This window comes from Falco rusticolus, chromosome 2 (assembly GCF_015220075.1).
Source record: "Falco rusticolus isolate bFalRus1 chromosome 2, bFalRus1.pri, whole genome shotgun sequence".
Taxonomy (NCBI): domain Eukaryota; kingdom Metazoa; phylum Chordata; class Aves; order Falconiformes; family Falconidae; genus Falco; species Falco rusticolus.
The window spans coordinates 83,259,095-83,403,273 of NC_051188.1; the positions used below are offsets into that span (position 1 = coordinate 83,259,095).

Below are 144,179 nucleotides of genomic sequence, written 5' to 3' on the forward strand. Positions count from 1 at the left end.
CTGCCTAATTCTCTTCTTATTTTCTGCCCCTGTTTGTTCCTATCCTTACACCGACAGCCTTAGCTCCATGGCGTGACTGTATTTCCTTGACATATCCAGTGAGACGGTGCTCTGATACTGCACTATTGCCTCCAGGCAGTACCACAGTGCAAGCTAAGCAATCATTAACATTTACTGCTCGTCCGAATGTTTTATCTTGCTGCACACAGCATGGAGCAGCAGTGGAGCCACGACCACTGCAGAGGCGTTTGGTACAGCTGGCTATTAAAGTTTGTGTTGGCTCCAGAGCTGGCTGCCATGCTTGCCTCCAGCGCTCACATGATGCCCCTGTGGCTGCAGCATCATCTCCCAGCAGCCCTTGTCCCCACCATGGGGTGGAAGGTCCCTGCTCCCAGGAGAGCACAGAGGGGCCTGGAAAGGAGAAGAGGCTGGAGGTGTCTTTTTGACTTGGAGTGGGAATGGGCTCCCTAGCAAATAAGTGTACGATGGCAGTGGGAGAAGTGGGCAAGGAAGATCTTACCTGCAACACGTAAATTTGCTGCTGGCCCCCTCAATTAGACCTCCCATGACCTGCTGTCTTTCCACAGGGAGAATGCCCTGAGGGCCAAGCTCCCCAGCTTCATCCTGGACCCCTTCTTCCTAATTTGGTAGCCCAGCTTGGAGGGGAGGATTCAGCTCTTCGCTTGAATCATCAGGTTCATAAATGTAATGGGGAAGCTTTTGAAGCCTGAAGTGCAGGATGCAACGCCAGCAGCCCCCTGGTAGGCAGCGGCAGCCTGGGTCCCCACCAGATCCGGGCTAAGCAGGGGCCACACCTGGGTCCAGAGGGGAGCACTGTCCCAGGGAGCAGCACGGGTGCTCCCAGGGCAGGGGAAAGGGAATTGCTGTTTCTTCTGCTTAGTCTGTGAGGGCTCTCCCCTGACAGAGAGTACTAGCCTGCACCAGGCTTACCACCTTGAGGAGAACCAGGCAGCCGTGATGACCACGGATGGGCTGTCAGAGCAGGCCAGCCACTGAACTGAGAAGTCAACTTGATTTTTGCATTTGTACCAATGCTGAAAAATCTCGCTGAAAATGCCAACAATCAAATAGGAGCAATGGGGAAGGGCTGCTGTCACCTGGTACTGTTCCCTGTGGTGCCAGTGGGTTTAGCAGTGAAGGGAAGGCAGCAGGGACACACAGCCCTCCACCGCTCAGCTGCCAAACAGCTCTCAGACAGTAAAATCACCGTGTCCAGACAACCACGAGCCAAATTCCACCACCACATGTTCCACCCTGTCAAGCTGTATGGACACATTGAGCAAAAGGTAGCAGCCAGCACTAGCGCATCTCCACTGGCTTCCTAAGCTTTGCACCCAGGGACAAACGAGGCACTAGTCTTTTTGTATGCTTTGCTTCACCTCCTTAATGAGTAAGAAATCAAGTCTATTGCAATAATGCAAGCAAATTATTAATGGCCTTTCATTCTGAAGCAACCAGCTCCAGTGTTTACCAGAGTAGGATTGCCTCCTGTTTGTGACCATCCTGCTGCTCGCGTTGTCAAACAACATGGTTTTAAAACAACATTCATCTGAAGTGGATTATTACTGGGTTGACTACCCCTTGGGGTGTAATGAAAAGCATTCATTAATTCTCAGGGCAGGAGGGCTAATTACTTTTTTATAAAAAACCGTGCTAATTGCCAATAACTTCTTTATTAAATGGGTCTCATAGAGATGATTTTGATTGGCTTTTTGATTTCCCTTTCACATTGTAGCATCTAAAAAGCATAGGCCAAACAAGAAGGGAGCATCTAGGTTATCCTGGTAAGCATCGGGCAGACACCCCACCATTACAAGGACCAGTGGACTACGCCAGTCTACTACGCTCAGTTCAGCACTCGAGCTTGCTGTGGTGCCGGCCAGGGATTTCTGAGCCTCATACCTTCACGCTGCCTCATGCTTCCACACGGCAGGTGGGGACCTGTTTTCCACACTCCACAAGGCACGGCACTGATTTTGGCAGGCTCCTTGTGCCGGGGCGGCAGAGGGAGTGCACAGGGCTCGGACTGGTTCCCTGCAGGGCTGAGTTCCACCTTGCCCGCAGGGAGGAGACAGTCCCTGGCCCTGCAAGTACCAGGGCTGCAAGAAGGTAAACGGAGTAGCACACAGCCGTAACCCACGGCCTAAGTGTACCAGTTCCTATACTTGGTAGAAGGGCTCATTCATCTGACATTTGGGTCACACTGAACTCCAGGATGATGAAAATTCTGGGCAATTTTTTGTTCGCTTTTAATTACAAACAACTACAGGGCTGAAGATACCAAATAATCAACATAAGCACTAACTGGTTCTCATGAGCAAGCAGTAACTTACAAATGCGAAATTAAAGGTAAATCCCGCAGAAGCACGGTAAGCCCACGGGAGCCAGAGTAGGAACCTACCAGTGTCAAACTGCTCCTGCAAAGCCTCAAGTAGTGCCATGGATTGATGCTGGCCATGAATTTCCTTGCATGTGCACCACAGTAGTTTCTAGCAGTCTGACACCTGCAGACTCCCACAAAAGGCTGCTGTCACCATCAGGAGGACATAAGAGGTGTCCTGGCAGGCAACATTCCCTCTGGACCAGACCACAGACCTCCCTGCTGTGGGCCTGAGCTACTGAGCCTGCTCATCTTGGAGCTGGAGATTGCTGTGCCACCGTGTTGGACACATGATCAGGTTGAAATACTTCCCATTTCAAAGCATTTTGCCTGAAAAAAAAAGAAGTTTATATAGTTTTTGCTCTTTTTTCTCCCCCTATCCCAGCCTCACAGTTCTCCTACTGGGCATCAGCCTTCTCTCATATCAGGTTTTCTGATTCTCTACCCAAGAAGATAAACCACACAAGCCATGGCTTCCATGCAAGCCAGAAAACTGTCCTTGCTTCCCCCTCTGGAAATGATTGCAATTTAAAAAATATGTTTTTTACTTGGATGAATAATAGGGCCTTCAAAACCAACTTTTCATTTCTGAGTGTCCTGGGAGGTTTTGATAGGGCTGGATTCCCAAAAGGTACGTTGCTCAGCACTTTTTGAAAGCTAGAGCATTTTGGAAATGCCTCCAGGGGGTTGCCCAAAATCTCCTGCTTCTGAAAGCCTTGCCCAAGATACTGTTATATGAGCAAGGTGAATAAAAAATAGCATTGTGGTGATTTAGTAGTTGCATTGGGAATGTACCTCACATTAGGAGTTACACTGTCATACAGTGCACCAGGGATGTTATATATGTGTGTGTATATACACAGCCCAGTTATCAATTACAAAACCCGACTGCAATCTAAAATAAATACTCAGTGTCACCTATAGATAGCTTCAGCAGAGACCAAAAATAGCCACACCGCAGTTACCATGGAGCAGAACAGACTCCAGAGCTTCAGGAGATGCTGCTTCGGCATGGCTTGCTTTTAACGAGCTTGCATGTACCAAGTATCTCCAGTCATGCCAGACAAAAATGAAACGTCCTTTCAATAAAACGTTTCCTGGCTGCAACAGGAACAGGTGCAATGACAAGCAAAAGGCAAAAGCAACAGCTTTTTTTCTCCAAAATTAGGCCAAGCTGGTAAAAGCAGCTTGCAGAAAGTTGAGCAGATTTTACATGTTTGGGGGGCAAAATGCTTTTACTTACAAAAAAGCAGAAGTGTCATTTGTATGCCAAGTCATGAAGATTTCTATTTTTGTTACACAGGTTCATACTGAAGCAGCCCTAACTCAGCCCTCCTAGGAGTCCGACATCCTGATCAATCCTGCCCCTCCAGCTGGATGCCAAATATTTTATGCACGGGGCTTGGCTGGCAGCCAATTGATTTGCTAATCTTAAAATTATCTTAAACAGTAAAGAGCCATTAAAGTCGAGGGAAAGAGCCACAGAAGACAGAATCATTTTAGCCCCTGCACTGGGTCCTCCAAGAAGCAACAGGCTGAAGTCCCATAAGCAGTCCCGCAAAGCCAGTCTCTGCCGTAGCGATGCTACTGGGGACGTGTAGGGATGGCAGCAGCCAGCAAGGTCCTCCAGCACGGCCGCCTGCTCCTTGAGCCACAGTTTAACACTATGGTGAAAAATCACCTCCACAGCAACATACTATCCTCTTGGCAGTGCTCGAGGCTGTCCTCCTCAGCAGAAGCAAGCCCTGGGAGGCAGCTCAGGATGGGGTGCATGTGCCAGCTAAGGCCGGTGGTCCACCCTGCAGCCAAACCAAGCTAGCAGCTCACCGGGACCAAACGAGGTGGTCTCAATGCCCTTTCTTCCTCCTCCCAGAGTCCCGCTCTATCTCCCACTCTCCTCATCCACCAGTCATGCCCCATTTCTCCCACCCCTCTTGGGACTCATCCAGTTGCCCCATCACCCATTTTGACTCCCAAACCTGCCCAACCTTCTTTTGCCCAGCTTGGGTCTGCTGATTGCAGTGAATGCAGTTTGCCCGGGGAGGGATCACGCAGCCCAAGCCAGCCCAGTGCAGCAGGAGCTGGCTCCCTCCACCACTGATTCAGTTCATGCCAGAAGGTGGACCTCAGCCCCTGAGGCAAAGCCCCCCTGGTACCCTGTGACAGCTTCACCTCTGGAGGGAAAATCCTGCACATCTATGCTCAGCTGACGTTAATGCACACTCAGCAGCTCTGGCTTTGTTTCCTTTCCATTGCCACACTTCTCCCTCCAGGACAGAGGAATGTAAGTGCAGCAATGCTGTGCCTGGGGAAGGGGATGCCACAGTGCCAGCTCGTGCAGCCCTCCCTGCCAGAGCGGCTGCGTGGCCCCAGCCTGAGCCAGGGGGATTTCGCTGGGGATGCCCTGGGTGGATCCTTCACCAGCCTGATCCACTCCATGGAAGCTTTCGAGAGCCCAGTCAAAACACCTACCCCATACAAGCAAGACTACTGCTGGGCTGACGGAAGCAGTTGAGCACACACTGAAGGGCTTTGCTGAGTAGACTTAATTCAATGCTTACACCTTAAAGGTGAGCACATGCTTTACTGAATGGGGATGAGCAAGCTGAAGCAGTTTGGGGGCCCGCTGACCCATCATCCAACATCAGCATCTTCAAAAGAAACAGCTCTTGGCACAAACAACTCTTTCTTTCAGGAAAAAGAGAAAAAAAAAAAAAAAAGAAAAAAACCAGAGTAAAGGCTGGTGCTTTTCCACTCTGGAAGGTCATTGGTAGCTCCTGAGGGAGGAGGCAGCAGCCTTGTCCCCCTCCCTCCCCTCTGTGGGGCAGGGGAGACCTGCCCAGGGATGAATAGGGAAGGGAAACTGGGGCGGCTGCTGGGCCAGTTCTTTCTGGTGTGGAAAAATATCCCCCTGCGAACTTCCTGAGCCTGCGGGAGAAGGGCATCACTCCAGCATGGCGTAGCCCCAGCAACCGAGTGAGCAGCTGCAATTTTTTAAGCCCTCAGAAGGGACTGCAAATGTGAGAGCTGCAACCTGTGCCGAGTGGCTTTGTCCCCAGAAAAGTACACACAAACTACACAGCATTTATGCAGGACCTGTATTGCTGTTCTCTATGTTTAAAGATGGCCCGCTCCCTCACAGCAGATGCTTTATTGCAGGCAGATTTAAATTTGTGGACCAGCTTCCTCTTCCCTTATTTACAAATCTCTATTTGTAGATTAATAAAAAAGTTGATTCTCTTTCCTGCTTTGGAAGCAGGCTCTGAATAAAACCAAAGATGCCACCAGGGTTTTTAAGACCTGCCGCCTTGGCACATACCAACAGGTTTTTGCCCGTGTGGCTGCAAGCCCTTTTTATAGTTGTGTGTGACAGCACACTGACCGCACCAGCACCACTCAAATGTCCATCGAGGGCTGATGCTGGAGACACCACGTAACTGGGTGGATGGCACTGATGGATGGACCCTGGCGGCTGTACGGGCTGTGTGGACACAGGCGCTGTGCAGCTCCTCCACAGCCAGGAGGCTACAAGGCATCCCTCCTCGAGTCTTCTCTGTCCGTGTTGCTAGTGTAAAGGCTTGGTCCAAAACTTCCAGGTTTAAACTTTCATGGGCTTTCCATCAGATCTTCAACATTTCGGGTATTAAATGAGAAAGAGGTAAGTGTCTGCCTTTCCACGAATGCAGCAAAGACGCATTCCTCCCCAAATCTCCCTTCTCCCCACCCTCACCACAACCAGAGAAATGCTTAGTGCCAGAATCACACACAGTGCTAAGGATGGGATAATTAAATATTGCATACTGTTATCAGTCACAGGAAGAAAAATTGCAAAGCAGAGGGTATGTGTCTGTCACGTGGAGAAACCAGCTGTGGAAGGTTTTTCTAGGAGATTTGAGACGATTCCAGCTCTTTCTCTTTTTTTCCCAGGGTAGTAACATTTTTCTGTCACAAGCAAGTTAGTTGTTAAAATATGCATAAAGACATGTCACTCCAAGCTATGCACTTGTATTTCATGTTCACTTCCCCACTCGGAAGAGTTTTTCCATGACTAAGGAACAAAAAGGAAGCGGCTAGAAATCTGTAATGGTTCCATTTATTAATACGTATATCACAAATACTCACAATATCAATGCATTCTCGTTGGCATGCTAGACAGAGGCATTATTAAAAAAGTCCTATTTTTTTAAAAAGGTTTTAAACTTTTGCTTTCCCCCAAAAATATTTCATATGCCTGTTTTTTTTTTTGTGATTTTTTTTGTGTGTGTGTTTTTATTTTGATTTGATTCAACAATGTATTTGGTGGCTGCAACCTCAATGCAAAAGAAAAAAAAAAAGAAAAAGAACAGGAAAAAAGTAGGAAGGCCGCAGTACAGCACAGTTCAATTAGTTCATAACTACCTAATAAAAATAAAGGAAGCAAAATTCCTGCCTTCACAGTAAGCAACAACACAGCTTAATAACAGTATTACACAGGATCAGGTTCAGAGGCAAAATGCACTAGACAAAGCCTATCGGGATACGCACTAGGCATACAACACTGAGTAAGAATCAAAGATGTAGAAGAACATCAGGAATAATGGTTCCCTTCAAGCACAACATTTTAACATCATTTTCAAGTATCTTTATGTTATGTTACTGATTCCTTTGTTTTTGGGGAAGGGGGGCAGGCGTGGGGAAGGGGGAAAGGATGAAAATCTTAGTAAAGCAATAAACAAAACAAGAAATTAAGATAAACCCAAAAGAATATATATTTCATATACCGGTTTATATGGAAGTGTGCAACACTTATTAACCATGGTGAAAGGCTAATTATGCCCTCCAGTCACTACATGCACAGCCCAATCAATGCTGTTAATGAATTACCTTTGTTAACTTACGATGCAACTACTGTGTGACCAAGAACATACATACGGTGCCGTCCTACACCGAGCCGCGGGGATGGGGTCTGGGTCTGGAGGCCGAGGGGACTCGGCTGCTCTTGGTGGCACCGCGGTACTTCACAGAATGGTACACTACGCATGGGACAGAGTTCGGGAGGTGGGGTGCGAGTGTGCGCGCGCACGTGCTTGCTTGTGGGGGTGTGGGTGTGCGTGCGTGCGAGAGACAGTGTGTGCTATAACATTCATTTTAGTCTTTCTCCAATTCTGCAGCTCCTGATCTTCAGACAGGCTCTGGACTTCACACTCCTGAAAGACCTAGAGAACAGGGGGGATAAAAAAAAAAGACAAGTGGGTTGCTTTGGCTGATAACAGTGTTCATGGCAGTTATGTTGTCCTCTCTTTTCAAGAACAAAACTGAAATGACAAAACATTCAACAGGCCATTTCCCCCTTCTTTTCCCACCAGACAGCATATCAGGATGAAAAACCCAAAGCAAAGAATCCTGTGGGAAGACTAAATTCTCAATGAACACACTAAGCATCTAAAACTTGCCCGCCACGTTCAGCAGAAGCAGCACAGCCACAACCATGTACCTGGGTGTACACGGCACGTTGCACAGAAAGCGGGGAAAGCTCACCTTGTTACACCATCTCGTACTGGTTAGCAGTAATAAACCGGGACAGACAGCATGCCAGCAGCATCCCAATCAACTGTTCCAGAAAAGAATAGAAGAAGAATAGAATTTAAGTTAAATTAAATGAATGCAGAGCAAAGGAGAGGCCATGGTAAGCAAAGACTTCATGTTCTGGAGTTACTATGCACAACATAGTTATGCCCTGTTTTAGGGACTGCTCTAATCAGAAAACCAGCATTAAAGCCTCCTGTCTTTCTTCATTGGATCTTCTTGATTTTTATCAGAACGTCTTTATTTAATAGGCAGCATGCCTTTTTGCTACTTTTCAATCCCGTTGTCATTGCCTGGCCAAGTCAGACGTGGATGGGTAAACCGGTGGGGGGTATCAGTCAGCACACTACCAGCTGAGCTTCACTCATGAGGTCCACATGGGTCCCTCACCACCACCCACCACCACCACAAGCTGGCAGCCCCCTTAACTTTGTTACCAGCGTGCTGGGGAAAAGCTTCCTAATGCCCCAGAGCTGTTATGCTTTCTTTACATACGATGCAGCACTGGAGAAATGAGTGTTATAAATCTGGAAATAAATAAAAAAAAAGGTCTTTCACTATTCCCTTGGCTGTCACTCAGATTATTGAAAACAGATCCCTGGCTTCCACTCGTCAATAAGCACTCAGTCATTTCAGCGTTTTGCCTATTGCAGTTTGTTAACGTTTCCTGCATATGCCAACAGTGTTAATATACTATAAATAATTCAACCTCGCTTTTCTCATTTGGATCGGTCAATTAATTAACTTATGAGCATATCCAGATTGCTACAGCTCATCCCTGCCTACGGGGGTGAGGTGAGAGGGCTGTCCCTGCAGATGGACCAGCCTTCCCAGGACCGGGCTCCAAGCGAGCGCTGTCACAGCTGCTCCAGCTGGCTCGCCCCTGCCCGTGGGGTCACCTCTGCCCATCTCCTGCTGCGGGCAGCGTGCATCGCAAGGGAGTGGTGCTTAAGAAGGGGGATCACAACCTTTCAGCAGCAGCCAAGTTCCCTCAGATCCCACAGAGCACGTGTAGATAGCTCCTGGCTGGCTGCTCGCCCAAACCGGCTCCTTCTATTTCACGCTTGGGATTGCATGTCCTTTCCTCTCAACTGTCAGTGCTCCCCGTTAATGTGATCATCATCAAAATATACATCTTCTCTACCAGCCAATTGCTTGATTTGAGCTGGCATCAGCCCAGAGCAAGACCAAGCCAGGGTACCTCAAATCCAGATAAACTGTTTTCTGCCTCTGAGATGTCACATTCCTGGTCAGGCCATGCTCTATTTGACAGATATTTGATCCCTCTCCTGTTTCAGTGTCCACCAGAACTGTTCTGGGCATCTCAAAAGGGTACAGAGGCACCTTTAAAAGCAGGCTGAACCCCACTGTCCCCAACAGGAACTCCCCAGTTCTGGCACCAAATACAAAGGATGACACTGCCTTGGTTATAACCAGATATGGGGCAGAAAACACCTGACCAACCTCCAATAAAAACCTAAGCTACTAGGGTTCAGGGGCTGTATTTTCAGCTGCCAGAAGAGATGTGGGCACTGAATACCCTCTTCAGCTTTGAAAATCTCACTTGATACCAAGAAGACATTTTAGCCATCTTGTTGTCTCTTCTACTAAAGTTCTCTAGATGGGTGTTCAAACAGGAAACTTATTTGGTAGCTGGAATGCTCATGCCCTCACCCAGGAGTCCATGGGCCAGTGATGATGAGGATGCCAGCATTGCCTGTCTGGGCTTTGGATTTCCACGCTTAAATACTCCAGTCACTGGGAGGATGATTTTATCAATCTGGCAATTTAGAAAGTGTTGCTGAAACCCCACCACATTCTGCAGGTTTACTGGAGAGGCTTCAACACTCCCACTGCTGACTTGTGTGATGTTTCTTTAGCTCAGTTTTGTATTAGAGAATGAGATTTCCATGATCTCCATTTTGGAGAACAGTATGTATTTCTCTGTGCATCGACAGGCAGAACAGAGTAAGTGCCTCTGGGTGGCCCTGTCCTACCCGCTTCGCTATTGCTTTTCTGTGTTTGTGGTAACTTTCAGTCTTTTTTCACCTTCCCCTGCTGGTCTGAGAAGTTACTTCTCTGCCTTGCTGCATTTTTCGTTACAATGAACTTCACAATTATTTTCACTGAGCAAACTGCGGCCCAGACCCAAGTCAGTTCCTCCCTCATCCTACAATGGCCAACAATGTGCATACATTCAGCCTTTTCTTTCTTTTAAAGCCTGTGCCATGAGTTATCTAGTATTGCTCCCGACCACAATCTGCCTGTATCAGATTTACAAGGGGAAAGATGCTGCAGCCCGTACAAATAGGGAGCCATGGGCTTTTCTTTCCCCCTACAGCTGTAGCAGGCCTCCCCAGATACATTTAATTAGAGATTCTTCTGTTTTACATAGGCAGTAACTCTAATTAATCAGTGCATCTAAGCTTTGTAGCATTTGCAGGCATGTGGCAATGTTTTGATTTACTCACGTTACTTGTAAGATGAATGTCAGGCTACACATGAATGTAACTTTCTGGTCTTTGGCCCACATTAGTTCTTGGCTCTGAATGTATGCTGCTTTATGCATTTAAGTGGTTACAGTACCATAGCATTAAACTTCTCTGTTTCAAAATTTCAAGAATAATGCCACTGCATACACATTTCACACAGCACTTCCAGCTATTACCAGGATATAGCAGAGCTAAAGTACCTTAAAAGTACTTTGAACACATATAAAAACATGTATTTTCCAAGGCGTGCAGACTTCCACGTCTAACCACAAGAGCACTGTCCCTTGTGCAGCCAAGAAGAGGCAATACTGTATTAAGCTGCTGAATTTTCCTCATGGTGCTCATTACAGTCATAACTACAGTTCACTGCATTTAAATCTGGTTAGAGGCTCCCAGTCTGCGAACCACAAATGAGCGCTCTCCACCCCCCTCAGCTCTCTGCATTTGCTTGATCACTTGCAACCTCTGCTCTTCAGACAGTTGGAAGCCCCTGTGCAGCAGGTCCTTGCAGCTCCTCTGAAAACACAGAGGAACTGGCATGAAAGGATTCCTGCAAAGAAACTACTTGCTAGAAGTTGCATTCATTTCCTTTCACTTCCATTGTCCCTCAAATGCACATCTCAACTTTTATCCACTTCTTAAGTTTTTTTATTTTATTTTATAGTCCTAGTTTTTTGAGTGCCAAGATGCCAGACTTGGTTCTGGTTTTGTATTCTTCCTCACTTTCCCCCATTCTTCCCTTTTTTCTAAGATTATCATAGTCTTCTGAGCTATTACATGGAAAACTGAGATTTGCCTTGGAACCTCTGGTCTTGCTGCAGGAAACTTGAAAATACTGACAGTCTTTGGTTTAGAGCACAGGGAAACCCACATCCCTCGGGCGCATCTCCTATAATATCATCCTGTTGGCCAAATCTCATTCCAGACAACAGAATGCAGTGTGTGAATTCTTCATCTCTCCATGGTTTCAAGGAGTCATCACAGGCATATCTCTGTTCTGACCACTGAAATCCACCCAGAGCAACTTCTTATCAATCTTACTGGCCTACCATATACATGATAACTATTTTTTAAATATAGTTATTTTGCAGGAGTTAACATTGACTGAAAGCTGTCCTGCATGACATATTTATTACATCTTACTATACTGAAGAGAAACTGAACTGCAATTTGAATTTCTATTTTATTTCAGGTCTTGGTATCTTCACCATTTCTCATTCTTTGAGAGAATTTCTATAAATAGAAATGTGTTGAACTAACTTAGAATTCATCAGCAGATCAGGTAAGCTAAAACTGGTTTTTTTATTCATCAGGAATATTTTTTTAGCTCAATGATTTACCTTGCCATATTCTGAAAATGAAAATCTCCAAGCATCCAGGTTCCCTGGTTTTATTTTAGAAGACAGACAATTTTCTACGTCACATTTTGCTTACCTGAGTCAGCCTCCTGTGCCATGGTATGCCTCTGGCACAGGTCCTAACTCCATGCTGAATCCACAGTGATCAGTTTTTAGAAGGAACCCAGTCTTATATCAGATTTCAAGTTGCATACTGGGTCCTGATATGGAACCCACTCCCTAACCCTGGTGCAAGGGTGACAGAGGTGTGTAATCCTGTGCTAGGGCCAAGTCTCAGCCTCTCTATACTCAGACAGGAGTTGCAGCAGACAAGGATGATGTCTGTGCCAGAACTGCGCCCACAGTCAGGCAGAGCTACTCACATTAACACTGACAGCAAAGAGGGCAGGTGGATGTGCACTGTAGAGAGGGACTGTAGCTGCATGAGAACTTATCTTCAAATGACAGGAACCGTGCGTGCTCAACAACTGGTTCTGGGCACGTGGACAACTCCTGGCTTCCAGTCCTTCAGTACAAAGGGAGTAACTTGGCATTAACACTTCCCTGAGACTCCCCTCCTCAGGGAGTCTACTGCAACCATAATCTATAAACCACTCCAGACTCTGTCTTTTGCATCCCTTAAGCCAACGCCTACACTGTAGTTTTATCTGGGCAAAACTCTTCATCATCTATGCTGCTTGCATAATTTTATTCTCTGTTGGGCACAACACTGCGATCACTCTGCTGCTCTGAAGAGCACGTGCTAAACTGAAATTATTCCAGCTGGAAGTCAGCACTGGCATCTGAGTCCAAAAACAATCAAACTGCATTTTATTGTTATTATTTCAAACCCAAGGAGCAGTGCAGACAATGTCAGCAACACATCAGGTTTTTTTTTAAACTCTGACTCTGACTGGGAGGTCTGTGCCAGGCCTGTAAGATGTGCAATGCCATTACATCAACCTTCCCTATTTCTGGGAATCAGCACATTCCCCATGCTAGTCAACACCTAACAAATCATGTGAAGGAAAGGCCCTTGAGCATGCTTTACTGTAGAAGAGCAACATGATCTAATTTGTCTTCTATTTAGATTAAACCCATTCTCAGTAGGAACGGCGAAACCTCGCCTACAGCTGGAGCACTGCCTGCATTACTGCCAGCCACAGTTAACCTGAAATCAATTTGTAAACAACGTCCTTAATTGGGTCCAGCAAAACAGATTAGGCAGTAAATTATAACTGGCCGCCTTCTATTCTTCACACCCCAGGAGAGCTGCATTTTTGTCCTCTGCATCCCCTCTCTTCTCCTTTTTACACATTCCCAAACACCCCAAGCAGCTGGATATCTACTGTGAGTGCCAGAGCCTTGCACATTCGCAGGGGGAGGCGCATCCCCAGCTGGCAGCAGGACACACACTGCCATCAGGCAGCACGAGCTGCCAATGCCACATCAAAATATACTTTGGTTTTCACCTGGACTGGCAGTGGCAAAGTGCCCTCCCCGCTGTGCTGCCTGCAGCCTGTCATGCTAATCTCACCCTGTGCCAAAGGGCTCCTGCTGCAGGGGCCACACTGCCTGCACTGCCCGCACTGCCCGCCTGCCTTGTTGTACGGAGCTCACAAACAACCGGTGACCTAGAGTAAACATCCAGACACATCCCAAAATACTAACAATTCCAGCTGCACTCTTGCAATGGTCTCCCTTCCAGCTGCAAACAATTTTCAGGCAAGACAAGATGATGCTTTGCCTGTTGTATGTATGACATGCTGATTAAAGGTTTTCAAGTAGCACTGGTCCTGCTCAGCAGCATATGAATTGTACAATTCTGCTCATCTGTTTTTCTTTTGGATAGTTCTATGAGATGCTTTGTAACTGCCTGGCTGTCTAGAAACCAAACTGAAATAAGAGCTCAGAGTCCCATAGCAGTAATCAAGTCATAATCAAGGTTGGAGAAGAGAATCAAGGTAACGTGACCATTCACCAAGAACTAGAGTAGCCTATTAAAGAAAAAAACAAAAGTGAACTCCCCCTGCTCCATGCACCAACAGCTCCAGACTGGTGGTTTCACCGCTTCAGGATTCTGAAGACCTGACACTCACGCACATGCTCTGGGCGGCTGGCAGTATGATGAACCAACATTTACGCCCACATGAAAAGGCCTGACAGGCCAAATCATGGGTTTCTCATATCTAACACCTAAGCTACAAGGCATCAGATTTCCAGATATGCCCACAGCAGTGCAGTTAGCTGGTTTGAGGCCAAACAGGTTTAGGTCTTGCTCAAGTTGTGCATATGTTGACTGAGAGGACATGGTGGCCATTTTCCACAGGGCTTGGGGACAGTTTTACTGAAGAACCTGGAGGCCATTGTAACTGCTGAGCAAATTAAAACTCAGAGATGTAACTAAGCCACCTTGCAGCCAAGCATGGGCTGATCACATGGGGCAGCAGGGGCACGAGGGCAACCACAGCCCTCCCATTAATTCACCTGCCCATCACTGGCAACAGCACTGGCAAACCTCTTGTTTCCAGTGCAGCACAGTGTAAACCTATAACTTGCTAACTGAATTAATGAGTTTTAAGAAGTCAAATAATTTTTCCTAGCACCTCATTTTTCCCAACAAGTGGATAAACACAAGACATTCAACAGATACATTCGTATTTTCAGCGTTGCCTCAGGACCCAGATCTGTAATATTTGTGAATGAAGCAAATGAAAGTTGCATGACAGGTTTTGAATATGACATTTGCCATTGTACTATGTACTGTCCACAGAGAGAGTACTTCTCAGGTAGAAGTGGTTCAGGCATCACACATGTCGCTGTATGTTTTGCTGAACCATTCTGCAAACACTTTTGCATTGCCCATGTTTCCCTCCCTCTCATTTCTGCATGTTTCCAGGAGAGTCCTAGTCATCACACACGAAGTGACTAGTACAAAGGACCATCTCACTGAAAGATGCAGGTGTTTTCCTGCCCCTTCTTCATCAGAAGATTCTGACCAGACCTTTAGTTTTCCTAACTAATGTCTAGGTCAAGGCAGTCTGAGCATTAGGGAGCAGCAAACACCTTCTTAGCTCCCTTCTTGTCCCTCCCATGCCAAACTCCTTTTGGTGCAGGCAAGATGTTTAATAACCTGATCTTGCCAGATCTCTGCTCAATGTTCAGTGCTAAAAGAAAAAAAAATAAATAAAATTGGTCACCGAAACCAGGTGACCCCTCCAGACTCCAGGTCTAGGATAAGGAGGCCTGAAGGTATACTCTTACTTGAATTCTAGACTCCTTTAAGAAAAAATAAGAGTGCTTAGAAGATAGAAGCCTATCCAAACAGTGGATAAGCTATTTGTCTTCTTAGCTGTTTATGCTCCATTTAAGCCAATGTTTTATTGGGTTAACCTCTATTTGACCCAGTGGAGGGACAAGTTGTTTTCCTTGAGCTAGTCATTAGCTCAACCGTAACTGATATTCCCAAGGAGAAACTTCATTTAAGTTGAAAAAAAGAAAATCAATGAACAGATGACCTCAGGACTAATGAGCTTGCTGAGTTCAGTCCCTTTCCATAATCCTTCCTTCCTTGAAGTCTGGGTACAGAAAAAGAGAGGGGGGAAGAAAGGGGGAAAGGCAAGCATTTATGCACTTACCTGTGAGAATGCAATCCCAAAAGCCACTCCAGCTATGATTCCCATATTTGTCTCCATAAAACTGGTCACCAAGTCATAACAGCCCTGGAAAACAAACATAATCACTCCTTGTATTGACCTTCCCTCCCATGAATGCATACATACAAATTTCTCATTTAAAATGGGCTTAAGCTAGACAATATTTTTGTGGCAATTTCCGAAAACGTCACCGTTTTATTTAATAGCAAATCTGAGTGGATGATGGGAAATGGTGGCAAAACCAGTTCTTAGAAACAAATGTATTTCAGTACTTTTTAAAAGCTAAGTGTGATGCTACACTCATTTTTATAGGTCTTATTAAAGAAACCCAGTCTGCATTATTTAATAATACATTAATATAGCCTTGACCTGAAAACAAACCAGTAACAGTATAAGGTAATGTTACAGTACAATACAAGTGTCAAAGATGAATACATGATGCTGATTTCCTCATACTTCATATATTTAATACAAGCATGCTTCAGGTGTCCAGTGAGGCAATGTGCTTGCCTTCGCCTGTCAAAGGACACCAGGCAAGGTACGGAGTAGTATGTACTTTAAACCTTATAGCAAAGTTATCAAGGGTTTTGTACAAAGTTTGTTGGTTCATTTGCCCTTGGACATAAATTCCCTGTCCTGCTCCCCAAACCTAATTTTTTACCTCTAGCTCAGACCCTGACTCCATCAGCTGACGTGCTTCATTGTGCCTCAATTCACAGCCCACACTGAGGCCAGAAGATTCATATATATTTCTGCCTTTCTCTTGGATAGGCTTTTTTGAGATGTCCCCTTCAGTATGACAATTTTTGCCAAATTTCTCCCCTCACCTAGTCTACCACTCAAAAAAGTATTTGAAATCATCTTTCCTAGTTTGTGATGCCTAAATGAATCTAAACAAGTGAAAAGAAGAAAGATGACATCTTGAAGAAAAAGACGACAACGTCTACTTTTTCTTTCATTACTAACTCATCTGCACACCCAATCCAAAGCTACCTCTCAGCCCCTTTTGCCATTCTTCCTTAAATGACCAACACCACTCACCACTTAAGGCCAGTCCCAAGGCATTTTATTTGATGTTATAACTTCATCCACTTTATCAGAAGTTGGAAAAAGCAAAAGTAACAGTGATTTCCCTTTCGCAGTTTGGACTTCCATCCCATAAGAGAGCAGTGTCTCCACATTCCCCCTCCATCCACATACCCCTCATTTCTGCAAACACTGTAGGAACTCTTTACGTGACCTCAGAGCATTAGGTGCTTGTAAAAAATAAGAGCTAGAAGGAAAGGACAATGTCCTTTGTTAGATACAGGCCATTCATTAACTGAATTGTACCTCTTTTATAATATCAGAAGACATTTTATTTAATCCTGAGAGTAATGAAGTGGTAAACCTAATAGTAGCTGAGGACCAGCACATTCTGAAATACATATTAATCCTTATTTATGTCTTACAACAGTGTACCGTATGTCACATTCAAGCTTGCTTATTTAACACATCAAGCAACCACAGTTGTGTGTGTCTTACGTATTATGAAATGAGATTAGATTTCTCAAGCAGTATTTTCATTCTGTCTGACATTCCTTAATGTTCTCCCAGCTCTTCTGAAATTTGTTCTGTTCAACAGCCTTCAAGAGATGCAACATCTAACAGCAATGGTAATTTGAGGGAGACAGAAGATCATGTTAAAAAAACATGCAAGTGAGAGAGTTTTGATCACTCTCCTCATTTGAAGACTATGCTTCCCAAAATCACAATAATCTCTTTCCTGAAGTACATTGCAAAAATACAGCTTAACTGCTCAGTCCTTACTGTGTACCGAGGGAGAGTGCAAGAAGCACCCAAGAGTTGCATACACAGTACAGATGTATGTGAAGCACTGTGTGGGCACATCCTTGACTCCACGCATCTGGTCCTTTATTAAGATTTTAGAGAGAAGTCATTCTTGAGGTTTATTGGTAATGAACTCTGAGGATTAAAAGCACTATATGAACATTAATTAGCTAATCCTAATGGCAGCTCTTAAAGTTAGGTATTAGTCCCATCTGAGATAAAACTGACAGAGAGACTAAATGATTTACCCAAGGTCACTAAGCAAGTTTGTAGCAGAATTGGCAAAGAAAATCCAGGAATGCTGTCTTTTAGTCCTGCAATTAGATCATTACTTTAATCCTCTTTGGATAATTCAATCATTAGTTCTCATAAATTGCTAGCAATGATTAGCTCATAAAGAACTTGCCTTACTGATAGTTTTGCAAGACCCACCCAAAAAGATGTACCTCAAATATACTTATACACAGGAATGGTAACAAAGGTCTTCCACAACACAGAGAATATGTATCTTCCTTTTTCTCCAACACACAGAGAGCAGAATGCCAGTTTCCCAGACAAGCAAGGGGCTTGGGTCAGAGGCAGTGACATTTGCTTGCTACCTGAAGTGAAAGCACTGGTCTACACAGTATTTCCTCCTGCTTGCTTTTTATTCCCATGCCTCTTTCAGAAACATCCCACCTTTCTCAAAACATTTGGGACAACTGTGATCTCACGACTGCTAAACAAAAATATTTACAACGTTTGACTACAAATTGCTATCTCAGTACCACAGGACATCCAAACTTCCTCTAGGTAATTAAATCAAGTAATTAAATCAACTGCTTCCTCAGGAACTAGCAGTCCTTTTCTGTCAGGTGACGCATGCATTTGACAGGAAAGCAAGGAGCAAGCATGAGTGGAAGTGAGTTACTAGCCCTGGACTAGCACAAGCTCATTCATCCCTCATCCGCTTTCTACAATTTAGCAGGCATCCTTTGCCAAGAGGAACTCGCAGGGGGACAGGGATTTCTCTGTGCATGCAGAGCATACAGAGCAAGCCTGGCACTTCGGGAAACACTGGATCACTGCTGGGAATGCAAATGCCACCTGCCCAGTTATGCAGCCCCGAAAAGTCCGGAGCGAGTGGCCATCCCGAACTGAAGAGGTGGGACCTGCTGACAGAGTACCAGTCACACCAGAAAGCTTCCTGGCTGGAAAGGTGGGCAGAAGCAAGGGCTCAGAGTGGGCTGCCCAGGAGGCGCTCTGTCTGCAGTGGATGCTGGCTGTACTACATATCCCCTAGATCCACCCCACCGTGCCTCTCACCCTCTTTCCACTTCTGCAAAAACAGAAAGTTCCTGCAAAGTCACAAAGTGCGACTGGATGAAGTGGGTCCTCCTTTACACTCCCGTAATCCAGCAAGATTCTTTTGCTGGTGGTGAGTGAGTTTCTTAACAGGGAGACGTCACTAATGTTCCACATATGTCTGCAACAAGTGGCTCTCATTAAACTATTACAAAAAAGAAAGGCTTAATGGAAAATAATTCCCTAGTCTCTTTTTTTTTTTAATACATGTTGGAAAATGTCCATTTGACTAGTTTTCAAAGAAAGGTGTTTGAGGCTGTGCTCAGCCACCACTCCAACCTCCTGATTCAGAAGTGACTGAGGTGAAAAAGACAAGAAGAGAAGACAGAGAGGCATTTCCATATTTCCCGTTACCTACTCAGGACTTGCATTTATTTTCTTAAATTCAACTCTGAAAACAAAACCAGAAAAGAAAATAATCCTCAAGTCTCACTAAACTATGCTGCAACTTAGCATGGTAATTTGGCCACAATATCATTCCTTTTGCCAACAAACTTGTCTGTTGCCTCTCTTGCAAATCTCAAGTGAGAAAATAAAAACTGATGATGCACTAGCACTTAAAGCAGTAACTTGAGCTGTATTTCTGCAATGCTGTGACTGCTAAATACGCTGCATTATTTTCTCTTTATTCCTCTCTTTCTTTGTGTTTTCTGTACTTTTATTCTCCAATTATGCCTTTTCTTCCTGTTTTCCCAACCTGCTTTCCCAAGCCTATCCTGTTTTTGGCTGTGCTATACTTGCAGCAACAAAATTTCAAAGATTTTAAGAGTCACTGTAAACGTACCAGCCAACCACAACACTTGTTGTCAATTACCCAGTTTTTCCTCTGTTTGGGATGACAGTTGGGCTCCGGCACTGAAATTACTTTTTGAACATAAGCAAGAGTAAAACCTGTCCTTCCCTCCACCTAGCTATGTCTTTGGCCTCAAGAAAACCCCACAGCATTCAGCAGGAGCAAACAGGGAAGCAAAGAAGCACTGACAGATCTAACCCTCAAGGGCACACTCCACCCTGTGCCTAGCCAGTGTTGTCTCTGTGTGCAGTGCCATATCTCAACCTCTGCTGTGAGGAAGGGGAACAAATCCCCTCCTCATCAGAAATGCTGCTGCACCTGGTCATTTGAGAAATTCCGGCTTAAAGAATTTGCAAGCAAGGGTGAGGCAAAGCCCATACCATCACTCAAGCCCAATATACACATTATCAAACAACCATTTGAAATGAAATGCAGTTGTAAGCAGCCATATGCTCCACTGGTGTACTGGACGGTTTCATAATAATTGCCTCTGGCACAACATTACTGGTACCTTCTGGTTTACTTTAGTGGCAGCCACAGTCATATTGCGCAGATCCTGAGTATTACAGTCACTGGAGTTCATGCAACAGCTTGTAGGAATGCCGTGTTTGAAGAAGTAAGGGCTGGTGCTCCAGTTGGTGTAACTCTGAATGCCGCAGCAGCTCAGCTATGAGGAATAAGAGGCAGATTTAAAACAAACAAACACAGAATCATCACTGCTCACTTAATAAGCTCATAATTGAAATAAAGACAGGTTGTCTTCAGTTTTGAAAAGTAGATACCACCCCCTACGCCATTTATCACAAAAGCATCAGGAATGGCATTTACAGAAGATGGGAGCAGATGACCTACTAAAAAAAAGGTATTTTATAAGCAGAACTATTATTTGTAAGACTTGACAAAGGTCCAGCTATAAACCCATTTTTTTTCAGTTGAAGGTCTGTTAGTTTTCTTTCTCATTTGTTTATTTCCTTTGTTTATTTAGCTACTGATTAAAGATGACCCTGGGAATTCAAGACAGAGCCTCACAATGCAGTCAAAAAAAAGGCCTTAAAAACCCCAAAGCATTACATAGAATTACATGTAACACATACAGGGTCAAACTAGTACAAATTGCTAAGGTGAAGCAAGTCTTTCTAACTCACCAAAATAATTTCTAGGAGAATTTACTGAGCTGTGAATAGAAGGAGACCGTAGGTTCATAGAATGTGTCTATGAAATCAGCTGAAAAAACCCTAAGTTGGGAAGAATGTTCTGCTCTGGATGCTAAGCTAGAAGACAGTCACTCAAAGATATACAGTATGTGCTGAATTTTCTGTCATGAAAAGGGCTTATAAATGCAGTTCCTATACAAACAGAGCTACAAATGCAATGAACATTTTGCTACGACAGAAACACTGAACAATTACTCAAAACTATTTAGTTTAGCCAACTCCAAGGAATCAGAATTTCAAAATACAGGTTAATGTTAGGCAAACAGACAATTTGATGGCAGAATATACTCAGTTTAGAGCACCACAGTCATCTGCTAACCCAGAGAAGCCAGGTGAGAGGTACAGTTTCAAACATGCTAAGGGGTCCAACATAACATTTGTAATTTCTAAAGAAGATCCAGAAGTCATCAATACAATCACATTAAAATTTCAGCCATTCAGCAAGTTACAGTCATATGAAAAGCAAATTGGCTCATAGAATGTATGGCGAGCTGAAGGGATAGCTTCTCGCTATGGTTTCCAATAGGAATTTAAATGTGAATTTTATTGCTCTGTGCTGCAGCTGGTGGACTTGGTCCCTTGTGGTTGGCATCTCCAACTAGTTTGGCTGTGCTGTGGCATTTGCTCATGCCCTGTGCCCTGCTGGAAGGCAAGGCAACCTCCCCTTGCTCTGCTACCGCACGCTATGGGTCAGAAAGGCTCTTCCACTGAACACCTATTCCACCCCTCCAGCACGGCCAGAGAACAGCTTTCATTGCCAATCTCAGCAGCACATTTGTTCACCCCTTTTTCCTCTGGAGAAAATAAACTCTGTTCCTCCCCTTAACTTACTAATCCCCTTTGCCAGCATCTCACTGTACTAGTGAAGAGAACTGTGGCAGTTTATCCATGATACAGGATGCTAGATTATAAATCTTGTCTCATCCAGATCAAATTTACAACATTTCCTAATACTATTACAGATCCCCTAAAGAACAAGGTGTGTTCTTAAGAAATAAAACTGGACCCTAAACCTAATTCAAGATCTGGGACCAACAACAAGCAAGTGGGACAGTCCCTGTCTCTACTAGATAGCTTGTTCATCAAAACTTAGGCATCTTGGACAAGCATATCAGTTGAAATTTTTTTTCTTTAGATCTGCTTTTCCAGCTTCTAATTTTGCTTGCAATATACAGCTTGCAGATTGATCTAATCTAGACGTATGCTTTGTCTCTCTTTATTATTAATTTTAATATCCAATTTTAGACTTACACTTTCCTGTACGTTATCCACTGCATGGCTCCGCTCATCGTTCTTGTTGTAATTCTGGATTGCTTCAGTATATGTCCTAAGGAAAGTATCCTTGATCTATGAGGGCAAGGAAAAAAATACAGCCCACATGAGCAATGAAAAGCATAACATTTGAGGCATTTTTTGCAGGAAGCAAATACAATACCTAACAAGGCACTCAAACTACCCCTTCACACTCATTTTTAAGTGTGCTTTCAGAGCTGGCAGAACTCTCTCTTAACTGTCAGGAGTAATTCATGCCATTTTTCAACTGGGGTCTACTGGACATAGAAAGAAAACTACCCCAGCAAACTGCTACATTTTAAAAAAACAGAAAATGACTTAACCTTTAAGAAAGATATCCTTTGATGCTTTTTTCCCCAAACACTTTGTTCCAGCACTAAGCTGAAGGAGATTGTGTGCTTCTCTCAGCCCATGGATGCCCAGTGGGAGCCAAAGCTTGTGCAAGTGCCTTAGTGGCAGAAGTCAGTGGCATCAAATGAAGACATGAATTCCCTGACCAGGCAGCAGCCCTTGTCCCCAGCACCAAAGGTGTTTGGGTAAGGGACAAGAGGTCTTTCAGCTGAAGAAGTTCAGGCACATCACCAGGGAAGGCACAAGGGTGGTAAAGGGGCTGGGTAGCAGATAATTTGGGCAGCCCACATGGCTGTGACCTTCACAAGAGACTTCCTCTCCTACAGAGGGGTAGCAGCCTGGCACTGAGGCTGCCACAGGTTAGGCCAGATGAAATGGCAATCCTCAGCAGATAGACAGGAATTTCAGGATCAAATTAAAACTATTCACCACTTGCAAGGGAAGACACCTGAAAAGCCTATAGCAAGGGAAACCTCATGTCAAAAGAAGAGACTAGAAATCAAGGAAGGTCTCTGGGGTTGTCCTGGTTCAGCATTAATGGCATGCAGGTCCGTGGACTTAAAGCTGGAGACAGACCTGATTACAGTGGCTAAAGCAGAAGTGCTACTACAAATCTAGACCATCACATTTTCGAAAGCTTCTTCCTGTCCCAAGTTCCTACCTCACTATTTCTAATCTTTCCTTTTTCTCAGGATAGAAACAAAATCCCATCCCATGCACTCCCTCCCCCCGAAATAAAAAGATTTACAAAACATCGTCTGGCCTGATGCAGAAATGCTCTCTGCTTTACATAAACAAGCACTTGCCTGGCTGAAGAAGCTGTGTTTAAGAAAAGTGTTTAATCTATTTGGCAGCCCTCAGCATATGTAAAAGAGTAAAGAAGATCTTACATGATGGACACAAAAAACCTCATAGCTCCAGAGAAAATTATCAGGCAGCTGAGGCCAAGAGCTTTGGCTAAATCCCTTCATCTGGAATTGCATCAGTTTTTAAGAACTGCACATGTTATTGTTGCACATCAGCCACATCCCTGGAGATGCGTATGGAGCCACCGAGCTCAGTGACCTACACATTCTCCACGCTCCAGAGAACTTCCCAGCAGCGCCTGCCCAGGGAGGCACTGACATATGCAAACTCAGCACATTTCCACCTACCTCGTGACGAAACACAAACCCTGAAATGCCAGCCACTAGCTCAGCCAGGAACACCAGGGACAAAAACATGGCATACTGGAAAAGAAGGAGGCAAGCGAAGTCAGGACATGACAGCCTTTTGTCTCAGCACAGATACTGTTCAGTTATCACATAAAATACAACTTTCTGCTCTAGACACCCCTCAAAGATGTTAAGAAACCAAAGGTCTTTTGGAGGCCATACACAGGTTACTACCTGAATATATTATATGTGTTTATACAACTCAGAGACGATATGTATTGTCTAATTATCGGCTTTTCTGACTTTTCTGTTCCCACATTTCTTAGTGTTCTCTTAGGAATTAAAACACACTCACATGCCAGAGACGGACCAAAGTCATTCAGGTTTTGATCTTGCAACAAGGAATACAAACAGACCCTCCACGTTCCCATAGCACTCTGCTATAGTAAATAGGCTTCTCCAGGTGTTTTGGTTCACCTTTATCTATCTTACTGCTAGACTGGGATTTGCTGCCTGATTCCTGAAGTTTCTCCAATGAACGAACTGAACCACTGACTTCACTGGCAATATTCTCATGATAATACTAGACAGATGCTTCAAATACTTTGCTGACCCAAGGCCCATGTTTGGCTTTAGGAGCAGCATTTGGATCTGGAGCTAAATAAACCTTGAAAACAGTGCTTTCAGTGTAGAGACTCAGAAACTATTAAAAATACATCTAAGCAGAAATATGGAAGGTAAAGAAAAAAATGCAAAGTGGGATAGTAAAATTTGAAGTTGGGTATTAATCTTCTGGAGGGAAAATTACTTTTTTCTCCACATGCTAAATAACAATTAATTAAAAAAGGAAACATCTTAAATTAAATTCAGTCCTAGCAGGACTTTGCAGAAAGAGGGAAATTTATTTTTAATGGAAGGTTGTTGGGGAAGGGAAGACAACAGTGAAGGCAGAACCAGAAGAGTAATTCTCTCCAATTAATGCAGGTGTCAAATCACTGCCTGTATTCTGTTCAGAAGAGAAAGAAAATTTTGAAGTATTTTTTACATGTACAATGAAAATAAAACCATGTGCTTGAAACAGCACATGCCACTGTTAGTGGCATGCCTAAGTTACATGACTTATGGAGCAGCTAGCAGAGCCTGATTTCCTATGGATTTATATCATCATTCACCTTTATCCCTTTCCCATCTGGACTGCAGTAACTCCAACAAGCCTCTACACGTGCCCTGACAGCACATCACCAGCAAAAGACAGCAGTGGTGCACCTATGACAGCATTAGGTACGTGCTGACTGGCTACCAGCATATACCTGCTGACTGCTTTGCAGCTGCTACCTCTCCCCTACTGTGCCATCAACTGAAGAAATTTAACTCTCTTTAAGATGTCCTTTTTTAAAATCCAGTTCAAACTGGAGAAGAATCATCCCATCTCCTTAGAAAACCAGCCCCAAAATACTGTAGCAGCAGATGCATTGTACTGTCAAGCCCCTTTCCACCGTCTCAGTACTTCACAAGTGCTATTTCCACCCTTCAAATCATTACACATGGAGGATTTTGCTCCTGAATATTCCTAGAAACACAGTTTATCATATAGGTTCGTTTAACCTATAGTTATTTTGCATTTTAAGGTAGACTGGAAAACAGAACAGAGAAACTTATAGAGAAGTTAAACTGGACTGAGAGACAGCTGCTGTACCTCTGCTTAGTGTACCTTGAGTCCATGCTGCTTTTGAGATGAGGACAAACATACCATACAAAGCTTTGTTTTCTGGGGTTGACTTGTTTCATTCCAGTGAATGTTAGGAGAAAAAGAAAGGCTGGTGTGCTTTTAGAAGGTGCCAACTATTTTCTCCATATATTTCACATCAGAGTATTACAATGACCCCTTTAAAATATACTTCAAATGAATTTCACATTTACGATGCTTTGGACATTTTTAAGATTGTAAATATACCTATCTGTCTGGCTCACAGAAAAACCAGAATGATTGTAGAATTACTCACAGAGTAATTCATCAGCAGCATTTCACCCTGCTCCCAACAACATATGGGCCTGTACGCTGTGCGGTAGCAAAATTCATTCATACTCAATCAACAGCTGGTTTTGGCAAAGATTTTTTCCCCCTTCTTTGTCCAAAAGACGCATGTGTTGAACATTAAGATCAATAAAATCTGGCTTATGTGCCTAAACCCCCACATTAACATCTGGTGAAGCTTGGCAGGGGGTGAGGGGAATCCCAATACATCAGCAAAACCTCTTCCCCTCTTGCTTAAGGCACTTTGGCATGCTTACCAGTTTCAGCATCCATGGGCTCCCACGACAAGTGGCAAAGCAGCCGAAAAGCCCAAAGACAATGATTGTGGTACCCGTTCCGATGAGCACATAGGGAGCATTGGTCGAATTCTCAGCAATGAGAGAGATGTATGTGCCAAGGGTAAGTTTGCCCCAGACGCCGACTGCGAGAAGGATAACGCCTGTGATCTGCAAAGCAAGAGGAGAAAGCTGTCAGGATCTACCAGGGAAGGCATCCAAATTCAGTACACAGTGACCCTGAAGAGATTCATTGGTGCTGTTGTGTGGGCAGAAGGAAGCCTCAAGACTTTTACTAACTCCAGAGGGATGGATAGAGAAAATTAATTTCCAGCATCTGGAGATGTTATGTTAAGACTGCCGCTGGAGGACAAACATCTAGAACTAATCACTGTACAGCTGACAAGTGGCAAGGGAGTACGCAGTGTACCACCTGCAGGAACAGGCTCTCTGCTCCTACAGCACACTGAGAGAGGTGGCCAACTCCATCACTCTCAACAAAAGCCAACAATAACTGCTGCCACCTCACACCTCCTGAGTTTTGCCACAAAAACTGCCTGAACCTCAAAACTCTGCTGCTTGACATCCCGTCCTTCTCAGTGCCAAAGTTTCAGGAACACAAGCATTCCTTGCAGTGCATTATTCTGGCAAGTGAGCCTTCCCCCGGCTATACAGCAAGTGACCCCCCTGGCTGTGCAGAAGACTTCCCCCCTGACATGGAGTGGGAGGACACCAGTAGGTCCTGGGAGCACCCAGCCTCTTGCTGGAGGTGCACAAACAGAGGCTGCCATGCTGCAGGGCAGCTGGGGCAGCAAACTCCCAGCACCGGCAGGGATGGCGGGGCAGCCCATGGTATGCTACACACCAACACTGAGCAGTGGCCACAACAGGGATGATGATGCCTGCACCATCTGCTGATCATCACTTGATGCTGACATGCCTGCTTCAAGACTGCACACACATAACTCATTCCCACAGTACAAGCAAAGACGGGACACAAAGGGCCAATCCTAAGTGCCAGCTCTGCAAACACTTCCCGAATTCCCCAAAACCTTCTTACTGGCTCCTCCAGACTACTGCAAAAGGGCAAGAGCAAGAAGAAATGTCCTGACAGTATTATTTTGCTCGCTTTCCAAGTTTTCTCCTGCAAATATCTTTATACTGCTGTGAAATGTTGAAATTCAACACCACTATACCTGGGTTGCTCTGCAGTTGTTTGTGGAGGGGATTCTTACTCAGTTATATTGCACCTAAAAACTCCCAACTGAGCTACACTGTAAGATCTTTCAGCTACTTTTCATATAGGTTGTTGTGAATTAATTCAGGGAAAGCCTTCTCAAAGTAAAAAAGGAAAGCAGCTTTTTGGCTTTTTTACCTAGGCTGGTTCTAAAAGGACTATGCAGGGTGCATCCCCGTCACTGCCTTCCCACCGCACCTTTCCGCTATCCTGCAGCTCAGCAGCAGCAGGTAAAAGAGCCTGTCCTCTGCTCGACCTGTGTCTGCGGCAGTAGCAGCAAGTGCTGCTCTGCTACAGCACTTCTCCCTCTCTGGAGAGGGAACTGCATTCAGCAGAGCTGCTGAATAATCAGAGTCACCTAAGGAAAATACCAGGAGAAGGGAGGATACCAAACAGATGCTCTGAAGAAAGATGCAGGGGTAGGAATGCAGGAAAAAAGAAGAAACCAAAGGAACAGAGAATAAAGAACGAAACAGAGGTGAGGGGACCAGGCAGGCAAAAGCAAATTAACATGTCCTCAGAGAGAGAAGAACCTTTCTATACCAGAGAGAAAATAATCCCACCTGGCAATTTTGGCACTTCCCACCTCATCCCCTACCCTTACCCATACCCGCCAGAGCTGTAGGGAAGGCATGCAATCATGGAATCATAGAATTGTTTCGGTTGGAAAAGACCTTTAAGAGCATTGAGTCCAACTGTTAACCCAAGACTGCCAAGTCCACCACCAAACTATGTCCCTAAATACCACATCTACATGTCTTTTAAATACCTCTAAGGCTGGTGACTCAACCACTTCCCTGGGCAGCCTGTTCCATTGCTTGACAACCCTTTCAGCAAAGAAATTTTTCCTAATATCCAATCTAAATGTCCCTGGGTGCAACTTGAGGCTGTTTCCTCTTGTCCTATCCCTTGTTATGTGGGACAAGAGACTGACCCCCATCTCGCTACAACCTCCTTTCAGGCAGTTGTAGATAGCAAGAAGGTCTCCCCTGAGCCTCCTTTTCTCCAGGCTAAACAACCCCAGTTCCCTCAGCTGCTCCTCATAAGACTTGTGCTCTAAACCTTCACCAGGTTCGTTGCCCTTCTCTGGACACGCTCCAACACCTCCATGTCCCTCTTGCAGTGAGGGAGCCAAAACTGAAGAGCATTCAAGGTGCGGCCTCACCAGTGCTCAGCACAGGGGGATGATCCCTTCCCTTGTCCTGCTGGACACACTATTTCTGGTACAAACCAGGATGCTGTTGGCTTTCTTGGCCACCTGGGCACACTGCTGGCTCATGTTCAGCTGGCTGTTGACCAACACCCCCAGGTCTTTTTGCACTGGGCAGCTTTCCAGCCACTCTTCCCCAAACTGTAGCGCTGTGTGGGGTTGGTGTGACCCAAGTGCAGGGCCCAGCACTAAGCCTTGTTGAACCTCATACAACTGGCCTCGGCCCATCCACACAGCCTGTCCAGATCCCTCTGCAGAGCCTTCCTGCCTTCAGGCAGATCAACGCTCCCCCCGCAATTTGGTGTCACCTGTAAACTCACTGAGGGTGCACTTGATCCCCTCATCCAGATATTAAACAGAACTGGTCCCAATACTGAGCTCTGAGAACACCACTGATCATCTGTCACCAACTGGATGTAACTCCATTTACCACCACTCTTTGGGACTGACCATCCAGCCAGTTGCTAACTCAGCAAACAGTACACTCATTCAAGCCACAGGCAGCCAGTTTCTCCAGGAGAATGCTATAAGAAAGGGTTTCAAAGGTTTTACTGAAGTCCAGGTAGGCAACATCCACAGCCTTTCCCTTGTTCACTAAGCAGGTCACCTTGTCATAGGTCAGGTTAGTCAAGCAGGACTTTCATAAACCCCTGCTGGCTGGGCCTGATCACCTGGTTGTCCTGCATGTGCTGCATGATGGCACTCAGGATGACCTGCTCCATAACCTTCCCCAGCACCGAGGTCAGGCTGACAGGGCTGTAGTTCCCTGGATCCTCCTTCCGTCCCTCTTTGTAGACTGGTGTCACACTGGCTAGCTTCCAGTAACTGGGTCACCCCTGGTTAGCCAGGACTGCTGATAAATGATTGAAAGTGGCTTGGCAAGCACTCCTGCCAGCTTCCTCAGTACCCTTGGGTGGGTCCCATCCGTCCCCATAGACCCGTGTGTGTCTTAGGTGGTGCAGCAGATCGCTGACCATTTCCCCTTGGATTGTGGGGGATTTGTTCTGCTCCCTGTCCCCGTCTTCCAGCTCAGGGGGGCTGGGTACCCTGAGAACAGCTGGTCTTACTATTAAGGACTGAGGCAAAGGAGGCATTAAGTACCTCAGCCTTTCCCTCAGCCTTTGTCACTATGTTTTTCCCTGCATCTGATAAAAGATGGAGATTCTCCCTAGCCCTCCTTCTGTCACTGATGTATTTGTAGAAACATTTTTTATTGCCTTTTATGGCAGTAGACAGGTTAAGTTCTAGTTGGGCTTTGGCCCTTCTGATTTTCTCTCTGCATAACCTCATGACAACTTTGTAGTCCTCCTGAGTTTCCTGCCCCTTCTTCAGAAGGTCATAAACTCTCCTTTTTTCCCTGAATTCCAGCCAAAGTGCTCTGTTCAGCCAGGACAGTCTTCTATCCCACCAGCTCATCTTTTGCACATGGGGATTGCCTGCTTCTCCGCCTTGAGCATTTCCTTCTTGCAGAATGTCCAGCCTTCCTGGACTCCTTTGCCCTTCAGGACTGCCTCCCAAAGGACTCTGCCAACCAGGCTCCTCAACAGGCCAAAGTCTGCTCTCTGGAAGTCCAAGGTAGTGGTTCTGCTGACACCCCTCCCTACTTCTCCAAGAATCAAAAACTCTTGTAATTTTGTGATTGCTGTGCCCAAAACAGCCTCCAGCTGTCACATCACCCACAAGTCCTTCCCTGTCCATAGACGACTGGTCCAGCAGGCACCTTCCCTAGCTGGCTCACTCCCCAGCTGTGTCATGAAGTTATCTTCCACACACTCCAGGAACCTCCTGGGCTCTTTCCTCTCTGCTGTATTGTATTTCCAGCAGACATCTAGATGGTAAGTTGAAGTCCCCTGCAAGAACAAGGGCTAGCGATTGTGAGGCTTCTCCCAGCTGCTCATAGAATATTTCATCTGCCTGTTCATCCTGGTTGGGTGGTCTGTAACAGACTCCCACCATGACATCTGCCTTGTTGGCTTTCCCCCTGATTCTTATGCATAAACACTCAAGCCTATGGTCACTATCATTAAGGTCTAGATAACTAAAACACTCCGTTAACATACAGGGGTACTCCACCACCTCTCCTTCCTTGCCTATCCCTTCTGAAGAGTTTATAGACATCCACTGAACACTCCAGTTAAGTAAGTCATCCCACCATGTTTCCATGATGGCAATTATGTCATAGTTTTTCTGTTGCACAGTGGCTTCTGGCTCCTCCTGTTTGTTGCCCATGCTGCGTGCACTGGTATAGATACACTTCAGCTGGGCTATTGATCCTGACACCTTTTTTGTGGGAGAAGCCCTAACTCCTGTGTGACTGTTCTCAATCACTTCTGTGGTTTCTGACACACACATCAATAACTCTTGTGTCTTTGCTGCTGCATGGATCTCTGTCCCCTACCTCCACTGAGATGGCAGACTGAAGGACCTCACTAGCACACTGTCCCTCAAACACTGGTGTGCTGCCTGCAGGCTTATCTCTAGTGACTCTAGTTTTATCCCCTCACCCCTTCAAATCTAGTATAAAGCTCTTTCAATGAGCCTCGCTAACTCCTGTGCAAAGAGCCTTTTACTTCTTTGGGACAGGTGTACCCCATCTGTTGCCAGCAGGCCTGGTGTTGCATAAACCGAACCATGACCAAACCCCCCCAAATTCTGCGCGGTGACACCAGCCTCAGAGACAGATATTGATGTGCTGGCTCTTCCTGTTTCTCCACTCATCATTCTGTGCAACTGGAGGGATTCAGGAGAACACTACTTGTGCTCCTGATACCTTAACTAGTTGTCCCAAGGCCCTGAAGTCTCTCCTGATTGCTCTTGGACTGCTTGTTGCAACTTCAGTGCTGCCTGCCTGAAAAATGGATAATGGATAGTAATTTGAGGGCTGCATAAAAGTAGGAATCTTTGTCTTCACATCTTTAACCCAGGCCCCAGGGAGGCAACAGAATTCCCTGAGAAGTGGGTCCAGTCTGTGTATTGGGCCTTCTGTTCCCTTCAGATGGGAGTCTCCTATGACAGTGACCCATCTTTTTTTCTTTATGGAAGCAGTTTTGATGCAGGGGCATAGGCTAACTTAACCTCAGTGACAGCTCCATGCCAGATGAACCATCGTCCTCTCTATTGTTCTGTTCTACTTGCAGACCCTCATACCTATTATGCACGGGCATCTGGGAAGATGGGAGAGTCACAGAGGAGACAGCCTGCTGTGCCCGGCTGGACCTTGTCACCATTGCCCCTCATCCCTTCAGTCACGGTGTTCAGCCAGGCAGAGAGAGCACGGGGAATCCTCTCTCTCACGTGTCCTGCCTGCCTGTCGGGCCTGTCCCGGGGAAGGTGGGGTGCGATTCCACTGGTCCCTCTCTCTCTTGCACTCCCTGATGCTCCTCAGCCTGCTCGCCTCCTCCCAGTGCTCTGTCACCAAGCAGGGGAGTCCCTCTCCCTGGGTGCACCTCCCACAGGACCGCTCACTGCTGCTGGCCGGTACTGGTGTCAGAGCAGGGCACAGCCAGCAGCCCGGCACCTGGGGGGCTGCCTGTTCCCACTGGAGCTCTGTCTGGGCAGCTGTGCCAGTCGTGATGTGTGCAGAGCTCAGAGCGGCCATGGCTTTCTACTGGGGGGAAACTATTGCTCCCTGGTCAAGTTGGCAGGGCTTCAGTGCCTGCCCTGGATGCTCTTCTGCCCAAACTGCCATGCCATGCCATGTTTGTGTGCCTTGGTTGCTGGCACTCCCCAGGGGCTTCTTCTATATATAGGTGTGTGGGGCTTGGTCGACATTGCTCCTGTCTCTCCCCAGGTCCCGCCAGGTGCTGTGGCATGAGCTGCGAGCTCCCAGGAGCTCTCTCTGCTCCCCCTGAGGTTCCTCCAGTTTGGGAAAACCCACTGTACACCACGCTGGAGTGCTCCACTGCAGATTGTGCTGGCACCAGAGCCACCTCAGTGACTCCACCGACAACATGGCCCCACCTGGCTCCTACTCAGAGCACACCAGCAAGCAACACTGCCAGGGAAACCCATCACATCCCACTGTCTCCCTAAACCTCTCCTGCTCCCCCCCTACCAGCCACAGCAGGCATCAGCATTTCTGTCACACCTTTGGGACAGGGTTAGCAGAAGAGACTCCTGCTCTCCTGCCCATGGTGGTGGTAGGAATAAATCCAGCTCCTCACTATCTTTCAGTGCAACTGCACAAAAAGTGCTGATTCCTTGCTCTTGTGCCCCACCAACTAACAGCTGAACATAAAAAAAAATCATCAAGTAGCTTACCTACCCTACAGGCACCAAACACCTCCACTGAGTCTGGTCCCATCCACATACAACACTATCTTCACGTCTCTCCCTCTTCTCCCTAAGAAAAGCTTTTTCAGAGGTGCAGATTAATCAGCAAATTCCAAAAGTGAGCTCTGGGGGACTCGGAAATCCGCAAAACAACTTTTGGTTTCTCGCCTCCAGTTTGACAAAGGGCTGGTTTCTGTGCCTGAGCTGCTGAAAGTTTTACCGCTGTCCCCGGGGAGACATAAAAGCAGCCTTCGCTGCCAAAAAGAACAAGCAGTTTCACATTTGAAAGAGAACTCAAGCCTTGTAATAAAAAGCATTTTTAGTTGGCTGTTTGAAACAATTACTAAACCTTTACCATCCATTTTAGGAGTTTGCTTTCCCCCTGTCTCAGGGGGGGCTATCCAATTTATGGTACATGCAGACTTTGGAAAAAAAAGAGCAAAGTCTCTCAGTGGTTTATACCCCTTCTGCTTCTTAATAGAGCTCTGATTTACATGGATTTAAGGAAATCCCTCAGTTTGTGGGGAGGTCTAAACCCTCAGCAAGTTTGGTACTGTGCAGAAGGGATGGGATGTTTCCACAAAGACACGCTGCAGATGCACCTTGGGTTGCAGCAGCACCTGCTAGAATTTCACTCATGAAGAGGAAAAACCAGAAGGCTTCCCTGCAAACCTTTTCATGACCTTTATTCAAAAGAGCACAGGCAGTAGTATGACTAACATCCTCCTCCACCCAAAGGCATACCTTGTTTCCTTATTTTCAAGATAGACTTTTAATCCCTATCTCTCTGCTCCATCACACAATCAAAAGGACAATCAATGTACTGGCCTCTGGTTTGGTTTGGTTTTTAGGTTTGTTCTCTTTAAAAGCAGGAGGGACAATGGCAGATGGAAAACCAGGATAGCACTGGCCTGAAAACAAGACAGCAGGAATACACACCGCTCCTGCCACTCACCATCACTACACGCATCTTCTCCTATTCTACCTCTTGCCTCAACAGGCTGTGGAAAACAGCCCTGTATGGTTGTACCTGATTAATTAAACAATTCCTTCATTTGACCCAAAACCACCAGGCCAGCCTAATTCTGTGTCCAGTGTGACCTGTGGGTCAGGCCCAATAGGTGCAAGAGCTTGGTGATGTGGGACCATTTGCATCTGAAAAGTCTAAAAGGAAGCTCAGAGCACCTCCTGCAATGCACAGACCCTCCCCAGTCTTCCCCGCTCCCTTCCCACTGCAATGTTTCCATTCAGACCACGATCATATAATTCACTGGCAAAATGGAAAATGATTAGGAAACCATCAAGATAAACAGTGGCAGATAGATATATGGATATGATCAATACACCTTCTCCTGGAGACGTACAAATTATTTCAGACACCCTGGTAGTCAGAGGAAGAACAATCACAAGCCTTTCAAGTTTTACAGCCCCCCCCCGCCCCCCCCGAGCCAAGATTCATCATCCAGAGCAGTTTTATTTATAAACACTTGGAACAGCCAGCAAGGAGCAAGACAGCAGCAGTCCTACTCCACCAGTGGACTTCTACAGCAAAACCTGGCCTTCGTGTGGCCCCTCCAAGAAATAAGATTTGTCCTGGAAATGGTATGATGACTACAGCCTGTGCTTAAGGGTGGCACAACACCACTCCAGATCCTAAGAAGACAAAAGACATGAACTAGCAGCTGCAGAGCCTACAGTTCTCCAAATGAGACGTCCGGAGTGGTAAAGAAAAACAAGCATTAGCACAGGGCAGGGAGGGGAGGGGAGAAGTTTGCTTCTAAAAAGCGACCACGGGAGAGATCCTGCCCAAATGTAAGGAGCTGTGGGAGAACCATCAGTAGCTGCTCTCTGGAGGGCTGGGACCCCGTTCCCCAGGGGGCAGAAGGATCAGAGTGGTCTCCCTGAGCCTTGACCCTGTCTTATGCAACACCAGCTGTGATGAATGCGATGTGATGAAGGCAACCCTGGCTTTTACCGCCTCGCTCAAGCACCTCTGGCTTTGCGGGTTGTTGGTTTTTCTTATGGTTTCAAACTCAGAGTCCGAATATGCACAGAAGCAGCAGATCGGAGGAAGGATGCACAGGGAAGGGCGGCCTAGATAGCTCAGCCATTTGCAGTATTTACCAGCCATCATGTACCAAACCATCCCCTTGCCCAGTGGCTAACGACAGGACTGCCTCCATGGCACAGTGCAAGGCAGGAGCCCTGGCACAGGCAGGAGGCCTGGAAGCACCCTGTGGGCACACTGCTGACCTTGGGACAGGGTTAATGAAGTCCACCGAGGAATATCCAGGGCTGGGCTGGCAGCGCCTGGGGTTGCAGCTGTGTTGGGGAGCTCTGCTCACTTGCCGCCATTCCTGGGACCACTGACACGGGGACACTGCCCTCCCAAAGCAGATCTCTGACCACCCCTTCATCACAGCGCTGGGTTCCACATATGGTGAGGGGCCTGAGGCTGAGCAACCGACGCTGCACACGGACAGAGCCAGGCAGGTGAAACACACCCTCCATGCTTACGGATGTGAAACTCACAGTGTGGATGGAAAAACAGAAGCTGTGATTATTACACGATAAAGTTATCCAGCTTTTTGTGCCATCCTGTTGTCTGGTGTGGTTAAGGGAAAGCGAGAGAGAAAAGAACCCCAAAATACCAGGTTTCAAGACCTGTCACAAACACACCCAATGCTTTGATTTGGAAAAGAGCTCTGAAGTTTTCCCTGGACTTTATACAAACCTTGGTTTAAGCACTAATAGCCCACACCTGGATAAAACAGTCAAAGCATGCATCCATTCCCAGACAGCACCATCAGAGATTGGTGCCAGCAGCCAGGGCAGGCCTGGTGTGTCCATGCTTAGGGCCAGTTCCTACTGTCCCCAGGAACTTGGACATGTTTTGTGTCCCCGAATGGGTTTGCAAGCAGTTTGTGCTGGGTTTTGTCGGTTCTTTTGAATGCTTGCAAACTATCCCACCTCTCACACTATTTTGATGGATGCTCTCTTTCTGCACACATTTCCAGGTCAAAGTGCTTCGTTTCTCCTCCTGCCCTATGGCACTCTCCTTCCAGCCTTGTGTGCAGCTGCTGTCAGGAGAGACCTGGGACTCGGAGGCCACCCCGCAAGGAAACATCCCAGCCACGAAATTTTCGTGCTCTGCCTGAGGCACTCCCCATCCCTGACACCCCCCCACAGAACCTCCTGCTAGCAGCCACCACCAAATCTGTTCTTATTTTGCTTTGGTGGCTGCCCCACTACCAGCGCTGCTGTAATGCTGCTGCAGCACAAAGGCAACCCTTGTTGACATGGGGACCAGCAGGCTGAGACCCCTGGGGCAGCTTCTGTCCCCTGGCTGCACAGCACACCACCAGACTGGGCAGTGCAGCTGTCATCTCCTGCTTGCCCCCGGGTGGCAGAAGTTGCTGTCAGTCTCAGAAAAGCAAAGGTTTGCAAGTTACTGATACCTGCTCCAGGCTTACAGGCTGAGATGCGTCAAACTGAGGGAAGCTGAGAAAATTAAGACACCCTTTGATATACTGTTACTGCACCGACCTTTTAAGACCAACAGCCCTGAATCACTTTTTTTTGGGGACCAGAAAAGGGACACCCACCCACCCACCTTGCAACTTCGGTTTCTTTTCTGTGCTCTTTCTCCAGCCTCCAACTTTATTAGAAAGCTATTTCATCCAGGATTTCACCAAAGGTAGATCATGTCTTCCTTAAAAAAAGTCACTGTGGTGGAAGCCCCTGGGCTCACATTTCCTCAGCCAGAAAATCTGAGATGTAGCATTCAATAAAACATTATTAGGCCTGCCCTTCATTTAGGTCAAACATCTTAAAGGTTAAAGAAACCCCAACGTAGGAGATATCCAAGTAGGACAAGGATTGTAAAGACTACACACAACTAGAAATTGCATTGTTTCCTGCTAGCAGGTCTCACATTTCATTGCATCTGAACTTGGGCTTGGCAAACACACCCCAGAAACCCTCGGCCGTTGAGATGGCAGGAAATGAAGCACCTGGCATCCAGCCAGCATCAATTCACCACAGCCATGCATCTATTCTCACATCTGAATGAACTGGGGATTGTCAGTAGGACAGCAAGACTGTGTGTGGACCACCAAAGCATCTCTTCTTGCCTTGTCCTGCCTCTGCTCAAGCACGGTATCACAGACATACCTTACCAGTCACTAATTTCTGTCAAAGGGAGGCTTTCTGGCTCTTTTGCCCTCCTTCATTGTTGATACATACAGATGTTTCCAATGTTATCTGCAGTATTGCCCCCAGTTCTGGAGCTGATTCGATGTGATGAAAATTCAACATGCTACAGGCAGGCAGAAATACAACTGAACTTAATGTTAGGTCTAACTTCACTTGTCCAATAAACCATCTGCTTTTAAGAGACACACATACAAAGCTATGGCTAACAGCATTAATACAAAGGTATGTGCTGCAGCTTTATAGGAAGCAGGGAAAGTAATACTCTGATAACACTGGCCATTGCTGAAATCAGAACTAATGCTAAACACATGCAGTTTCTCAATAAAGGGCAACAAAAAAATCTCTAAGATTGACTTCTTTCAATAGTGCCAGGACAAAGATTAAACTACCAACCCCCTCCTTCTGGGTAACAGTGATGATATATGTAAATAAGAGAAGAGGATTCAGAGAATAACTTTTCAAAGTGAACTACCTTCAATTCTGTAAGAATTAGGCAGGAAAACACTATGTACTCCTCCAAACTGAATGCACGCTACATCCTAATGGAGTTTGTTGTCTTCATACCCCCAATCTCACAAAGCATTGGTAGCATGGTATAAAGGGAGCTGCTGCCTTAAATTGAGATAGGAGATATGAAAGCTGCTACATCGCACATCCACAGAGACTCAAGAGGCCCAAATGCAGAGGAATTAATTTATACGCAGGGCTTCCATATGGAACATTTACAGTTTATCAATTACAGAGGTGAAGATAAATGTGCAGCAGTAATTGCTAGTTTATTTGTCTACATAATTCATGTCCTCCTGTTCATTACAGATGTCAGCTATTTTGATTCCTAAGCTCTGGCAAAATAAAACTTGGAACCCAATCCTGAGGGATACGGAGCACACAGCAATCCCTACTGCTTTCAAAAGCAGTGGGAAGAGCTCTCAGCACTTCCCTGGACCAGTTCTTTATCCACAGAACTGAGATGCAGGAGGGCAGCTTCATTAATCAAGATCTCATTGTAGGTGTCATTTTTCTATTTAATTTCATTTTTGCAACCTTGCTAATTGAATGTAAAATTTGTGACACTTAAAAAGAGATCCAAAGTGTCAGCAGAGTTAGATGCAAGGAAAATACCCATGTTGGTGATATTTTCAGCTTCTCGATTCCAATACTTCCTTTTCCAGACACCATCCTCCCTGCATTTTGGTAAGAGGTACGCCATCTCTGCAGAGCTATACTGCAACCTTCTCCTCAAACAGGCTAGCGGAAGTCTGTATGTAAAATGGATGAAGCCAGGGGAAGGCAGACAAGAACTAATGCAATCCATCTTGGCTGAAGCTGAAAGGTCTAGCAATAGGTTTAGCAGGCTATGAGGAAACGAGAGAGGACTAAGGCACACAGCTAATTAGATCTGCCAGACATTTCCCCAAAGGAGAGAAACTTTTTCACAAAGAAAATGGTCGACCTTGACAGCATCCAGAACGAATCCTGCATTAAAAGCATGTCCAGAGAGGCTTAAAAATAACTGGCCTACCTCTGAAAATTTTATAACTTTCCCAAAATAGGCAAGGGATCATATTCAAAATGTTCTTGCTTTACAGCCTGCCAAGCAACAGCAGTGGCTGGCTTTGAATCTTCTTCTGCCTCAGCCTCTGGGCTCTCATCAGGCAGGCAGGTGACTAAAACAAACATAAATCTTCCTTTGAGCTTCAATGTCTGCTCTTCAGAGGCAGGAGCAAAGCAATAAAAAAAGATACAATGCAACATGGAGATGCAGGTAAGCCAGCAACACGGATGAATTCTCTATTCTCACATCTGGTGATCTTGACACCTACAAAACCAGCTCGGGTTACCTTTTGCACAGGACAGACCTCTGCTGGAGCTAGTAAGAAATGAAGATGTCACAAGCTGTATCTTTGGAAGAAGGCAACTCTTTCATGTCCTTACACACCCAATTGGAAAAAAAAAATAAATTACGCCCATTCACAGAAAAAATTCAAACACAAAACCACCACCAAAGGTGTAGTTGCCAATGGTGCTGCCTGGGATTTCCACTAAAAATAAAGATGCTTTACAAACAACAACAATAACAAAGAAATTCTGATGATAGACAGAAACATGTTTCTGGTAAAACTTCCTTGACTGTTTTAAAAATCTGCTGTTATTATACTCTACTCAGTTAAAAGTCTGCTCAAGAAAAACTGCAAGCCAACTAATAACCACTTCCAGACCACTTGCAAACTGAGAGACAGCCTGTAAAGGTTACTATGTTAGGAGAAAACACCTTCAATGGCCATTCCAGTCCATAACTGCCCTAGCACCTTCCAGTCCCTGACTTCACCCTTTCTTAGTACACCCCCCAGTACCCAACATGACAAATTTTTGTCTCCCTGCTCTTCTAACCCAGGCCCAGCCCTCCTCTTCCTTTCCTTTCCTGCTAGAGTTTCCCATCTAAATAATCCCTTCCTAAGAAAATCCAGCCAAAAGGATTTAAAGAAAAAATGCCGTAAGATTGTTAGATTACATTCCTCTCTATGACCCACTGCCTGTCTCACCTGGGTAGGCTGCAACTCTTTGGGCTCAGGGTTGTCTCTTCCTGTTGCACATGCAGGATGTCCAGCACAATGGGTCTTGTTTTATCCCTTCACCCCAGAAATCCGAGTTACAATACCTGCTGCTCAGCATCCATCCAGTACTAGCTGCTGTCACAAAATTGATTATCCACCACAGCTTTTGCTGTTACCATCCAAAACTGTGTTTCCTATGTATTAAAACTACTGGCCCACGCCCTCCTTGCCAAAATGGTTATCAGGGATACCAGCACGTGCAAACTACAGCCACCCGGATGCTGCCTCTGTTCTCATGTCACCACTAGGTCAAAGCCGAGTATCTCGTGCCCCCGCCTCAGGGCACAGCCACCAGATTTGCCGTGAAATACAGTGGAGGAGATTTTGGTTAGTCATGCTGATGTTAAGCTTAACAACCTGTCCTTGCACAGCTACTTTCTGTAAGTGGACTACCATCCTACTTCCTTTGCAAAAATATTTTTAAGTGCTTTTCCTTGCTGGGACACTGTACATGAATAGTTGTCCTGGGTGAGCTGCCACCAGATCAATGTCCTCAGAAGTCAAACTGTAGTGCTGATAAAAACCCCAAATATATATGAAAGGAAAGCAAAATACTGACTCTCAGATAGATGTTGAATTCAATACTATGTTATCATGGAGGTGACCTGGCTACTCACCACTGACCCTGCAGACAACAGTGTTTGTACTCATCCCTAACTTTAACAGTGCCTCTATCAACTACAAGGAAGCAGACCTAATGACCTCTTAAAGGAAGGAAACTTTTTATATACAACCCAGGTGTTTCCCAGCACCCCCACCAACCCATACACTAACCATACACCATTTTTTTCCATGCAGGCTAGGGCAGAAATGACAGCCAGGGCTGTGTCACTTATTCTGTAGGGAAAACAGGTTAAAAATCACAGAGAGGCAATTGCAACCTTTTCCTTGCAACCAGTAGAAGAGGTCAGTGATCATTTAATGAACAGCAGGGAAGAAAATACCAAGAGTCATTTTGTTTGCTGCAGGTTGAAGACTTCAGTATGGCCCAAGAAGTCCTAAAAGCACTAATTCAGCGTAGTGATGGGGGGGAACACAATGCAAGAACTTGAAAACACTCTTGCAGTGTGGCTCACAACTGATCATGTCTTGCTAATACAGAGGGAAATACCTATTCTTATAGAATTTTCCTATAAGGAAATAATCACATGCCACTTGTAGGAAGATTCAGGAAGAATAATGACAGCTGGGACCTGATATCCTTATAAGACCATGCACATAATGAATGGTTCCAATAAACAGTCATATTCTTATGGTGAAAACCCAGCTTTATCACACCTTGTACTTACAGAAAAATACTTGAAAATCTTAGTAAAATTAAGGTCTTCATCACGAGGCTTATGCTTATTTTTATGTAAGACACTTCATTAAATGAGAAAAAATATTCTGTTTTACAGTTTAGTCACCAGTGGCTCTATTAATTGATGTATCTTTTAAGTCGGCTGCAGACAAAAATGTGGTCATCTCTGGATAAAAATAAAATTTGAAAATACATTTCTGCTGGGAATTTTCAGACCTAATTTCTTGAAACATATCTTTAAATATGCATGACTGAACGTCTCAGAAAAAGAACTTACAGTTTGGAGACATCAAAAGCGGCATCCCACTCTGCAAGCTAAAATGCGTAATTAGAAAAAGGAGGTGCCTTCAGCACCCATGGTTAGCTTGTGGAGCACGGCGTAGAGCCCTGCAGCCATTCGCGCTTCCCAAATACTGATTCATCATGTGCCCTGGCTCCTACGCATGTCAACTGTCATCACTTGTGAAGAAGATGCATGGTGGTGGTCTGTGGCCACCAGAACAAAATACAGGTGGGGGCGGGGGGGGGGGGGGCGGGAGGCAAGACTGCTTTGGACTGAGCTTGTGGGGGCACAGGCTGTTCCCAGAAAGCGGCTGGGCAGCTTCAACTTCGACCTGCTCAGCAGGCAGAGCCTCTGCAGAGCTGTAGCCTGCAGCAGGCAGATGGCTGGCTGCAGGTCACCTTTTGTCCAAGCTGTGATGGAAGTGGGACCAGGCCTCACCTTCCCTCACCTTCCCTTCCTCTGTTGAGCTGTGGTTAGACAGCAGGCAGCCATAGCCTCCCTTCTTACAACTCAGGCTTACAGAGCTCAGTTTTCAGGGCCACCAGCTGGACAAAGGCTAAGGCACAAAGCCAGGACTGAGACCACTGCTCAAGCCTGACATTGTACCAATGGGTGTTTCACATTCCCTGTCTCCATCCCCTTCCCAGAGGTACATGATGACAGTGGAGGCCAACCATGTAGACCTGACACAGCAATGAGGCAGCATCTTTGCAGCATGCCTCTGGTCCACATGTCTCCAGGATGCTCCGCAAATGCTGCATCTGCACTGCTGAAACCTCATCTGCAGCTAAGCTGCTCTTTCCTTGATTTTTCTTCTGAATATGCTTCTTCCTTTATCATGTATTTGCTCTGAAGAGGGCCCAGTCTTGTCTGGTATTTAGCTAGAGTTCTACTCTTGCTACCAAAGTCTGGATATGGCTTGTCCATGGATGTCATTCAAATTCACAGCATTCAAGGAGTGCTCATCACACTGCAACTGAATTCCAGCACAGCAAAAGGCTAATGGACAGGAAAGCAGAGGTGGTGTTCCTGTACATGACAAAAGAAAATGCAAACTTCCTGGCTTAATCAGTCTCAATGGTTCAGGCAGCCTTTGGGATGGGAGGAGTCAAGAAGAGGTAATGAAATCACCATCTAGATTTGACAGCAGGCAGAGCATGCACGGAGGAATCCAGCCCTGGCATCCTATGTGTGGATGAACACAAGCAAAGAGAGCAACCCACATCACCAGTCACCCCATCTTAGTGTCTGTTTCACAAAAGAAGACTTTTGTTTACATCTGCTGCTCTCAAAGATGACAGTGCCCACCTCTCTTTCTACTCTTGGGCAATGCAGTTACTGGCGAACAAGAACATTGCCACAGAGCTTGAGAGTCACTATCAGGACTGATGTCCAGTGAACTACCATTCTAGACTACAGGAAGATTCTCCTTCCCAGAATTCATATCACAGGAGAGTTGTGCCGCTCTTCAAGCTCTGTCTTTCCGCTATTCATTGTCAGACTTCAAGAGATGGAGCAATTGCACTTGGTGGACTCTCAGTCTCAGCACTGGATTTCCAGGCTCTCCCTTCTGGTCTCAGGTGAGGAACGGGAACCTGCTTTGAAGATTTCGATAGTCAGACAAAAGAGCCCTGTAACAGCTCGTCCTTATAATGAATAAATCATTTTGGCCACCGATGACCTCAGAGCTGCTAGCATAGCTCTCCCCCAGCAGCAGCTTGGAGAGCGGACTGCAGCATCGCCTGCAGCCTGGCATTGCCCTGCCACACCACAGCTCTCAGTGCTGGGGCTGCGCTCTGCCTGGGAGCTGATGGGGCTACAGGGGCAGCACTGCCCTGCCCTGCCTGGTCCATCCCTGCCCTGCCCTGCCTGGTCCATCCCTGCCCTGCCCTGCCCTGCACACAGGGTGGCACTGGTGGTACAGCACCTCAAGTCACCAGCTTGCCAAGCTGGATACAGACCAACTCAGACCCTTTCAAATTATTTAAACCTCCACATTCGCTTGGCTAAAGAAATCAGCAGGTCCTCCTCAAAATTAGGAGTCTCCCTCTATGTCTGAAATTTGTGGCCACCATGTGGCCTGTTCTTCTGTTTACTTGCTTGTTTAACAAACATTTAAGGCAAGCTAGGCTTACTTTCTTCCAATGCCCATCTCTTTTAGAGATGTCCTTCCCTCCTTGCCAAACATCTGTGCTTTTAAAATTGTCAAAATCTATTTTTGAGTGATTAACACTGTATTGAAAATTGCCAATTGAAAATACGCCAGCAAGGTAACTTCAGACACCTGTATACTCAGTTCAATATCAGTGAGTAAGCACACTCCTAACCACAGAAACAGCGGCTATTTTGAAGGTCTAATACTATATATAGCAAAATAGAAGGAACAAACTGATCATCAGCAAACTGCGACAGCCACAGAATATTTGGGACCTGAAAGCTTTTGGAAGCTTACATGCAGCCGCTGTCCCTCATATGCACGCTTTCACATCCCTGCAGTAGCGATATATAAAGATGACAGAAATGTGGTTTACACAGCGTAACACAGTTTGACCTCAAACTTTAAAACAGTTCTCCAATATTACAAAAGATAATAAATGCATGCTAATCAAGACTAGAGGTTTTGAAAGAGGAATTTAAAGGTCTTTTCCAACCTAAACAATTTATGATTCTGTGATTCTATCCCCTATATAAATCCTTTATTGTTTCTTAAATGCTCTTGTTGATTGCTTGCCTCCCAATAAATCTAGGCAAAATCTAAACTTCTATAATCTATAATGTGAAGAAAGAAAAGGAAGAAAATGAAACACCCTGAAAAATGGCCTCTAGTGCTATCCATGCCCACCTGACTAGCACTATGTTCAAAGCCCATGCTGACACAAGAATGTTCTAGACTTCAGTGGAAAAGAATCTCTTGTACCTCAGGACTGACCAGGGCAGGGAAGACTCTGAGTCTTGGACGAAGTCCAAATTATTTCAATAGACTGACTTTGGTGGATCAGTCAGCACAGGAATTCCTCCCTGCGCATGTAACAGTCTTCAGACATGCAGCAACAAACTACGGCATCATACTGCATCTTAAACCCAAGCGAATCATCAAAACTTCTTCACCTCTCAACAGGAATAAAACAAAAAACAGAACATGCAGTGAGCATACAGTGACCACATGGTGCAGTTCATCCAGCTCTAGAGAGGAAGAAAATACAATGTATGCATCCTGAGTCAAACGTACAGAAAAACCCAGACTCTTTTTGCACTAGCACACGTGTTAGATAACAGCAGGCACCATGAAAGCCGTCAGAACAGATACAGTCAGTAAAGACTCTGCAAAACTCTGAAGGGGAAAAAGGAAGATCTTCCAGGGAATTGTTTCACCCACCTAACACACATACATGGTCAGCACATGGAAAAAGGATTCTCCATTGCACCATTACCAGCAATGTGATGGTGCAAAGGTAGCAACCAGGCCTACTGGGCACACAAAAACTCTTGAGCAGATGCAGAGCCGTATCAGTCCAATTCCATCCTTAAGCAGGCACTAGTCTGCCACTGTCCACACCACTATTATATTTCTGTAATCATGACTTCACTGATCTTACACAGCTTCCTTCTGAATATAATGAGAGGCAGTAACGACATCCACAGCAGCCCAAGACCCAAAGTGATTTCTCACTTTGCTGACTGTGGGGACTGGAGGAAAAGCAGGGTTATCAGTTTATCTGCTCGTCTTACAAAGTTAAGATACAGCAGCAAGAAAACATTAAAAGAATTAAAAAGTGATTTACAAGCTTATTAATCACTGCACACAACAGCAGTAGTGTGAAACTCTTGGAATCACTTCAAGCCTCTGTGCTCATAACAACCTCCAAAAATAGCAGAATACGGCATTGAAGTGTGTGATAATAGATACACAATGAAATTCAGTAGTACCAAATACAAGGTCATGCTGATGGGACCAATGCCAGAACTTTCAGGCTCCTAAATTTGCACATAATAGTGGAGGAAAAAGATTTCTGAATGCCAGCTGACCACAGTGTTCATGAGGAACCACTTATGGCATACGCATAGAGAAAAAGTCATGTGCAACACCATGGTGCATCTCCAAAGGCAAGGTACTTCCAGAAGCGGCTGCACACGGGCTGTCACTGCACAAGGCACCAGTGAGCCCCATCTGCAATGGTGTAATGCAATCTGCAATGGATGTAAGACTGGTTATCTCCATTTGAGAAAGGTGAGGTGGTACTGCAGCAGGTACAAAGAAAGACTGCCAGGATGATGAGGCAATGGAGAGTCTCTCTAGCAGGAGGCAAGACCATGGCTTTCAAGGCCTCGTATGAAGTGGGATAAAGAGAGGAGATGCCTGTAAAGGGATTACACACCAAGGCCAAGAGAGAGCTATTTACATCACAGGACAACTGTGCTGGGAACAAAGCAGGCACACGTTGGCCACGAATGTATTCAAGGTGGAAATCAGAGTAAAAGAGATAGTGAGCAGCCACCTCCTCTGGGAAGAGCGAGGTGGGAGGGAAGGAGGTGAAGCCGGAAACACGACCGAAAGATGACAGCTGGGCAGCTTTCATCCCTCTGCCCATGGGAGAGGGCTGCTGGGCAGCTGCACAAGTGGAGAGTAGAGGGGCTCTGCTGAAATCCATAATTGACTGGAGCCTGTGAAGAGGAAGCAGGGGGCCAGGGGGGGGCTCATAACCTCCACCCGTGCAGTGCCAGGCTGCCTCTGCCAAGAAGGTCGTCAGCTGCAGCATTCATTTCAGTTCAATCCGTACAAAAATAAGCTCAGGAGCACATGTAATGATCTGATAAGGGCTTTGTTTAAAGTTTAAAAAGGATTTTATCATTGCAACCAAACCCCTAATGTACTGATTCCATTTTATGGAAAATCACTGGTTATTTACAGTCTCCTAATCATACTCAGAATTAGCTGAAATCTTCCATTCCTACTGCAGGACTGCTGTTATTTAGACAGGATACGTTTCTTTCATAATTGAGACTTCTGGTTCTTTCCTTCTCTCCTTTTGCATGAGCCATGTTTTCCTCTACAGCTCTTCCAGGCGTCGTGCTGCAGTGAACTTCACTGGTGGATACAGGTTTGCTTTCAGTAAGCAGTGCACGTGTGGTGGATCCCCACTAAGCGCACATGGGCCATCATGAGAAACCAAGTGTTCTTGTTTCAGCATCCCCAAGTCAGCCCTTCAAAACCAGTTATGTTCTCCATAACTATCTGCATTTGCTCTCACCCACACCTTGGCTACTGCCGCTCCTCCCAAAAAACAGGAAAGCAACACAGCCAAGTAAGAGAAAGAGGTAACAAAACAAGGCTAAGGAGGGCAAAAGTATGGTTTGCTCCACCCTACACTAACCTGTTTTCTCCCAGTCAATGTCCAGCACTCTGGCTCTGCACCTACACAGCAGTTTTCCATACTGCTCTGTTTTCTGTTTGTGTATGGCTCTGTTTTTCATGTGCTGCTCCTACTAAAGAAGCCAAAGTCAAAGCCAGAAGTCATGTTTAATGCTCCTGCTTTGTTAGGAAGGAAGTGTCTGCCCAAATCCCAACAGAAAGGTATTCCCATGGACCATGGTGCACAGATGCTCTGTGCACTCTCCTGTGCTGCTGGGAGAAGGATTTAATAACCAAGATTGCTCTCTCAAGGCCTACCTTCCAAACAGCTAAAAAGGAGGAGGAAGGTGGCAGATGAAATTCAAATTTGTCAGTTCCTCCAAGCCTACACAGTAGACACACAACATGCGCATCCAGTTCCTAACTTCTAAAGTTTTTTTACGTGTCCAAGTGTGCATTTTTAGAATACACAATCCTTAAAATCAGCAACTGCCTACAGATAAATCAGATACATGGGACCCCAAAACAACTCTTTGTGAATGTCAGGGGCCTTCTGTGTGAGACCAGCTGCCAGCTACAGTGACCATCAGCTCCTTTCTTTGCAGGTCTGGCAGGGATACAATGTCTGTATCTGCAAGCAAGTTGAATATTCCAGGAGGTGATGCTCGACTGTGCATGTGAAGCTATGCAATCAGAATGTCCTTATCCTCAGTGGAAAAAAAGATGACTGCTCCACAAGACGGACTGGTCGAAAGGGGCAAGTGACAAAATGGCAGCTTTGAAGAACTGCAGAAGAGAAGCTACAAATCCCTAGCATGCTCCTAGCATTTAGCACAAGGCTGCAGTGAACTGGCCTTGCATGACACCATTTTATTAAATAAAAAATATTCCCAAAATTCGACATTATCACCCGCCACATTTGACATACCATAGCTTATAAATACTATTTCAAAATAGTTTATGATCTGTAAGCATTCACCAGAAGTCCATGGATTACATTAAAAGAAACAACTGAATTGTGTTTTATATTTCTATACATGCTCACATACTGTTGCTTAAGTGTTGAGATACTGGAGTGCTTGTTTGTTGGTATCGCATTTGTGTATGTGTCTGAAAATAAGGGCATATCCCTCACATATAAGTTGTTTTTTGCTACACATTATAATTGCTTAATGAAAATACTGACATTTTCGAGTGTGTGTATGACTGTATGTGTTTGCAAGTAAAAAAAACCCCAACGGGTGTTTTTGTCTAGCCTTGCACTCAAACTGCTGAAATTTTGTAAATTTCAGAAATTCCAGCTAAAAAAAAACCAAAAGAAGCCAGCCAGAGCAGGAACAAAATTTTTAAAATTTCAACCCAGATGTTTGAAGTTTTGAATTTCTGTGTTGTTATTAAAAAAGACAAAAAAGACAGAAAACACCAGATAATCATACGAAGTGACACTACCAGATTGCTGATAACACACATGTAACTATATTTTAATGCTCTTTTGAGACACAAACTAACCTGCAGCTCTATTCTCCATCAAGATGGGCAGGACATCAGGAAAGCTTTTTAGCCATAGGTCTCCCACCGCTTAAACTCATCTTATGTTCTGGTGTGGTCCAGAAGCTGTAGGACACAGGCAGGATTCCCTCATCCCAGCCAGAAGCTTTGCTGCAGCTCCTGTGGGAGCACAGGGTCTCATGCCCTCGTGATTAGTGGCTGAGCTGCTGTGAGTCCCTTCAGAAGAGCCTCAGGAGGCCAATGGCTGCTGCCCCCAGCTGCAGACGGCTCATCCCCGCTGACGTTACCTCCATCTGTCCTGTAAAATGGCCTTTGTCAAAACCAGTGGAATACCTGAATACTTCAGAGCAGGAACGCTCCTGCTATGTGAGATGCAATGTAAGATTCGCAGAAGGTATGGATTATTATTCATTTTTTAATCAGACTCTTAGATTTCTATGTAAAATACTTGTGGCTCGCTTGCTCCCTTCTCCTTCAAGTTTTCTTTTCTTGAAGCAACCACAATGATGTCCTGAATGACAGGTGGACCAATTGTATGGGACTTTGCATACCTTACTGGTATGAAAGTTGATTCACTTTTAAATACTTTAAGACTTCTTTGTTCGTATTAATCTCATCAGCTCTAATCAGGTTTTGATATACCATTACATATTACTAACCAAATCTGTAATCAAAGCAAATAAATGAAGTAGGTGGATTGTTCGAAGAAAGGAGAGATGAGGACTTTATCATGATCCATAGCTTTGGCACACAGTTTCGGAATCTAACTTGCAGAGCCTGGCTGGGCCACTCAGAGCAGCCACTGGAAAGGCAGAGGTGAGTAGCCATCCCACTGGCTCTTGGTGCTGCTCTTTGGTCCCCCAAATGTGAGATAAATGCCCCACAGTAAGAGAAAGAGATGAGGTTTGTACTGTGTGGCAGCTCTTCTGAGCATCCCTTAAAGCACCTGTAACTAAGAACTGGAGCAAACCCCTCCATGCATTTCAGCTTCACTGGAAATAGGGCTAATAAAAAAAGCCTATGTTTACATACAGCAGGGAAGAAATATGTTGAGGAAGCAATTTCATTTTCAAGCTTGAATGGAAGTACCGCAATTAATGGAAAGTAAAATGATAAATATAAAAATTAGGCATTAAAAAAACTGTTATATGTTTTAGAACAGCAATTAAAGGAAATGATTCAGTGTAGAGTGCCCATTGAAAAGATTAAAGAAAACCATCGTCTCTTTCTCAAGAAGAATTACAGTTTGAAGGGAGGTTTCATGGTAATATAATGATAGTTTATTTACAGATATTAAATATTTATCTTACTAGCATTGATATTAGCAGTAAGGCAAGCTAATGTTACCATCATTATACACATCATTCTGTTTTATTTCATTTGACTGGTTGTTGTAAAATTCATGTTTGCACTGTTGCCAGTCACTGGTCATTTAAGTCTCATCTATGATTTTTAAAGGTTCCAATTTGGGGAGCTACCTACTAACAAGAGAAAATAGAAGGCATTACAAGGCTGAGCATGAGCCATACAAATTCCTGGTTGATGACTCTCTTACACGCGTTTACCAAGCCTTCCTATTTTACTTCACCAGCTCTTAAGACACACTGTCAGCAGCTGTCACTACGATCGTACTGTGACTGGCTCCAGGCAGGGATGTAGCTCCCAAATTTGCCATCCTATCTGGCTGTAGCTGAGGCTCACTCTTAATCAAGGATGACATACCAGCAACATGCTGGCTTACCAAATGGGCTGCACTGGGCTACACTAAGCTTAAGGTATTGGAGCCTGGCAGCCCAGCAATGAAGCAGCAGCTGTATAGCAAGGCAGGCAACAGCAAATGAAGTTGCTACACTCACCCACATATAATGAAAAAAAACCCCAAAAAACCCTTGACATAAAACACTATGGGAGAAAATCTGACATACCTTTTCCATTTCATGTTGCCAAGCACATTGTTAACACACATTACAGTGCTTTTACTTCCAAACTCCAGCCATATACATTAAAGGAGCACATCCTCCTCCTTAATTAACATATAAAGATATAAAGACCTGCATTTTAATATGGATTATATCAACAGGTGGACCTCACGGTGAAACAGAGAAAGGTCTTAAAGGATTAGTCAGGATGGGTTTGGTACCGTGCTCTGTGTATGTTGAGATACAACAGAGACGGCACGGCCTGTTTTGTTCTGCTGACGGTACTAAAGTAAGAGATGGGAGGAATGTACTCTGAACAATCTAGCAGTCATAAATAAAGACAACGTGGGCATTTGAACGAGATGAGGAGGCCATGAGTAAGGAGGTTTTGCAAGCTCTGGAAACAAGTTCAAGTGAGGAAGAAGATTGAGCGACCCCCAAAACTGAGGCGTAAGAACGGAATGACCACCCAAAAGTCTCCCCAAAAGATGATTCTAGAAGACTCCATCTCAAGCTCTGCCTAAACCCCGCCTATTATGAATATGATGATTAGATGACGAAAATACATGAATATGTATGTAAAGATGTTGTAACCTCTCACAAAAACTGTATAAATTATCTGACTTTCACTGGAAACTTTGGAGCTAGTTTGTCCGGTGCAGACTGGCTAGCCTCCCCAGCGTTGCATGAAATAAATACTTTTGCTGCTTAAAGACAAAACTCTGAGCATTTACTCTGTGCCATTTTGGCATCAATGGCTTCCAAGTATACCAGGCTGTTGGGGAGCTCTCCTGCCTTAACATTGTTGAGGGCAAAGCTAGGGAACTGTGGACTTTCCTAGGCTTCACAGGGAGAAAATGCTCAACAGACTGCTTCCAGCTGTGACAGCCCTGACAAACAGCTCCAGTACATTCTGCTTCTTCAAATACATGTTATTCCCATCTAAAGTGTTACCAACAGGAAGTGCTCCAAGATCAATCTCTGGAGAAGAAGACACAGCCCAACAAGTAACAGGAACTTCTCTGAGAGAGTCTACATCACTGTTGGCTTCCTCAGCCTGTAAGTCTTTCTTGGACTTCAAGACTATGCCTACAGGTGTAGATCAGTGTAACAGAAATCAGTGTAAGACTTTATAGAAGCAGAAGGTGATTTTATTTTATGAAACTCCAAAACAGATTTTACTTACTCTCACATTCAAATACTCATAAGCACCAAGACTTATGTGTTCAACCAACTGGTATGGCCAGGACCACCTGTGTATACACACCACAGAGGTCAACAGATGCTGGCTGCCTAGTCCTCAGAACATCTCCTGAGTTCTTCTCAATGGGAGATAAAAAAGTGATTTGGGGCTCATCGTCCATATCATTTAGGAGTGAATATTGTTCAGAAAACTTCTGCCTCATTATTTGTTTTACTCCTTTTGGAAGTCTTAGATAAAAGTTCCTGAATTTCACAGTTTTTTTGTTTTCTTTATCTGGGCATCTTATGGCTGCAGTCTTGTTCTTCACCTTATCCTATCTTTAGGTCAAGGTTTTTTTCCTCTTCTTGCCATTTGATTCCTTGACTGAACTCATACAAAGGGTAATCCATACCAAAACATGCTCTTCACTCTAACCCTTGTTGTGCTGTTCCTTACAGAAGTTTCACACACAGACATTTCCATTCATACTTTACTGACAGTGATCTTGGTACTTCAGTTACAAGTTTCTATACTGCAAAGACCTGATGCATTTTACAGTGCATTTTGCTGCATTGTAGCTGCAGAAATGTCTTCATTATGACTACAAAGCATTCCAAAACATAACATGTCGAGAAACATGAAAATCTAGAATTAATAAGAATGGAACTTTTTTATTTGTGCCCAAAGGGACAGATTTCCAAAAAGATATTTCAGTTACACACTGAATTAAGCACACAAGGGCTGAAACTCACTAACCTGTAGGTTACTCAAACACCATGCATGACATGAATGAAATACCAAATGAATGCCCTCTCAATTAAAAAAAAAAAAAAGCACCTTTCTGTAATATAGCAAGAAAGAAAAACAGTATCTGATTTACAGAGTTTTTTGCACAATGCAAATCACTCACAGCTAACCCCTTATACAATTACACCATCCCAACAGACCAGGCAACAAGGTTTGTCTTTCAGGCCACCAGGTTCCTAGGCTCCAGGCTCTAGGTTCCCAGTTTATATCTTACTAGAGAAATTACAGAAGAAACAAACAAACAAGCATTTCCATGCTGTTGGCGTTAGAAGGGGACTTGATGCATCTCTTCCAAGAGCAGTATGGCATTGTTTAGTAGCCAGCAACATAAGACAGATGATTGGGAGCTCTGGATGCTCTCTCTGGTCTGGGAAGAGGAGCACACTTTGGTTAGAAGTAAAGCAACCCAGACTTATTTGAACATTAAGATGTGTGCCATTCATAAAGGCAAAAAAACATGACTGGATGCTAAGGCAAAAATGGATAAATGAGTGTTCAGACAAGAACATATCACAAGAATATTTAACATCAGATAAACAATGCCACTGCAAGATGAAACTGCCTACAAAACAAAGCTTAGGCAACAGCATGCCCCAAAAGATGCTTCCTTTTTAGTCAGAGAATTAGTTTCTTTGACTGAGTGCAAGGGTCACAGCTCTGCAAAACTGGACTGACTCATGAGACCTGGAACAAGAAGGCACCGCACAACATTTGTCACATTACTGCACACAGGGTATCCCCTTGGCCCTCACCGGGAAAAAACTTATTAGCACATCCTAGACAAGGCTGAAAACAAACCTGAAGGAAGTCTGGTAAGTTTGGAATAGTTAGATGTGATCTGCTCTTGCTACTTACTCCCCAGGTACGCCATACACATAATAAAAGGATGTTAAGTTCTCAAAAGTTAGTTTTCCTTTCACTAGAATGTCCCATGTAGACTGGGAAGCCAGAAGGTGAGAATGTTCGTACAAGTACACTGCCCTCCTAGTACCTAAATATTATTGCCAGCACCAGTCAAGGCCTGGCTCTAAAGTAATTAATTCTCGGGAGAAGTTTCACCTTAGCTATTTTGTGCTACAGTTGCCAGCACAGCAGAACACCCTGTTACTGAGGGAGCAAGAACAGAAAGAATATAAATAAAGGCCTACAGGAAAACATAAACAGAGAAAAAAAGCGTATGTAAGTGCAAACAAAGCATATCTTCAAAAGCAAACGTTCTCCTGAAGAAAATCAGCTGAAGTTTGTTATCTGGCAGGAACAGTTTTGGTCTATATCATCACCCACCAATGAAAAATAAACAAAACTGTTTCAAGGAGGCTCTGCCATTTTTCTCTCAGCCTTTTCCATCTTTGGCTGCTATTTTGCTCCATCTCTGTGTTTTATACCCCTCACAGGTGCTCGGGCATCCCCTGCCAGGCATGCCTGCCAGGCACTTGGGATCTACAGCCCAGAGGTAAGTTTGCTCTCTTCTAAATGCCAGTCCAACACAAAGGGAAGCCAAAAAACACCCATCGGGAAGCCACCAAATGATTCAGTGCCTCTAGGTCGCCTCCCTCCATGGAGGGGCATTCAAAAGCCACTCGTGATCTGCTGGGTACAGAAAGATAGAACAGAAAGGCTCTTTTCCACTATGCTTTATTACTTGCTTTCTTACATCATATAAAGAATACTTAAGACTAGCTTTCAAGCAAAGCAATGCTTAAACTATAATGAAAAAATTCCTTCCTACATACTTTGTCGTCTCACCCAACAGGACTGCTCAAAACCAGCCAAATTCCCCTCTGTGCTAAAATGGGAAAGTAGGCTGAACTCACTTTGATTGAATTTGATGATAAATTCAGATCTTCTGAAACACATTTACACGTTGAAGATGTGTTGAAGAAAACATTTTCTTGTTCAAATGGCTATTTTAATGTCAACACAAATAAATACATCCCTGCTGCATCACTATAGGAATTGCACTGTTTAAGGAAGTGAATATAAGAAGAAAGTAAAACCGATTAGAACGTTTTAATATTTTTTTCACTGTGCAAGCTGATCAAGTGACAACAGAAATGGAAAACCAAGCCCTGACTATTGAAAAAAAGAATTACTGCAGCATCTATGATCAGGCATACCACTAGGTATGAGCCATTGCCTCCTCCTTTTGGAATGGCTGGCACCTGGGAGCAAGCCATCAGCAAGGTATTATCTTCACTGTTATTTCTTAAACTCATAATGTCCCATTAAAATGCAACAATATTATGAAAATATTCCTTTCGAAACTTAAAACCAGCATTAATTTTCAAATCAAGATCACCAGTGTATGTACATCTTTAGCAGAATTGCCTGCACTGCTGCTGCTACAAGAAGCCAAAAAAATGTTCTATTAATTTAAGATGTCCTTTTTTAACATAAAAATATTTTTTCTAGCTTGCCTCGCTTGCTTTATCAAATGAAGGCACAGAGGTAAGTAGGAAGTGGGATAAAGCCATGCAGGATGGCTTACTGAAGCTTAGTTATTGCAAATTAACGCAAATAACTCTGAAAAGCTGACTCACTTTTTATACAACAGAAATACTGCTGGAACCATCTAAGTTCCCTTCAGTAAACCTGCTGACAGAGTGCCACATGGAAAACACAAAAAACAGCTGTACCGAAACGGTCTGATAATAAAGGAGCTGGCAACACGGGAGAAGCTGCAATGGCCTTTGCTGATAGGAGTTACTAGAGAAATTCTGCAAGCAATGTAGCCGACATTTTTATAAGCATCACAAAAAATAGGAATATCCTATGGGAAGTTAACGGTGCTGAACCTGGCTAACACTGTCACATAGAGGACACTGGAGGAAAGGGAAGCATTTCCCACCAAAACACAAGGAACAAGATTAACTGTGTAGGGTCCTCAGCATATGAATACAGATCTCTGCCATACACTGGTCTCAGCCATCACGAATTATAGATGAAAGACCTGTACCAGCTGCTCAGAAGGTGAATATTAGCTACCAATGCAATGCAGGTGTGAGAAGCACTTGTGCAAATGATGTATTTCCAGCAGGGATGTGGAAATATGGGTGCTACAGAACAAATCACTGATGAAATCGCCTCTGGAGTGTAGTATGATTCTGGATGTCCATGTTCAAACATGACATAATGAAACTGTGAAAGACCTAGAGAAGAAATGCTCAGCTCTCCCACCCCTGATCAACCTCATGTATGAGGGAAGAACAGAAGAATGTGTCTTGCCCTGCTGAACGCAGTGACACCTGAAAGTAACTCCAACTGTCTTCGAGCTCAGCTAGTTTCCCTTGTTTACTTCCAGGGAACTGCATGGGTACAAAACCACAACTGTATTGTCTTAGGCTAAAATTCATACAAATAACTTTCTGAACGGCCTTTCAACAGGATTCTTGGAGGCAACAGCCAGTTAGCTCTGAGACAGAGTTTGGTCAATACATGAAGGCATCAGATGATGTAGCTACCAGTGGTAGTAGGGAGTCAGGCTCTTTTCTCCAGGAGGTGCTTTTCATCGCACATTTCTACAGTTCTAGAAATATCGACATACTACAAAATCATATTCATGTTAGGTCTTTTTCAGTGTTAAAATGTACCAATAATTAGTCTTTTACCCTGGCTGGCTGCCCCCAAATCCCAGCTCTCTGCAAGAGACTTCTGCTCTGCCTGCCCTGCACTCGGCACAGAGAAGAACCTGAGCCCCGAAGTGGACTAAAGTTTGCAGTGGTCTGTGCTGTCTAGGGGCCCTGGTAATCCTGTATTCAAGATGCACCGTGGTGTACGCCCACCCTGTTTGGACGCCAAGTCTAACGCATGCATTTTGTGGCAGCAAAGCCTAGAAAAGGAACAAAGGTGGTGTGAGAAAGGAAGCTCTTATATTTTGTATTTAAAAACTTCATCAGAAGACTGAAGCTTCCCAAACTCCAGCGTGTGATTCCACATCAAGGTCACCGGTGCCTGCAGGGAGCCTCCAAAACCACCAAGTGCTGCAGAAACCAGTTTCCCAAGCTGTCCAGTGGGTTCCTTGTCTTCCTCCAGCAGCAGCACAAGTCACACTCACAATGGTGCAAGTGCAAACTCTAAGTGTAGTTCCCAGCCATGCTCTTAACTCTTTTTCACAAGCACGCATGACCCATGTGACTATGTGGATCATGCATAAAACTGGCTAAACAGCCAGTTTAAACTAGAGCTGGCTAGAAAACAAAAGGATAGGTATTTTTGTGGGGAAGATCTCATTCCGGTTTACAGGTTTTATATTCCAACTTGACAATGCCTGCTAAACTTTCCACCCACTGCACTGAAGCATCAAGCATATGGCCCTCTCCAAAGCCATCCAGCATTACTTGAACAGAGTTTTCAGGTCTCACCTTTCCTTTTTTAACATGTGAGTCCTTAGCTCCCCCAAGGGCAAAGAGCACTCACATCCATGAAATAATGCCTGCCTGACTCTGCAGAAACACTGAAATAAAGGTTCAGAAGTCTCCATCCACAGAGGCGCTTGGTAGAATATAGGCTGCATACCTGAACAGGTTTTAGGTATCTAAATGCTAAGCCATAGCTGTGAGATCCCATGTCCTCTATCTCCTTCGTTGATCCCTCAGTCCAAAACGCCAGTGTTGACACTTGACTGTCAGCACTGTTAAACCATGAATACTGCACCCAAGGATGGGCATCACAGGGAAGAGGATAAAATACAGAGGCAGCATATATAACTACTATAAACCAGATTATTAGAGGTTATAAAATGTCCAGCATGTAAAGAGGGAAATTTTAAAAAGCTACACAATATTCAGAAGGGATAATGCCATAGAGAAGAGGCACTCCATTTCCAAAGACTCTTTCATTGCACAGAGGTCCAGCAACCAGACCATCTGAAAACCCCAGGACTGGTCTGCACCTTTGGGTACTTAAACATCTTTAGAAACCTGACTCTACATAAATATCACCTTTTCTGACCACTCTTGTGCCTGCATTAATCTGTCCCTTCTCTTATATCACTTGACACTTGTTCATTTTTTTAATTTAATCTTTTTTAGAATAACATACTGGAATATTCAGTATTTCAGCTCCCTACTCTTAGCCTTCTAATATAGACACAAATTACTTACAGTGGATTTTTAACATAGATGTGTAACTAGAAACACCAGCAGAGACGGTTCCTGTAAGGAAAAGATCACATTAAATATACTCTGCAAAGAACAAAATCAGTGACATTTTGACCATCAGGCCTTGAGGAATGATCTGTACTTCCTGCTCACAGTGCTGTGCCTGGTGCTGGGCTGATGCTAAGCAGATGGCTGCCGAGCCTTTTTTGCTGGTGCTGAGCCATCATGTTGTTTTTTCCTGCTTGTGACAGTTGGGTTCTTTATTTATTTAGAACGTGGCCTTAGACACTTGTGATCAGGGCATGATGGAAATGCAAACACACGAACAATAAGATGATGTTGCAGTTGTAAGGGGCTACTCATGATCAAACCTTGATTTTCTGCAGCCAATTTTCCATTTGCCACCTCTCACCTAATAAAGCCTACCCTATTGTTTCTTCAGCTTACAACTGCTAATGAAATGCTTGAGTGCTTCTAGGGGAGCTGATATTAATATGTTTTTCCTAGGAGTCTTCTTCCTTTACAAATAGTGCTGAGGATGTCAGCAGAGCTCCTGCAACCTTTTTTGTTATGCACAAAGGGTAGGAATTCAAACAAAATGGTGCAAAGACAAGAGTCTTAATTAAAAATCTGTAACAGTGAAAGGGATTAAATACAGATGCAGAATTATTAAATGCTAATTTTCACACAATTGTTCAGAAGATACAGTTTTACTAACTAATAAGATGCCCATTTTTCCTTGTTAAATCAGTTCCTCCAAAACCAGTAACTTTTTTAAAGCTTTCCTATCACCAAGCTTCTCACAGATGCTCTTGTTTTGACGTTAGTTTTGAGAAAAAGCAAAACAAGAACCACATACACATGAACTAAAGTAGAAATAAACCCCATTCAACTCTAAACTAAGATCTACACAAATTACGCTGCAAAGAATCAATAACCATTCTGCTTTTTCCATGCATGTTTAAACAGACCTAATCCCATACCTACAGGCGGCAGGTTTAACAATTACAAGATAATCATCAGACAGACTTTACATTAGCCAGATGTCCAGAACTATACTGTTAATCTCAACTGTAGTTTTACCTCCAAATTTATGCTCCAAAATTTACCTCCAAAATTCTGTCTTCTGCCCCCCATGCCTCATTTTTAAATTCTTCCATTATTCATTCCATAGCTTTTTATTATCCTCCCCTTAACTTGGTATGATCAGTTAAGTTCCAGTAGATGAACACATTCTCCATACAAACAGAAAATCCAACATTGCCACATTGCTGCCTGGTATTTACATGTAAAATGGTAAATCTTATAAGAAGAAAATTAAAATGACATCAATTTATACTTTGCATTAAGTGGATCAGACATCTCCTCTCTCCCTTCCCCCGCTCCCTCCCACCCCCTGAAGCTTAAATGACGACAGCAGCACTTAATCTTTTTTGCTGAAGAATGTTAACAGCACTGGGCATGTGTATTGCTCCTCTAAGTTTCTCGGTTATTAAATACTTTTTTTGCTTGGTTGCATTCAGGCTTAGAGTCATGTTAAAAATAAATAAATACAATGCAATTACTAATAGTCAGTTCTCAACCAACTGTTAAGAGTTTCAAAGGTAGCTAGAGAGTGCAGTAAATGTTTAAGCAGAAGTTCTGATGAAATATATTTCCTTTATTTTGATTTTAGAGGTGAAACACAACAAAAATGCAACATTTCTAATGACTGACTGATGTCATGCAGCAGGGCAATGAAAACTTCAGGAATACTCTACATAATTGACCTGCTTCTAAAAATACTTTGATCAAAATTAAACGTGAAGCCGCTCCCTTTACCCCATACAAACTCACAACTAAATCTGGTATGTTTTGCTCAAATGGTTCTCTCCCACAAAACCCCCAATGAGTATATTCAAGTGGCTTAAGCTCCTGCCTCTGTTCTGGTCCCTGGTCTGAAAAACAAGAGGGTGTTTCCCATCCTCTGATCCCAGGCCAGCTCCCAAGGGGATTGCATTTTTTTTCTGCAGGCACCTATGGGTGGCACAGGGAAAGTGGGAGAAAATGTTCCCACCAAAAATTGCCCATCCTGCTGGCAGCACCGCAGGTAGCCCGTCAGTCGGCTTTCTCCGCTTTCTGCCTCTTGCCCTCCTCTCACTCCTGCCTCCTGGAAAGCAAGACAAAACCAGCACATTTTCTAACGCACGTTTGGTTTCTTGACAGTCTGTGTCTCATCTGACAATGAAGAGGCAGGCAGAAATGGGGCAGCAGCAGAGAGGTTGCTGCTGTACCAGGCAACACCTGCCAGGGGTGCACCTACTGCTCCAGCATATTTTGTCATCTCCAACACCGATGGCCACCAGGAGGACAGCAAAACAAAACTCAGGGCAGCAGAGAGATGAGACCCAGGTGAGGGCCAAAACAACCAGGGCCACAAAGCCAGACCCTGCAGAGCTGCAGCGTGGGCTGCTCCTGCTGGTTGCCTTCTTCAGGTCATGCACGGTCCCCAGGCCAAACAGCTCTGACCAAGGCCTTGCATCCTGGAAACTGGGGACTTAAATCAGGCTTTGGTGGGTCAAGAGAGCACCTTGATAGATGATGGACTCTGCAGGTATGGAGCTACATTAAAGTAGGAAACTCAAAGTTGCAAACTTGCTGGGGTTCCAGAAGGTACCATGTAACATGACAAAGCTTCGGTGATGCCACCGCATCACTCACACAGCTCCCACATCACCAACTGCACAGGCATATGAGGCCAAAGAAGCCAAGGAAAAGCAGCACGTCAAAGAGTAAAGCCAGTGGAAGGGTAAACCACTGGCCACAGAGGATTAGTCCTCCCACTCTCCAGCCTCCTCCCCTGCCAACCAAACCAAACCAAACCAAACCAAAATGAGAGTAGAGAGAGCTGAGCCAACAGCCAAAGCTGTGTAGGAGTGCCTGGGCGTTTCTCCTGAAAGCCAAGATGTAAATAAACTGTCTCCCCACCCCAGAGGCCATGCATACTGGTTTCCCTCAGGCAGAGGTGGCAGAACCCAAATGTGGGGCTCAGCGTCTCCCTGCCCAGTGCAGAAGGCCCCAGCATGGTGGGGATGTGGCACCCAGCCCGGACAGAGATGATGGAAAGGAGCCCTGGCTGGGCTGAGCAGGAAGGGCAGAAGGAAGGCCCCTGCTGGGGATTTTAACAGCAAGGGCACAATGCGTAGGAAGAGGAGTGTGAAGGCTGTTCTTCCATTGGGCAGGGGACAAGAGACAACGGCCTCTGTCCCCTGACTTCTGGGGGAAAGAGGAAGACGGGAGCAAGTGATGCATGACGAAGGCACAGCATGCGTGTGGTGTGGATCACAATCGTGTCTCTGACACCGTGCAATACTCCACCTCACAGCAACCACTGGTACCTGCTGGCTCCCTGGAAATGTGATTTGTACTCCACTGAATAAATTCCTCATTTCCTTTTCCAGCTATCTCAAATGACAGTCAGTCCTCTTATCTCAGCAAAGCACATTAGCAGAATGAATATCACCCAAGGCAACTGTGTTAATTTTTTTTTGGAGGAGGAGGAGCTCGCGTCAGAGTAGCTAGCACAAACGACATTGCCAAGAAGGTATAAAATAGCTCCAGGAATGGCCAAGAGGAACCTGATGACTAAGGGAGTGCCCTCAAGAAGGCTTTGGGTTATTCAGTGATATGTAACCCATGGCAGCAGGAAAGCAAAAGGCTTTAAATGAAGAAGGCAGGTCAGCATATGTTGAAGCGACATATACAGGCAGTCAGCTGTGCTGCTAATCAATCATTATCCTTCACCCTCTTACAGATGGAGCTTTATATCAAATGCCATTTATAAGCCCTTTACAAAGGGACTTTGCAAAGCACTTGGAGAAAGATGGAAATGACAGTAATCTGCACCCCACAACACACTGGTATCACTCCAATGTGAGATTTGGGCTGAGTCTGTGAGCTCCAAGCTCTGATTTTCCAGTAAACATACAGGTCTCACACCACAGTTCCCGTGACTGTGAGTCACCCATAAATCTTCTATCTAGCAGGAATGCTTAATGCAGCACAGACTTGACAAAATAAAGACAGGTGAAATTCAGTTCTTACAGAATCAAAATACATCTTTTCAGAGAATGTGTAGTAAGCACGTTCATGGCCAGACTGGTATTTGCACCAGGAACATGCTGATGCAATGTGGTGTTCCTGGACAGACTTCTGTAGTTGTGATCATGTTTTGGTTTTCTTCTTCAGAGAAGTGGAGTCATCAAGCTTGCCCCACAGTTCCTCTCTCATGGCCTGAGCCAAATTTTCTGAGCTCTACACCTATGCAGCAGCACTTCAGCTTAAATGACTTAAGAAAGATGTCCTTTTCATACTCCTCCTCCTCGCAAGGGAAAGCCCACATCACACTGCTCCAGCAGGTCACCATAAGCAGACCACAGCCACCACTGTCCATGCAGCACTGTCATCCTAAATTTGTTTCCTGACACATGATTAGCAACTCAAATGTTTTTCTGGAGGCCCTTCCCTCTCTGTGTTCTCCTGTACTCTGCTTCTTCCCACTGGCATCCAAGCGTCCTGAATATATCACTGGAAAAGGATCCACAATCATGATGACAGCAAAGTAAATTCCACCTTCCGGCTTACCGCCCCTTGTCCATTTGTGAACCGTGTTTTCTGCAGCTCCCGTTCAGCCAACCTCACCAAGACTATGGGCTGCTGGCAGGTGGGGGGCACTACCGCATGATCATCACCACGCTGGCAGCCAGTTCCACTTGGAAATCACTTTGCCAACAAGGAACAGAGGAAATGCAGACTGACAAGACAAAAAGTGAAGAGCAATAAAGTAAGACAGAAAATGAAGAAATGGAAGGAAAGGAAACAGCGACCACTACCACAATGTTTCTATTGATATTTTACAGCCCATCTGTGGAGTCCTATACGCTTTACTAGTGTATCTCTTTTTTAAGAAGAGACGTAAAGAAAATGAATCACTGGTATGGAAATGCTTCTTGCTGTCACTACAGCTGGCTAATATCCTTGTTACGTCTTTAATTGCCCCTGTTCTACTGTAAACCAACCCTCTCCTCCAAAACAATACCATCAGCTATTTAAAAAAGAAAATTTAAGTAAGTAAGACCACAAGTAAGACAGCCCTCTCCCAGAAAAATACACAAAACCCATTGCCCTATAAAGACACCACCAGTGATCTGGTTTATGACATGAAATGCCTGAAAAATTACAGATAAAGCTGATAATTCACCTTTAAGATGGCTAAGTGACCATTTTGTCCTCAGACATCTGCATATGATGTAGGATATCATCCTGTGGAGCTTTGACATCTGCTAAGCAAAGCCCAAATCCCCTCTTGTGTTCCAAACGCCAATAGATAATATAACCATTTGGCTCTTAAATTTAGGTCCACATTTCTAGCGGTCAGTACTAGATGCACAGCAACCTGCAAGCCAGTCTTGCTGAAGAAGACTTACCACAGCAGCCTCATCACCAGCAGAGGCAGCTCCTCCACCAGAGCCTGCTCGAGTGATGGGGCACAGAAAACAGCCCAGGAGCCTGCCCGAGCCCCAGTACACCTGTGCCCACAACCCACAGGTCAGGCGCACCCCACAGCAGGGATGCCGTTGCCCTCCGTTTGGGCTGGCTGGCAGGTGCAGCAGGCAGACCTGAGATGGCAGCATGCTGGGTGGCCCTGGCTGCCCACCTGGTAGAGGAGCCCATCCATTTGGCTCTCAGACCCTGCTGTCGCAGAGGCTGCACAGAGCCACGAGGCAGTCAAAAGTAACAGCATTTCGTTTGGACATGTTCAAAGTGCTGTGCAAATAGAGGGATTAATTAATCCCCACAACAACAGCGCAAGGTAAGCACCACTCTCCAGATGGAGAAGAATATGACAGAGGCAGTGTGGAAAAGCCAAGAATAAAATGCAGGTCTGTGTGCCTTGTCAGAGTTGATTTCAGTCCCTCAGGCCTCACAGGAAAACATTTGCCCTTAAAGGAGGAGTGATTTATGGTGAACTGGATCTCAACCTTGACCTGTTTTAACAATTATAACTGGACAGGAAAAAAATCTCTCCCAAATCTTAAATGAAAGTTTTAAATAAAAATCTGTTCTAATGCAGAGGCACTTTCTGTACAAAAGGAAGCAACTGCAAACCCCTCCTGGCTTAGTGGTGGCATGTTCCCGAGTTAATTTTCCCCAGAGTGATGCTAAAAGCAAGCAGTGCTGGGATGTTTTTACCAATAGGCTGTGCTACTGGCTATTTTCATATAAGTTCATATGCCATGTACAACAGCAAGCAAAGACCTGTCCTGTCACTAGATTGAATCGCTAAATTGCAGCAAATGTAGCTAAAATACACAAAATCAGCACTTTCATACAGAAGTGACTGGTGCAACTACTCCAGAGGTGTTACACAATACTGAAGTGCCATGAAACACCCCCCCTACCAAGGTGTGGGCTACACTGTAGAAGAATTTGGAGCCACTACACGACATGAAACCCAACGTTTCAGCATACCAAGTATTCTGCATTCACACAAAAGCCAGCTGACAGGACGGAGAGCAAAAACTACTCTGCCACACAGAAAACGGTAGTTGCTATGAAGGTGACACTGTTCTCTAAGGCAGGAGGTAGACCAAGACCCCCCTGGGTTCACTGAAAAGCCACGATCTATGCACTTGCTCCTTCCCCACAAAAGCATTGAGCGGACTTACATATGATCGTTTATTCACTGGTGAGCAGGAAATTATTACTATGTAGGTTAAGATTAAGTTGTCTTGAACACAAAAGACTGCAGAGTGCAGTTTTATTGCTTGGGAGATCTTGCAGCAGTTCATAGGCTCATACTGTCCTTCCTGCTGCCTTTGCCTACTAACAAAGAGCTTCCCCTCGATTTCTGCTTAAAAACATCCAAGCATTTAAACATCTAATCAAGTCTAGTTGTCTTTCACAGTGGGAAAACACATATGGTAAATATTTTACCCAATAAACTATAATGGACTTGGGTATAATTCAGACTACTAAACATCCTTGTAAAATCCATGTTTTAATTTTTAGGGGCTTTTTTTTCTACAATGTGGGATGGCACACTGACACTATGAACAAGGATGAAACGTCTCTGTAACAGTCTATCTAGAAAAAGGCTCTGTGGATATCATTACCAAAGTCACTGTGGAAAACAATTCCAAAATCAGAGATTAAACTCACGGTCTTATCAGTGGCTGGACAAGGAAAACTAATCTGGGCACCTTCCTACGGTGTGATTTCTGTTAAAACTTTCCAAAGCAAACCACCAAGGATGGGGATGATAAGATCAAGGTATCATGATGTTACTTCCTTTTTCTGCCCTGACACCTTTCTCTGGTGCTCAGTCCTTTTGGTCACAGCCTGGCTCCATCAGCCAGAGCAAGAGACACAACACACAGCTGCCCTTCAAGATAAGATGCTTGGTCCAGAGGCACGATATCTCCTACGGCGCTGCAGCATTTTTGTTCTTCCCAAAACACCCTCCGTGGTCCCATCTGTGCTGCATGGCTGGAGCATGTTAAGGCTCATGGGGCTGGGACTTTGCCTGTTTAGGGGAAGGCAGAGGGCTGTGGCAAGAGCTCATCTGTGTCAGTTCACCAAGAGCTCAAGCCTTTATTTCAGTGGTGACTGATCCTGTGGCTAGCGTGGCTGCAGCAAGTTGCTTGAGCCCTGTCCATGATTGCTCCCTTGTAACCAGTTCTCCTAGGAACAACTGCCTGAAACCACAGCTGCTTTCTAAAGCATCTTAGCGAAACCCACTTCCACCTGGGCAGTAGCTTCCCAACAGGTTTCTTAAAGATGTGTAGATGTGGCACTTAGGGACATGGTTTGTGGTGGACTTGGCAGTGCTAGGATAACAGCTGGACTCAATGATCTTTTCCAACCTAAACAATTCTGATTCTAGGACCTAGCAAGTCTCCTGTGCTGTGAAGTCCGCAGCAGGCTTTGGCATCATCAGCCACTATCAAGAAGCACATCCTGGGCAGCCTGAAGCCCACTGCAGTCTCTCTGTAGCCCTCATAAGTTTCCTTGTGAGCTGGGCCAGGGCTCCACAGGTATTTCAGTAGGACATACATACACATTGTGGCTCTGGTGGAATTCAGGTTGCCATAAAACTGTCCCATCTGCTGAACATGGCCAGTCTTTCTTAAAGTTTCTTCTACACAGAGTTCAGTTCTGCAATGCCAATAGACATAAACCTTCACACTTGCCTCATGTTTTCTTTGGGGGCAGCCAGCAGGGCTGTTTGAAGAGCCATCCCTGTTCCTGCTCTGCCCTGCCTCCAGGGCATCTAGCAACAAACTGAGTGCTGGGATGTGGGGCCACCTACTCTGCCAGAAAAGTCAGAGATGAATAAATGGCAACTGTGTCTGAGAAATAAAGCTGGGAAATCCTTCAAACAAAATCCAGTATGGAGGGGGCTTTGGAACAAGCAAACAACAACAACAAAAAAAAAAAAGGAAGGGAGAAAAAAAAAGGAGATATTTGTAGCTGTTGGTTCATTTGATTGCCAGAGAAACACGGGGCAAGCTGCTGATAATGCCATGCCATCAACATAAGAACAGGCAAGACGGCACAGATTGCAAAACCAGGAGTCACGGTGGAAAAGCCCCTTCGTGAACACAGTGCTTCCTGCTGCACAGCTAAGAGGCTCTGGGGATTACGCTTCCCAGTGTTAGCTGGCTAGTTTCTTATCTTGGGACTGGAGATTGCAGAGGAAAAGAAACATGGGTTTTCAGGCACTGTGCCTAAAACTGGAACGAGAGTGCAATCTGCAGTATGCCACATGAAATTAATCACTATCACTTTACACTCCCACTGAGGTCTCACTACTCTTACCCAGTGAGAAGGCAGAAACTGGTATCACAAGGGGAACCTGTGAATAGAAAACAAACCATTACAAGCCAAACTGCCCTTTCTATTAACAACACTTTATTCATCTATTCCTGCTACTAGTTTTCACAGAGAAACCACATTATTCGTTAGTGACACAGCACTGAGTATCCAGGGGGGGTTCACTGACACCTTCTCAGCAGCCACATACAAACCTCAAGCCCCTGTGCTGGAACTGCACTGAGCACACATACTGCTGCACCTGCCACACATGTATGCGCATCTACTGCCCATTTTGCTTGTTCTATCCTCATTTCTGTCTCTATTCAGCACTTAAGAAGGGAAGGAAAGGGAAGGAACAAAAAAGACAAGTCATTTCTAGCAAAAGCAAAAATAAGTTTATTTGTAGCTGAGAATGACAACACGATTTTTTTCCAGACTTAGCCATTTTCTTAGAGCTACCCAGCACACTACCTCATTGGGGGAATTAATTGTTAGAGCAAGAAAATATCGAAGAGCCAGCCAACAGTCTTCACCTCTTTTGCAACATTGCTATATTATCAGCCTTATGCTCTCTAAGCATCAAAGCAGATCTTAGTGAAATTTCACTGGCAACATTTTAAATCAAGATGCACCATATTAATGCAAGCTTATGATTTAATTTAGAGAGAGAGATAAACAAACACAGTTTACTGAAGGGTCTGGCCTGCTCAAATCCCATCCTTCTCGAGGTGTTCCTACTCGGGGGGGGCAACCACTCCAAAATACAATACCGAGAGCCAATTCAGTTTCTTTTCCAGCGAAGCTACTAAAGCTTCAAAATCTAATGTCCGAGCTACACTCTGGGCAAGATTTTAAGCAAATTAACTGCATTACCTGGTGCTGCCACCAGATGTCAGAGAGCAATAGAGAAAAATTAGTTGTAGCTGTCCTAAATCAAAAAGCTGGCATTATAAAGGGGAGGTATCAAAGTCAGCTCAACCATGCCATCTCTTTGACAGTTATGTCCACATGATTCTACCCCTATTTACTGCAACATGTCTTATCACACCATAGTATCTTACACGCAGTGAGTCTTTTTCAAATAAACATCCCTACACTTTGAGAGTGCTTGTCAGGGGATAGGGAAAAAGGAAAAAAAAAAGGGGGAAAAAAAAAAGAAAGAAAAAAAAAAAGAAGCAAGCTTGGTTTTCTGAAGCTGGAAATTCAAAAGAAAACCCTAAGGTAATGCAATAGCGTTATGTAGGTCTTAAAGGCACATGGCTCAGAAATACCCAGCTTCCAACTTTTAAGATCAGCTTTGTGCTCATGTAACAGTATTATTACATATACTGTTATCTTCTCTCTTTTAATTATGATGCTGTTGGCAGCAAATTTTACACACTTTATTCAGATCCCCACCCTCTCCAAATCCCCTGTCAGTGATGAATAAAATACAGAAGGATGCATTACAGACTTTACAGCAGTCATATTCTTACTGCCAAATTTGAAGAGTCCCTTTAAGACACTGTAGCAGAGACTGAGAGTAGGAATTGGAATATGTGATGGGGAACGAGGGCATACAAGGAGACTGCAGCATGCGTTTGAAACCACAAATCATACACAGTATGTTTTGTACACAGTACAGAAAGTACGCAGTACATACAAAGTACAATTGGATTTGGATGGCAAGCTAGGAATGTTAAAAAAAGCTACCCTTACACTCACTGCCCTGCATCCTCCGTATGTCACCTTTCCGGAAAGGCATCAGACAGCTTTTCAAATCCTACTACAACTATACTTTGTATCCTTTCAATACAATGGATACAAGGCTTGGAGGATGCTGCAGCCTCTGACATGTTGTAAAATATTTACACTTTCTTGTAAAGAGAGTAACAATATTAAAAACTGGTATCTTCCACCCTTTCCAAGTAAGATGGAAGTGCTACAAGACCCAAGGGAAATGAAAAATTCCCACTTCTCTTGCAGTGCAGATCTTGTTTAGGAGTAGTCCAAGAACATGATTAAAGCTATGGCTGTTTAAATTGCAACTTTGACTGGCTTCAAGCAGAAAAATTTGAAGGCCCAGAGGAAAAAAATACTTCTATGGCAGGTTGAGTGACTGAAAAACATGTTTAACACTTGAAGACATTCAAGGACTGAAACAGGGCTGAGAGTGCACATCAGGTGAGGAGAGAGAAGCCTGGCAAAGCAGCCAATAGCATATTGCAAATAAATTATTTTTCTGGAAGTTCCACATGTATGATTTTATACATTGCATTAGATGCATATATATACACATCTACATCCAAGTACGAAAAATCTAAGGAGCTCCATTTTGAAGGGGTAATTTGCCAGCCCCGAGGGTGGAGTTAGTGGGCAACCCCTCACAAAACCTGTCTTAGGACCTGAGCGATACGTGAGAGGACCAGCAGCTGGGAACACAGCTGATGCCCTGGAAACCTGTGAGCAGATGGAAACTGGAGCAATGGATGTCAGCAGGGGAACGGTGCGGGTAGCACTTTGTTCCGGATGCTTCGTGCTGAACGCAGGAGATTATCGGTTATGTGAGCAGCAGATATATGGGCAGCAGTTCCAGCTACAGTGGATGCTCTGCTTCCTGTCCTAATCCCTCTCCCAGGTGATGAGGGCAGCAGACACAACGCTTTCCTTTGCTATCTGGAACACAGCACAGTATGGAGTATAAGGTAAACAGAGCATCAACAAATTGGTTTGTGCCAGCCTCGGCATACAACACTCAGTACAAGAGGCACACGGTACAGTCTAATGAAAATTGCTTCAGAGAGTTTGAGTACCAAATGTCTCAGCGAGGAGATGGCCCCATCCTTCTGTTAAGCCATAACACCAGGGAATTCCCATGACACTGAAGAGCAGTTCTGCTTGTTGTGGTGTATCTAGCTGTTGCATGCTATAAATACAGCCACTAAGGCTGTACGTTAGTTCCACAGCATGTCAGGCAGCAGACACTTTCTAGTATCATACACTGCGAGCAGTACTTCCTCCCAAAAATTCCTTTGGGTTACGGTGACCTGGGTGTGAAGCAGTTGCTTAGGATTACAGTGTTGTTATCTGATGCCAAATGCTTTTTAGAGCGATCTTTTGTACCAAACAAATCTATTCTATAAACAACATTTGCAAAATTTCCCAAAATGTACCTGCGTCCTTATTTATTTATGAACCAGTGAATAATTCATGAAAGAGGGCAGACAAAGGGAAGATAGGGGAACAAACAAGGTGCTCAGGATTATAACGTATGTACAGATTTGAAGAAAAACATTTGACTTTGAAAGATAAGACTGCAAAGTTATCTGACAGCATTGGCTTTAAAGCCTTATGATGTCATTTCATGCTTCCAAATGCACATCACCAGCCACAGGAGAGATTAATGGTTCAGAGCTGCACCACAGAGATCCAGGCACAGACCCGCTGAGCTCGCTGTGTGCTTTTTCACATAAATGGCCTCACCTTTGCATAACAGAGTGGGAGGCTGTACGAAGTGCACAGGAATTAGATGAGACTCCATCCAAACCAGTAACTTGAATTAAAGGTAAAGCCTGGAGAGCTGTGCTCTAAGGGCGACTGCAGCTGCAAAGGAGGGCCATCAGGGCACAACCCAAATCCCGCGATAAACAAACCTGAACACTTAATTTGACAGATCAAAAAAACCCCAAACCCTGAAAAAAAGCCACCAAAGGTTGCTAGTACCCACTATTCTTCCAGATGCTGTTTGTCCAGCTCTCTAACCAAATGCAGGTCAGGCCAATCACATCCTGCAACTGCAGACACCAAAAGGAGTTCATGTTTCAAGCTCTTACTGCTGGCATTTGAGTTTGATAGAATGAGGTCAAAATCAGTCTTGCTCAGTCTGATATGATGCAGAGTTCTGGATTCTACTCTTCTCACCAAGAAGATGTGAGACCTCATTCTCCTTTCCCAGAGTCATGCTGTTAAAAACTGCCAGAGAAGTGCTAGTGCTGTAGGATGACATGCCAGCAGCAAAAACCCCCACCCCTTAACTATGGTGAACGTTTTCAGAGAGAGGAAGCACATTCACAACCACCACTGAACGAAATAATGGAAATGGACAACATGCCAGACGAGGCAGGTACCAAACCATTTCAGTTAACTGCACCCCCAAAAACCTATTAAAAGGCAGTACAAATCCTGAGGTACTGGTCTATCATGTTGTAAATAAAAAGAAAAACATACTGAACAGGATGTGGCATCCTACTTTAGCTCCTGCAAAAGCAACATTTGGCAGCATACACTGTCACGATCTCTTCTCCATGAAATAGGCTCTGGTAAACGGTGGAAGTCAGAGAGTCAGAGGGTACATAATTTTGCCCATCCATCAGTGCTGAAAGCAATCTTAGCTAAAAATGACCTGGGATTTTATGACATAAAGTAAAAAAAAAAAAAAAAAAAAGCCTCCAGTGAAAAAGGAGCTCCCAATCTCGTAAGAGTTCCTGTATTCCCAAGAGGTTCAAGCAGAGCAGACTAACATTGTAAGGACATGGGTTAAAGTGATGCACTGAGACCATCTCCAGAAAGGGATCTTCACATATTCTAATTAGTAAGGTCTTTTAATTAGATGAAAGCTTACTATAAAATTGAAGAGTTGCACAGAAACATCAATAAGGCCTCTTAATGCTTCAACATACCTCCTGCAACTTACTCAGACCAATCTGCTGCTGAATTACAAAAATAAAGCCACAAATCAGTCTGAAATCCAGGTTAAGAAAGCCAGCTCGTTTTGGCGCTGGGAACATACTTACAGTCATTAAAGCAAAAACCCTATAGCTCTGCGTATTTACTGCTCCAGACAGTCTGAATCCCTGCGACAGAGGCAAGTGGCTGCCATCGCCGCAAGCTAACCACACTGCTGGTGTGGCACCAGGGCCACCGCCGCTGCCGAGGCGGTGTGAAGGCAGCAGCAGCTCTGTGGCACATTCACCAGTAGCTCTCCAAAAACGACCCGCTCCCACACCACAGCCACCATGTAACTGCGGACCGGCATGCAAGGAGGGACACGGGAGGAGCAGCCTGCCCTCCCAGCGTGGTGGCCCACCTCTGCTCCTGCCGCCTGGCAACCCAGTGGTCGTGCTTGGCTGACAGTGGGTAGCACGGGTGGCACCTGGTCCTTCTCAATGTAAAAAAAACCCAGGGCAAGATCTTACGGCAGGGGAAAGGGGTATTTATTTCAACTCCCTACAGATCTGAGGGACCTTTCAGAGAAAGTGAGGCCGGAGCTGCGGAGCTGGCAGGGCACCTGCTGCCTGCCACGGTCCCTGCCTGCAGTTTCCATAGGAAGGCAGGTGACCAGCAAGCAGCACAGCTACCAGGCTGCACCCGCTTCCCTGGGGCACTGGCCATGAAACAGTAACTGCTGCCCGTTTATTCTTCAACCCCCAATGTTTCACAGGAATGAAAAGCAAAGTAGAGCAGGGGGAGATTATTCTTAAAATGTTTTCCTTGACCTGGAGAAAGCAACCCCTTGGTACAGACCTCCTGCTGGCCTACTCTCGGTCAAAACAACCAAAAGGGCTGCTGAACATATTTCCATCTCAAAGTTGTTTACAGAGTTTTGTCCTTCCCTGAGGCACTTTCCTTCCCATGATTAGCAGCGATGTGTGAAGATACTTTGGTATCAGTACCCTTTCCTGGGAAGTGTTCCAGTCCACCAGCCCCGAATGACTGCTGTGAAGGGCAGCATTAGCCCCAGCCCTTCTTCTGGTGCATTTCCCATCCCGTACAGGTCCCCCAGGTTTCCTCCAGCACAATCAGAAGCAGGCAAAGAGGCACACGTGGTCTGCAGCAATGGGCAGGTGGTTTTTCAGTGTGACTCTGCCAGACCATCACTGTAAGACTCATACATAATGACAAGACAAAATGATGCCACACAACCCTGAACATTAAAGACTGCAGAACAAGTCAATTCTAAGGAGATACTTAACATAAAATCAGTGCTAAGTAGATGGGGAAAAGGAGATGGAGAAGGAATGACAAATAAAGGTAGCAAGCTAGTGCACCCAGCCATACCACATCTTAGTTACTTTTCAGTCCACGCAAGCTGCCTCGCTTCGAATCAATTCCAGATGCACCTAACTAAATCTGATCAAAGTTGCTGTAATTACTTGTATCCTTAAAGTTATCAACTCATCAGTAAGAATGAAACGGAGGCAGCTCATCAAACACTTCTCATTATTACAGTCTTTCACAGCAGGAGCTTGCCTATCTCCATTCTCCCCAGCTGTCACATCTAAGATGAATATAAAGAAGTGCAAAAGTACTGTGAAAAGTACCTACCGCAAAACTCACACATTGGCAAGGGATCTGGGGATATAAGCAGTACTTGAACCTACATTTGCCTTCAGTCTACGAAATATATTAGCTTTCCAGTCTATGAGGCCATTTACCATGATGGCTTTCAATGCCAATGTTCCTGAATGTCAGCATCTAGTTGCTTGTTCTTGAAGATTTGAAGCCAGGAATGTGGCCATACCAGTATCTGCTACTTGTCAGCTTCCAAAAGGCTTACATTTATGACTGATTTACATTTCCACGCATGATTTTTATGTGAAATTAATATTTTCAAGTGAGGAACCTGCACTTAGACCAACTTCATTTTGGACAATCATTCACTGTTGCAATTTAACTATAGTCAGAATGAAGAGAAAGCCAGCATATTAGCATCCCATGAGTTTTCACTTCTGCAGGAAAGCTCCAGATCCCTCTGTATAAAAAATATTTTTATAGTTTTCCCTTCCCATATAGCCACACCTCTTTGGATGCTGCATCCACGGATATTCCCGTAAGCAATCAAGGAAGCATGATCTTGATGAAACCAGCAAGAAATGGAGGACCCATAAAACTGCCACTAATGCGTCACTGTAAAAGCAAAAAGAGATGTCAAGTAGGTTTTCCCCTTTTTTTCTTGTTCTTGGTTCTATTCCACACTGACATTAGTGAAGGAGACGAGGAAGTAGGGGACATGCTTATTAAAATGTGCAGCACACAAGTCTGGAGGGAATGCAATTATACTGGAGGACAAGATTATATGAGATTATTTCATCATTTGAAGACATGGTTTGAAATTCAACATGGCTAGAAGTACAGTTATTATGCATACCCAGAAATAACTAACTGCACAAATAGAAGTTGGGGAAAACTGTTCAGACAACAGCTCTTCAGAGAAAGATTTGGGGTGGAGCAGACCATAAGGTGAAGGTGACTCAGGGAAGTCACACTGTCACTGTAACTGTTGCTGTTATGAAAACTGAACACGCTAGAATGTATAAACAGGAGCACACATCACCTACAATATAGGTCATCCTTCTGCTCTGCTTGGCTTCGTAAGGTCCCAGATGAGTATTACCTGCTGCACTGAGTACTTAAAAAAAAAAAAAAAAAGGGGGAGGGCGGGTGCAAAGGAAGAGAGGTTAAGAATAAGAAAGATATCTAGAAAATATGACTTGTCAGGAGAAGTTAAAGAAAATTGTGTTGTTTTCATCTAGAGAGGAGAATGCTATGGGCAGGGTGATAATGGACATCTACGTACACAGAAACACGCTACAAAAGTCAATAGAACGACCTGTTCTCCATAACCACAGCAGATAAGGAATAATGGGCTGGAATTGGAGCAAGAACAACTCAGATCAAACATTGTAAAACCTACATATAATGATAATAAAGCACAGGAATAGATTTTCTGCAGTTCTTCAAACACAGGGTAGATTAATACCAGTGATGAATGTCTGAAATATTCATGATCATACCCAGGAGCAGAAAGAAGAACTTGATCACCTCCTGGCATTCCCCCTCCAACCCATTTTTTCCTAGTTCTCCATGAATCTCAGCTTCACAACTGTAAGCACTAAGAGCTACAACAATATTATAACCGTAAGAGCTACAACAAACCCCAGTGAAGTTTACATGCATCGAGTACCTCATTTATACTGAAAATTAAATCACAAACAGTCTGTGCTATCTGGTCAATATGATGGCAGGGAAATGCCTTTTACTAACAACAGGATTCAACTGACATAAGTTTAGCAGAACAACAGAAATTTCAGCCACCTATCACTCTCATCCCCCAGCAGAGCTAACAGAGAAATGCGCACAGTCGGTGCCTGCTTTGGGATGTCAGGGGCATGGACTGTACCAGCTGGGCAGGCAGCTTCAAGGCCAGCTCAGGGTTTGGCTGGAATTGTGAGATTTCGTATACAGGCAATACAGTAAAATTTGTACGTGTGCACCATAACATTTGCCTGTGTATGCTGCATCTCACTCAGAAACCCATGCTTACACTTCCAGCTGTCTCCTGATCTGTGCAGCCAGCCACAAAGCGAAGATGTTCTTACAGCACCAGCACATGAAATCTCAGATGGATTTGAGGTTTCTCTCCTTAAAAGGTTTTGGCTACATTCTTTACTACATAAGGGAGCACAGCATCCCAGTGTGCTTCAGGGCTCTCACCGATGTTAGCCCGTATGGGACGTCAGCGTATTTTTAGAGTAACGCTTCTCTGAAAATTGTATCATTAGCCCTGGCTCTAGAGCCACTCCCCCAACACCTCAGGGTCCTACTGGAGTGGAACAGTTCATGTTATAACCCCACTGAAACACCAGGCCTAACTTCTCGCAAATAAGAAAAGCATAACCTTTCCAACTGTATTTCAGGTTTGGCATCTGCCCATTTTCAAACGGATTTTCTCCTCCTGGGGCATGGCCTCTCTGGAAAACATTACAAAGCAGTGCTGTCCCACAGTTCATGGGCCTTTTGCATTGGTACAGGAGATCAGCAGTTGCTTTCTTACACTGTCAGCATTCATTCCAGCCCTCTTGGGGCAGGGAGGGTGAGGAAAGCATACACAATTCCCCTACTGCGGAGCATGGAGATAATTTCTTCTAATGAGAGAACTCTAAATATTTGGAAGTCAGCATCCATTATTATTCTGGAAACTTCACATGGCTATAGAAGATGGGTTGATTCTGGCAAAAATTTCTTCATAACAGAAGAACATTATCAGGCAAGCACAGAGACACTTTCCTGCTTTTCAGTGTAATAACGCCAACAGATACATTACAGCAGGATTTCTACAGCCAGACAGCTCAGCTAGCTCTGAAGGGGAAAAAAGGCAAACTTTTACATGTGAACATCCCAAATGAAGTGCATTCAGATATCCCTTCTCCTCCCCTAGATGACCCTGTGGAAAAGATTTCTGCCAAAAATGGCACAGAACTTCAACTGAAAAATAAAATTCATATTCACCTGTGTCTTTCAGATGCTGATACAATCTAGGTGACTTCTCCCTGAAATGACTTTGGGAGAAAGGAATAGAGAAAGGAGAAAAAAAGAAAGGGGTAAAAAAAAATAAAATTGTACTGGAATTTACTTTGGGAACAAATGCTATGTCAGCTGGAAGAAACCCATACTGGGGTTGAAACAGTACTTTGCTCTGTTCAGCTGTACAGACTTCTCTGACTGGAGATGGCTGCGCTCAAGGATAATTGGGAACATGCTGAAATTGGCATCAGAGGCTCAGTCTAGTCATAAGTTGAAGACTTAGAGGCAGTGAGATCACGCTTAAAGGTCTTGAAAACCTGCAGTCAGGACAGCATTTTGGGGAAGGTTTCCTATTTAGTTCCAAAATGTCTTCCTAAGCCTGCTGAAAATGTTCCAGAACAAAGTCGATACTTTCCTCAAATACTTGTCTCAGAGCAACCCCAAGCTACACTTCACTTGATCAAAATGTAGTTAATTCACAGACTTTGCTTAGCCAGCACCACAGACTACATCTGTTGGCCTATTGATGGGACTCACAAAGCAGGGTGATTGCTTTACCTGTTTATCAATTTTGCACATGCCTAGTTGTGGTTAAAAGATTAGCTTTGAAATTGCAAAATTCCTGTATGAGAGAAAACCAGAAGGTCAAACAAATAACAATTTTAGTCACACTCTCTTCTTGATATGAATTTGCATGGTATTGGGAGAAGCAGAAAAGGAAGACACGTAACAGAGATGATGCACAGATTTGCAAGAAATTGTTCATCAACCCAAACCCTGACAGGCAGAGGGGCCAAGAGGAATTTAATTTCAGAGGAAAATTTCAAATTAAAAACATCCAGTCACCAGCACAAAAAATTACAAGAGGTCACATTTCCAGTTGCAAACTTCTGCTTAGACACATAAAATCCAAGGTATTCCTCTTTCCCTTGGTATGCGGTGCAGACACAAATGGGAATTGCTGCTGAAGAAGTTCATTTGCTCTAGGCATTGAAGGTGATCATGTTACTCTTAATTACCTAAGAAAATTCCACTGACACTGTGATTTTCAGAACAAGAACAAATACATGATGCAGGGAAACAACAGTGCTTTGGGACTTCAACAGATCACACTACTCTGTTCACAGGATGCTGTGACCTCTCTTTCTGAAACTTGGTTCCAAGGGAATCAGGGATCAAACAGGCCCACCTACTGTTTCTACCTTGCTGTGATGTGGCTTCCTTTCCTTCCTTGCATCCACCACTCATGAAGGAAGAGAAATAATGGGATTTCACTTCCCATCAGTCTGTGATGATGCAAAGGAGTAATGAAAGTTATAGGGTAGGAGTTAGCAAGAATATTGCATCATTGTTCTAGCTGTTATATAGGATCCACATCCCTGCTAGGATACAATAAACAACTAGTTTTCTGACAGTAACAGCATTAATTTTCTCTTTCCAGCCACCTTTGTTTTGAAATTAGGAACCACTTTTATTCTTCCACAGCCCAGGAAGATAAGGGCTTTCTCTGCCTACACATGTGTTTATTTAGCATGGATCCAGGATACATTATTTGCTGAATTTCTTTGAACTTGCTTTTGGTTACCAGGCCGTCATCCAAAATGCTCTTCAAGAAGAAATTTCTCGCTTCGTAATATCAAAAGCTGGTGAAACTCAGGAATAAAGCAAGACCTTTGCTTCTAATACACGTCAAAAGGACCAGGGAAGTGGGACTGAGAAAACAGTTTTCTTTAGGAATATACTCAGGAGTTTTTACTGACCTTGACTCGAACTGTGATTGTCTAAATCAAGATTTAGATCTTTGTCTTCCAGGACAGGCAGGCAGACAATGGCAGCCTCAAAGGAGATCAATAGTACAGTACAAGAAATGGGCACCTTCATTCATATCATGGCACTCCCCGGGATACCCAAGTAGGAACAGCTTTGTCCTGTTCCCAACGTGGGTCAGACAAATGGTCAGGCACTCGCCCTAGCCAGTGTCCAGCAACCTCCACTCGATCTTCATTCTCCTCACTTGAAATAGTTCTGCACCGTGTGAGTTTCAGTGCAGAGAGGGTTTGTAAGTAGCCATGCAGATGACCCTGAAGCAATCAAAAGCAGCCATGGTCCTTGCCTCAGCAAACTGCATTTGCTCTTGCAATGTTACATTTTCTTTGCTGTCTCCACTGGGGACTGATTTGACCTGATGTATGACCTGCAGTCCTCACCAAAATTGCCTTCTCTCTGTTCTATGTTTTCCTTCCAGGGTGACTGTTTGATCTAGCCTTTACACAGGAGTCTTCAAGGGCAGAGGGCAAAGGGGAGCTCCAGGAAGGATGGAGGAGAGAAAAATCACACCAGCATGTGGATGGCAGCACAGACTGGAGCTGACACCAGAACAGTCAGACCTTTCTCTCACTGGTGGGGATGACTTGCATGGCAGAAGGTGAAAGTTAGTGCCGTTGAACTTTACATTAATCACTGCCGCCGGGAGATGAGCAGCAGTTGCCCGGCCCCTGTCAGTGTGGTGCACAAGGATATCACTCAAGGGCGGCTGGTCGCTCCTGCGATGGCAGCACGCTGCATCAGCAGTCCTGAAAATTGGACCATTGTGTAACAGAGTTGGAAACTGCCGCAGTTAAAGCAAGGAAGGATGACAGCATGTAAAATCAGCACCCTTCGCTTTCCAGAAAAACACAGAACAAAGCCAGAAAACTTTTAAGGAAAAGATACTCAAGAACTTGGGAGCAAAATTCACTCACATTGGTAAAATGTCTTTCCTTCTCCCTGAAGGCTGTCACTGTCTCAAGGGGCAGAGCAGGTGAGGACACCGCACTTTGTCTACACACTACTTCACCACCAAGGACGCATCACTGCATCACTGTAGGAAAAACACACCGTACTAGCACGTCAAGTCGCAAACATGCAGCCTTTTACATTAAGAGCAAAACCAGCTCTTTCGATTTGAAACAGCAGCAGTTTGGGAGCTTCTCGTTCACGAGCTCAAGAGCATGTGCCATTCCCTAAAAAGCTGAAATTGCTATTGCTTCAGAAGCAGCTCTGCACAGGCCACACTCCCACAATATACTTCACATTTCTCTGCCTACACGAGTCCCCCTGCACAGCCAGGAAGAGGGCAGGCACCAGATGCTCTCAATGCAGCTTTCTGTTTCCTAATGCTGTGCTTCCCAGCCAAAAACAAAACAGCCCCAAACAACCCACTGGCTTACAGGTACTGCACATCCCATCTGTTTCATCATCTAAAGCCAAGCTCCATGCTGCAGAAGCAGCTACACCTTGAAAGAGAAAGGTTCACTGAGGTAAAACAGTGCAAAGGAAAATTAAGGAGGGCAGAGGCTCTCGTCAGGAAAGCATTCTGGCACGTCTCCTCCTCAGTGGCTTGGCCCCCTGAGCAGAATACAAATGAAGAGCATCACTGACAAGCCAGTATAACATCTCAGTCCCCTTTACAAGCCATCCATTCGGCTCAAGGCACAGAGACAGTGCAGGCATTGTCAGAAACACACTGGTCACAAACAGAATAAGAGGGAGGCTCACAGACATACATCACCCTATTGAGACTGAACACAGCCTTAAAAATATACTAACAGACACAGCTATTAACATGCCTGCACAAAACGGAATATGGGCAGAGCATTCAAAAGTGCTTGTTCATTCCTTATCCTCCATTTCAAGCTATAACGTCACCCTGTAATTAGCTGAAATAGCCTCTATTCTGCTCAACTTCTCTACTGATGAGAAGCTCACAAGAAGCAAGGATCATCAGGAAAGGTTTAAAAATACACCAGAATTTTACAGCAACAGCAAGAGAAATAAAGCACACACTTACTTTGTCTGCTTTTTTTTTTTTTTTAATCTTGCAAGTGCTCGTTAGCAAGGATGTCACCAGTTTCACTATGCAAGGTAGTTCGTAAAAATTGTCACTCTGGCTTCAGAATGAACCTAGTGGAAAATTTTTATTCCTAGGAAACCTATTTTGGGAAAGTAATAAACCACTGGGCAGGGCAAAGGCTAGAAGCGTTAAAAAAACAACCTGGAGACACTGTGCTATTTCTGACGTTATTGAGGATTTTTGTTTGGTTGCTCCATCACTGCAGGTGTCAAACAGTAAAGTTGATTCTCAGAGACAGCACTCTTCACACAGAGCAGCTAAAGCTGGACCATCTGTTGCGGAGAAACTGCAATGGGGGTGAAAGGAACTACCCTAACCAGCCAGCATCAGTGGCAGAATGGGGACCACCACCCACTCGTCCTACAGTCCAGCGCAAGGGCTTGGCCCACTGCAGGCTGCTCGTGGCCAGTGGCTTGTAGCCAGCGCTCAGTCAGCACAGCGCTGCCCGAAAGGGACGAGGGAGCCTCTCACCCTTCTTTAAGGAGCCTGGCTGTCTGGGGAAACAGGAGGTCTCCCCCTCGTCTCGCCGTGTGATGAAAGGGGATGGCAAGGGTGGGTAAGTGGCAGGTGGGGGTAAAATATGCCTCAAGGGTGTCTGAGTGCTGCCCCTGTGTCCTAAAGTGGGGGGGAGCTGAGAAGCCCTGGGGAAGGAGCCTGCAGGAGCTGTAAGCTGCAGCCCTCAGCTACAAGAGGAGCCCACAGTTTGTGGGTGCCAGGGCGTCTCACCACACCTGCAGCTAAGCAACCACACTGCTGTTCTCATCCAGCTATCCATCTATTGTCTAGGGTGTTTTTCTTCAGAAAGAACTTTTTCCTGTATTATTTCGCTTCTGATCTATATGACTACAGAAAGCCAGTGCTTTCCTCTGCAAAGATACGGACCAACTGAGTTCTGCTTAGGCTTGAAGGAAGCAAACCACTCGTGAAGCGTCGCCCTACACCTCACTTCATCCAAACTGCACCATTACAAACCCCCCCTCTGGAAAGGTGAGAAGCAGCTCTCTTCTGCTGCCAGCAGATACACCAAAGTGAAGAAAATTACTGTACACAGCACAGAAAATCATTCCTTTGGCAGCAGTTAAGAAAATGCTATTCATCCTGTACACAGCCTGGATGCTCCTGCATAATAAGGAGAGCAATTGAACAGTCTTTTAAGAAGTTTACTGGGTCACATTTCTCCTGGACTAAGGCCAGCACTCCCATTATTCCCCAGTGATGGGTGCACGTTGCACAAATACTGTACTGGTCGCAATCCTTATTTCTCACTGATGCTGAGGCTGCCTGAAAACAGAAATATGACCCCTGACATTACTTAGAATGTAAAACATGCTTCCAGAGGTTGTTTAGGGCAAATTAATAAACCCGCTATCCTTGCCTCTTAAGCGGCTGAATGGTCACGAGAAGTGGAGCTTGCACACTTCAGTGTGAACCGGGATGGGTTTGTCCCAAGTCAAAATAGTACACACTGTTCCTCATAGGCTTGGATGAGAACGAGAAGCAAAGTAAAAATACAGTGAGGGGTAGGATAATGTGAGAACTTGATTATGCAAGCCATTAAACTTAATGGCACTAGTCATTTGAGGACAAATTACACCAGCGAGTATGGCTTTGCAGAAAAGTGGACTGAGGATACATTGTACTTTCCAACTAGAGATTCATGCAGCTTTCTAAGGCAGTCAGTCCTCCCCCCTGCCACAATCAAGGAACCACATTTTCCAAACGGCATGTGATGCAAGATGCTGGGGGCAAGAGCCAGTACAGTGGCACTGCCGTTCTCTCCACAGATGAGCTCAATGCCTTGAGACAATCATCGACTGAATTTAGTGGTTCTCTGGAGAGCCAGCAAAACACAGAGACATCAACAGTTGCACAATCAGTGTCTGAGACTCTCTAGGTCAACACGAGTTGCTAGTAAGCAATGTATCTTTTGCAAAAGGAAGCAATTTCTTAGAGAAGGTGACAGAAAATCTCCCTAAGCAAACCCTGGGGGGAAAAAAAAAAGGGGAAAAAAAAAAAAAGAAAAGCCGAAGAAGGAGTTGGAGAAAATGACAAAGGGATACCCATTTTTTGAAGTCCCCTTTGAAGAACCCTGTTTGCTGCCCTGGCTGTGATAAACAGTCCACCCCCAGGCAGCAGCGCCGCAGCTCTCCTGCTCCTGGCACAGCAACCAGCACTGGACCCTGCCGCAGAGCCAGACCCAACCAGCAGTGCTGCCCAACGTTACCCGCCACAGCCTCTGCCCCCACGTCCAGGGAGGAAAGCAGAGCTATGGGAAGGATGCTGGATAGCCAAACAGACTGGGAAAGAGGTAGAACACCTTGCATTCTTAAATTAGCCTCTTCTGTATCTGAACATACAAAGCTACGCAAAGGACACAGAATTAAAGAGAAAAAAACTCCAATAGAACAAAATAAAGAACAACTGTTTTTCCCTTCTGCTTAGCTGTACTATTGGGTTTCCCACCTGTTTAACCAACAGGTCTTCTAAAAAAGTTTTCTTTGTTTTTTCTTTAATGATTCAAAAATTATTTAAAAAATATTTAAGAACACAGTGCTTTGGGTACTAGTATTTAAGCAAAGCTCACGAAGAGCTACATTTCAACAACTGTTTCCACAAACTGAGGGTAATAAAGCTATAGAGAATGGCCTGCGCACAGAAAGGAGAAAGGATCTGTGCACATTAAGAATCAGCAGCTGTTGTGCATCTGGAGGAGGGCAGGAGCAAAAAAAAAACTACCATAAAACCCAACCTCTGATTCAGCCATGGAAAATCAGCCTCCCCCTGCACAGTATCACAGCTGGCTCACTCTGGACATTGTGGACTAAGAAGCGCTGCTGAGAGAAGATGCAACACAGCTCATTCAGTAGCACTTTACACAGCCAACCGACTTGCAGAGTACTTGGTTTAGTGACTTGGTGAGGCCAGTTGGCTTTCCTATCCCGAGCTTGACTGCACGAGACCTCAGCTCAGCTGGGGTGGTGAGCTGTCCCTTCACAAGCAGAAGGCACGCACGGAAGGTAAAGACTCTACAGCAGACAAAATAAACAGGCACAGAGGTACATTTGCAAAGTCTGGCGAAGAGATTCACTCCTTGCTCCCATTAGACTAATGGGCAGAAGCGCAAGGCGCTGTTGTTTATGCTGCCCAGGTTTAGGCACTTTTGGACAATTTTGCCTAGAAGGTCCATCTGGGACAATTTTAAAACATTTCAGATCTAAAATCAAGAAGGGGAAAGTAAGGGGGGAAAAGGCAGAAAAAGAAAAGAGGAAAAGAACCTTTGAATGTCTTCTATTAATAGAGTTGAAGAGCCCCAGTAGCTTAATTTCATGCCCAAGACCTACTATATAGTAATAGCACTGTCACTGTACTTAGCAGAAAGAGCCATTTCGTGCCATACTGGTGAAATGTATCCTTTAAGGCATTACTGAAAAGCCTGCAGGAAAGCTTCACTTTCTTCTTTTGAAGAAACTATCAGCAGTTGACCCTTTTATTGGGGTAGCTACGCACGAGCTTAGCAAAATTCTGTGCACTCTTTTGCTGATGCTTTTGTAAGAGCTACTAATCAGCAGTGCACAGACTTGCCTAACAGCCCACCTACTACAAAAAAGGCAAACAAGCAGGGCTTTGCTTCTGCAAGAGGCCACGCACTGGCAAGAGCAGCAGAGCAAGGTCCTGCCTACAGCAGTGCTATGGTACTGAGCCCCCCAGCTCCCACCAGGGTGGCCAGCAGAAAGGGAGGATCTCCTCAGCATCCTTCTGCAAAAGCTTCTTGGCTCGGGCAGCTTCAGAAGCAATAAGGCCTCCCTTCTTGTTGCCTGCATGAGCAAGGAGCAATGGCAGCACTTTGAGCAGGAGCTCCCTCCCAAAAGCACCCTGGAGATGGGACAGCTCAGCTCCGAAGTGGCTTCCTCCAAGAGAGATTTAAAAACAGACAGTTGTTCAGGCAAGAGGCAGCAAAACAGGTGCTATGTAGATTTTCTCATTGCTCCAAGTTACATTTTCAAGTCTTCCATAAGCCTCCTCTGTTGGGACACCCACCAAAAACTTGGCTGTGAAGAGGCTGCAGCTGTGCAGGACTGCACTGATTTCTGGCACAACCCCCAATTCCAGGGCAAGGACACAAAAAACAGATGGAAATGTAGACACTGCACCATAGACACTTGCAATGTGCCATCTCTCCGCTTTGCACAGCAGCAGTTTAGTTCTCTAGTTCTACAGACACGCCAAACTGTACCGATACCCTCCTTTTCTGCCTGTCCACTGGTACAATCCAACAGTGTTTCTGCAGTACCATCAGCAGTACCACAGTTCCCAGGAGAAAACCTGAGCCAGCTCAACAATTCTGACACGTTTCCCACAAAAGAGGTAATTTTAACCATGCTGGGTATGCTACAGGCAACATTTATATCTGCACAGGTTTAAACAAGCAGAGTTCAGTTTCCAGTACATGTGGATCAAGCTGCAGTGAAAAACTTAAGCTTGTGACACTTGTAGGAAGGAAGGCTGGGCTGATAAGTGGTGACTCAGACAAGCTGGCACTGAGGAGCAAGCTGACAAACATTTAATTAACAAATTAACTTTCTACTCTCTTAAATAAGCATTACAGACTTGCAAACATCTAAGAATATAGCATTCAATTTCTACCTAGAAGGCTACGCCTGACATTTCTCCAAGCTTCACTTCCCAGTTTCCATTAAAAACAAGTTTACCTACTGCATCATGAGATATTTTGCTGACAACAACATTTTGCTCTGTACATTTCTATGTAGCCGCAGGGTGTATTAGCCAATTCCTCTGAGTCACTTCTAGCAGTGTCTCACTATCAGTAGCACCAATTTGTGCGAGTGCCTGTTTGCTTGGCTGTCCTCCAACCAAACCAGCTTTTTTGACTAAATCTCCTGGTCCCTTTCCAAGCAAATAAGAGTCAGGAGGCTTGCAGAAAGTCCTCTTCCCACCGGGAGAGGGACTCAGCAACAAAATCTCAGAGACCACCTTCAGAACTGACTTGGAAGAAGGAAAAGAAAATGGATAGGAGTAACAGAGATCCATGTATCTCGCCATAGGAGTTTTAATAACTTGGTACCTTTATAAAAATCTCAACCTTCCAAATTTGGGAGGGGTGTGTGTGGAGTTAACCCGTGCCAATAATGACCGTTGAAGGACATTTCCAGAAAACACACAACTTTGAAAAGAAGTGGCTAAAGCTACAAAAAGGCATCTTCATGTGCTAACCTGATCCATTAAGACAGTGAACCAAACATCTGTCCAGAAGATTTTAACTCCTGTTCTGCTTTTTGGTCATCGTCTTTTCCACACTTCCAATGTTGGAAAAAAGATTTACCATTAGCAAATTTTAAGAGCTTTTAAAACAAATTTGGCTCGTGTTTCCCAAGCTAAGTCATCTGCAAGTTCAGGCAGACCTGAGCAGCCATCTTCCTTTTTGAGCATCTGCTCTTACACTGGCCGACACAATGTGTCAAACACAACGGCCCCGATTCCCCCCGCAGCCATTATTCAAGTAAAATAATGACCGTCATCTGCTTAACCAGCAGATGAAAGCAACATCTCCAAACACTGCTCAGACAGGTCCCTTGGGCCAGGACCCTTCTATAACCCTTGCAAAAGCAAGCCACCTATTACACACTTACAGCAGGAACCGGTAACAGACATTTAATTGTAATTAACAGTTTGCTGAAGGGAAGGCAGAAGTAGCAGGGCCAGAACACAAAGGGAAGAGATGCTTCCCCTCTTTTTCTGGGACGGGGAACAAGGACTAGAGAACACCGGTGATTTGAAAGAGCAAACAGTGGCCAGCTGAACTGCCCTGGGGAGTCCTAACATAACGGGGAAAACATTTCTCGGCCAGGAAAAGCAACCTGAGAAGGAGGAGCTTCCCATCAGACAAAGCTAATCCTAAAAGCCCCAACGGACATGCAGTAAGGAAAGTAGGAAGCAATCCCATTCCTCCTCCATTTTCCCCAGGGCACTCTTTCCATCCTCCATGCCTCAGCACCCTGTGAATGCTTCCTCGCTGGAGCAATGGGTTTGCTTACTGCATTACCATCAGCAGGAAAATCTGGGTTGTTTATTGTCCCTCTCAGGGAGGGCGATCCCGTATTAGGAAGATTAAGGTCAGCCTCTAAGCGCATGACATGATAATCTCCTGCAGGCGTCAAAGGGGCTGTGACAGAGACGCGGCACACATCCTTCCCCAGCTCCGCACCCGCAGATAGCAACCGTGCCAGCCAGCCCCCGCACCACTCCTGCACGCTCAGCTCACTCCTTGGGTGCTGCCGGCCATGGCGCACCCCACTAGCTACCTGCCCTTAACAACACATCGATGCTGGAGCCTGCAACCTCTGCCCAGAGCCCTGCAGCTCAGCTGCTCAACTACAGGGCACAAGCCCACGGGGTCTGCAGGACCTCCCCAGGCTGCTGGGCTTGTCTGCTGCCTAACCCCCCCACCTTCCTCACCAAGACACAAAATTTCAGTCAAAATATACCAGCACTGCTTTGGCATCCCCTCCATCTTCCCAGCACAATGCAATATGCTCTCTTCTGTGCTTTCTGAACAGCTTGTAAGCCAAGCTCCTTTTTTCAAATGTTAAACAAACTATACTGGGAAAGTCATGAATGATTCCAGTGAAGTGGGGGGAAAAAAGATATCTTTGTTTTCTGAGAACAGCAGCTGTTATTTCCCTCCTGAAGGAATAAACAACTCCTCTGTACATTTTGGGAGAGCAGGATTTGGACTTTTTAAAACTATTATTTACCTCATAAAACTAAAAGTGTAATTTCATTTCACCCTGAATAAGATAAGTAAACACACACCATAGTTAAAAGCACAGCAGCATCACAGAAAAAAAAAACCACCAAGCCCCACCAACCCCAAAACTTACTTCTTGCCCAGAATATCACTTTACTGCTGACTTAGGAGAGAAATATTCAGGTATTCTTAACAAGCCTGATCAGAATAATTTTCTTCAACAGCAAACCAGAATTCAAGTTTCTGGATGCTCACCCACTGCAGCTCACAGCATTTCTAGTATTTCACAAGCAAAGCCATGGGCTTCCACTTGCACGCTGTCCCGACAGGAGGCCTTACAGTGCAAAAACTACAGTGCAAACCAGGCACACCATAAGCAGGCAACACAGTGTCCGGTTACCCACTGTCTGAATCCCCTTGATGCTTGTAGCTGCTTTATTTCTTTGGTGATGGTCCCCACACTACTTAGATCAACCTTAGATCATCCCTTCCTCGCTGCCTCCATTTGCAGAGGAGACTCCAGCCCATAGCTCTTGTGCACCCAGGGGACTGCAGCACTGATTTTTAGCACACGTTATCACTCTTGCTCTCGTTTCACGAATGAGCAACAGCTTCGTATGCTTGTCTTCCCTCCAAATACTTAATTGCTTGATGTATTGAGAAACCACCTTTTAAAATTATTATGCAGCTCTGTTTCACTAGCCTCAGTCTCCCAGAATCAAAACCCATCATGCACAATCAAGCCAAAGGAATCTTTTATGGTGGCATCACAAGCAAAGGAATAAGATTCCTATGAAGTAAGAAAACTGCTCTTAGCAAGTTCAGAATGGTTGGTACTTTTTGTCTCAGCCTTTCTTCTTTAGAGACAAAAGCATTTTTTCCAGACTTTCCTGGTACCGACTTTCTACCAGAACCTCAAGTGGGCAAATCACTATGTTCATTCTCAAAAGGCCAGCCTTACTGCAGATTTTGTACCTCATACAGAGAGGGAAGAAAATAGCCCACAGTACGGTTTTGAAATCAGTGCAAATGCAGCTAATATTTAAATAAGAAAACTTTCTTAAGTATATCTTTACATATAGAAATCCAACCTGTTTTGATTCTCCTTTTCTAATCCCCTCTCCTATTTCCTCTCTAAGCCAGCAAAGCCAGCTAGAAAGATCAGTCCATGTGATGCAGCACAAGAGTTACCGTTTGGTATTAGAACGTAGCCCCTCCACCCCCAAACCATTCCTGCTTCCAAGGGCTGCGGTAAGATGCTGGCTATACCAGGTATCTGCTTAGCACTAATCTCAAGGTCAAATTTTCTTTTAACATCCACTTCCTCCAGAAAACGATGAGTTTGCTCTACCAAAGGTAACTCAAAATCCAAGTATCTTAGCTACACACAAAAATATGGGGGTGTCAAGTGAGAAAAGTAACGAAGCCCCCTTGGAGAGAATCACAGTAACTGCTGAAATATTAATGAAGCTCTTTATTTGAGAGAGTCTAAAAGGGACTTTGAATAATGCATTGCAAGCAACGGTACATCAGAAGTGGCTTTTTTATGCGAGAGGCAGCTGGCATTTTAAAAATAGACAACTTTCAACTTGATGGGGGTAGCTTACCAGCGGAGGAAATTATCCACAAATGCACCATCATTTAAGGGAACAAAGCAGATAAACAGGCAGAGTACAAAGAAATTTTATTAGTACAAATGTTCTGAAACAGTCCTCTGCTGTCAGCACAGGCTTGCCCACCATAAGCGCAGCTTCACTATTATTGGGTGTCTCAACATATTCTGTTCTTTACTGTCATCAGAAAAGTCTCTTTAAGCTACTCCGCAATGAGCACGGTCTGGCAAAGATCTATTGATTTGCTTCTGTAAAAAGAAAAGATTCTCTGTCCCCCCCAGGCAGCACATGAATTTCTGAAATTTATTTTTAAAAATAGCTTAATAATAGCTTTCTAATTCAATAGAAGCAAAAGAAGTGGGAGAAAATGGCATTGTAATAGGAATGGGGTGGAAAGTAAGACCCCTGGAGCCTGCTCAGCTGTACAGCTAACTGGAGCATGTGGAGTCTTTGGCTTTAGGATTATGGTCCTACCCCCACAGCACGAACACCTCTAGCAGCAGCATATAAAACAGCCACACGCAATGCAGCTAGCAAACTGCCTGGCACATTTGGGGTTTCAGTGTTTACACTTACTAACAGCAACATGACTGACGGACAAAGATGTTGCTGTAGCTGGCTTTGTGACAAGTCCCCCGGAAGGTGTCACAAGTCCTTGCAGTCAGAGACGTTTTCTAAGTATCCTTGATATGCGCTCCCTTTCCCTACGCAGCCAGGATATAAAATGCATCTTTAAAATACAGTTGTGTGGGCATATCCAGAGGCACAGGGCTTGATTCAAGGCACAGGTGCCCGTGTACTGGGCTCTGCCTGCACGTTTACGTTGCTAAGGGCCAACATCATTGGCACCTTTCTTTTTCGGTGGAAGCACATAAATCTCAATGCCCCCAAGAGCCATGACATTACGAAGCTATTTGGGAAAGGGGCTAACGGGAGTTTTGCAGCCACCCAACTGGAGGCTCCTCTCCCCGCCCTCACTGCTGCGCTGCCCCCCCTGCCCCCGTCAGCCCCTCCGATCCTGCTGCAGAGACCGACCTGCAGATAAGGGGGTTTCATGCCATGATGGCATGTTACAAGGCAGCACAGGGATGTCTTCCCCTACCCATTCCCAGGCGTTCTTCTACCCCAACACAATCCCCTGTGAGACCTGCTGATCCCAGAGACTGGCCTGCCCCCACCCCATTTCCCCCTCACACACATCATCACCCACCCCACCCCAGTAAATGAAGTGGGAGCAGCAGGGTAGCAGCTCCCCGCCCTGAGGGATGGGGAGCTGAAGGGGGAGTAGAGAGGAGCATGAACTGGGCCCACAGCCAAGGCTACACACCACGTACTACAGCGTTTTAGTTACCTGGTATCATACACAGGCAGAACAGCAGTGCTCCCACAGTACTGGTACATTGCCCATCACTGCATGTATATGGGCACACTGCTACTGAGGCAGACAACCTTAGGAAAAGTGAAATGTCCCAGCAAGCAGGTGCACAGGGCAATAGAACAGCATGCTTTGCCAGCCCCATCTCCTTTTCCATCTGCCTGATTTATTCTATCTAGCCACTGATTTATTTTACTGGCCATCAAACGACTGGTTGGTTGCCTCAAGCATCAGTTTCTCTTTGCCCTTCTCTTCCCCATTAACTTTTACCTTCCTCCTCCCCACGTTCCCCTCCTCTCTCTTTGTTAACCCATCTTTTCTCCTTTTACATCTTTGCCTGCACAACCGAATTCTGTCAGTCATTTTGCATACCCACGTTTCACATGGCTAGAAGCAGGCAGCTGACAGCACTAACAGCCACGCTCCTGGCGAGCGAAACGATCTGAAGGAAGAAAAGCCCGAAGGAAAGTAAGAACAACCACCCACCCCAAAAGCATTATGTGTTACCACGGCCTTAAAGAAACTTCCAAAATGGCATTAGGAGGTAAGGGTTGGGACCCCTGATGCAGCCAGTTTCCTTGCTCCCAGCCCACACTGAGGGGTAAGCAAAGCGCTGCTGCCCTGCCACAGCCACCTGGTACCCTGAGACCCGCAGCATCGACCGAGGATAATGCACAAACACAATGTGACACAGCCTGGGGCTTGACTTGTTTTCAAAACAAGCTTTGCCTTGCCTGGGCATGGGGGGAGACATCTGGTCACCACTAACACCGCAGGCAGTCTGCCCACACCACCTCCTCTTAGGAATACCTGGGGGGTGCTTCCAATATTCACACGTGATGGTTCATCTATTCACAGAGAGACCATACTGCCCAGGGGGTTTAGCTGTGAATGAGGTGACAAGAAAGCTTTTTAGGGCTTGCAGCCCAATTTGCACTCTCGACCTCTCTGTGCATGCTGGTGCCTCATCCAATGCCATTCCCTCCTGTGTCAGCACAACACTGCACCAAAGTTTATGCTTTTGCATCCCCTTCACACATATTTTTCATTTTTTCACCTCTCCTCTCTTTCCCCTCCCTTTTGTTTAATGCAATGCAGCCTTTTCCCCTCCTGCACACTGCTGAATGTAGGAAAAAAGACCAACACAACTGCAGGGCAGAGAGGGGACTCGAGCGAGAGGGCGAGCAATGCCGCCATGGGCACAGGTGCCAAGGAGGGCAGGGCAGGTGACTGTACTGAGCGTACACAGTAAATAACCATGGCCTCATCGGGAAAGCATTACAAATCCAAGGTATCCAAGGTACAGCTTGCACTGGACAGATTTAGCGTGGTTGTGATATTCAGCATTGGCATAAACCCTTCTAGCCTGTGGCTGGACCCCCCGCCACTGCAGTGCAGTTGTCCCCTCCCTGTGTTAGCAGTGCCCAAGAGCCAGACCCCCTGCAACATGTAACTCTCCAAAAATGTTGAACAAAAGTAAAAAAACACAGGGAAAACAGCCTGTATGACTGTTGGGACTGTACCACAGCCTAAAAGCCACAGCAGCATGTGGACTCCTGATGAGGCGGGTAGTGTTTCACGTAGAGGGAGCCCACAGAGCGATGGCAGTTCAACTAAACCAAACTAAACCCGTATGTTAAACCTTTAAGCTGGGTGGAAAAAAAACATAATAAAAAGAGAGATTATTTACCAGGAGTTTTTAAACAAAAGGCAATGGGGAAGTGCAAAAGCGTACTGTGTTTAGGATGATTCTTTCCCTGGGGACCAGGTCATAAAATCTCTGCAGCCTCTAGCCAGGGACAGGACAAGAGTGGCAAAATGCAAGGGTTAAAAACAAAGAAGTCTGAATAAATTGTTCCATTTTAAAAAGACATGGGAAAATAGCGAACCAGAACAAATGCATATACTTGTACACAAGATGGTGGAAGTCTAAAACACATGATGCAGACTAAGGTGGGGGGGGCTTAAGTGTTTGGTTTTAAATGAGGATGCCAACACAATAGCCACATCAGGAACCTGATGAAATGGAGGTAGTAATGGGGATTGTTAAAAAAACCCTTCTACTTATTACTTGGAAAGAGAAACTGGATCCTATCGGTGGAGAAACAGCACTGCCTTTGCAATGTGATGTCCAAAGGTCATCCAAAAAGCCAAAGAAATCTACTGCCTTTCTACAGAAGAATGATCCCAAAGCATGGGAGCCTGTTGGAAAGGAAATGAGAGAATCACGTCAAGTTGATATACTTTGAGGGGTGTGGGATGATTGCTTAAACATATCCATCTGGAAGTACAAGGCAAATAGTAACTGTCAGAGGAGACAACCGAAAGACCAAACTAAGCTGCTGCCGTGGCTACCCTTATATTAAAAGACAAATGCTGCAGATCCATCCCTCACGCCCCACCAGGGCTGCATCCCAGGTAAGCTTCATGGCAGCTGTCTGGGAAGGGACTACCTGATGGGACAGAGGGAACCTAAAGGTTAGCCAAAGAGAAGTATTAAGAATGGGATAAATGTTTTGCTGCTTTATATGACCAGAACATAAGCTAAAGGCAACAGAAGCAAGTGAACTTTGAACTTCTGGATCACTTCCAGAATATTCAATATTATTGCTGTTGTTGTTGTTGTTATTATTATTATTTAGGTTAGATGTACATACAAATACCATGTTATCATTAGGCATTTCAGGACAAACTGTTCACTACTTGTCTTGCTATTCCTGAAGCTGGGAGCCTCAAAGGTGCAACCCAGGTGTGTTGCAGAAACACTGGCAGGTAGGTCAGGAGCAAAGATATAAAACTTCAGTAGTCAGTAACTACAGCACTTCATAAAAAGGGTTTCAAAACAAGTGATGCTAGAGGTTTTCCTCCTTCAAATATCTTTCTATGTCATCAGAGATAAGTCACCTAAATTCTTCCTATTCTTCTAGATGAATCATCTTTCACATGTTGTTTGTTGGAATACAAAGCATAGTAAAATATTCTGTCTTTAAAGGCATCCTTACTTACTCTGCCCAACTTGAAACATAAATTAGTAAAAGTGTAAAAAATCCACAGTGTCCTCCTACAAAAGGAAACAAATACAAACCTCTACACTTTACAGTCATCCTGTGGTTTTCTTGCCAGTTTCAAAGTCAGGTAAAAAGTTCATGGTTCACTGTAACAGACCTCACCAGTGAGCTAGAGAAAAGGCCAGCAACGGATAGTGTTATGACACCAATATTCTCCTTCCTAAGCAGGTAATGAACTGTCTTTTCCTCTAGCAGTGCTTGCCAAGCCTACACAAAAGGAACCCGCCAATTTTTATCTATCTGCAAGGCTGACTTATGAGGTCAAAGTATTATTACAACGATCTTTTTACCTGTCAACTTGCGATATACACAAAGATCTTTGAAAAGGAAAGAAAGGTACTACATTTAAACTCTGGTGTGAAGTTTTGGAGGAAGGTGGTCATTAAATTCAGAGTCTGTCTAAGCTATACAGCCCTTACCATCATTTCTTAGGTAACTTCTCATGTCCATCAGTAACAGATTTTAGATATATCAGCCAGTGTATGAGCAGCAGCCAAGCTAGTGTAGGGCACAACAGGGAAGCACCTTCCTTGCCACCCAGCTCCTGATCCCTCTGTCAGAACAAGGAGGGGAAGAGCAGGCTCCTGACTGCTACAGGGAGACAAATGACCTGCACTCGTTTGTTAGTGGCTTTCCACCCCCTCCCTCCTCACCAGGGCACTAACAAATTAATGAGGTATTTCTCAAGAGCAGAGCTTAAGGAGGGAAGAGCAAGGGAGAGTTAACATTAAATACTTTGATGCCTTCAGCAGCTTAGGTACAGAAGCAGGTGCTCCCTCCTTTGCCGCTCCCCAGAAGATATGCCACAGCACTCCATCACAGAGCTAACAGAACAGGAGAGCCAGAAAAGGCTCAGCTGTCAGCTTCATCAAGGGTAAGTGCATTCGACCATTTTTGCAAAGCCATGTATTCTCTGGCTCCTGGAGCAAGTGGGGATAAACAGATCTTTTCCTCCCCTGAAAGACCAACAACGTATTTCTAGTCCTATCTCCGCAAATGAGACAAAAAAGTGAAAAAGCAGGGCATGGGACTGGGAATCCAGCCTTTAAATTCACTGCTCTGAAAATACCCTGCAGCAGTTCTAGCTCCCCACAGGAGAGGCAAACTGACCTGAGTTCTTAACCTGGTCAGTTCACAAGGGAAAATAAATTCCCAGTAAGAACTCTGCAGCAATTCATCTATACTGTGTCAAATGCTAGTTGAGGGATTCTGGACAAATTAGAAAAAAACCCAAACAACCAAAAACAAAACCCCAAAAAACCCCAAACCCACAAAATTTAAAAAAATTATCTGACTTCTTAGATAAACTATAAAATAATTAGCTCCTGTGAAGAAATAAGAAGTATATCTACCTACCTACCTGTCTATCCATGAAAAACCTATCTCCTTGAACACCTGAATATCACTACACCGCACCACAGAAGCACACCAACCTGTCTATGAGGTGCCTTCATAGAAACCAGAAGTTCAAACGTTGTGGAGAGTTGAGCTGAGGGACATCTAGGGCACACTTACAGTGCACCATGGAGCACTGTGGGGCAGCTGTGCAACCAAAACCAACAAGGTCAAATGTGTGTGTCCCTGGTCTGCAGCCAACGAGCTCTCCTGAGAAGCAAGGAAGAGCCCAGCTTTAACCACGACCACGTTACTTCCATGATGCAGGTACCTGAGCAATAGCACACTGTGCTAGGAAGACAGGTCTAGCTGAGACAGAGCTCCGCTGCCTTTACAAAGAACTGGGCGTTGCAGTCCTAATTCAAGTTTGGACCTTCCTTACCTTTGAGCTGGTTTCTGCCAGACTAGGAGCCTAGCACAGGATTACTCTCAGAAGGCTGTACCCAGAAATAGGGCTCTGCGGATGTATCGCACAAAGACCGTGCAGTTGTCTTGCGTATGCCCAAGATGGAAACACCCCTAAGGCAGACGACAGACTACTTTCCTTCAGACAGAACAAGCCCTGAAATGACCTTCCAGCTTCAGGCCAGTAAGGTGAAAGTGAAAGGATATAGAAAAGGATATAGAAAAATTGCCCATGGGACTCACATCATATTCAAGAAGGGCTTTTAGTTCATCATGAACAGAGCCCCTCTGCCTTTCTAGTGCTGAGCACAGGCAGAACAGTCTCACTAGTACAAGCAGGCAGGTTTGGGAAGAAAGCTGACAGAATGAGAGATCTTTGTGCTGGAATCCTGTGATCACCTGAAGAGTGATATTTCTGAAATATCTCAGCCCTTGCCTGGAAACTCAGCAGAAGGCAGTACGGTCATTAGAGTCCTGAAAGCTATTTATTTCTATAAGCTGAAGGGAATGCTTCAAAGAAAATGACCTTCTGTGGAGGAAAAGGAGTTCAGAAACGCAGAATGGCACAAAGAAGGCTTTAATTGCCTTTGAGATTACTTAATACCAAATGAGGAAAAAGATGGTTTAAATGGAGGGAAGGCAGTTTCCAAAATAAGAAGTCTCACATTAATTGGCAAGATGCTCCCGATGTACCGCTTGTATCTTTCTATTTCTTGAATGACTAGAAAAGCTTCTAAGGGCTTTACCCTCGACTCAGGCAAGTGTGTCTGCGTGGGGCAAGGGGAGAGGTGGAGTTTTCACTGCCTTGGTTTCCTCTTCTCTCCCAGGGGAATTCAGAGGCAGTCTCCGTGGATCTTTTCATAACATGTTGCCAACTTTTTCTGTTTATGCTCAAAAGACAGAAGTCAAGACAGCAGGAACTACTGTCATCACAGTGATGCAGCACTAGAAAAGTGCAACTTTTGTAAGCCAAGTTGCGAGGCAAATGCTTCCAGGCCAGGCTGAGAAGTGTCCTCCCCTTGCTCAGCAGCCCAAGGATAAGGCTTCAGCCTGACAAGATCACCTCAGGTCATCTTCCACATCATTCCCTGGGTACCTGTAATGTGTTTTATCTACTACTGGTAGTTATCCTACACTTGAGAAGTCAGAACATCACATCATCCCACAGTTGACATAAGTTCTAGATACCTTACATGACGCAAGGACTGCTTAGCCTCTGTCCATCTAGGGGGTCGGAAAAGGGTTTAAATTCAGAACTGTGGTAGGGGGAGAACTGAATGAAATGTTATCTTCTAAACTGGAAGCTCCTGGGACAACAACAACAAAAAGAAAAGATCCACAAAGCGAAGATTTTCCCACATCTGACAGGGAACTTCTCAGTAGGAAGTTTCTCCCACTTTTATTCATGTGAAAAAGGAGTTTCCTGCCTCCCAGATATGTGGTTTCTTAGTGTCAAGAGGAGACAGATACCGGTATATACTGCAGAGCCCTCTGAAAGGCCTGAACTACCAAATCACGATCACACAGCCACATCTAGGATCTCCTGGCCTTTGCCTGCTGGCACCTTGACAAACATCCAACATAATACAGCACACAAAGCAAGCTGTAATTTCAGTGGTTGTGGCCAAGCCTTAACCACCTTAGCAGAATTAAAGATGTACCTCCACAGACTGTGTTTAAGCTCACAGCTTTCTTCATCCACGCTTTTTCCCTGCCCTCTTAGAGATATGCCTACTGCTACAGAAGAAAACCAAGCAAGAGCGTAGAGGATGCTGCCAGGCCAGTGTTCAGAAGAGATGGCCCCAGTACAGGAGCTCTGCAAGGCAGACACTTTCTGACACATCCCCCTATCCTCTTCAGCTTTTTGCCCATCATGGTACCTAAGCATTTTAGTGCCGGAGGAAAGATAAGAGGGGGAAAAACTGGTCTGAAATGTCTGCAACTAATTCTGTTCTTCCTCCTTCAGTTTTGCATTACTTGCTACATTTTAAGGCCATTCTGTGGAAAAGCATACATGGAAGCAAGATTACATAATGGAACTGGCTGCTCTTTTCTGCATACTTTCTCACACAGTACTTTTGATTACAGGATAAGCTAAAAAAAAGGAGAGAAAACCAGCAAGCACAGCAATTTTATCCAAGAAGAGGTATAATTTCAATATTATTGATATAGCCCAACATGAACCACATACGTTCATTTTCAAATATGCCAAGTCTCGGAATAAAGACTACCAAAAATTAGATTTCCACAATTCCAGTGCCAGCTGTGCTCCCTGCTGGGAAACATTCATGATGCAATCCAAAACACGTATGAGGATAACACTGGCTCCTACCCCTATGATCCCCTTCCTGTCCTAGCTAGCATGGGCCATCTGTTACTGTTTAGCAGGCAGCCCCACTAGATACTAGATTGGTACTACTTACACGAAAAGGATGAAATAAACTGCCAGCAAAAATGGCATTAAGAAGTCTTTCCTAAGCAACTTGTAATTTACCATTTGAGAAGTGTAATTTAAACTGCGCCACATAAGGTGATAAAAGATACCAAAGCACAAACTAAGCCACAGGCCAGTCTCTGTCTCCACATGATACCACTTACGGAGAAGCACGAAACAGAAATCATGCTGTAGATTACCTGAAAATTCTCTTTTCTAGGTAGTGAGGTCCAAGAATGCCAGAGAAATTAACAACCTTTTGCTGAGTCCCCTTCCACTCTTGTTCACCAGATCATACAAGAGGGTAAGAACAAAACAGTGACTGCTCTAAACAATTCTGCTCTACTCTCAGCTTGATCAGCTGAGCAATAGCCATTACAGGAGACAAAAGGATAAAACTGCACAAGGACCATCAGAAGAAAACCAGCCTGCCATTCACCCAAACCCACTCAGCTTCAAGATGCACTCTAGGATAAACGGTCACTTCTTTCCATGATTTGTCCCTGCCTACACCCACCAAACAACAAAATATACCTTGATCTATGGCTACTGAAAAATCTTAATTTAACTCTGACACAAAACCAAGGGCAGGAGCATTAAATTCTTCCAGAAGGGCCTCCCTGGGGTGTGGGAGAAACCTCAGACCTACGGTACAGGTTACAGAACAGGCTTTCAGCATGAACAAACTCCCTTCTTCTTGAAGATACCCCCAAACTAAATGCTTCCTCCAAGCAGTAAGTTACCTGAAGCCCTTATCCTCACAACCTGTTCTAGCCTTAAAGAGCAGCTTGGGAAGCCCACTCTGTCCTTCCCAGCGCAGCTGCCACCCCCACATGGACTGTACTTTGTAGCTGCCTGATTAAAATTTAGCAAAGAAAACTGCTGGTAATTCTTTGCAGCTGTCATAGCACCCACTGTATGAGTAAATTAAGAGAGAAATCCTTCTTTAGCTAAGAAGCCAGTCCAATTCCTAGGACCTCTTGAGAATCTCACTCAGAAAATCTGGCAGAATCCACAGATCACACATTCTGCATACTGGTTTTTAACCAGAGCTCCATGTTAGCAAAACCTTGCTCTGTATCTTCATGTCTGCAGCAGGGTAAAAGCAAGCAAACTAGCTTTTTCTGGACGTCAACATTTAAACTTGATGCTGCTTGCCACGCTTGGTGCATAGCATGGAGATAACAGATCAGTGACACATGAGGCGGATGGGGACATTCTGAAGCAGGCACACTGAGTTTCCTTCCTTTGGGGTAGGCGCATCACCGTGCTTGCTCCCCAGCCAAATGATCTTTCCAAATAAGAGGTGGATATCCACCTACAGAAATGGGCACTTACTTCCTTGAAGGAAAACTATCCCCTCTATGCCCTGCATGAGGGCGGAATTTTTTTCCCCCCACGAAATGGCTTGCCTGATCTATGAAGTCAGGAAAGTTGCCTGGATCATCGCCAGCTATGGAAGCCCACTCACCTGAGGCCCTGCTGCCATGCACTGGCAGCTCTGCTCCCTGTTCCAAGATACTGGGCAACCTGGAATGCTTTTTCCAGTGCACTGTGTATGCAACTTCGGAATAAAGAAGCATGACGGTCTAGCAGTCTCATAGTTCAGATACAGCCAGCTGCTCCATCCAATAATCTCTTTCCACAAGCACTATGCGTTAGACTTCTCAGAAATATTCCCATACTCTACGAGCTACCTTAACAAGTTGGTAAAATGCAATTTTTATTTCAGCTTGTTATTCCTGCAATTGAAATAAGATGTCAAAGCGAGTGCTACAATGTAATAATTATTACAGTCAGGGACATAAAATAACTGAATCACAGCTGTGCCAAATTTGGCTGAACTGTTCCTTAGACATATTGCTTGACTTGCATCAGTGTCTCCACCTGTAAGATAGGCATGCCAACCATTATTTTTTAAGGACTACCACTGGTAAACAAACCCAAAGATTTAGTTTTCCCATAAGTAATTACGCTTCTTAAGAACAGCAGTATTTGAAGAACAGAGAAAACATAATAAACAACTGTCAATGTTGTAACCCCCCCACCTTATCAACAAACAGGGAACAGCCAGGCTCCATTTTTTTCTGAATTTAATCCAAAAAACGTGCACTCTGCCATGCCCTCTGATGCAGGCCATAATACTCAGCATTTATTCATCCACCAGCTGACTCACGTGTGACCTCGCAGTACTCAGTCTCATCAACACATCTACAGATTTGAGTCTTTTGCTCCCACATTCTTTAGTTTAGGCTTTGTTTTTATTGAAGCTGCAAAATTTTAAATGCAATTCTACATCTTTTGGGGTCCATGTAAGCTTCAGTGGAACCATCATACTGGAGGAGCACACATCTTGTGAAATGATGTTGTGCTGCAAAATCAAAGGGCATCCGAAGCAAGTCTATAGTGACAGAAGGCAGAACTTAACAAGTCTTCTGTCTTGACAGAGGAAGGGAAAAATGGTTTATCCTGCTGAGATATCCTGCACAAGAATGAGCGGTAAACCCTCCCAAACCCAACTCTATGGGAATTCTGTGGGATCCAAGCCAGAATAACCTTCTGCTTCAACAAACCTGAATATTAAGCACGAGTGAGTTTCAAAAACAACCAGCTGACTGTGTAAGACAGTCTGGTCCTATATGGTTCCCACCGATTTTAAGCAAAGCAAGATGACTTTGCAAGATATTTTATATATTTCATATGGTCAAAACTCAGTCCACCCACATGTACTCATCAACCTCAGCTGATTTAAATGTCTTTAAATACGATATCCTTTTGCTTACCAGTATTGCACTAACATACAATATAGAGCAAATATGCTTTCAAAAGGCAAATGTTACTGCCACACAGACCCGGGCTTGGGTGCACAACTGACTGGCTGCTGAATGGTACCAGAAGAAAAACTGGTTAACTGTTTCTCACTGATGAGGTGGCTCTTATTTTTATATCATTAATAGCTTGATTGATTGCCTAAGAGCAAAAGCTTAGCATGAAACTCTCCTCGATATCCCTCAGATTTAAAGGTCTGCCATTTTATGTAATTTACATATACGATGGTGGTGGAAAAAATAAGAAGTCTTGGTCTAACACCTGGCATGAAACTGCAAAGCCGAGCCACTTCATGAAATTAAAAGAATAAATCAACAAAGTGGTTGCGGCTTGGTTATATTCTTGATCATTTGAGGCTTGCACTGCTCTAGGAAAAAGACCAGCTCTTTGCTTTAATACTGGATATTCTTCAGGGTACAGGGATTAATCCTGCCTGGTCCCCTGGCAATCTGAGGTCAGTGAGGGAGGAGGGAGGGAGCACTTTAAATCTGATACTTCTGTTAAAAAATAGCTATGGAGCAGCATGCTCAGGTTTCCATAAGACAGGGACTGGTTTGGTTTTTTTTGTGTTAAAGAGCACCTGTTTATCTGTGTATTACATGCATACCATGCCAGCTCACAGAAACTGAGGCAACTTTTCCATATCATTTTGAACAATTTCACTACCTTAAAATTATCTCTCCCACAGATGTACCTATTTTAAGTACAACCATCTTTCACGTCAGAAAGCAACTAGCCATTGCTCACAAAACACAAAACTCCTGGAAGTGGGAGGTTTTATTTTTGTTGCTAGTTTCAGTTGAAAATAACGCACCTGCTGGATGAAATACCCGGTTTATTACCATACTGGTTGGCCCAGCAGATCTCCTGCAGCTTCTAATTTCACAGATCAGCGAGCACAGTAGGCAGCCCACCCCCACGCCTGCCCACCCCAGGGCAGACCCTGGCGGTGTTCTCCCCCCTGCCAGGCAGCTGCTGGCTCAGCCCCAGCTGCGGCAGGGACCACCTCGGATGGGGCAAGGTCCAACGGTCCTGCCTTGCATGCCTCTCTGGTGAGCGTGCCCACAAACATGGCTGAGGGTGGGTGAGCCCAGCGCTGGGTAGCGGGGCAGAGGGCATTGAGCTGCCCTTTCCACACTGTGAGGATGCTCAGTGAAAGCATCACTTTGAAGTTGGGAGAGCAAAGGGGAAAGCTTTAAAAAGGAGTATTCTTCATATGAAGTATTTGTCTACAAGCTCATGGGCAAAGACAACAGCTAACCCATCCTGCCAGCAAGAGTTTTGCAATAGCACTCTGAAAGCTGCACAAAGATCCTGCACATACCCAGTAAACAGAGCAAGGTCTTGCTGCCTCCTAGAAAGGCTGTATGTGTCCCCAGATTTACTTGCCGTGGCAAACTAAACCCATAATGCACTCCTCATAAATTAGGGTTTTTTTTCTTTTTGAAAGGTGTGACATTCCATTAGTAAATCCTGATCCAATCCCTCTGCATCGTCCCTTGTTTTATAAGAACACACAGCAAGGAACACACTGGAGCCTAGCTTGTATGTTCCAGGAAATAATACCAAAATACTCAACAACCAGCTCCCAGACATATTGAAGTCCTGGTTCTTTCTTTAGTTTTTAAACTGCACTTGACTGGGGGGGGAAAAAAAAAAAAAAAAAAAAAAAAGCAACAAACACTCTAAAGTCTGCAGGTGATGTACAGATGGTCCGTAAGTTGTTCTGGGACAAGAGAGATCAATTTAAGCCCTTCAGCAGTTTTTCCTGAAGTATACTGGAAAAAGAAACTCGGTCCCAGATAACAGGCAAACTGATCTTTACATTAGCAAGTAACAGCAAACTGGATCTGCTTCAACTGACTCAAAGATGCAGCTACGTACAAAAATGCGGCTCTAACATAGTAAAAATGCACCTGTAAACCACGAGGAAATTAAAAAAAAAACCCTCTAACCATGCCAAATATCAGCTGCTGGTTATCTACAAGACATTATTTTGCAGGTAAATTAAATCATGCTCTACAGCAATCAGTGTGCACCTGGACCAGTAAGTCTCACATCCAGCACAGGGCAGCTGTACCAGTAAAAATGATCCCAGCGATGAGACACAGTCATCAGGGCGAGCATCGAGGTACTGAGAGGGTAACCTATCTGTACTTCTGTTTCCTCTTTGTTTTCAAAGGGAAACAGAAGTGACATGCACTTAATGATGTCGTCCTTCCAAGCCTTAACTACTACGGAAGGGAACTGCATACAGGGGAATAGAGTTTCCACCTTTTCTTCTGTTAATACATAACTGGAAAGTGTCCTCTCTTTTATCTTGATTTTTGCAAGAATAAAAGCCACAATGTTCCTGATGATTTCCGGTGGTTTGATTGTCCTTTGATGCAGTGGTGGTAACAGCAAGTTGTAATGAAAATGCTTTGGCCACGAGACTATTAAGGAACCCAACAGAAACCATGGGATCTACCCCCCTCCCCTTCACCATAGGAAATCTGCAGCAATCCTCCATTTCAAATATGGAACTGATCTGCACGTGCTTCCATAAACTGTATACAATGTCCTTCATGTTTTCTTTGATGAGGTCAGAGTAAAGTACTTGGCCAGCCCCAGGCAAGCTGCACATTGTCATGCACCTTTGCCTTATCTTCAGAAATGGACAAAAATCCCAATCCAGGGATACATCCTTCCCAATCCAGGAGTATATCCTTGCAGACTGCATGGGCCCACAGACCCCAGATTCCCCATCTCTGCTACCAACTTTCAACTCTGGCTGGGCTGCAAGCCCCAGATATGATTTTGAAGCCAACACGCTTCGTAGATCTCCACAAGGGCAAGCCTTGGTTCTGCCTAATTGGACAGATTTCAACACATGCCATGACACAACCCATGATGCTATAAACTGGCCTAATTTTCAAGTCCAGCTACAAAAAATGTTGACGTTACCCGCCATATTCAGTAAGTTTTGTTTCTTTGAAAACTTATTTTTTTTTAGGATTTCCTAAATCATCAACAGTTTCCATCCCTGAGAGGACTACTTCCATCAAAAAAACCCAGGTTTTGATATAGCTCCCATTTATTTTTAGAAACACACAAAATGAGCACTTTTTCATATCCTGTTGCCAAAAATGCTGAAATTTGCTAAACATTTCAAAGTTGTTGACAGGCAAAGGCCAACCTATCAGAAATTCCAGCCAAATGATAAATGTTTTTAAAATGTAGCAAAGGATTAAATCAGCATGGCCTAGCTGAAACTTCAGTTGTAGGGAACACACTTAGGTCCTTGCAATAAGAATGATTTCTCGTATGCTAGAGATGAGTTGTAAACATACTTTGCTGGTGGCGTTCAGAGCAATTTTCTGTTTCCAGGTATTATATTCTCTGAAGCAGTATCTGTAAACTGGTCAGAACAAGATAGTTAAGAACTTGTGAGCTTCACTGATGACTTCAATCCTGCAGCATCAGCAGATCTGAGCTGCTCATTTCTGTTCAAAGGCAGTAAGGCACTGAGTGGGTTATAAGGCTCATACAGCAGGCGATTCCTTCACTTCCCAGTTTTAGGGAAATGTAAGTGCTCCTCCTCCTATGGTGTTTACAGGGTTTCACCCTCTCCTCTCCTCCTTCTGTGCTGCACCATAGAAGCACGCCAACCTTTTCCTTAGGTCTGCTCCCAAGAGCCACAGACTGCTGCAGATTAAGTCCATCACCTCATTATTCCCATCACCACATACTCCTAGCAAATAAACTCTTAAATAAACCTGCCTGAATATTTAAAAAAGAACATTTCACCTTGATCCATCCAAATCCACATGCAGCCCAAACCAAACCCAACCTTTTCTCAAAGCTCACAGCAAATAACTTGCAGAACTAAATGATGACAAGACACAATTTCAGCCTTCTGCCCAGCCTGGGCTGCTCTGCAGAGTCCTCCTGCCTTGTGGTACATCCAGCCCGGCCTCCGGGAGGGGGTCACCGCAGGCAGTGCAGTCATCAGCCACCACCTCAACTTGGCATGGCAATTCAGGGAGATGGGGAAAGCATGAAACGGAGAGGGAAGGTGGTTGCTTGCTTCTTTTAAGGATTTTAGTGCTGTCCCCAGAACCATATAGATGAAAAAATAACATCTGGAAAACATCTTGCAAAACACTACATGGAAATTACAGCAAAATTAATATTAACAGCATCAAATCCATTCTTTTACTACAGCTTCTAAAAATCCTGTGGCCTGCTCCCAGAGCTCCAAGAACCAGCTCAGCTGTGAAATAACGATAATCCAGTAAGACTCAAGCGTGCCATGCCTCAGAGCCCCTTTAGTACAAGAGAAATTTAAATGCTTCCCTCTCATAACCCAGAACTGTTATAAAGATAGAACATATAAGTGATCTGCCCACCACAGTGAAAGAGAGCTAAGATGGAAAGAGGTCTGCTCTACTGATGTGAAGGATCTATTCGCCAAGAGATGATTAAATGCTAATTAATAGTGATCAGCCCAAAGAAAAAATTTATGCAATTAAAATCGGCCTTACAGTAACTGTCATCTGCTCCCTGTAGTCACCTCTAGAGTCCTGTATTTTATTCTAAAGATTCAGTCACCTAGGTTTGCAAGACACTGAGGTCAACAGGATTTTCACTCACCGATTTGGTGGATGCAGAACAGACTCAGTACTACAGTTAAGCTAGCATCTCTGTAACAAGAATCATTTGACTTAAAAGGCACGTGGAAGATTGAAGGAGATGTTTCTGCAAGCTCACATGCACAAAGAGCTTTTCTAGATATTCATCTGTTAACTCATTGGCACATAAATTTGTAAGACAGTTGCAACAACCAAAGAAACGATGATAAAAATCCAGAGATGGAGACAACTAATGGTACCAGGTAACCTAATTTACCTCCCTGACAGCACAGGGAATTGATAAATAGTCACATAATCAGAGATAAAATCAGATTCTTGGAACCATTTTAAATTCCCTTGGTTTACCTATAATAATTGCCTCTGTTTCCTTGATGAGCAAGGCTGGTATGAACCAGCACCCAAGAAAAAGGACTCTACTGCCTCGTTGATGGAAAAGTGCTAACAAGGTCTCCCCAGCACCCTTCCCTAGATTTTGCATTTACACTGCTTAGGCCACACAACAGGTTGCTTAGAGCAGGAGTGAATGCTGAACAGCCAAAGTGTTTACTACACATCCAGCAGTACTCCAGCACACCTCTATCCCGTCACCTGTGCAAAAACAAGGACTTCTGCCACTTGCTTGTTCATGAATGCATCCTATGTCTTCCCAAACGTAACTGAAACACTTCAAGTCACCCACTGTCCCTCTTCCCCAGTCCAAACTGAACAGTTAATGTGAAAAAGTTGCCATCCCCAAACTAGAGAACTGTCCAGATACAAACTTCAAAGTGAAGGTGTAGCAGGTATCTCGTCAAGACAAGCACAGTTATACTAACAGCAAGAAAAGAAGAAGCATTTAACCAGCAGCAAAGTCAATTACACCCTTAAATGAGGTGTACAATGCTGATTTTTACCATACATGCACAATTTTCAGAACATGAATGGGAATCGGCAATGCATAAACTACATCGACTCGCCAACTCCTCTGCTCCAAAATACATGAGCTGACTACACTCATAAAAACAGTTCCCCGCCAAGGAGGAGAACACCATGAGCTCCCTGCCATGTCTGAAGGGACAACTAATGCCACAGGGCAGCTCCCCCAATGCTGTCCCACCCAGGGGTGACCCCAGGGGACAGGCAGTAACTGCCCTGGCAGCTCCTCCCAGCACACCTGTGAGAACAGCCCCAGCACTTGCTTCTGCGCGCAAGTGGAAGTCATGGCTTTATCTTCTCTGTTTACTCACGCTTAGCAGAGTTGCCATGCTGGCATGGGTCTCCTCCACTACGACTGTCATTAAGGGGGTTTTAAACTGAGCTATGATAAAAAAAAAAAAAAAAATCCCACCAAAAAACCTGCAAAACTAAGCCAAATCAGTTGAGTACCCCAATAGGGAACTCAGAAAGCTGACTCTGGAGCTGTTTGTAAACACCATCCAGCTTGCTTTTTTTTTTTTTTAATCCAGTTATTTGTTTAGCCAACAGAATTCACCTTGGGCTATGCTCACAAGAAAACACCCTTATATTTAATCTTTCATGTATGTCATTATGAAAACAGAATAGAAAGCAACTGACTTGAGGCAACTGCACGAGGTTTGTGCCTAAACAATGGAGCACTTTAGATCCAACATGATGGAGATTCTGTGCATTTTTGAGAGTGCAATTTTTCTGGATTTCAGGTAACTGTACAAATAATAGAAATTATTTCTAAAAGTATAGCAACAGTGACTTTGCATCAATGGAACCATCAAAAGATTGAGCGATGTGGGAAACAAACCATGTGGGAAAGCTAAAACATTTCCCAAAATTCTTCCTTTAAAACTGTCTCCTAACAGATACTAAAAAAAAATAAAAGAAAAATCATAGGCATAGTAAGAGGTATGAAAAAGACCAGACACATGCAGAAACCAATGCAGAAGCACTGGAAAGAAGTTCTGGGGATAAAAACAGCAATTTCAGCAACCCAGCTGGCCATTCATAGCGAAAATGACTAATGCCACCAGTAACTCAAAGAGACACGCAAATTTAATCCCATATTATAATGCACGGCTCAAACGGCTGCATTTGAAGATGGGTCAGCAGTTCAGCCATAAATTTGTGTTACAGAGCAGGCCATCATGCTTGCTCTTTGTCTTGGGCATTTCCCAGAAAACGGCTTTGTGAGCTCCTGAAAAGGTGGGTGGACGCCCCCGGCGCCATACTGCTGCAGCATGAGGACCGGGAGCTGCCCACCCCAACACTGCAACCCAGCCCAGCCCACCACCAGCAACCTCCTTTCTGGGGAAACCTAAGAGAAGAGGGAGATGGGGGAGCTGTTTCTCTCCAAAGCAGACACCAGCCCTCCCCACACACCCCGTGCCAGAGGGGGCCTGAGCCTGTTGTCCTTCACAGGGCCATCTTCTGACCACCTGACTGCTCCATGCCGGCAACGTCACATTCCCGTGGCCACCAAAGGAACTGGCTGGAAGAAGATTAATGATAGGGCAGCATACAATTTCAAGCTATTTAAAAATCACAGCACGGGCTGTGGCCTTGCAGCCAAGCGACACTTACCTGGTTCCACCACGCTCCAGTCCACGGCTTTCCTGCCATCAGCTAACCTCCAAGGGGTCATACCAGGATGCACAGGTCCATTCTCCAAGCAATAAAATCTCAGAAAACTAAACTACTACTTTTAGTAGTAAATAGGTACCTTAGTTCTAATTTTATCACATAGCAAAAGACAATGCAAGTTCTAAGAACCTAATTTAGTATCCAAAACATCAACCTTGGTTGAAGATGCTCTTCAGATCAGTGACCCGTCTTGGAAAAATACCTGAATGGAAACTGTACCTATATGCTTTTATTATATTAATTAACAGCAAGAAACCTCCACACCAGCAGGACAACACACACAAAGCACTCATCTGAATGCCAAGTGCCTCACAGGGCCTAAAATCAGAAGCTAATCACTTTGCTATGGTGTCTGTTTGGGGCAACAACAAGCTTTGCATGGAAGATGAAACATTTCTGGCCACCCTATAACTTTAAGGATCAGTGCATGCACCCTTTAAAGTTCCCTCCCAAAACACATTGAGTCAGGCTGTTAATGTGATGAAAAAATACATTTCAAAGCCTACAATGAAATATTAAATATATGTACATTTTAAGAAGAACTAGATAAATATAATGTGCTGGGGGTGTTTAAAGGTTTCCCTCCCCTACAAAATATTCACTTTGAATTCTAATGCAAAATTCACCCTCCCTTAAAAACAAGACAGGTTATAGCTTGGATTTCTATGCAAGCAAATTATTATACCCAAAAGAAAAAATATAAATAGCTAACAGCCAAGCAGTGCTTTTATTGCCTTTTTTTTAATCTACTACTTCCAAACCAGACCAGATGCATTCACTACAGAATTCTGATTAGCAAAAAAATGGCTGTTGAATTTTTATTACTATGTCCCTCAAGGACCAAAAGTGGTAACCCTAGGCATTTAATGTGTACTATGAATAACAATACATATGAGCACATAAAAAGCTTGTTATCTCTGTTTATGGATTTTTTTTACCATGTTGATACATTTACAGAAAGAAGTTGGGAAGTACGGTGAGGGGGAGGAGAGGAAGCTATTAAAATAACAAATACCATTAAATAAAACCTATTCAGGAAGAAACAAGCTATGCAGTACGAAATTTGAATGAACCATGTCTCTTCATTACTGCCCTGCAGCTCCCATGTAGTCAGTGGAGCCTCATTTAAAGCTTATACTAAACGCATTCATCTGCATACATCTCACTCATTGATACAAATGCAATTCATATTTAACCCTGACAAACAACCACTCACGGTAAGAACATTCTGCATACACAGATCATCTTCTTTTACAAGCAATGTAAACACAGAGAAGTCCTTCTGGATGTTTCAGAACAGCTCACTGGATTCAAAGAAGCATGTTCTCCCCCATCCCCTCACACCACAACCCATAACCGCCTGGCCAGATATCCGAAGGGTTTCCACCACAGGACCACTTTCCTCCCTATGTTATATGGCAACTCCATCCCCGCAGCTAGAAAAAAACTGTACAAACTGCAGCTAAGCAACGCAGGGCTTTCTCCTTCAGAAATCTGCTTACAACCTCTCAAAAAAACATGCGGGGAAGCCATCAGAATAAAATTCTACAAACCAGCCATTTGTGGCACTGGCATGGTCTCCTTCTGGTATTTAGATAAGTCCAAGAAATAATTTTTTTAAATAGTTCCTCCTATTGAATCCTTCCCATATTTTCAGCTCTGAGAATTCACAGGGACCAAATTTGAGTTACGCTGACTCTGGAGCCAGCAGCTTGTGAGAGTACAAAGAGCACCCCAGACAATAATGGAGGGGGGCTGAGACAGCTGCACATCCCTCGGCTCTCCAACCTGCCTGCAAAAGGAAAATGAGGCTACAGCCAGAGCACACCAAGTTTCTGCTCTACTCATGGTGCAGCTTGCTCCAATTTATATTTAATGGGTTGATTCAAAACCCAGAAAGGGGCCAAAAATGTGAATTATTTTTTGTTCTTCCGTGCTAAAAGGAAGAACAACTAACAAAGACTTTGGGTCTGGTGTCAACTGCTCTGGACCTTTACCACGCTCTGTGTTGTCTTCTCCCATCGAGATCTGCCTAGGTTTCCCTAGGTAGGTGGCTCAGGAAAGCAGATGCAACAGCAAGAATCATGGAAAAGAAATTCCTTCTCTTTTGCTCATGGTTGGAGGATTCTGTCTCCAACCATTTATTTCTTCCTTCTTTTCCAGGCTCAAGGAAGTGGACAAGCAAACACCCTGACGGCTGGCGACTGTTAAGTAGCTAGAAGAGCCTCATTAGTGGGCCATGCCCTTGGAGAAGACTGGGACACGCAGGAGCCTGACAGACAGTTCAGAGGAAGAGAATTTGCACTAGAGCATCCCACCAGCACAGACGCATTGCTGTAGCCCAAACCAGAGCTCAGCTGTGTTATGCCAGGTCCCAGCTGTCGACCTGGCCTGGCATCACGACAGCCTACAGCGCCAATGCACTTAGCCAGCTGCTTGGCTCAACATACAGTTATCTCTTTTTTTAATGAGATCAGCGTTCGTGAAATGTGCTAGCTCAATGGGCACACCGATTTAAGCCCTCTGTTTATTCAGGCTACAGCAGATAGAGCAGTGACTTTTAAAAAAGATGTAATCTGAAAAGATACCGCAGCTGCTCGTTACTCACAGGAGGAAGAGGGGTTTCTTATAGATCCGTTAAGAACCAAGGACTGGAAAGGATGAATCTTGAAATTGTGGTAAGCGTGTAAACTTATCAATCTACTTCCTTGATACTAGCGTGAAGGATCTACTTTGCCAACAAAAAAACAAGATGATTCCGGCTTCCTATCCATTTCAGCCACCACACACATCTGCTGCAGTTACCACCAAAACAGTCAAAAAAGAAGGGGGACGGAGGTGGTGGGGTGTATGTTAAATACTGGGGGGTGGGGGGGTCAGTAACACAGAGGTACTGCTGGAAGTACGGATTAGAAAATGACTTCTGGTTATGCTTTTTTAAAAAAATAAATAAATAAGCCTATGAAGTTAAAGTGGAAACAGTTAAAGTCGTACATTCACTATGAAGATGTAAACCCTTATTGCCGCGAATATGTGATTCTTTGTTCAGAATACACTTTTAAGCAGAACGATGGAAATTCGAGTTACGCCGTTTCACAGGCACTTCTCACAGCACACAGCTACTAAACCGAGAACACACCATCCCCTGCCCTTGCTAGGAAGCGACAAACCCGCTTCAGCGCACTGTATCAACGATGTGCAGATTACGCTCCCTAAGAGCACACAGCGGGGCCGTTATCGCGGGTTGTCACCCTGTACCGCCGAGATCCCTAACCTGCAGCCTGCCGCCGGGATGGGCTGCTCGTGCCAGCGATCCGCCGAGCACTCGGGCCGGGACGCTGCGAAAAGCGCCGGCCCCCGGGGTCGCCTGAAAAACCCGGCTCGCCGTCAGCCAGCCACCGCCGCTCCATTAATGCATCTGGGTCACAGAAATGGTTTACGGGAGCCCGAGCCGGGTTACGAAACGCGGCGCGGCGGGTGCAGCGGGCGGCGGCGGCCAGCGCCGCTGCGCCCAGGTGAGAGCCGGGCCCGGCACCGGGGGGCGCGGGGGGCGCCGGGGGCGGGACGGGGATGCGGCAGGCAGCGGGGAGACGGGCGGCGAGGTCGCCCCGCAGCCCCCCCCCCGCCCCGGTCCCGCCGGCCAGGGAGGCGGCGGGGAGAGGGGCGGCCATGGCAGCAGGCGGGGAGACCCCTGCAACTTTCCCCCGCGGGGGCTCGGGGGGATTTGCTCGTCGCAAGCAAAGGCCAAAAAAAATATTATTTTGTATATAGGTGTGTATGTATATGCGTGCGGATATAAATACACATACGTATGCATGGCCATATGTATTCCGGCACCAAGGGCGCTGCGTCCCCGCACGGCACATCGGTGCCATCCCGGCGGAGCCCCGCAGCCCGCAACAGCGGCCCCGCCGCCCGCCCCGGGCAGGTGGGGGCCGCGGCCGCCGCGGGGGTGCCGGGCCCTGCCCGGGCGTCGGTCGGTGGCCGCGCCGCGCCGCGCCGCACTCACCCAGAAGACGAAGGAGTAGATGATGAGGAGGGTTTTCAGACACGTTATCACGGGTTTGGTCTCCATTCTCCTCGATGCCATAATACTGAGATCCCGGCTGCAGGCTGGGCGCGGGAGGAGGAGGAGGAGGAGGAGGAGGAGGGAGGGAGGGAGGGAGGGAGGGAGGGGAGGCGGGCGGGGGGGGCGGAGGGAGGTGAGCTCAGCGCTGGGCTCGCCCCGCCGCGCCGCTCGCCTCGGCCCGGCTCGCCGCGCCGCCTGCCGCCGCCCCCCGCCGCCGCCGGAGAGAGCGCGGCCCGCCCCGCCGCCAGGGGGTGCTGCCCCGCGGGGCGCCGCGGGGGGGAGGCGGGGGCTCTGCGGGGGGGCCCGGCGCGCCGGCGGCCCCCGCTGCTGCGGCCTCTCAGCCCCGGCTGGCGCGCTGCAGCGTCGTCGGCCGGGGCTGCCCGCAGGGCCCCGGGCTCTGGCCGCAGCGTGGGAGACTGCTGGAGTATCTCCGTGTGTGTGTGTGTGGGGGGAAGCTTGAGTTTTTTTAAGACGAAGTGAAAGACCCCCCTGGCCGCCCCCTTCTCCCGCGAAGGCGCTCAGAGGCTTTGCTTGGGCTGCTCAGGGGCAGGGGAGGTGGGGCTGGAACGTGGAAGCTGGACAGGGAATTCCCGGCGTGGGAGAAAATCTCTTTCAGTCTCATGGTGCCGACACCGATCTGGAGGCCGCGGCGGGCGCAGGCAGCGCAGGTGTAACGGGTTCGGTTACAGCCGGGACACGGGGGCCCGGCTGCCAAGGAGAGCAGGAGCTCTGCAGTGACACGGCCCGAGGGGCCAGGGCTGCTCCGGCTCTGCCCCTGACAGGCCTCTCTGGCAGCTCACTGCGAGGCGTTGAGGCAGCAGGATCTATGGATGTTCCCTCACAAGGGCAGGTCATGAAGCTGGGATGCTGCTGGAGCTCGGCCCCTAACCTTCGCTCCACCTCTGCCTTGCATCTGAACTCTGCCCTAAGACTAATCTGGAAATTGAACCCCAGCCTAAACGGATCGGTAGCCTCATGCTGCTGTATGTCTCTGAGACCCTGAGCTGCAGCTGGAACAGACCTGGCCTGTCTCTACCGGGCCAGGATGGGCCTCGAGTGGCCACACACCCTGCAGAGAGAGCAATGCTCCAGCGAGAGCCTGCTTCATATTGCCACTGCAGCTACCAGCCCACCCCAAAATCCAGCAGGGAATGGACAGCAGAGAAGCAACCCTATCAGTCAAAGGAAAGGGATCTGATCCTGCAGAGCCCTAGCAGCAGAGCAGCGGTGTGGGTCTCACTGGCCTCCTCCAGGTGGGATAAGAGGCTTGTGGTGTGCCTGCCTTCAAGAAAAGCATGGCCAGAATGAGTGCACATGTACCCCAGTAGCCTGAACCGCTGCACCAAGACCACGGGCAGGCATGGAGGGAATGCTTTCAGGTTCTCCTTTCAGTAGTTCATGTTTTGGAGGAGGGTATGTGTACATGGGAGTGAACACTGGAGCATAGCATGTTGCCCCTAAATGTTGTGCCTGCACATCCCCCAGAGCAGTGCTCCAAACTGTACCTTTTATTGCATTAGAACTGAAACAAGGTCAATACTAAGCATCGTTAGCCCCTCAAGCTACAAAACCAATGTAGTTTGTGCAGACATACCAAAGTGACAAACCAGACTTCACCATTCAGGCAACAGGGTTTAAAAACAGAGAGAAAAGATGGTCCTGGAGCAAGTGCTTTTGTAATATGCGGACATTTTGCCATTCAGACTGCTGCAAGATTTTGCTGGGTTTGACTTATGACTTTAAGAATTGGCTGTATTAATGGATAGCCTACTGTTTCCCAAAACAATGAAGGCATTTAAAGGATGTTTGGAGGGAGAAAATTCTGCAGGAGATACTGTTTTTTTAAGCATTCACCACTTCTGTGGAAAATTCAGATGACAGGTACATTAATCTTTATTGACTTGGCCATTAAAATGTAAATAAGTGCAGTAACTGCAAAAAATTATATTGATGCTAACAACAGTTATTCACTGTACAAAAACTACAGTAAGATTTTGACAGAAAATAGCTAAGCAAGAGCAGGAGAGACTTCTCTTCCTGCCCCTCACACATGGGCTTAGAAAAAATAAATGCTGCTGTCACAGGCCAGGGGACAGAAACCATTTCTTCCAGTAGCTATGGTTATACTTCTCTTCAGGTGTTTTTAAGAAAGTATGAAATAAAATATAATATCAACCATAATTTAAATATCCAGTCAACAGAAAGCATGTATGGCTATTTTGGTAGATGCTGATCTTGACAGAGACTCACTTTTTTTGCCAATAGCACATGATTTTAGGTCACTCTATCTTGTAGTGCCTAATTTGAGATACAGCCCCCGAGTCTTCCCACAAGGGTGTATTGGGGATTTAAACTGCATAAATGCCTACAGAGCCTCCCTTTACAGTGTTGTTAAAACTCAGAGGGTTTTGTGCCAGGGAACTTGCACAAGGAAACCAGAGAGAAAACAGAGGTGCAAGAAGAGAAGTCCACATCAGGAAATATGGCTTCTTCCTCCACAAATGTCAGTCCCTAGAGGGGATGATGTCCTGAGAACTGAGAAACAGAGACTCCATGTTCTCTCTGCTCAATCCTACAGTCTCCTGCTGAGACTGTCTTTGGAGAAACGCTGAGTTGCTTTTTGACATGCAATCAAGCAGCATACACTTTACTGGATGTAGATGCAAATTTTGGATTAAAAATGAGAATGTCTGAATAGAGCTGGACATAAGTCTGCCTGGTTACAGCAAACACAGCAAAAAAATATGACAAGACCACCAAGCCATCAAACACTGTAGGCTTAGATAGAATTGCCAAACAATTTCTAGCCTTCATGTGTGCATTGGAAACACATTTACCTTTTAAAATGATTTTGTCATATTTTCGTAGTTTTGGGAGTACAGATTTTCAAGTATTTCTTGGAACAAAATCAAAGCAAGTCTTGCTAAAGCAAAATACATTTTCACTTCTGTAATCCATGTTTGCAAATTTGGGAACATAATTGCTCTTCACATCCCCACAGAGAGGACATTCTTGTAGTTATTCAAAACAGGACATTTTTGCCTAGCTGTGTCATTTGAAAAATATTTCTTCAAAACACTAGCAGTTTGCAGGGTATTCTTCTCACAATCAGTGCCCGTGATCTCCTTTTTCTTCATAATGCACAGGGAATATTCTCTTAATAAGTCTGTCTGCAGAGCATCAATCTAGAAGGAGCTCCTTCATCCCACAACCAAAGTGCATTGTATTGCAGAAAGTCAAAATGAGGACTTCCATCCTTACCTGAAGTTGACATTGGTTATTTGATAGTTAAAGAGAAACTTTCTGGGGAAAGTGGTGGAAAGATGCAACAGCTGTTGTATCAAGTGTGATAAGGCCTTGCACCCTTCCACAGTTACAGCAGGTGTAATGAAATGTGGTGCTTTCTTCTCTTCATGCCCGCTCTGGCCTTCTCTGGATTCCCTGTGGTGCTGTTGCTGCTGCAGCTTCATACTGGCCTTTATTGGGCATTCAGGCTTGTAATTCATGCTCACTTCAGCCTCCCTGGAGAGCAGAGGTTTGAGGATTTTTTCTTCTTCTCTTGTTCCTTCTCTCTCCATGTTGCCTGCCAGTGGCTGTCCTCAGCTGGCAGTACCTGCAGCCTGCATTCGTCCAGTGCAGAGTAGAGACAATCTTTTGGCAAAACGCAGAAAGCAGTGGGGGAAAAATAAGTGTCTGATAACTTTGCTGTGCTTGTGTGTCTTGAGTGAGTTCATGTGGCTCTGTATAGGTCCCACTAACACCTCCAGATCATAATTGAGCTCTAAGAAAGCAGGGCTCTTGGTCAGCGGCCAGTTTATTACATGGCTTGGTAGCTGCATGCTTTTGGGAGGTGCATCGATGGGACCAAGCTGTCAGTCCCAAGCCCCAAAATGTGTCTTCTAATGAAGCCTCAGGCTTTTTATGTCCTCAAGGAAGCCACAGGGGGTACACAGCCAGTGTCAGAGAATGATCTGTCAGAAGAGACCCTGTAAAGAGACAAATGTAGTATTGACAATGTCAACCAAGGTACGCCCATTTATAACAACTGATGAAGAAGATCCAGTTTCCTGCAGCACAGACATAAGGGAGCAAATACACACATTGGCTTCAGTAGTTTAGCAACAGTTATGAGGTAGGATGAAGTGCATATTCAGCACCAAGGCAGGAAAAAGGTCTCATGGCATGCTCTGCAGTATTGAGAACATACTGCCATCTCAAACTGGTGAGCAAGCAGTACATGTTTACAGAGGAAGAAGTAGTAATACTAGGAAACTTTCTTAGAACTTTTAAGAGTCTTAGGATGCTTTATAGGAAAGCACGTCACACTTTATGAATTGTGCTCTGTGTACGCATGCTCTTACGTTAGGCAAAAAAGAAATGTTGGAATAAGAATCAAAAGAAGCAGTTGTAGGAGAAAAAAAGTGGTAAAAGGAGTGAACTTCATACCTTTAACAACACGAAGTAATCGATGACAAGGTCAAAACTGGTACAGAGATTACCAAAACTGAGGCAAAGATTACACTCAGTCCTCCTAGAACCCAGATGGCAACTGGATTTATTCACTTGCCATGTGTGGTTTCATGCTGTTTTGTAATAATTCCTAGATGATAAAGAAAGGTCTCTGCCATGCTGCGATCTTCCTTTACGCCTGGCTTGTTCCTTCCTATGCAGACAATGAAGTTCTTGATTCTTTGCATTGTTACTTCCAAAGCTTGAACAGCTTTGTCCCAAAAGCCAGCAAGCTGTGTGGAGGCAGGAGGGAGTGTGTGGTGTCCTTTATCCCATTTCCCTTCAGAGCAGGCATGTAGTAGCTGGCTTTTATCAGTAATGACGATACAAATACACTTTTCATAATTTTTCCTGTTTCTCAGGAAAGACCTTGATTTAAAAGGGAAGTTTGTAGCTGTTTTGTAGGCAGGCAATTCCGATGGCTTGCGATGACTTTCCGGATTACTCTAAAGATATGCAAAGTGTCCTTTCTGAAGGGAGTGGAACAGACATATGTTTGTGGCTAAGTGTAAGTACCACAACAGGATGCATTAAAATCCTCAGCATTTACAGAGAAAGGGTGGAGGACTTGCAAAAGAAGTCAGAAAGCAGAAAAATACTCAAAGAGCATATCTGTACTATTTCAGGAGAAGCATTATTACATGTCCAGATGATAGAAGTTTTGACACACAGCAAGAAAAATGGAGCCATACAATTTTATAATCTTCATTTTAGCAATAAAATGACAATGCTGCACATTTACCAAGTCACTCAGATTGGTTTGTCACACTGTGTTTTCTCTTTTGTTTAAATTGTTTTCTTTCCTTGTGAGTTCTGAATACCAGCACCAGATTCTGTCCTAGTGTCCCTGGAATACCCAAACATTTTCTTAAGGTCAGCAGGTAATTCACGATTACTTTGAGAGGAATTAGATAATTTCTTCTTCTGGAAAGATCAATGTGAGGGGTTAAGAAGCACCTGTGAGGTCCCCCTTGTCCATGGTTTTCTGTTATTTAACTTCTGTCAAGAAGTGTGGTGGAGCTGCACCTTAACATTTGAACACCACAGCATTCAATACTGTTTGCATTTTCCTCCTTTTCCTTTCTTGACTGTACTGTGATTTGTTTCCACTAGATTCCTCCTAAGTCTGCCCTGAAGCAAATGCAGGCAGAACTGGGGATCCCGGCCTGTTCTCCAGCACTAGCAGAAATCACCTATTGTCATCAAAGGTTTGTAAGTGTTCACATAAGAAGGAGGGGCAAGCAAGGAAATCCCAGCTTTTCTGTTGTAGAGGTGCAGCTATCCCCTTATGTGACAGATGCAGATGCAGACCCCTGACTGACATGTAAGTGTCTGCATATTGCGGTATTTTCTGCCCAGCAAAACACCAGGGTAAGAGACCAGTCAGCCTGGCTACCTGCAAGAATCTGCCTGGCCCTCTACCTAGTCTCTGACAGCAGCCACTGCTAGGTACATGGGGAGGATCCTAACAAACCTCTAGCCAGGGGTTCTCCTAAGTCTGTTGCCCCAGCTGCAGACACTGGATTATTTGTGTGAGCCATACAAGCCCTGAAGCAACCACTCCAAAGAGTTACAACTGCTTGCATTGGCAATGTTTGTCCCCCAGTTTTGGAAAAGCCTCGTTTTCCCTGAGGCTTGCTTTTCCTTACATACATTTCAGGCCTAGCTCCAGAGGAAGGGAAACCGTGACTTAAGCCTTACGTAACTATTTAAACAGAAAGGGAATCCTGACCGTCCTCAGCTTATGGACAGGGGGATGGAGAAAGCTCAGGTGTGAGACAGCTGATGGACTATGGCCTACACAGATGCTGCCAAGGGAGGTCATGATATGGAACTTTCACTGCAATGAAAAGTGATACTACGTTAGTGTGACACAACAACGTAGGACGAGGCAAAGCACTGTAAGAAGAGGGCCATGTCAGGGACCTGCTAATTCTGCCGCTGACTTCAGGACACAACTGGAAGGACTTGATTCCCAGTGGGAGAATGAAAGAAAGATACCCTGGGAGACCCAGAGCAATCCTGACTTTATAAGGGACTGTGTGAAGACCACCACAGAGGTCACAGTCAGCCCAAGAGCTCTTTGATAAGTAGCCACACTCAGGTTGGCAAAATGAGGCCATGCACACAGTGAAGGGAACTTTGAAGTACGCTGCATGAATTTTGAGCCAATGTGTTTTCTCTTGGTGTGGTACCTAGGCTTCCTTTCCCTCCTCTAAACAATGACTCTTCTTCATGCCTTCAGAAAACAAGTAGCCATGTATTTTACAACAGCATGCTAGTGATAGAAAGAAAAAATTCCAACAGTTTAATAGTCAGCATATTTTGGCAAATAGAATTAAGATGTGTAAGGCAATAACATTTGAAAAACAATGCATTACAGGTATGTGTAATGACAACAAATATTAAAACAACCAAAGAAACAAGACTAATACTTAGAGCATATCTTGTGCCCATATCAGTACCAGTCTAGGCAGAGGTCTTGATTTTTAAGGACAGCCTGTTGCATGTTCCATACAGATGTCTGCTACATGAGCATGCAAAAGGTCTAGCTCCAGCTTAGGGGCCCAGTTGTTGTTTCTGGTGAAGCAGACTCCTTCCCTGCGATGCTAGGGAGTGAAGCAGATGTGAACTGTTTTCTCTGACACCACTTGTTTCTTGGATGAGCTGACAGGTGGATGAGAGCATCTCTTCTTCCCTTGTGGAGGATTTTTTGCTTTGCACCCACATCCCTTCCTTCTGGAAGGGCAATCTGGGCACCATCTCCTGAAGACATCCTTCGCTTAGTCCTCTCAGGTCCCTTCAGTGAGCAGCCTCATTTCCTCCACAACCATATGACAATTTCCTAAGCCCATCTTGTGGGGAGCTCTGTTCCTCTAAAATGGAAGAACAGCAGTCGGTGTTTGACACTCAGTCTGTGTCAGTCCTACCAGCCATAACAGGCACTACCTGCCAGGCCCCTAGCACACCTTCCTGCCCTTCCTAGGGTCTTGACTGCTTGGGCTCAGGGCCAGCTTAGGTAACGGGTGCAGGCATCAGATCTTGAATCAAGAAGGTGTTTGAGAAGACACTGTGAGAAACTTTGGTAGGAATGGCTGCCTTTCTCTCAGGAGGTGCTTTTAAGCTGGGCACTCTGCCTAAGCTACACTGCAGCTACATTGCAGCCGTGCCCATGCCCATGCCTATGCTCCCTCCTGGCTGGCCACCCACCCTAGATGGACTCGGGTCAAGGAATGCAAGAAGCATATGCAGCCTGTTCACAAAGTCTCCCTGGCACTGGAAACAAAGTGCCATATGCTCAAGCAGCAGAAACAAAAGACGAGCTCAAAGCAAAAGGACTCAAGAGCAGAAGGGCAAGGAGGTGCACACAGGGAGAGAGCACCAGGACATCTTGCTTCATGCTCCCCCCATCCTTCTCATGGGCACTAGTGGGTAGCACAGAGCTACGTCCTCTCTCTGCCATTTTGAGGGGGTGCCTCTTCCACTTCACTTTCTGATACCCTGCCCCCAAAGTGGTAACTGCTTATGGGCATCTTCCTCTGTCTCCTGCTGCTTCTGGACATAATCACCCCACTCGTCTGCCTTACAGTCTCTCCTAGGCCCTTGCTGTGTTGACTGCCTGCTCAGCCCACTGTGCAGGTGAAACCAATAGCAGTATTGGCAACAAGCCTCAGGGCAAAGAGATCAGGCCCTGTACATGTGTCATTGTCCCCAGCACAGAGCATGGCAGGCAAGCGCCGGTCCCACTGGCACTGATGCATAAGGCACAAAGGTTACCTGCGTCACCGGCTTGTCACACTGGGTCTGCCGGAACCAGACTTAGACTGTAGATATGCAGATGTTTAATTAACACAGGATCAACTAGGGCTTTGCTTTTAAAACTCGTATAGTTGATGCTGATAATGTGTTGTAACAGTTAATTGCCTTTGACATGTATGATTTCCATGTTTGTCCTGAATTGTGTGTATTTGTTAATATTTCCTCTTTTCATGGCAACCAACAGAAATACAGCTGTATTAGGAACTGAGATAAATGGTTTATTGACTCATTTGAAAACATTTTTAATGATGTAAAATTCACTTATATTCAATACTTGATCTCATATGGCAAAAGGAAACATAAAAAAGGGGCTGCATAAACATCAACACTACAATGCACTGCAGAAATAATCTCTGAAGATCTCCCTATGCTCTCCAGCTCCTCCTGGGGCTTCTGACCTGGTACACAAGAGTTGCAGATTAGCATCAGAATATTCCATATATTCCTGCCATCATGGTGACTTCATGGATGAGGGATGCAAAGTGTGTCATCAGTCCCTGGGAGTCACTGCAGGCATCCCAATGACACTGGTGTGAATGTCCCCTGTGAGGAAGAGCAACTCAGCAAGTCTCTTATTCATCACTTTGGTGCCTGAGAACCTACAGGCTTTAGAAAATGAAGTCTCTGTCACTTCTCTTTTTCCATTTCAGGGAGGCAATTTGCTTGTTTTCCTTCCACCTTGCATTTTACAGCCCTCTCCAAGTCCCAGCCCAGCCTGCAGACATGTGCAGGATCTTTTATCCCACAGGCCACCTTTGGAGAGGTTGTGCCATGGCAGTTGCACCATGTATGTAAGTGAAGGAGCCACATGGACTGCACAAGACACACGAAGAAGCCAGGCTAAATAATGCACTGTCTTTTTACTAGGTTTTGGTGACCTCAGAAGCACATCAAGGGCCTCTATAATGCTTCTGAATTACTGACAGGATATTATTCCTGTGCAGGAACAGGACAAAAAAGATGCATGGTGGGTGCGCCACGGAGGTGGTACCACAGGAAGACGACTTCACCGTTTCCATGCATGAATAAGAGAACCAGGTACACCTTGCAGGGACATGTATTGATGCAGGATTTGTTTTTTAGTGCCTGGATAACACCACTGACATTCAGAGCATTGCTGTAGTTGGTAAAGTAGTATCAAATAAAATAAAGAGTTCTATATTTAATTTCTCCTGAAGATTTTTCTGTCAAATTGGGTCAACTTCTAAGTAAAGAAAGAGAACGTTTTAAACTGTCAGCACTGCAAATGTAGCCTGGGATTTGAAAATTACTTTTGTGCTTAGATATGTTGTGGACACTGAATTTGCCAAGCAGAATTGTGGGTGCATAAGATATAATGGTATATAATCCAAAACTTGATCCTTTCTGTTTGCTTAGTTTACCGTTATTTTAGCAAATAGTTGTTTTGATGGGGTTTGGGGGTAATACGAGCAAATAAAAGCTCCATAAAGATATTTTTGCCAACACTGAAATTAAATAAAAACCCAACATCTCCCACTATTTTAAGCAGTAGCATTTGTCACCTTTATGAAAATACTCCCTGTTATAGACATGAAAGCAGATCATAAAACTGCTCTGCCCAGATCTGCAGGGGAATCAAACAGATGGCAGGGCCCACTGCAGTTTGGATGAAGATTTCATAGCGAGATACGCAAGAATATACTAAAGTGGTTTCAAGGTCAGTGATGAGGTGAAAACTGTGACCAGATTTTCTTCAGCTATGAACATGTGCAGTCTTTCTCACACATTTAAAAGAAATGCATCAAACAGAAATTCCTTCACTACCAGGAGCCAATACCCTCAGTGCAAGTTGATATTGCAACAGGGGGAAAGTTTGCTTGCTTAACTGGCATTTTTAAAATGCATATTCTATGCATTTTTTTTTCAAATATTTGTTCATGACTATTTATATGTGTATTTGTGAGTATGTATTTTTTTAATTCAGTTAGATCTGCAGGTGGTCCTACAGCAGACTGTAAATAATATTAGTTGTGAATTTTGGCAACAAAAATTATTCTCAGATAATGGTTATTGTTATTCAATTAGTTCTGGGACCAACATGCAACTAGAGCTGTTGGCAGCTGATATTTTCCTCTGTGCTTTTGTCTTTTATGCCCTCAGAAATCTCTGAATTGAGTAGTTACGGCTTTAAATGGAAAATTTCCTCCCTGATTTGTTGTGTCCTTTTAAAAATAAACCCCCCTAGCGATCTAGCTTGTGATATCTATTAGGCTCAGCTACACAGATCTGGAGGCTCTATTTCTCTCTTGTTTATGTCATTAGTCTGGTTTTAGTTAATTTTCACTTCCAGATGTCTCTTGTGCCTGTTTTTTTCTGGTTAACAGGTCATAAATTACTTTGATAGGGCAGAGCTGTTTGCTCTGTTTTACTTCTTTGATTTCTGGATACGTTTTACAGAGCCTGGTCCCTCATCACAAAATAGCTTTTACTGGCTTAAAACACAGATTTCACTGCAGTTATTTAGTGGCATGAAATATGCACAACTGACTGAAGAATCAGGCTTGTAGTCTGAGCGCTTGTTTCTTCTTTCATTAAAGGGGCACCAAGACCTGCTCTGGCGAGGACTGGCTTCAGCTCCCAGACCATGAGAAATGCAAAGGCTCTGGTTAGCGTGGCTGAAAGAATGGAGGGGTGGGTTGCTGTTATGAAGGATGACTCCTGCTTGCTAGGTTAGGATGTTTTCTTCAGAAAACAATGCTAAACTGCATCGTGTTTAGTATCTCCCTTCCGTGAGAGGCAAGGGTTTTGGCTTCACTCATTATCAGTGAAAGAGATGTTGTACAACAGCATTAGTGGACCTGCAATGGGGTTCGTTGCCAAGCAAATTCATTTCTGTGCTGCATCGTCTTCTGCTGAATCACTTCTGATCCCGAGGTTTCCCTGTGAGGGAGTGGAGGATGGTGCCAGGGTCCAGGTAGCTCCTACAATTTTTTTTCTGCAGGGGTTTCTGAAGAAAGGTGGTTGGGGTGCAGTGGCATCAATTCTGCCTTAGTAGACTTGAGCAGATCCCCACAACACTTCAGTTATGGGTGGGCTAGATGCCTTTGCATATGGATATTTAGTTGCTGGATTACATAAAGCACTGCTGCAATCAAATACTTCCTGCTGCTTTTCCAGAGAACTACTGCAGGGATACTCACAGTTTGCATTCAAGCATCCCAGGGCACGTTGTACTTTTCTCTAGAGGCTTTGAGAACGTAAAGAGGTGAGATCTAGTGGTCTTAGCCTGAGAACTGGTCCTCAGGTATTAAATTTGAGTGGCAGGGACAGCCCCTGGCCTGTTCTGTGCTGCCATTTCCCCATTGGTAGCCCAGGGCTAACTAACGTTCAGCTGTAGGTGGTCAAAAAGAATATAAATGCTTCTAAAATTTCCCAAAACTTAGAAAAATATGCAGGGTTATTACTACTTCTTTTCTAACCAAAAATACCCTGATTCAGGGGCCTGCTCTTTGCAGTTACCATCTTCAGATGTTCTTGGTGGGACAAGTCAACTTACAGCAACATTTGCTTCATTTAGGGACCAGCTGCAGGTCCCTCTTGGGCATCTTCTTCCTGCTGACCAACTCACCTGAACAGAGGTTGAGAAAAGCAGTTTCAGAGCAGCTGATGCACATACCAGCTGCTATCACTGAGGTTGCATATTAATTGTTGTTCAGACTTGCATTGTCAAATGCACTATTTTTGGTTTTATGCTAGTCAGCCGAGGTCTTGAGCTCATGCTGATCAAGGATCATGAAGGAGACTATGCAGCAAGTCAGTGAGATTTGTATGCTGAAAGTCACTTGTGCTTTGAGAGCCTGCCAAAAATAATGTTTCAGAGGGCATGTATAACACTGCCAAAATCAAGCTGATGAATGGCTGTATCATTGAATTTGGATGCAGAATGAGGGTCAAGTTCAGAACAGTCTAGCAGTAGGCTATTGACACAATCTAAGCAGGATAAGACCAGGGCATTTTGTAATCAACACTTGTTAAAAAGAAGTTGTTTAGCCCTGTTTTATTCTAAAGAGCAGTAGGGGTGGGGCAGAAAGAAATTAAATCTGGAAGGTAGATGACAAGGCAAGTTTAGGGCCACACAGTACCAGGCTTATCTGAGCGTTTGGGAATTTTGTCTAGTTAGGCACAGTAAAACAGGGAAGGGAAATGGTGATGGTCTGTTCTGGAACCTGTATACATCTAGGAGTTGCTTCTGCAACACTCGTGTTCACTCTTCTAGAAGTAAAGTTGTTCATGGTTAATATTAATTCAAAACACAGGAATAAGAAGTCTATAGATGAAATATTGCATGCTATTTTTCCTGAAAATGAGAGGAGTTTGAATTTAAATAATGAAGCTTAGTTCTGAAAGCATACAGCCTTGCATTTCATTTTTTTGTTGAAGAAATATATGTCCCTGGGTAACAGGCAGGTGATGCAGCAAGAAGTATCACTTTTTTCCTATCTGGAGAAAGATGGCAAAGAAAAGCACAGATTAGATACAGAAACGTCAGGTCTTGGCTGAATACCCTCCTCACTTAGCTTTTGCTTTTCAATTCCATTTACATTCTTCTCTTTAATCAGTCGCAGCTTTCCCAATGCTTTTGACTGAAAGAGCTTTTTTATGGCAAGTTACTTTGGGCTGAAGCCAGTTTTAAGCAGTTTTATAGTCAAGGACCACATGACCAAGAGACGTACCACAGAAATACAGGTACACCATGACAACTGCTGAGAAGAAAATGAAGAGCTTACCTAAGAGATAATACTGCTTGAAGTAGCTGCCAACCGTGATACTGCTAATTGCTGTTAACTTAAGAAAAGTGTAATATCATTTCTAACACACACAAAGAACAGTGCATGGAGATATGTTGGGAATGTCATGGACAATGTAATTAAAATAACTGAATAGATGGTAATTGTGGCTACATCCTACTATGATTTTTGTGACCTCAGTGGTATCCTTTCTTATACATCAGTCATAAGCTCTTGGAGTGATGACTAGCCAGTCCAAATGTGTGGAAATAGGGCCAGTCCTTGGTGTGTCTCTATGTCCAGATAAAATAATAAGACAGATGACAAAGAAAACCACATAATGTAAATTGGTTGTTTGTAACCCGAAAACTCATGTGAGAGCTCATGATGCACATGGCTCTATGGAAAACAAATGCAATAAGAGAACAGCAAACATGTAATTAAATGGAGTTTAGATCTGAGGCTGTCTATCCAAAATCATCTGTATAGTGTCACCGTAATACCTAGCAATGGACAAATCCACCCCGTTGGATCTGGACATACCGGTTTAATAAATATTACTTGTTTCTACATCTGTGCTTAAACTACTAAATGGCTTGTATGAGGTAAATTAAATCTTATGGCAGAACATTACATTAGAAACATTAGCTAAGCTTTACAGACCCAAATGACTGCAGGGCTATTCCAAATCACAAATGATGGTTTATACCAATCTTTTTATTAATTTATTGACTGCCCCTAAACTGGAGAGTTGCTCTTCAGATAAAATGTCTCAGTTAAAAGAACTGAACTCCAGGAAGACAGAAGAGTTAGATTCAACATAGCAAAGAGGGTGATGAGGATTGAAGACTTTGTGAATGATGTATTAGTTTGCAGTTTGAATTCAGCTCCAGCAGAAAACTTGCCAAGATGCCCAATTCTCTTTCCACACTTATCTCTGTACAGAAAAGCTGGTAGCTGCCCATTTCGTTCAGTGAACAGTCAGATTTTGAACCATGTACTAAATAGTTATCAGTGTCTCTCTTTTCCACCCAAACAAGTTATCTTTAACGTCAAAGCTAGAGCAGGGCTGAGCGCATGAGGAATTGGTCTTTAGCTGCAACCTTATGCCCAGTTCCTGCTCAGAGGCCTCATTCTGTGCTCCTGGGATGGACCACGAACACTTTATCTCTGATCGAGGACTTCACCATGTCTCAAGGATTCCTCTTCTTCCTTACTGCTGCCAGCCATCAGTCATGTGAGTCTGGTCTAAAAGGCTTGGCTGCTTTGTTGCCTGGTCTCCCCATGCTTCCTCACATTCTCTCAAATACCCCCTGCATACACAGTGAGGGTTAAACCAGACTGGTACCAATTCCTGCAGCATCCGTGTCTGTGTACAATTACTGATGCACTATGGTCCCTCTCCAAATAGGCCTGCAAACAAACAGTGGCAATTCAAAAAGGAAAAAAGGAAGGGGATGCAAGCCTGACTGAACAGGATCTCTGTCTGCTTAGGCACAAATATTTGAGAACTTTTCTTCACCATTTTATCAGTTCATTTCCAGCTATATACTTAACTACTTACTTAATTGATCACTCACTGTCAGTGTCTATGATCAAAAAATACCGTATGTTTCATTCTCCTAGGAGAAACTGAAGGTGATGATGTTGCAAAGCCTGGAGGGTGAAGGTCAGACTTCACAGGATGAGGGAGGAAGAAGAGGTGGCTATATTTTTATTAGACAAAGAGATCACATTTGTAAAGGTCAGATCTTTCATTTCCTAGGTACAATCCAACCAGTGCTTTGAAATGCATTGCTGTTCTCCTGTAAAGAAACCTAAAATTAGGCCAGTTTATGAAGTAGCACTCAACACTACAGTTTACATGGCATCTCGTCTTTTGAGAGTCGTAAAAAGCAAATTTATACAAAGAGGTGTTGCCTTGCAACAGGTGTCAGATTCTTTTAGAATCAGAGATTGGAAATGAACATCTCAGCAATGGTTAAACCTGCTTTGTGTTTGAAGAGCAGGAAGTTAAATGACTAGCCTGTGTCAATTTTTCCTTCTTCAGCTGTGCAGCAGTGCTAAAACCAGACATAAACAGCAACAGCTTGCCTGCTCTTATGAATTCAGGTTGCCCTGGTTTGTACGGCTGTATGTGCGTGTGCATGTGTATGCACATTTACCCTGGGTGAATGGAAAGAAGAGCTCCACCTGGAAAAACTAATGTATTTTGGGGCTGTTACAGGCTTAGAGGGACACTGGCAAAGGCTGGTTAGTGCAGCTGTGAAAAATGTGGCTCATAAATCAGAAAAAAAGGACTGCAATGCATCTGGAGTAGTCAGTTGTGCTTTATGAGTAGGGTACGCTGGGGGAGTGAGTCATGCTGCTGGACACAGAGTACAGATGTATATGCTGTATATAGTTGGTGTTGAAGAAGACCCACATGGCTAGGCTTGTCTTTGCTGTATTATACAGACAGCCCTTGGTGTGGTCTAACCTAACCAGCTCAGCGGCCTTTTTTATAGAATTTATCAAAATGAATAATAGAGCAAACATAAACCGAAGCAAGCATGCTATTTAGTTTATTTACAAAACTAATAGAAATGGAAAAATACAGTAATAAAATTATGTTCTCATCTAAGAATGAATCAATAGATTAATAGCTTCAAAGTGCTTCCGTACCAAATTAACACAATAAGCAATCAAATCAAATGATGGGGCTGTCACTTCCAGTCATTGTCATTAATGAAGTTGTACTGAGTGAATCAGAGGAAGGGTTGTTTGCTTTCAGACCAAAAGTATCTGGCATCCTACCCAAAACACTCCTTCCATTTGGCTGGGCAGCCACACAGGTTGCACCATGTGTTTGGTTTGGACTTAGACCCTTACCAAGCAAGAATGACAGAGATGAGCGATATTCCTCTTCCAGCATAAGTTGTGTGCAGCTATCCAGGTGTAAAGACTAAGTCTTGCCATAACATTTCTTAAACTCTTGTGGCTGTTTCAGGGTGATGGGTTTCATTAGTAATTCCCCTGGCTGTGCACACAGTTTGTAGGTTAGCAGATCTACCCTCTTCAGGCAGGCGGGATCGCTAAATACTGCATGATGGCAGCTTTTGAACAGCTTTGACCTCATCAGAACTTCCTGACTAACTCAGTGGCAGGCTGACATTTATTTTTATGAAACTGTGAAAGGTGTTTCTCCCTAAGCTGTACAAAACCACTCATTTGTAACCACGGGACGAGGGTGGCAGGAGGAAGAGAGAAAATAATTGGACTGAAGTCAACCTCACAGAAGAGGTAACTCAGTGAGGAGCCCGTGGCAGTGCCTGGGAGCTGAGTGAGTGCCTGCTGGCCCAGGCTGGCCCATGCTGAGTCCCTGGAGCAGAGCTGCTCAGGCACCACTTGATTCACTGCCAGTGACACACAAATTAATGGGAGGCAGTATGGGGAAAAACGGGGAGGGATGGGGAGCATACTGCTCTACAGTCCCACAGAGGATACGCGCTAGGAGAAGCTGTGCTTTTTGGTGACTGTAGTATTCCCTTCTTGAAACAAAGCTGAACCCTGATGAGTGCCAGGGATAAGAAGTGCTGGATTTATCCCGTGTAGAGATATGCTGAGAAAAAAGTCTCTGGATATTTCTCTTACTTAAATACCTCACTAAGAGAGTTCAAAGGCAGATACTAGTGGGATTTATCAAAAGAAAGAGCTTGCAGCCCATCAGAGAACAACAATGTGCTCCCAAGGAATATGAAGATAAGTTACTATAATTTCATGCTGTGTTATTTTATTCCTATAGAAAAACTATTATTTGTTTTCACAAATTTATAACAGTGACAATACAAATTATGGTTTGATGTCACAGGCAGTCTCACGGTTTAGCTATTAGGGAAAGAGAAAGGTAATTGCAGCATGTACAATGACAATAAAATAGCAAAGCTGGGTGGTTATGTTAGCAATTATTCCTGATGTGTGCATGTTTCCACTATATCTAATTTTCAAGAGGAAGATTCCTTTTAAAGAAAAATCCTTCCTAGAATTCTAATGAGGGCCAAAGGAAATGGATGGTGAACCTCGTGGTGAGTTGGGTGAGCAGCATGAATGAGAGGTAGTGGGAAAGTTAGCTGAGATGTCACTTGTTGCTGCCTGACAGCTTTAGGGTGAGGATGTCAGTCAAGAACTGACTCTGAAAAGAGCAGGCATTAGCCTGGTTGTCATTGCTGGGGAAGTAGCTGGAGTGCTGCAATCTTTGTATATGCAGTGAACAGACAATGCAGGAAAGCAGTTCAACATCACTCCTCTGAGCAGATCTCCATAAGCAACAAATAGAAATTTCTAGCAGGTGGTGAGAGGAAAGCCCCCGCAGCAAGTCTGTGTGGGTGGCTAGTAGGACCGCAGTGGCCTGCTTTTCTGATACTGTTCTAAAAAGCTGGGAGGACACTGAAGACAATGTCTCTAAGACAATGGCACTGACTTTAGTTAACTCTTTTAAGTGAGAGTGAGCCAACAGAAGATGGGTTGTGGGACAAAATAAAATGCTGTAGGGCATTCTGACTATTGCAGTAGGTGCTTGTTTACCATGGCTGTGAATGCTGTTATTAAAATAAATATTTGTTGCTAAGATACCCTGTTAGTTCAATAGCCTTGAAATCTAGTTTGTGTCATTAGGCTGGAGGTGCAGATATTTTATAGATATGTCATTACAGGCATTGCAGGCAGACTTAGGAGGCAGGGAGGGAAACTCCCCAAACACTAATAAGAAGGAAAGTAGTTACTAGCAGCAGCTGTGACCTGGAGGGCAAAGCTATGCTTGGAAGACAAGCAGCTTGCCAAACGGGAATGAGAGAAGAGCAAGCAGGAAAACAGTGGTAGAAGAGGCAGAAGAAAAGCAGCAGGATGAGCCACAAGGGAAGGGAGCGTACAGCCTGATAAATGCCACCGCAGCTGCAGCACTGCTGACTTAGCCTGTGCTCACGTCAGCCAGTGAGGAGAAGCAGCAAAGACCTTGGAGACCAGGGAATGGCCTTCTGACACCAAGGATCCGTTACCCTTACTACATGAATTTCGGGGGTTTTACTCGAGTCTGGCTCTGGACTTGTCCCATGAGCTGAGGTCCAGTCAGTGGCTGGAGCACCACAGATGTACTCCTTCAGTGTGTCTCCTGAGTTAGTGGTGTCCAAGCACAAATACCCAAAGATACCTAATTTAGGTCAGCAAAAGCCTAATTTAGGTCAGCACAAGCCTACCTTTTAGGCCTCTAGCCCATGGCCTGGGAAAATTTATTCCAGCCTTCCTAAACCAAATTCTTTGTACCATTCAGAGAGGAAAAGAGGTGTCCCTAGAAACTTCCAGATATGAATTCAGCATCTTTGATTGAGCATCTCTCTCTCTCTCCATTGATAATTTAAGAAATGAGTAGGAAATGCTGGATGACTCATTCCACCAGAGGTATTGCTTTTCTGAGGAGGAGCAGCAGCTTTTTAAAGAAAAGGCAGTGGCAGTAGCGTGTCTTTTTCTTCATCTGCATCTCTTTATCATCTCACCATGTAATAAGACTAGGGGGTGGGAAATTTGCCTTGAGTGTGAGCAGCCTTGGCTCTGTGCTTTCCTCAGTCTAAGAAGATCTGGTTTTGTCTGATATGGGAGTGTGTCAACCTCAGTATGGAGGGGAGCCAGGGAGGGAGTGTGAGGAACCCTCTGTTCCTCCTGCTGACAGGGGATCGCTCTGCAATCATTAATGGGGTTTAGCTCCCAAACCTGATAGGGCTCAGCAGGAAAGCTAGCAAGAGGGAGTCGGAGTCTCATCTGGGAAGTGGCAGGAGGCTCTGCTCCTTGCAATGTCAGTAATAACACAAGTGGTCATGGAGTAGGATCCAGGGTGTTCTGGGACAAGACACCAATTGCCCTTTCTTAAAGTGGCTAACTGAAGCAATTTTCCTCATGCCTCTTCTGCTTCTGGCTCCATCACCCTCACCTTCCAGCCAGCGAGGGTCAGGGTGAGCAGGGAGGTTGTCTGCATGTTTAGGTGTCTACCAGAACAGGTCGCAGGGGTGTTCTGCACCCTGCTCACACACGCAGGCACCAGAAGGGTCCCAGTCTGCAGATTTCCTTACCAGCAAGCACATGAAAGCTTGAAAAACGCCACTCCCTTCTTGCTAGAGGCTGAGTCAAAAGTCTGAGTCAAAAGACCAGGGCTAGATCCTGGTTTCAGACACAGAAGTCCTGGGGCAATGCTGGCACACAAAGGAAATTTCCCAGATATTCCCCCTACTTCTTGGGGCTTTGACAGCTGATATCTTATTAGCATTTATATTTGTCAATTCCGTTAATACCATTTCATTACAAAGGGCTTTGCCAGATGGTAACCCTTGCTGTAGCAGTTTAAGATGTTATTGCCTCCAGCTGCCTGCTCTGTCCCTCTGTTCAAAGTTATGACCTTGTAAGAGTCAGCAGAAGAGGATGTACACCCAACTGCATCTGCTCCCATTCACAATCTTGCCTGTTAAGGCCTTCAGCTAATGCTGTGGACCATAATTTGAAGCAACCAAGGAACAGGTGACATTTCCTTCTCCACACATTGCTAAGGGGGCGATAACCTTTGCAACCGGGAGTGAGTGACAGCAGAAGCTGGTCACATATTAAAGCAGTAGCTCAAGTTTCTCAAAGCTCATGTGTGGCAGTTGTAAGCTGCGCTGGTCCTAGAAGGACTTATATAGTAATATAGGTACACTGATTTGAACAGAACTGTTTGTGTGCGGGTGTGTAGCTGTATCACCATTTCTGCTCTTTGTGCTCCTAAGGAAAGCAAAGCTGTATTTTATGAACAAGCCCAACTATCCCAGAGAACATGAACTCTTGCCAGTACAGCTGGATCTGCACCAGAGGCTTCTGCTGACACAGCTAAGACAGTCAAGGTTTATTCTTCCTCTCCCTCCTATCAAAACACCAGGCTGGAAAATATCTGTTGTAGAGACTGGAATAAAAGCAATCACAATAGTTTGTCTTTTCTGCAGTGCTCCAATTTAAACAGGGTCATATAGGCAGCGTCCATGGGTGCAGCTGTACTGCTGAGGCCAATATCAGTGCCCTGCAGAATCTGACTAGTGGCAATGTAGTGCAGCTGCAAAATCAGAGAGCCCAGTTGTGGCTGGGCTCTGGCTGCACAGCTCCTAGCTTTGGTGGACAGAGCAACCAGCATGTTCACGTGAGAGCAGAAATGGGCCAGAGATGCCCCGCAGCCACAGCCTCTGAAAACGAAATACTGGGAGGGTACATGAAGAAGAGGAGCTCGCAGGTACATCCAGCTGCTGTACTCTCTGCTGGTATAACCATTTTTTACTTGTAGAGAGAGAAGCGATTCTGGCAGAGTATAAATATTGCCGTAACACTCCTGAGAATGGTGTTGGGGGAGAAACATGTGGATTAGCAGGGATGGCTGGTGAGCACTTGTGTCACCTCTCTGCAGGGTGATGGAAATATTTGATTACTACTAACCTATCCTAGGGAATGGAAGTCCTCAATCCTTTTCCTTCTCACTGCTGTTTAATAGTGAGAGTGGTGAACCATATGGTGTCCTCTGCAGTCTTCCGGCCAAGAACCTCTGGACAAATTACTAAACTAATTAAAGCCAAGCAAGTAAAATCTTGATCCTACCGACTTCAGTGGGGCATGGATTTTACTTTATGTGCGCAAACTTGCCCATGTGTATAATGTCCTTTCATACTGTGTTCTGCTGTTGTGTAATAGTTCAATTATTTGCCAGTATTAATGTTTAACGTAGATTTCCCCCCCCCCACTTCTAATGTAGAGTTAATTGATTCCATTTCTGCCCTGAGTTTCTGGTAACTGAACCATACTTCCTTTGCAGAAGGATGATGTATGGGGATGTTATTATCTGAACCCGGGACCAGGAGACAAAGAACCCAATGTGCCATTGCCTACCTCTCCTGCAGCTGTTTAAAGCAGCCAGCAGTATATGTAATGCTCCTGCCCTCTCAGCTGGTGTTAGTCTGTGCTCGCCTTTCAGTGGTGTGAAGTACAACCCGTTTTACTGACCAGTGGTAGATGAGGTCCACAGACCAAGACTTTCTGATCTTGCCTCTCCTAATAACTCCTCAGTAGCCTTGGGCATTTCACTTACTGTCACTCCCCTTTTTCTCGTATTTATGAATCGGGGATAATATTTATAAACTCTCTTGGTTGTTATGATGACCATTAATTCCTGTTCGTGCACTGCTCTGGAGATTAATGTATTGTGCAAGTACTAAGTGTAATTTAATTATCGAATATTCAGAATTATTTGACTCTAAGGGCTATTTTTATCTCTTGTTTCTTAGCCTGTACAGAAAACGTACCTATATCTTTCAGTCTGCAGAAGACTCTGTTAATGGCAAAAGGAATATATGCCTGGAATCTGGCTGCTGTAGAAATGAGACTCTAGATGCCTAGAAACCAAAGAAGGATTTGCACCGTCTTCTATACCCACTAGTGCACCTTCTTTCTTCCCTGTCACCTCCCTTCCTTTCTTAGCATCATATAGTGTGATTTTCCCACCTGTTGCTACATTAAACCTACGTGTAGGTTCTGCCCATCTGGAAACAGTTTTGTTGGTCCCAGATCTTACTTTCAAAACTCATTTAATTTCCGTTTTCAGATCTTATGCTAATGAATTCATATATTTTTCAAGTTTTAGACTAAGGGAAATAAATTCTGGTTTTTTAACAATTTATGACTGAAAATCATTGAGGGTTTGGCTGAACTCTATGTGCATGGCTCAGATAAAGAGTTTCTATGTCATCAGATATGAGTCAGTCATGGCTCAGCTGAGGATGTTGCTTGGCCTCTGGCTGTCTTCACTGACACATGACATGGATCGTGTGTGTGTGTTGTCTGTTTGTGTGTGTGTGTTTGTGTGCACTTGTGGAAACAGTCAGAAAGCTGCGCTTCACCTGTTTTGTGCTGACCTGCCCTCCCAGGGACATTGATGAAAAGCAGTGCCTGTGCTGTGGGGACCAAGGGGACCACCACTAAGGAAGCTGTATCTGCTCATTGTCATTATTATACCTCTTCTCTCTGATGATGCTGGATTGTTTTCACGCTCTAGAGAAGAGCAACTCCTGCTCTGTAGAGAATTCAGAAGGACCTCCTTCTCCATGTCTATAGCAGTCAGGGAGAGCAGGGTCCTAATATTTGTAGTCCGCTAAAAAAAAATCATACTGCAAAAGCCATAGTGAGGATTTAAGGAAATGGATGAGAGTTGCATGGTCAGCCACTCATGTTTACAACCAGATAGGATCAATGTTCAGGCAACAAAAGTTTACAATAAGTTTCTCTACTCGATATTTCTCTTCTATAGACAGTTTTGGTGAGTCTACAGAGACTAATTCAAGAAATGCCCGTATTTCTTAAATTCTTAAATCTGTGCTTTGGCAGTGATTCTGTTCAGGGAGAACCAGATAAAACCTAAAAGAGTCAGTGACCATCCTCTGCTACAAAATTGGCACAGTTGCTGCAAATGAACTGAGGGAAAAGGAGACCAGTATGCTTATACTGGAGTGGAGAGAGGACCAGGAGACTTTTCAGACTGTCACCTAACCTAACTGTTGCTTTTGAGATCACCCTGCCTCATGTGAGGCATGATTCAGGATGCTATAAAGCCTTCATTGCCTCAGGCAGCATCTTTTTCCAGAGGAGCAGTAGGAAGAAAACACAAATGTAGTAAGTTATGAAGCAATACAGAGCTATCAATCGGTTTTGCTGGCCTAGTCCCTAAGAGGAGGCCACAGAGGCAGACCGAGATAAATGGGCATTGCTCCATCTTTGTCTTGATTCATGCACAAAGCCAAACGTCAGTTCTTTTTCGGGGCGGTGGGGGTCGTGGGGAGCTGTGCAATGTTTTTTGTCCCAGAAAAGCCAAAGTACCTGGAAAGGGGTTTCTTCCCTCTGCTGAGGGGTGGCTCTGAGCAGACTGAGAATGGTGAGGCTGGGGAGAGGAAAAGCCTGTAACAGACAGGTGATACCGGTTTGAAATATTTCATATGCAGCTTTTTCTGGGCAAGGTTAGTGGATTCTCTGGGTGTGCCCTCCTGGATACAAAGGGACATTGAAATGGAGCCTCTGGGGAGAGACGTGAGCTCTCCCCTGTGCTAAAGAAGATTAAGACTCAACAGGGGCTTGGCTGAGTGGGAGGTAATTTCTCGTGTAGCAACAACAGTGTACATGCGCGTGCAAACATGCCAGAGCAGACTGGACTCAGCAGCGAGGACAGCACTGGCTGCGCTGGTGGTGGAGTCGGACACGGGTTTGTGTGTGTGTATAGGTGCAGTCATGTGTTCCGTAAAACTGAAGTGGTTGTGCTGAGGACGAATGTGTCTGAAGAAGGAACATTGCGTGCTAAGCGTGAGGTACGGAGGTCAGCAAGCAAGGCTCCTACTAAGGGAGCAGCAAGGGAAAGAGGAATCAGCTGCAGAAAGGGGCAGCCTGACATACGAGGAAAAATGGTGTGAAGAAACTCATTGAGGCAGCTGTGAATGGAACCCCAAAACTAGGAAACCCTGCTGTATAATACTGTGTATCTACATATATTACTATAGGATGGGAAGCACAAGACTCTCATGTTGGGTGAACAGTGACAGTTTAAGAGTAAAAATGTGGAGAACTGATGGCAGACAGCGTGGCTCTGTGCTTGTAAGGAGAAATGCATGTAAAGGACAGGAACAAAAGGATACAAAAATAGCTGTATACTGTACCCAGTAGCTACAGAAAAGAAATATTACTCTGAGAAAGCAAAGCTTGTGGCTTACTGGGAGGATAAAACCCCGCAAAAGGGTTTTCCACTGGAAAAGGAAGAGGTAACCTGTTCAGAAGAGAGTGTCTTCAGTGACATCATAGTTTTTTCTTGGTATGACAGTTACTGTGTTGAGTCTTGGGGTATGAATTGTGCTACAGTAACACAAATAATTAAATGTGTCTGAATAGAATAGACTGAGAGAAAGGAGTACCAGAGAGTGAAAGGTGGGAAATTGTCATTCCACAGAAGAAAGGGGTTGAGTAACAGTCAGAACGACTCTTTGTATATTCCCAGCATGTCCATGCAGCAGCTACAGCAGTAATTTAGTAATCAGTTAGAGTCAGGGTGCATTTGAGCTGTTACAAAATACATGGTTTGATTTGGTTCCACACCACAGCTCTTCTGCTATCGCTGTTATGGTTTTCCATTACTATATAATATTCTGACTAACAGTATTTTAATAGCACACTGTGAGCAGCTCTGTGCTCTGCCCAAAACACAATATTTAAAAAAAGAACTGTGGATTTTTAACTCACTCATATTTTACTACTAAGGTTATTGTATTTCTTATAGCACTCCAATAATTTTCTTCAGAGGTCACAGTGGCCTTTTGCTAATAGGCAGTATAACAAGTTGCTCCATTATAACATAGCCTCATCTTCCAAAGTATAAAACTTGGCAGCTGAGAAGTAGAAATGGAGACAACATCAGGGACTTTCCCAGAGACTTTCTGAGCAGTCAGATATGAATTAATTACAGTATGGGCAGAAATTTGTGGTGTCTATTGCTTCAGAATGTAAACCAGAAAAATGTCCATCAGGAAAGCTGATATGATCTCAGATGAGACTATATAAAAATCTGAACTAGGACATTTGCACATTGGCTAAGCCTGGAGAAAGAACTCACAGGAGCGGTTAATGCAAGCACAGATATTGACCCTCATCCCAGTGCCCGAGTGGGTTCATTCACTGTTTCAGCTCAGCTCCAGACGGAGTTCAGCACCATGCAGAGATAGTTTCATGGGTCGTTCCAGCTGGGGCACACTGTTCAGCCCACCTCCCAGACACCGCTGAATTGTTTTCCAGCCTTGAGTGTATAGAGGCTACATGTGAAGAAAAATAAAGCTATTTGCACCTGGAGTGCTTGAGGGAGCTTGTGGGATGTGCCCTCTGACTCAGGCTGCTCTGCCACCCCTGCAGCGGAACCGTGAGTCTGTTCCAGCTCCCGGACAGCCTGCCGATACAAATGTCCAGCAGCAAGGGTACGAAAAACTATCATTAGTAGCTCTTCAACACAGCGGTTTGGAAGCAGCGTAGGAAAACACAAAACCCCTGATTGCAGGAAGCTAGGATAGAGTCCTAGCACCCCAGGAGAAATTGAAACCCGTGTACTAACATCCCCATCCTGAACAAGTTGCAAAGTCTTTCAGCTGCTGTGGTGGCATGTGGCTGAGTATGCCATTAATAGAGAGGGCATGACATCTCACTGAAGTCACATCTCCAGACTGAACATAACTAGGTGAGCGTGTCATCTACAGTAAAACAGGATACAAGCATGACTGTGTATCAGGATATGTTTCTGGATGACACAGTCATGGAAATGACCACCTGTCAGCTGTGCACAATTTAGGAGCGTGGCACAGGGTCTTCATCAGACAGGAAGACACGTGACAGGACATCAGACTATGCGGTGTTATAGACAGCCTGCCTGTAACATGATTGAGAAGGGCTGTCCATGTACGAACTGGTACACTTCTAATTCAGCATGGCACCAGATTTGTATCAAGTCAGGTGCTGACCCATTTAAATTAATTTTTTACCAATTTTTTAATTCTTGGAAAACCTGAACTTCTGTTTTATGTAGATGCGGTTATATTTTTGCTAGAGAGCAACGGCCCCTTCTATCCTCCTTGGGCTTTCCAATTTTGTACTGATAATCTCAAAGCAAAACCTCATTAATGTCTTTTGAAAATAGGTCACAGAGTTGCGGGTTTTGTCAGAGCAGCTGATTTTGCATTCCAGACTCGGTGAGCATCGCACAAGCCAACACAGGGGCTTGGCACAGCAGTACTCATAAGTTCCAAGATGATTTGCCTGTCAGGCACCCGTTTAAATGGCATCATGTCTGTGATAAGCAACTCTATCCTCATTATCCTCTCTTAAAAGCCTATACCACTTACTGATTACTTCATGAGTGGATAAGGGCCCTGTAATTTTACATTTCTTAATGCTTTCCATTACAAACGACCATCGTGACATTTAATGAAAAAGTTCATATGTTCATTCTTTTTGGGGGGTGGGGGGGTGGGGGGGAAAGTTGTGTGTGTGGCTGGCTAGATTTTCAGCAGCAGCAAAGCCTTTTGGCTGGAAAAGTGCAATTCTTGTTAGATTTTGACTGATTAATTGTGAGAAAGTATATTGTCCCCACAAAAATTACCCTTACTTTTCATCTTTGGGAAAACTTGGTTTCTTGCCAGCATCAGCTTTCAGAGGATGGGCTGTGGCTGTAGAAAAACTGCTCATCTCACTCCTCTCGGGATGCCCCAGTAGCTCTACTGAAGCAAACAGTGATGAGAAGAGGAACAGGCCAGGGGTCTTCCCACTCCCTGTACAATCACACATTTATCTGAGCCCAGTACACAGCAGCAGAGCACCTTCTCTTCTGGGGCACTGTGTTAAACAGCAGTGTTCCCATTCCTCCTTTCAGCTCCTCGCTCCCCACACATGCCATGGAGACCCCCTGTCTATAGAAAGCGAGTCAGGAGCAGGCTGAGGGTGGCAGTCCTGAATCCGTCCATCCCCCAGCCTGGAGGGCACACTTGGGGCTCATTCAGTAGAACCTGGGGAGCTGTGAGTGCACCAGACGTGCCCGTTTCAGGGAAGCCCTGTAGACCCCATTGACTACAGTGGCAGGGTAGGTAAGTGGCTCATGTGTAGACAGCTAGTCAAGCAACACCTAAACTTAGGTGTCTGGGTCTGGAGCCAAGTTGCATCCTCTACCTCTGTGCCTGGAGTTCAAGTTCCTCTCACAATGGCAGCAGGTTGTTATATATATATACACACATATATATGTATATATGTGTGTGTCTGTCTGTATGTATATGTGTATATATACATATAATCGGTTCTTTATCATTTTCCACTATGTGGGAAAAAAAACTGTGGAATTACATTACAAAAACCCCAAACACCCAAAACCTTTGTGTTAAGAAATAACTTTTCAAGTTGTGAAGTCAGGTACTTGAAAATTAGAAGTGCTGTATGTAGTTACCCCCACAACATCTAATTCAGTTATCTTGTGAATATTTTGTAATTTTCTAGATTTTACAGTATTATAATTTTTTCATTTTTCAAATGAAAATTCAAATTTGAAATGATTTCATTTCAAATCACTTTCTTCCAATGTTTAATGATACATTATTAATACAAATATGGCAATACAAATATCACTGAACAAACCCTATATTTATTTATGTTGTGTAGTCAAATGCTTGGAAGTTAGGAAATGCCAGATGCACACACTGCAAGCACAGTGAGATACATTCTCTATCCCAGAAATCTTATGAATCAAATTAATACAAGATGAAGCATCTGCTACGGGGATAGGATGGGAAGACAAAAATAATAGTGACCAAGACAAGGTACATAAACTAGATATAAGCACTGAGAGAAAATGAGTGATTGCCTTTATTTTCTTCTAAGTGGTTTCAGGAGACCTCTTAGCCTTGCTGCTGTTGACATTCCTGGAATAATATTCCGTATATTGTCTATACCCCTGGATCTTCTGAAATAGCATCATCAGAAACAGTGTGCCTGTTGGGAGTCAGACATGCTTTCCACAAATACCTGTTGACAGACTCATCCCTGGTGTTAGGAATTTACAGTATTAACTGGGAATTCCTCTAGCAGAAGTGCTGCAAGTAAAGAAGGGACATTTCATGTTACATGACCCTCCAGTGTAAAGGGTAGCCCACCCTGAGCCCACCACCTTGAAAAGCCAGTGCCTTGCAGCACAGATCCTGCCATGAGTGGCCTCACATCGCTGTGAAGTGGCATGTGCTCGCATTAATGTTCTTCATAGTGACTTCATTCTGAGTGTCATTTTCAGGGACAGATTTCTGAGCATGGGTGTGTGCACACGACAACGAATATTGTATGCAGAGTTGTGATCCCAGTCTTTGCGTCTTTGTGTGTAAGTACCTCCTGCTGTCTCCGGTGCCAGAAGATGACATTGACACTGCCTAGGACTCCCCATGGGATATTTTAGACATTGAGGAGAGAGAAAAGAGGATATAAAATAGGATTAGGTTCTCAATTCTTTCTCCTTACCAGTTGTTGTGCCAGAACATTACCTCTAAGACAACTCCTGATCTCTTTGTGGTGTCTACGTTTTTATGCTCATGTTCACACATCTTGTTAACAGGAATGTAAAAACAGTCAGTCACGTGATTTCCTCTCCCTCTTGCTAGACTGGATGAAGGCCACTCTTTTGCCCCAAAGGCACCTTCCTCCAGCAGGCTCTGTAGAGCATCCCAAGCTGCTTTGTGCTACAAGTTTCTGCTGAGGGTACTGGTGGATAAGTAGACTACTGGGAATGGTGGGGAAGCCTTTCAAAAAACTGCCTGAATTAATGGTTCATCTATCTGTCTACTAATTTCAGTTCCAGATCCATTTCTTTACTGTGGGACCTAGGGGTATTTCCCAGCTTCCGGATCTGTGTGTGCCTTCTTCCCACTCCAGACCTGGGGCTGAGTCAAGACTTGGATATGCACCAGCCTCCTGCCCGCACACCCCAAATTCCAAAAGCCTGCGTGAGCTGGCTAGAGAGGAGCAGTGACATGCTTTGCCTGCTCTTCTAACTGAAAGAAAAGAAGGTCTGCAGGGCTCGCCACGGTGCCAGCGTGGCTTATGCTGCCTTAGCAGCACCCAGTCATGAGCACTACATACTCCACTACAATCTGTTCTCAGTTTCTGGTGCATTGGATGATTCATAACACAGGGGAGAAGAATAACTAGATATAAACAGCAACTCTCACCATGCACCTATTAATCATCTCTGAGTATTATTGTCCCACCACATTCCTCCCACTAGCTGATAGCACTCCAGAGTGTTCATGTCCCATATACTTGTGCAGCAAAAGGTGGCTAAACATGCACAGAGCCGTGACCATGTGCATTTGCAGTTCTCCCAATAACCAGCGATTGCCCCTTGGTTCCTCCCGGAATCTCAGCAATCCACTCCCCACCCATGCGCCTGCCATCTGCTTCAGGCTTTTTGGTGCCACTGTAGCCGAGTGAGAACAACTGTGCACAGATCATCCTCGGAAACATGTCAAATGTTGCTTACTTTCCAGTCCAGAAGGAGGAACTGTGGGAAAGGTGTGGAGAGCTCCCCTTGCCTGGTTTCTGAGAGTTTTGAAAAAATATCTCTTCTGTAATGATCAACACCACGGAAATGATCTGGCTTACAAAATGCTCTTCTTCCCTCCTACACACACTTCAAACACACCCCTTGCCCTGATCTTTCTTTGGAGAATGGTCTATTGTTAGTATGGATTGTCATCGTGTTTCCTAAGTTTCCTTGTTAGAGTAGATGGAAAAAATACATCACTCCTCTGACCTTTTGAACCGCTTGCTTTTCTTAGCTATCAGCAGAAGTCAATGTGCAATATTTTAGAAAGGTGGGAGAATGTACATGTCTGTTGGTTTGTGAAAGCAGGGGCAAGTGGGTGAGAGAAAGAAATGGTATGAATATAGATGTATGGATTTATCTTCTTTAGGCTGTTTCCTGTATGTAGTCCACCCTGTTTCTTGACCTCCGCAAGAGCAGGCGGGTCCACGCTTACCCTACACGGTGCCATTAGCACTGCAAGGTTCTCAGGAAACTTGGTGCTAATGACTTCAACTCAAGCTACCAAACTGATAGCACATTTCTGTAACTGGGTGACTTTTCTCTAAATTAATCCATGCTACTTTTAAAATCATCCCTAATGCAAATCTTGACTGGTCTAAGCAATACTGTTTGTTTTCAAAATGTCATTATTTTAATATGGCAATTTTCTGTTCAGCATGAAAGTGGAGAAAGACGTTCTCCCTGCAGGGGTTTTGGAGCTAACCTGTGGTACTTTCCATTACACCAGTCACTAGGAAACTGCACATTTCCACATAGCAAGAGGCTACACAGTTGTCACTGCTGAAACAAAACAGGGTGGGGGTAAAAGGAAGAAATAGCTTCTTTTTAAGCATGCGTAATAGTTCAACCTGCTAAAATGGCTTTTGAAAAATTTTGGAACAATTTCCTTCCTCCTGAGGCTAAGTTAGAGGGACTGCTAAGAAAATTAGTCTCAAAGTTCAGAATTGAAATTCCAAATTGAATAGAATATCTCCGGGAGATTTCACAATGGAAATATTGTCCCCGTGAGTGTTAATAACATATTTGCCATTGCTTTCTATCCAGGCCAAAGAAAGGGAGAGGAAAAAGAAGGAGTGACAGTAGAAGGCTAAACACTTTTGTATAATGCAGTGTTGTGATTTCTCTCCTAGCTGCCAACAAAATCAGCACTTTGAATTTTGATTGATGATTCAACTGGGAGAATTTCAAAGCAGTTTACAGATCAGCAGAAGAACAACTGCAACATGAATATTACCAGAGACTAAGCAAAACAATAGAAGGGGAAAATGCAAGATCTCCATAATAAACCACTGTGAAACTCACTGGCAATCAGTTAAGTCCCTTAAGCACAACAGTCTGCCCCTTACCTAGGCAGCCACCACACCCAAAAAACACAGCTTCAGGAAAATGAAACAGAATGTGGACTGGGCAGATCATTTACATCCCCTCTTTTCTAGCGGTGCTTGGAAGTGGAGCTTTCTGTGGGCTCTGAACTTACGCTGCAAAGCAGCAAAGCATTCTGTTATCTTTTTGTGATGCCTGCTCATTGCGTAGTTATACGTGATACCTTATGTATTTTGAGACCTGCCTTCTGTATTTATTAATTTATACCTGCCTTTTTTGCTTACATCATCCTCACGCTTGACCATCTCTGTCTCCAGCACCCAGAATACCCATAGGATGATATGGATCATGTCCCCATGGCTCCCTGACCAAGAGTCTTTAGATTCAACTGTTTGTGAGAATTTTTTCTGTGGAGATGCTCTATCCAGCATGGGAGAGGAGGAGGGAGGAAAGATAATGCAATGCATTTCCTCTTCTGTTGCTTTTGCAACCCGTTGGTCACCTTTAAGACAAGTGGTATTATCTTTTCCTTTAGATAAATTGTCAGTGCCCAGAAAAGAAGATGCATTTATCATAAACTTGGAGATGCTAGAGATATGAGGGACTTAGTGGTCCCTAAAACTACCTCTTAAGGCAGCATTCTTAAAAATCCATTATTCTTTCCAGGTCTTTGTAACAGCTAGTGAACCTTTTGCTCCACCGTAAAAAAATAAGCTCTGTGATATTTCCTTCACTTTCCTTTCTAGAAGTAAAAGAGGCAATAGGAGACCCAGGCTGTTTTCAGCTCATGCCTAATATGGGAAAAGTCAGAAGGCTCCAGAGGTTTCAGCAGAGCAGTTTTCTCTCAGCTCTAATCTGTAAGAATGAGGAAAGAAGCTATGACTTTGCCATAGCCTGCTGGGTCCATCGTTTTTCTTTGTTAGCAAACTACAGTATCTGTGTTCGTAGTACAAGAATGCAGCCAACAGATCCTAGACATACCATATATTTCATGGGTTTAGCAACCCGTAAAAGTTGAGAATAGCATCTGATTTATCTTGGCAAATGGCTCCAGCTGTTCTCAGGAACATATTTTTTTTAATCAAAGGAGGTGTTCCCTAAATTAAGCCTCAGTTTGAATCTCCTTGCCCTAGGATATATTTACAGAACTATTTGTAAAATATTATCTACTTTGTAAAAGCATTTTTAATGCTTTGTTAGTGCATTGTGGTGTGACTTTCCTAGAATCATTGTTTCCTCCCAAAGAAAACTAACATGAGGGTTGGTAATTGCTGGATTATCTGTCAGTACACGAGCTCATCTTCTGGACTAAGCTCAGAAATGCTCAGCTACATACATTATTCTACTTTATTAACCTATCACTAATGAGGCCACTGAGGAGAGGACAAATGACCCAGAAGGACAGAGGAATATTTACTTTCCTGAATGATCTGGGATTTTACTTGCTTGCTGCCTATGGTGTTGCTTCTTTTAAGTGCAAATGTGATGGACGCTTGGCCCCCATGTCCCACAACATATTGATAAGGGACTAATGACAAGTGATGATGTGATTATACAGATATTTGAGATTCATCTTTGTAGAGGGACGAAGCTGGGTTAGTTAACATTGATAATATACAGCTGTGGGCTGGCTTCAGGGGCGGTGGGTTGGCTGATGTAGATAAGGTGCAGCTGTGTCTGGTTCTGTGAAGTGGTTGAGAGCCAATTAAGAGAGAATGACCAAGGAAGAGAAGGAGGGAGGAAAAAGCAAGAGAAGAGAGAGTGGGCCCTGGATGAGGTGAGAAGGTGGCAGCAGAGGGGCTGGCATGAAGAGTGTGTTGGTATGAGATGATAAAAGACCTTGATGCAGCTTGATAGTTTGGAGAGTGCTGTGACACAGCTTGACTTAGTTTTAAATAGTGAGGTCAACCTCTACTCATCTGCAACCATCCAGTATGGGTGTTTTATGGTCCCTCTCTGCTCACTCTCCTATCACCTATCCTTTTTGTCCCTGAATCTAAATCCTAATACGACGCAGAGGTGAAAATCTTCAGGGTTATCTCCATCAAAAAAAAAAAAAAAAAGTCTATTGGTCTTCACAGGTCTCCACAAATTACTAGATGACCTTATGTCTTCCAGAAAGGAAATTGAAAGAGGAGCACAGCAGATACATATTTTTGATTGGTTAATACCTAGTTTTAACTAGTAGGAGAATGTATTGGAAAGACAAGGCAGAGGCTTTTCAGAGGGATTTTTTTTTTTTTTTTCCTGTGGAAAATGCTGGTTTGACAGAACTGAATTTTTTTTACTGGTACATATGGCTTTCATTAAAACATTTGCAGAAGATGGTGAAGTATTCTGTTCTTACCTTTTTCGCTACAGCTTTTATGTACACTGCTATTTTACGTAAATGCAAAATGAAGTCTACTTGAGTAACTCCAAAGGAAACAATTTGTCCTTAGTGTTTGAACATTTCCCTCCATGAAAAAAGTCCATGACAGTATTTTTTTATTTATGATTCAGAACGAAACCAAATTTCAAAGCCCTGCAGCTTTCCTAAGGATGGGATGCCCCTACTTTTGGTGTATTCATGAGACAGACTGTAATGCTGATCATGACATTGAAATGGGACCAAAGGGATGCAGCACTCGATACAGCCTGAGGTCTCTGCTCAGTATCACAGCATCCAAGTGCCATAAAAGCTCCATTCAGCCATGTCCCTGGAAAACTCCCTTTTAACCCACTCTATTTGCTTTTACTTCTCAGGTTTACTGTGGTTTGGGTTTTTTCTCTTCCAGGGACTTTTTTCACAGTTTTGGCTTGCTTATTCTTTTTTTCTTAAATGCTCTGGTGAGTGCAATGCTCTCTGTTGGCGGTCCATATGTAGGTTAGAGAACAAGGAGGACTGCTTTGCCTTTGACTTGAGGTGGGCAAACTGCCTGAAATTTCTTCATGGGAGGCATATTCGAATCCCTGCAGGAAGGTGGAAACATGGATGGTATAAAGCTAGCCTATTTCATGGTTTATGACTTTTATCAGTATGTAAATGAAAGACAGCAAGTGGCTCTTTCAAACATTCACGGTAGAAGTGTTAATTTGGCCACATTATCGAAAAATAAGCAATGAAGGAGATGGGAACATGGTAGAAAAAGTCAGAGATAGGGGTGTGACAGGTGTATGAACGGAGTCATCTTCACTTTTACTCAGGGCTGTGTTGCAGACTTATTTTTTGACCTGAGGAAAGTCATTCACACACATTTTCAAAGCAGCCATTAACTTTAGGAGTCCAAACTAAAACACTGTGAGAAGTATTCCACTGGAAATATCCGTGTGTGGGGTGCTCACGTAGAGCCTGTTTACAGCTAGGAGAAAGCAACATCTGGGTCTAAGGGATGTTACCTCTGGACTGCTTTCGATATCCACATCAGGATGAAATGCGTCTCTCTCAGAAATGCCAGTTTCTATCCCAAGCCTACAAGGGGAGCTGAACTGCCAACATGTGCCCAGGTATCAGCAGTGAAGGTGCCTGAAGTTAGGTGAGTGGCAACTGCCTTGCGGTATCTTGTTTGATGCAGCTGCTGAGTGGCTGCAAACCCTCTAACCTTTGATGACACCTGTATAACGGGTATTTTGGAAGGAAACCCATTTTCTTCTGATCCAATGCAT

General features: G+C 44.7%; 1 protein-coding gene across 1 annotated transcript; it reads right to left on the minus strand.

Annotated features, from left to right (window-relative positions):
- Positions 1–6,475: 6,475 nt before the first annotated feature.
- TSPAN7 (tetraspanin 7) lies at positions 6,476–110,061 on the minus strand. Its single transcript, XM_037377841.1, has 8 exons — positions 109,890–110,061; positions 25,723–25,911; positions 23,431–23,505; positions 21,884–21,979; positions 19,930–20,085; positions 15,434–15,517; positions 7,919–7,991; positions 6,476–7,596 (listed from the first exon to the last, which is right to left on the minus strand). Exons 1-7 carry the CDS (start codon positions 109,968–109,970, stop codon positions 7,923–7,925), a joined length of 750 nt encoding a protein of 249 aa, XP_037233738.1. The 5' UTR covers positions 109,971–110,061; the 3' UTR covers positions 6,476–7,596; positions 7,919–7,922.
- Between the last annotated feature and the right edge of the window lie 34,118 nt (positions 110,062–144,179).

Coding starts and splice junctions, on each gene's coding strand:
- TSPAN7 (XM_037377841.1), bottom strand. CDS start 109,970: ATGGCATCGAGGAGAATGGAGACCAAACCCGTGATAACGTGTCTGAAA. Junction 25,912..109,889: donor TCTACTCCTTCGTCTTCTGG/GTGAGTGCGGCG, acceptor CTTGCTTTGCAG/ATCACAGGCGTTATCCTTCT. Junction 20,086..21,883: donor TGGATAACGTACAGGAAAGT/GTAAGTCTAAAA, acceptor TATTCCTCATAG/CTGAGCTGCTGCGGCATTCA.